Genomic DNA, 136,699 nt, shown 5'->3' with positions numbered 1-136,699 from the left:
AAAGTATATTGCCTGTCATGTACCTATGAATATACATGTATAAAACTTCAGTTTTATCTGTAGTTTTAATTTTTTAAGAAAGGAAACTCCATATATTCATTGTATAATTAAAACCTATAAAGGAATATATTTATCATTTTGGGATATATGGCATTTTTTTTTTTATTCCTGGACTACCACACTCCTTGGGTTGCTTTAGTTTAGTGGTTCTCAACTAGAGAGGATTCCCTCCTCCCCACCCAAGGGGATGATGGGCAGTCTCTAAAAATATTTTTGATTGTCTCAACTGGGAGTTGCTAATGACATCTACTGGGGAGAGGCAGGGTAAACTGCTAAACATCCTACAATCTGTAGGACATCTCCCCACAATTTGAGTGAATTCTTTGACTCAAAATGTCAATAGTGTTGATGTTGAGAACCCCTGATTTTGTTTAACCACATGATTATGTCCTTTGAGCTTTGATTGCTCAACATTTAGCATTTAAAACTGGCTCACATCCCTGCTTCAGTATACTTTTTTAAAAATGAGTCTTATCACAGTTGGTAAAAAAGAGGAGCTCAGGAAAAAGTAAAACCTTCCACTTTCTACTAGTGTTCTCATTCCTGTCAATTAGGGATTTTCCTTGACTGAAAAAGATGCAACAAAGTTATATGATTTCTTCTGATGCAACTATCTGGCAGTGGACACTGTCAGTTTTTACAATGTTATCAGATAAGAGGGCTTCCTCTCTAAGATTTGTTTAGCTGCTTTGAGTAGGGCATTCTGGGCTTTAACTTTATAAATGTCCTAGTGCTATGAATAGCAGTTATCTGACTCTGCTACTGTTTCATTTATTAAGCCTTTAAAATTGTTGCTTTGCAGCAGTTGCCCATAGCCTCATCTTCTTTGGCCACATGGTAGGTATGACTCTCAAGAAAACAAAATTAAAAGCTTAATTTTGGAATAGGTAGAACATTCTCCATGCTTTCCAGCCATGATATTGTAACTAGTTGAAAAATGTCTTGATGATTCTTGGTGATTTCATATTTCATGAATCTCTGTTCCTGGTAGTAATTTCCATGTTCTGTAGGTTTCTCTGTGTGCAAGGAATAGATTCACATGTGGTAACTCAGGCAATGAGGAGCATCCCAGGCATATCCTAGAACAAGGACAGGACTGAAAGAGACAACTTGAAGGTCATTGTGAATCTAAGACAGCCACAGCCACAGTGACCTCCATAGCCTGAGATTGTGAAACTTCACTGGACTACTCTACCAACAACGCAGATTCAGCCTGGCTTATTATTGTGTGTAGTCTCACTTCCCCTGTTAACTGGCTACGTCATCTGCTATGTCATCAATCTACTCTTTTTGCTTTTTGAAAGCTTTTGTTTATTCCTAACTTTAACTTACCTCATGATCTATCATGTCCCTCCTGCCTCATTGCCTCTCTCTATGTATCCTTTTACCTTCCTCTGTATTTCCTAGTTCAGTTTCCAGAGAGCCAAAGGTTATGATTGGCTTTGTCTCTGTTTGAACAGAGCTTTTAATAACCAACAGCACATAAGCTGAATGTGTTGTAGTCTTGTACCTATGTTACAAATTATGGTCAGCCTTATGGTTAAGAAAGGCCTAGGCTCTTATCCCTTAGGAGGGCAGTTTCCATGAAGCAGCTATAAATCTGGTAAGCACCATGTTTGTAATAGTCAATAAGAGTATTTAACTCATATATGTAGTCTGTGTCTTTTAGCTCAGTTCTTAGTTAAACCAGACTTTCCTCCCATTATAAATACATGAAATTCTGGATAAAATATAACAAAAACCACTTTAATATTATCAGAGCAGTAAGCTTCAGCTTATGTTGCAGTGGCCCAGCATTATATTAAACCTGGATATAACCTCTAAGGGTAGGGACTGGAATTTTTATGCCTACATGAGGATTAGAGAAGTGATGTAAAGTTGATGAGAAGTGAAGACTTAGAACCATGACAGCTGCATAAAGCCAGCTTCTAAGAAAGGCTGCTCAGGCTGGAAGAGGGAACCTGATATGCTGTGCCCACAGCCTGGAGAAGCTGTTTGTCCCAGTCTCTGGATGGAAAAAAGAAAAGTCTAAGCTATGCACATGAGTGGGCTGGAATTTATACTAACTATACGGTTTTGGAATCCCAACTGAAAAAGCCAGCCAAAGAATGACCTGTGAAACACCTACGTAAAATTTGGCTTGTTCCAGAAGTGACAGGAAGACCCACTGCCACAGAAGCCACCCTAAAAGCAGAGTCAGAACCAGCAGTGAGATGATAGGTCTGGTGGAAGCAGAGCTTGCGTGTATTTGCTGACTTTCAAACACTTCCAACACGCAGCGTTTGTAGCAGAGCAGTGAAAAATGCTGATTGGATGAATACAGAAGCAAATGCATCAGAAAATATGGCAGGATTGTGCTAGATTGGGTAACAAGTGCCAATTGTTGCAAATAAAATAAATGACTATTTATTGACCCCAAATTCTCAGTGTCTCAATCAATTTGATTTTTGATTGTGGTAAAAGGTATATAATATAAAATTTACTTGAAATAAACCAAACACAAAAAGACAAATATTGTATGATTGCACTCATAAGAAATATCTAGAATAGGGACATTCTGAGATAGAAAGAGATTAAAGATTACTAGGGATTGAGGGGAGGGGAGAATGGGAGTTATTGCTTCCTGGTTACAGAATTCCTGTTTGAGGTGATGAAAAATTTTGGAACTAGATAACAGTAATAGTTGCACAATATTGTAAATATAATTAATGCCACTGAATTGTATGCTTAAAATGGCAAATTCCATCCATTTAATTTTTTAAAATATTTTTAAAAATTCTGACATATGCTTGCTATAAAAATCATACCAATTATACAAGTCTAAAATATGAAAAAAACTCTTGCCTAGCTATTACGTTTTTCTATTATATACACACACTGGATAATATTATATCTACTGTTTTGTAGTTGTCTTATTTAACAACCTACTATGAATATCACACCTTCCCAGTTTATTATATACCTATGTCACTTTTCTTTAATGCATATATAGTATTTCAATGTCTAGATATTTCAAACTTTTTAGTCAAAAAATCATTTGAAAGATATATAGGTTGTTTCTTCATTTCCCTGTTATAAACAGTGCTACAACTGAGAATGCTGCATGTATATGTTTGGCAATTACCTACTTAATCATTTAGAGTGTATTCCTAGAATGCCTGGGTCATCATGTGGAGTTTTACCAGTACACTCCAGCCAGTTCCCCTGGCTTTTCAGAAATTCTCCAAGAAAGGAAGGAATTAGAAATTGCTGGCAGTAATGACAAGTGAAGTGCCTATTTCCATTATGCCCTCACTCTTATCTACTGAAATGGGGAAAACAATTGACAGAAATATATTAATACATCTACCATGCAACTAAGAAAGGCCCGGGCTCTTATTGTAATCCCCAAATTACTTTGTTAGCATCCCAGGTAATTATTCACCAAACTAAAAGAAAGATACCAGGAGCCAGTACACACCTCTCCAATTTGTGAGCAGATTTTGAAAGCCGGAAAGTGAAAAGAATTCTGAAATCCCCTATTATGTTTTTCCGCATTGGTTGCGGGAGTCCTGAAAGCATGATTGAGCTAAGGGAAAGCCTGTTCTATCACTGAACAGAACAGGAGAGGTTATCAGGGGAAGAAAATGCTCAGCCAAATGATCATTTTACCAGGTAGTGTCATTTTGTTGTTGTGTTTCCCCCACTGAGACGCAGGTTGGGGATCACATGGAAAGAGAAAAGTACAACTGGCTCTTCATTCAAAGTGGTCTCCAGGCTGTGGTAGTAAATGAAGTGAAGAAGGTCTTTGTTTCTATGCAATCTTGTATCTACCCAACTTACAGAGAGAAATGGAGGAGAAGGCAAAGAGAGGGGATAACTTGTCAGAAAAGAAAAAAGAAAAAAAGAAAGGAAAGAAAAAGTAGTAACATTGACTGGAAAGGGGACAGAGCAACATGGCCAAATAGAAATGCCCAGTGATCGTCCCTCTGCATGAACACCAAATTCCACAACTATCCATGCAAGTAAGCACCTTCAGAAGAACCAAAAATCAGGTGAGCAATCATACTACTTGGTTTTAACATTGTATCGAGAAAAGAGGCCCTGAAGAGGGCCGAAAAGACCATTTTGCATTGCCTACTTACGACTCCCCCATTCTCCGGCAGTGCCACTCCAGTGCACCCAGTGGAGAGGGAATCCATGTGCCCGGGGGAGGGATACTGAAGTTATTGTGGGATTTTGCATTAAAACTTAGGGCTTCCTGGCACAGGGGAACACAGCACCAGGAAGAATTCTTCCGGTGCCCATGGAGAAAGCATTTAGACCAGCCCAGCCAGAAGGAAATCCTCTGCCTCAAAACTTGAGTTCCAGCTAGTCCCACCACCAGCTGACAAAAAGCAGCCTGGGGCCTGGACTAAATTTGTAAGGAAGTCAGGCCACAAAGGTTGCAGTCCTTGGTCAATTGCTGTGGCTGTGCTGGCTCAGAGCCAGTGGACTTGGGGTACATGTGACCCAGAGATCCACCAGGAGCTGCAGCTAAGTCAGTGCCTGTGTCACCCCTTCTCCAACTGCAGGCAGCACAACTCAGGGAGTGTCTTCATCCATTTGGGGACAGGAAAGGGAAGAGCTCAAAGGACTTTGTTTTGCAACTTGGCTACCATCTTAGCCATAGTAAAATAAAGTACCATGCAGACTCCTGAAGTCCCTGAGTCCAGGCCTTAGTTCCTGGGTGGAATTTCTGGACCCACCCTGGGCCAGAAGAAAAGGAAGAGAAGGACCCAGTCCTGGCAGGATTCACCAACTGCTGACTAAAGAGCCCCTAGGCTTTGGATAAGCACCAGAGGTAGCCAGGCAATAGTCATCACTACCTTTGGGTGAGACTGGACTGGCTTCAAGTATGACCTGGTGCTAGTAGCCACCAGGGAGTGGCCCCTAGGTAGTGCCCACATCACTCCTCCCCCAACTTCAGCAGCCCAGCACAGAGAGTGAGGGAAGTGAGTGAGAGATTTTGTCTGGTGATCCAGGGAACTCTCCCATGTCTTACCCAAGGCCACCAAGGCAGTACCACAGGGGTCTGCAGAAGTCACAGAATTACTGGGCTTGAGGCACCACCAGTACTAATATGGCTGCAGCAATCAAAGACTTAGATCACAACACTCAATTCCCTCTGAATATCTGGAAAGCCTTCTTAAAGAAGGACAGGTTCAAACAAGCCCAGATTTTGAAGATTAAAATAAATACCTAACTGTTCAATTCCCAGTCATCAACAAACATCTACAAGCATCGAGAACATGCAGGAAGACATAATCTAACAAAATAAACTAAATAAGGTATCAGTGTCCAATACTGGAGTGATGGAGATAGGTGTACTTTCAGACAAAGAATTCAAGATAGCTGTCCTGAAGAAGTTCAATGAACTTCAAGACAATACAGAGAAGGAATTCAAAAGCCTTTCAGAGAAATTTAACAAAGAGATTGAAATAATAAAAAAAACAAGCAGATAGTCTAGAGCTGAAGAATTCAGTTGACAAACTGAGAAATGCATCAGAGTCACTCAACAGCAGAATTGACCAAGCAGAAGAAAGAATTAGTGAACTTGAAAACAGGCAATTTGAAAATACATAGTCAGAAGAGAAAAAAGAATAAATAAGAATGAAGCATGCCTACAAGATTTAGAAAATAGCCTCAAAAGGCAAATCTAAGAGTTATTGGCCTTAAAGAAAAGGTGGAGAGAGAAATTGGGGTAGCAAGTTTATGCAAAGAAATAATAACAGAACTTTCCATATCTAGAGAAACATATAAATATTCAGGTACAAGAAGGTCATAGAATACCAACCAGATTTAACTCAAACAAGACTATCTCAAAGCATTTAATAATAAAGTTCCCAAAAGTCACAGATAAAGGAAAGCAATAAAAAAGAAAAAAATAACATATCACATAAAGGAGCTCCAGTACATCTAACAGCAGACTTCTCAGTGGAAATCTTACAGACCAGGAGAGAGTAGCATGACATACTCAAAGTGCCAAATGAAACAAACAAACAAACAAACAAAAAAACCTTACCTGGAATATTATATACTCAAAAAACATCCTTCAAACATGAAGGAGAAATACTTACCCAGATAAAGAAAAGCTGAGGGATTTCATCAACACCAGACCTGTCTGACGAGAAATGCTAACAAGAGTTCTTCAATCTGAAAAGACATTAATGAAAAATAAAAAGTCACTGAAGGTGTACAACTCACTGGTAACAGTAAGGACACAAATACTGAAAACTCTATTGCATGTAATTGCAATGTATAAACCACTTATATTTTGAGTAAGAAGTAAGAAAGAGAAGATCACAAAACAACCAGAAATCAAATAACAGCATGGCAGTAGTAAGTCCTTACCTATTAATAATGATATTGAATGTGAATGGACTAAATTCTCCCAACAAAAGATAGAGAGTGGCTGAATGGATAAAAAACAAAAGCCAACTATATGTTGTCTGCAAGAAACCCACTTCACCTATAAAGACACACATAGACTGAAAATAAAGAGATAGAAAAAGATATCCCATGCAAATAGAAATCAAAAAAGATCAGGAGTAGCTATACTTCAACGAGGAAAATAGATTTCAAGAAAAAACTGTAAAAAGAGAGAAAGGAGTTCATGATATAATGATACAGGTGTCAATTCAGCAAGAGGATATAACAATTCTAAATATATAGGCACCCAGTGTTGGAGCACCCAGATATATAAAACACATATTATCAGAGCTAAAAAGAGAGAGAGACCCCAATACAATAATCACTGGATACCTCAACAGTTCACTTTCAGCATTGGACAGATCATCCAGACAGAAAATCAACAACTTAATATTGGACTTAGTCTACACTATAGACCAAATGGACCTAATAGATATTTATAGAATGTTTCATCCAATGGCTACAGAATACACTTTCATCTCTTCAGCTCATGGATTGTTCCCAAGGATAGACCATATGTTAGGCCATAAAACAAGTTTTAAAACATTCAAAAAAATTAAAATCATACCAAGTATTTTGTCAGACCACAATGGAATAAAGCTAGAAATCGATAACAAGAGGAACGTCAGAAAATATTCAAACACATGAACATTAAACAATATGCTCCTCAATGATCAGTGCGTCAATGAAGAGATTAAGCAGGAAATTAAGAAATTTCTTTTTTTGTTTTCTTTTGAGACAGAGTCTTGCTCTGTTGCCTGGGCTAGGGTGCCGTGGTGTCAGCTGAGCTCATAGCAACCTCAAACTCCTGGGCTCAAGAAATCCTCCTGCCTCAGCCTCTGAGTAGCTGGGTCTATAGGTGAATACCACCATGCCTGGCTAATTTTTTCTATTTTTTTTTTTTTTTTTTTAGTAGAAACAGTGTCTCGCTCTTGCTTAGGCTGGTCTCTAACTCCTGATCTAAAGCAATCTTCCTTCCTCAGCCTCCCAGAATGATAGGATTACAGGCATGAGCCACCACACCCGGCCAAAAAATTTCTTGAAACAAATGAAAATGAGAACACAACATATCAAAACCTATGGGACACACTAAAAGCAGTAATAAGAGGAAAGTTTATAGTAGTAAGTGCCTATATCAAAAAAGTAGAAAAGCTTCAAATAAACAACCCAATTATGCATCTCAAAGAACTAAAAAAACAAGAACAAACCAAATCCAAATTAGTGGAAGAAAAGAAATAATTAAGATCAGAGAAGAAAAAAATAAAATTGAAACTACAAAAATATACAAAAGATCAACAAAACAAAAAGTTGTTTTTTTGAAAAGATAAACAAAATTGGTACACCTTTAGCTAGACTAAGAAAAAAAAGAGAAGACCCAAATAAATAAAATCAGAGATGAAAAAGGAAACATTACAACTCATAATATAGGAATCCAAGTGATCATTAAAATCTACTATGAGCAACTATATGCCAATAAATTGCAAAAGCTGGAAAAATGTATAAATTCCTAGACATACAACTTCCCAAGATTGAACCAGGATGAAATCCAAAACCTGAATAAACCAATAACTAGTAACAAGATAGAAACAGTAATAAAAAGTCTCCCATCAAAGAAAAGCCCAGGACCTGATGACTTCACTGCTGAATTCTACCAAGCATTCAAACAAAAACGAATACCAATCCTCCTTAAACTATTCTAAAAAACTGAGGAGGAGGGGATACTCCCACACTCATTCTTTGAGGCCTATATCACCCTGATACCAAAACCAGACAAAGAATAGCATCTTCAATAAATGGTGCTGGGAAAACTGGATATCCATATGTAGAATATCTCTTGCCATATACAAAAATCAAATCAAAATGTATTAAAGACTTTAAGACCTGAAACCATGAAAGTGCTAAAAGAAAACATTGGGGACATTGGTCGGGACAAGAACTTCTTGATTATACCCCCAAATCACAGGCAGCCAAAGCAAAATTGGACAAGTGGGATCATATCAAGCTAAAAAGCTTCTGCACAGCAAAGGAAACAATAAAATGAAGAGACAACCCACAGAATGGGAGAAAATATTTGCAAACTACCCCTACCCATATAACAAGGTATTAATAACTAGAATATATGAGGAGCTCTAATAACTCAATAGGAAAAAAAATCAAATAATCTGATTAAAACATGGACAAAGGATCTCAATAGACATTTCTCAAAGAAGATATGCAAATAACCCACAGGTATATGAAAAAATGTTCAACACATTAGTCACCAGAGAAATATAAATCAAAACTACAGTGAAATACCATCTCACCTCAGTTAAAATGGCTTTTATCAAGAAGACAGGCCATGATGAATACTGATGAGGATGTGGAGAATGGGGAACCCTCATACGCTGTTGGTGACAACGTAAATTGTGCAACCACTGTGAAGAACAGTATGGAGTCTCCTCAAAAAACTAAAAACAGAACTACGATATGACCCAGCAATCCCACTTCTGGGTCTATATCCAAAGGAGGAGAATTCAGTGTATCGAAAAGATACCTGCACTCCTATGTTTATTGTAGCACTATTCACAAAAACCAAGATATGGAATCAACCTAAGTGTCCATCAGTGGATGACTGGATAAAGAAATTACGGTACATATACACAATGGAAATATTATATAGCCACAAAAAGAATGAAATCCTGCCATTTTCAACAACATGGATGGAACTGGAGAGCATTATGTTAAGTGACATAAGCCAAACACAGAAAGTCAAACATCCCATGTTCTCATTTATATGTGGGAGCAAAATGTTAAAAACAATTGACCTCATGGAGATAGAGAGTAGAATGACAGTTACCAGAGGCTGGGAAGGGTTGCAGTGAGGACAGTTAATGGGTGCAAAAATATAGTCAGAAAAAAAAAGTGACATTGACCTAATAAATTACAAGAGAGTCCACAATAACCAACCACAGTGCTAGTTGATCTAGACCTCTTTAATATGGGCCATTAATGGTAAAAACATTGGCCAGATAAGGAGAATTATACTACAGAAAGGTCAAAACCAAATGGAATAATCAGCAAATTCTCCAAAGAAGCACAATTAGTTCCAGAAACAGAGAAGATCTTATATATAATACTATTTTTAATTTTGTACTAGTCACATTTCAGAGTGCTTGTGGGTTCAGTTTCCCCTTTTCTGAGGACAGCTTTCTTTTCTTTTGGCAGGCTCACAGGGGTGGGCCACCAGTAGCTGTACCTACATCATATGACTCCAAACTAGGAATAACAATGAATAGAGTTGGAGCAGTGCCACATCCAGACTGGGATAATTTAAACTCTCAGTGATCTGAGTAAGTACTGAGATTCTGGCAGTTGGGATAGTTCTATAGAGAGATCTACAAACTCTTGGTGCTAAGATTTTGTTCTAGGGTAATGCTGGTACAATCCTGATGTTTTAGCCTAGTCACTATGGCCACAAATGGATGGCTGTACATGTTCTTCATTAAGCAGATAAGCAAAATAATCTTGTAAGAAGAAAACATGCAAAAGGAGAAGAAATAGATGGCTAAAATTACTGCTGCAGCTAAAATTCCAGAAAACTTGTGGTTAGCTCTAATTTGCTGCCAACCTGCTAAATCCTAGTTTACTTGAAATGTTTCTCTACTTAAGAAATGGATCACAGCCACATATTCTGTCTTACCTCCAAGTTTTGATATAATCCTAGAAAACCAAGTCCCCTCCAAAAGTTCATCATCTTTCTGGACACAGTGAGTCAGTTCCCTGTAATGTACTTGAAAGCATCATGTGGGAACCAGTGGACCAAATCAAGTTGGCAAGAAGGAAGAGATATCTAGCATTTCCACTTAGGAGTCCTCGACTTTCAAGCAAGAGACCTACTTCATCCAGTAGCCACTTCCTTGTATACACCATCAACGCTTGATTCTCTCACTTTCCATCATAATGACCTGGCAAAAGCCCGACCTTGGTTAAACCCAGCTCTCCATCCACTTTGTTCCTGCATTTGTGGGATAAACATTGGTAGAAATTATACCTCAATGTAACAACTAGTCTCACATTAAATAGATGACCTCTGACTTCAAGTGGAGCCTTTAGTTCTGTCTGCCAACTCCACTATATTCCTTTAATATATCCACTCTCCCACTGAATTTGATAACTACATAAATAACCTAGTCACATCTTTTATGTCCTCAGACCTCTAACATCTTTCCCCCTTTCTTTGATTTTCAGAAGACCTTGATTCCCATTTGACTATGAAAATGGAGCAATAGGAAGAGAATGTCTTCATAAGCTTCCATAACCTCAGCAACCAACCAGGTTGTATTGTACTCACGCACTCAGACTTACTTCTCATTAGCTTAAATGATTAAGGTTCTTATATAAGGCCAACCTCCACACCTGTGCATGATGTCATCATCAACCCCGTTCCTCTACTCAAGACTATTACTCTGTCAAATATCCCCTCTCCATCGCTGAATTATCTTTCATATTATAGCTCACAAGGGATGCTTTTTAAGTGATCTGGGGGAGAATTTCTAGTGAAAAGTAGTTAAGCAGAACAGTAATCCCCAATAACTTTGGGCCCCCACAACAAACTGAGGAAAATAATGGAATACTATACATGTGAAAAGCCCTAACATTTTCTACTCCCACACCAGTTCCTTCTCTATTCTTAACAAGCAATGTAAAATCTACGAAAATCATAGAAACATCTAAGATTCCATCATCAGAGAATGAGGAAATGTGTAGGTTGGTGGGAAATTCTGTCTCCTCTCCCACAGAATTATTGTTTACAGTTGATTTGCCAAATCAAATAAATATCTACTACCAAATACTTCTGACTATATATGACTTTGGTAAATATGACTTATTTACTAAGTACTTTTGAGACTCCATTGCTTTGGTTTGAGTTCAATTTCCTTTTTTAAAAATTATTTTATTTTATTATTTCTAACTGAAATATATGAATCCTTTAGTATTCTTTCAACCAGGCTGTGTAAGTGGTAAATTCTATCTGAAGATATCTTTATTCTATGCACATTTAGCTGGGTGTAGAATTTGGGGTTGATGGTTCATTTTCCTTTAACTCTTTCAGGACATTAGTCCATTGCTTTATGACATCTTTGGCTAACTGTTGATCCTTAGTTGGTTATCTGTCTTTTCTATTTTATTGCTTTTTAAATATTTCTCTCTCTCTCTCTTTCCTCTCTTCTCTCACCCAACCCCTCTCAAGCTCACTGCAAAGTAGTTAGTTGTTGGACTTTTGTTTGTTTATAACTTTGCATGGGACACATTGTTTTTCTGATCTTAGGGATAATATCTTTAATTTGGGAAAATTCTCATGCATTTTATCTTTGAATATTCCTCCTATTTATTCTCTTTATTTTTCTTGTTATGGAATGCCTATTAGACATGTGCCGGATGCTCTTATTCTGTCTTTTGTGTCCTATAACCTCTCTTCAATATTTTTTTCATCTTTTTCTGTTTTTACATTGAATTTTATGTGATTTCTTCAGTTACATTTTTTATTTATTAATTTTTTCTTCAGCTATATCTAATCTGCTATAAAACTTATCAAGTTTTTAATCTTAACTCTTATTACTCTCTATAAATCCTTATATGTTCTAATGGGTTATTTTCCTATTAGTTTTCCTTTATTTTGTCTCCTGTTTTAACTGACATATATTTAATACTTTAGATATATACTTTATAGCCTGTTATAGTTTTTGTTACTTTTAGTTATTGAGTTTGCTAATAGTCCCGTGGTTTGGTCTGCAGATTTTTTTTAATTGACTTCTTTCCAAATTCATTTCTTTTCTTTTTCTTTTTTATTTCAGCATATTATGGGGGTACAAATGTTTAGGTTACGTACATTGCCCTTGTCCCACCCAAGTCAGAACTTCAAGCGTGTCCATCCCCCAGACGGTGTGCACTACACCCATTAGGTGTGTACATACCCAACCCCCTCCCATCTCCCATCTGCCCGACACTTGATGAATGTTATTACTATATGTACACTTAAGTGTTGATCAGTTAAAACCCATTTGATGGTGAGTGTATGTGGTGCTTGTTTTTCCATTCTTGGGATAAATCACATAGTAGAATAGGTTCCAGCTTTATCCAGGATAATACAAGAGGCGCTATATCACCTTTGTTTTTTGTGGCTGAATAGAACTCCATGGTATACATATACCACATTTTCTTAATCCGCTCATGTATTGATGGGCACTTGGGTTGTTTCCACATCTTTTGCAATTGTGAATTGTGCTGCTATAAACATTCTAATGGCCTGCAGATTTTTTTTCATGGTGGGATTTTGATTATGAATTTAGCTTCTGGGAGGAATATATATATATTTTAACTCTGTTACTTTGTGTTTTGAGTTTTCGATATATCTTTATAGAATTGTCTGCATCTTCTCTGTGGAGCTCTAGGATAGTAGTAGGAGGAGGAGGCGAAGGAGGAGGAGGAGTGGAAGTATCAGTAGCAAAAAATAACAGTTTTTGAGCTTTTACAATTTTTCAGGCATTGTTCTATATACTTTATTTATATGAATGAAGGTAATCCCTACAATAACCTTATTAACACTGTCATTTCCCCAGTTTTATGAATAAAAAAACTGAGGGAGAAAGGGTTAAATGGATTGTGCAAGGTCACACAGTACACAGCAGAGCCAGAATTTGAAGCCAAGTTTGGTTCTAGAGTGCATACACTAACTGCTAAGATATTTTTCCTGGACATGTTATTAAGCAGAGAGAATAAATTCAGATCTCTCTCCTGTATTTCATGTATGCTATGTATACTTGGGGGTTTAATTTTCTATGGAAAATATAATGTGTTCCAGTGATTGGGAAGAGAATGCATGTCTTTACTCTTCTCTGAGGTATTATGTGAGATTTTTTTTTAGTCTATTTTTAGCATTGGATAGTCCTGTGAAGCTTCTGGATTCATGCAGGGATATGAATTCCAACTTCCCAACCTGTCAAGGGCCACTTCCAGGTCACAGCAGCATTAAAACACCTAAGGTCTTGTTCTCAGTCCAATATATCCTTGGACTGCTGGGGAGTCTGAAACGCCACTCACAGCTTAAAAGAAACCTTAATTTCCCTTTTCATTTTTAACACCTGGGGATATGCCTTCCAGTTTTTCTTTGTTTCCTCCATTGTTTATTACTTTCATCTTTTCCTCTTCCTTTTTTAAGTTTGGTTTTATATAGGAACTTCTATTTTGGAATATATTTTCTCCACATTTCAGTGTCCTTCTAGCTAGAGATTGAACACTTCCTCATCATATTAGGTCACCATTTTGGAGGAAATCTTCACATTTAAATAAGGAAAATGGCCTCGCATAAATGAAAATAAATTCAAATAAAGAAGTAAGAAAAAGGAAGAGAAAACATACATGAGAAGCAATGGTAAGAAATGAAACTAGTAAAATATATTATTTAATCTAAATAATTATTGATATTATAACTGTGAATTTTAATACAATTATAAGAAAGGCTGAGTGAAAAATGATTCCTAAAGTAGAGTATGAAGGGTGTAAAACAGCTATAACAGCAACGAAATTAATAAAAACATTAACTATATTCCAGATAATTTAAAAGAAACTTTGAATTTTTATTGTATTATTGGTACAAAATGTTCAGTGTTTATGACCTTCCCCCCACCTCATGAGCTTTTTAAAAGAACATCTTTATTAACTTTGTTAACGACAATTTTCAACATAAAAAGACATGCAATATTTCACTGTTGACTATTTTTAAAACTAGAACTAATTGCTAAAGAGAGAAATATATGTACCTAATAGAATCATGGCTTTAACTGTTTTTGTTGTTGTTGTTTAAATTATCTCCTTTACTCCAGAACATCTCTCAGCTTTATGATTATTAACATCTGTGGATTGGGAGCCATGTCAAATATTTGAGATTTCCCAATTCATGGACTTTGGTTTCCTGTTTTGCCATTTACTGTGGCAGGTCAAGAAAAGTTTGAAACTTTTTACGGAGAGAGATAGACTATGCAATGAGAACTGAATACATTTCAGTTTTTCCTAGCCTTCGAGCACAAAAATTCACCTGAATCTTTTTATATGTTTTGTAGTCTTTGGCAATCTACTTAATTTTATTTTGTTCGTATGTCTTATGAAATCCAGCATCCACTGTGAACAGAGTGGGACAAAAAATAAAAATGTGTTCATGATTCTTCATTTGTTCATCCTAGGAGTTTCTCTATGGCAAGATAATGGATTGCTTAGCTTTATCAGGAAAAAAAAAGATCAGCTTCATAATATTCTGCCCACACAGTCTGAAGTAGTCAAACATATAATTGGCAGTTGTGTTTAGTCGCTAGTAGTGGGGGTAAAAAAAGATTCACATACAAGTTTAACTGCTTTGCTTGGTTACTTACTGTTTTTGCTCTTTCTTTGTTCCTTCCCCCATCCTGGTCTCATTAATTCTGACAGACTAGTTCCATTTTCCTTGTTTACCATTTTCTCCCTTATCCCTGTAGTTGAAAGGCCAAGTGAACAAACACAGAGTTTGTCTTATTCCCAACCAACCACAGATCAGTCATTTCCCTGAAGAATAATTGGCTTAGGAAAAAAGACACAGAAAACAAAACAAGTTCATCATGTGCAGTTTGGTCTGACTACACCCTTTTCAGAAACCAGCCTGAGTAAGAGCTGCTGGGAGTAGGCACCCATTTAAAGAATAAATGAAGAAGTAGAAATAAAGAAGTTTTAATTGTTGCCTTAGACAGAAAAAGAACTGGGGTTTCACAGTGTTTCTAGCGTACTTTATCTAATTTTTCTGACAGTAAGTAAAGCTCTGTTTTGTTCTGCTGTGCCAAATATGTGTGTGGACACTGCTGAAATCAATCTATTATCAGATATTTCCAAATTCTTGTGTGTTTTATGTTAAAGGCCTAATGACTAAATTTTTCTATTTTTTCCAAACAATTTTTATTGTGTAGATTGTAACAGTAGAATATAGGACAACAGAAAAATATACTTCTGTATTAGATGAGAAATTCTTTCAGATTTGATATGCAAATCTGAAAAAAATTTAATTTTGAGATTACAAAAACAAAAAAAGTTTCTGTCTCTTTGCACACATTTTGGCAAAATTACTTTCCCATGTGATTTCTTTTTTCTTCTTTTAAAACTAGTTTTGTAATTTGTTTCCTGCTATCTAGGGACTTCTGAATTCAGAAAACTGAGAGAAATTGCTTTACTCTTCTCGTGTCTCAGAATCAAGTTTCAAGTAGTTTGAGCCTGGATTATTCTTCCACAGCCTAACTCTTTTGATAAAAGTTGTTCATTTCAATCTGAAGGTAAGAACTATAAGAAAATATTTCATTGAGGCTGTATCTAATGAAAATAATTTATTTTTCAGATGAATCTAAGTTATCAGAATTTTGATGTTAATTTGATTAGCTCTGGAACTTTTATTTAAATGTAAAGAACAGGAAATGACTATTAACAGAATGAAATTAATTAAATTACTGTATTTATATACTTGGAAGTTCTGTTTTAAAAGGCCTAAAAGTTGACATTATCTTGTACATTCTAAACGCTAATTATACCTTGCTCATTGTAGTACTCTGAGTGTAAAATTGAGAAAATAATCACTTTACCTTCCTACCATTACCTACTCCCCCAAATAGCCTAAGGTGAATGTATTTGAGGTGACATTTTATAGTCATGAATTATTGAAATAATATTTTAAGTCCATTTTTTTACATTTCTTAAAGGTGGTAAATATTTTGCTTAAAAATATGATCAAGGTTTTTTTTTTATTACACTTATTTTTTCTACTTTGTGTTCTGCCATATTTACTTTCTCCTTGTTCATTTAATGAACAGGCTAAATGAGTATGAAACAGAAAACTGTGTATCAGCAAACTCAAGCACTTCTGCGCAAGAATTTTCTTAAGAAATGGAGAATGAAAAGAGAAAGCTCATTGGTATGTTCAAAAGTTTGCCTTTTTCCACAGTTAGCGCGCCTATAGAATTTCATTACCTACTGGTTCTCTTAAGTTATATTTTAATAAGCAGACTGGATGTTTTAAGGTTGTTTCTAGTTGTATTTGTTGAATTGAGAGAGTCACAACAGTCCCTGAAGAATAACATAAAATTATAAAGAATAGAAGTATTACTTATATTAAAAAATAGAGATTAAGTGAAAATTTAATTATATGGTAAATTATAGCAACTGTTAAAGCTGCTACCAAATGTTACACATGTAGAGCCAAAAAATAAGAAAAATGTCTCCTAGAAGATAAACTTTGATTTGAGAAATTTTGATATTGTGGATTTATTTTCAAAGCTGTGAATTTTTTACACAAAGATTATTTCCAAGATTATGACGAAGTAAAACCACTGATAGTCAGTTTGGCTTAGGCAGATGGGCTAACTCTAAGTGACGATCCTAAATTTCAGTGGTTTAACATAGCAAACAGTTATTTTTTACTTTTCACAGTCTAAAGGTCAATAGTGGAAGTGAGTTGAGTTGGGTGGGTGAAGGAATCTTCTCCACATAGTCATTCAGGAACCCAGTCGTCCTCATCTAGGGACTTTGCCATTTCCCTAGCTGGAGACCTCTACTGGATCCTCTGCATCCAGTCAGAAGATCAGGAAAGAGAGGGACTGAAACAGAGAATACAGAAGGGCATACAAGAGTCCGTGAGCCAGGCCTGCAAGTGGTACATATTACCCCTGCCCACATCCCACTGGACAGAACTCAACCACTTGGTCCCACTTAATTTCAGGAGGCTGGGAATGTAGTCTAGCATTGTGCCAAAGGGGATGAGATGATTGCTGTTGGTGAATGGTGATAGTAGTAGTCTCTACCATTCAGTTACTTTTCATTTTCTTTAGTTTCTAATGCAAAGATACTGCAGCTGACTGACAAAAATATTGCTATTTGCCACCGCGAGCTCTATCTGGGATTCTCTGTGTCTTAGAAACTCTAGAGTAGGCTGCCAGTGCATATAGAAATTATCATCCTTTATTTTTAGTCATCCTGTTAGTTTCTATGATGGCTTTTGCAGCAGTTCATGATTTAATGCAAAAGTTTTGTTTTAGTATTGAAAAATGATAAATGTGGCTACAGTCTCAGTATTTATCTTTCATTGGGTTCTCCTTGCTCTGAGGAGTAAAGAGCAGAGAGAAGTCAACTTTATGGCAAAATTGGAATTTGGTTTCAACAGTTCTTTTATATTTACTGAGCTCTTTAAGTGAACACAACCTAAATTTTTTTCTTTTTCTTTTTCTTTTTTTTTTTATGTGTTATAGGAATGGGGTCTCTCAATACTTCTAGGACTGTGTCTGGGTCTGTTTTCAAGTTTTTTAAGAAGTGTCCAGTTTCCTGAAACACCTCCTCATGATCTGGGAAGGGTAGATCAATTTAATAGCTCTTTTAGAACGGTTGTGTATACACCAATCTCTAATGTAACCCAGCAGATAATGAATAAAACAGCATTTGCTCTTTTTTTGAAAGGTAGGTGTACTCATGGCAAAAAGAGAATTACTGATGTTGGTTTATATCATGTTGATAACATATGTATATGTTAATTTGAAGTTAAAGTGATACATTATGTTAATAATTTAAGTATCAAGATAGCATACAAATTTGTTTATTTTTTTTCTTTCTCTCACAACAATTAGCTGTGAAATTTTTTCAGCTTGATGGAGGTCCAGTTCAGGGAGGTCCTCATTTCTATTGGAATATAACTAAACAGATTTATAATGTCAGATTTGCAGAATAGTATCTAGGAGGAATATAACCATTGGTGAGTGTATGTGTTTTTAACATGGAAATACCATGATTAAGATATATAGCTCAGGGGCAAATATCTAAATGACAGAAATTAGGTCATGGTTATTGAATAATAATTCACAACTGAAAAATAAGGATGGATAATCTGAAGTTTATTCTGTTGTTCATATTGTATAATTTGTAAATGTCTTTAAAGGTCTTCATTCCAAATGAGGTCATTATGTAACCAAGATAAACAAAATGCATATTTCATTCATGGGCAAATTGGGCACAGTTTGGCTATTTACTCTTTAATTCTCAACTACTAACAAGTGACATTTATGGCTGTTGGAAATAGATTCACTTTGTTTTCCTGTTTCCTGCATAAGGCAAAGATTTGCTTAGTAAATCTGAAATATGGAATCCCTAACTGTATAGTAACCACAACAATTACTTCTTTATTTTTACCCCAGTTCTCTTATGCATACTTATCCTGGCATAATGTGTTTTATGTACCTAAAACTTGCCCTGGTACCTGTCATTATGAAAAGAAAACAGTTAATTCTTATGCATGTCTTCTGATTCTAGAATCTAAAGCATTAAAATAAAATTTCCCTCCTTGCCTTTTAATTCAAGTTTGATTTAAATGGAAAATGATTTTAGTTTAAGTCTAATGAAAAATATATGGTGGTACAGTTATATGTCACGTTTTGTTTTGGTGAAACTCTATAACAGTTTTCTATGTCTATTTTTTACCTTGTAATTCACAGGAGAAAGAATCATTGGGGTACCAAATGTAAAACATATGGATAAAATACTTGCAGAAAATACACCGCATGCTGTGGGAGTCATCTTTAATGATGCTTTCTCATATAAGTTAAAATTTTTTCAGGGATATGACATTCCAGCTTTGTCAGATGAAGATCTCTCAGGTGAGTTTTGATATAAAATATCATTATGGTATTTTTCATGTTTTCAGCATAAAGAACAGGTGGGGATGGGCAACAGAGATGCTTTCAATGACACATGAGAAAATAGAGCAAACACATTTAATAAAGGGATTTGTTCCATGAAGTTTGGATTTGGTCGAGGGGCTGCACTTGGGGATCTGGAGGGCCACATGTGGCCTTGAGGCTGCAGGTTCCCCAGCCCTGGCTGTGGCATCTTGGGAAGCTAGGCAATGAGTAGCCATTGAGGTGCTTTAATCAGGACAAAGATGTGATTAGGTTTCCAAGTTTAAGGGAGCACTCCAGATTCAGCCCAGAAAATGGATTGCAGAGGGGTTATGGAGGATGTAATGAAACCTTAGACCATAGTGGAGGCAGCTGACTGGGAGAGAGGCCAATGGCAATGGATTAGAGGCCACTTTAGGAAGTAGAATTGATGTGACTAATAAAATTAGTTCTTTTGTTTGCTAACTGCCTACTATGTTCTATGCACTGTTCTTGGTCCTGGGGATTGAAGTGAACGAAACACAGAGCTTGCTTGCAGGAATCATTCTGGTAAGGGACAGGGGATGGGGAAAAACAATATACTCGACACAGTCAAATATAGCAGGGTTAGAAGACAGAGACTGAAAGAACTATTTTAGATATTTTATTCATGGTATTCAGGAAAGTCCTTAAGGTGATAAAAATAAAGGGAAAGATTGAGCCATGTATCCATCTAGAGGGAGAGCATTCAAGTTCAAGAAAAGTTCTAGTGCTGAGATGCATTTGGTATTTTGAGGTGTAGCAAGGAGTCCACTATGGCTGGAGCAGAGTGTTTGCTTTCATCTTTTTATTTTCTAAGACTTTCTAAGCATGCTGTGGTCTGCATAAGTAAAATTGCATTAAGAACATTCATGTATTTGCTTTCTTTTTCTATATAGTTAAAAGTTCTGACTGGTGGAGTCTCCTCTAGATTGTTTCCTTCTGGATTCTTGTTTCATATTTTCTAACTGTCCTCATCCCATAATGTTGTTTGTGCTTTTCTTTGTGCTTACAGCTCATTGCTGGGAGGGATATGAAGAGTTTCACTGTTCATTAACCACATACTGGAATAGAGGATTTGTTACTTTACAAACTGCCATTAATGCTGCTATTATAGAAGTAAGTGCTTAATGGAAAAGTTCTAATAATTAATGTAAACTAATTCCAGAGACATCAAGATTTTGATGAAAGGTGATTATCTTAGTCCGTTTGTGTGGCTATAACAAAATATCTGAGACTGGGTAATGTATAAAGAATGGAAATTTTGTTTCTCACAGTTCTGAAGGTTCAGAAGTATAAGATCAAGGTGCTAGCAGGTTCAGAGTCTGGTGAAGGCCCATTCCTCTTAGATGGCACTGTCTAGGTGTCCTCACGTGGTGGACCAGCAGAAGGGCAAAAAGGTCCTCAGCTAGTTCCCTCCAGCCCTGCTATAAGGCACTAATTCATGCATGAGGGCTCCACTGTCATGACTTAACCAATTCCGAGGAGGCCCCACCTCCTAATATCACCACAACGGGGATTAAGTTTCAATATGAAGCTTAGAAGGGACATATTCAAACCATAGAAATGATAGACACTCAGGTTTTCTTATGGTTATATAATGAAGCAGGTATCCAGACAAAGAAATACATTGCTTATTTATTTTTCAATGTTAAAAATAAAGTTTAAAAATTAGTTTAAACTTTAAATCAATTTTGAAGTAGTTGTAGAAGTACAGGAAGCTGTAAAAACAATGTACAGGGAGGTCCATGTATTCTTCACACAGTTTCCCCCAGTGGTAACATCTTCCATAACTGTAGTATAATAACAAAACCAGAAAATTGACATTCATACCATCTACAGAGCTTATTCAAATTTCACCAGTTTCTATCCTTTAAATAATGATGATATTTGTTTAAATTCTTCTTTAGATCACAGCAAATCACTCTGTGATGGAGGACTTGATGTCAGTTACTGCTACAAATATGAAGACATTACCTTTTATTTCTAAAGATGGTCTTCAAAATGAGATATTTATTTTATACTGCTCACTTTATTTCTCCCCTCTTATATATTTTGTATCACTCAATGTTACAAAAGAGAGAAAAAAGTGTAAGGATTTGATGAAAATGATGGGTCTACAAGATTCAGCATTCTGGTGAGTGACTAATTCAAGTAGTGTAAATTAATAAACAGGAAAATTAAGAATCAGTGAAAAACTGTTATTGTTTCAGAACATCATGGTTTCAACTTGATGCATTGGCTAATTTTTCTTTTTTTCTGACTTTTTGATGTAGTTAGTCTTTGTTAAATTTTGCCATGCAAAATAGTGGTTATAATTTGCTGAGCACTTTTTGGCTGCCTCAAGTGTCTTAAGCCAACCCTGTGATATGGAAATTATCACCTAGTTAGTAAAAAAGAAAATGAAAGTGAAAGAGAATAAAAGAGTTGCCCAATGTCAAATGGATAGTAAGTTCTGGAGCTGGGACTCCAACTGAGGAACTCTGATTACAGCTCTTGCTGGGTTGGCCCACAGTTAACAATTGATTTCTCCAGGCTTCCTCATGTTTAAGAAAGTATAATCTTATAAAAGCTAACTTGTGTTCAGGGGCTTGGCTGCCAGGTATATATTTTTTGCAGCAATGAAACACTGTTTGGTGGAGTTAAATGAGATAGCCTACATAATATGTCCAGTACATACAACACATAGGCTGGCATGTAGGAAGGCCTTAATAAGAACATTTGCTTCATGTGTTAATATTTATATGTTACTCCATTCCACAAATAATTTAAAGTGATTTTGAAATATATATGTGTATATATGTACACATACATGTATCTATTAATATAATTTTATATCATAATAAAAAGTAAGGAGTAGAAATGAAGACCAGGCAAAATAACAAATAGGTAGGATTAGCAGATAGAAATGCAAACTATACAAGCTCTAAACTTCCAGGAGGCCAAAGCAGAGAATTTCACAATATTATCATTGACAAAATCCATACTGTCTAGGAAAAGAAAAAATGAAAAGCAATTGTTTATTTTATCGCAAAAGAAACATAACATTTTCTGATATTGAGTCCTGGGATATATTTCTCTGTATACTCCTTATATCAAGGAAATACACTTTATGGATGTGGAACTACCTGGAATGGTTGAGTAATTATTTACTCAACAATTCTTTGTATGTCATGTCTTCCCTGAAATAACATTATGGTCTAGAAAATTCTTACTTTTCTATAAAATATATTTTATTAACAGGGAATTTTAGTTCTAATATGCATAAATTGTAAAATGGAAAAAAAGGAAACTGTGTCTTGAAATGAAAAAAAGAGAGAAGGAGAAGGTTTCTGCAGTGGAACTTAGGGACATACAAAGGAGTGGATTTAGAGCCACCTGCGGAGTCCATTAGGAGGGAACCCCTGTAAAAAGGCCCTCCTTTCTGTTCAGGGCATGTCCTGTGGGACAGTAATCCTGAACTTCACCTGAGACCAGGGAGGCATGAGTCAACCCTACATTAAAGTCAGAAAGGTATTGTACATTTGGTTGTGAATTCGTTTTCAGGATAAGTGAATCTTAGTATGTATGTAACCTAAAACTTAGTAAAATAAATCCATATATGCATACTTAAACCTAAGAAGGAAAAAAAATTCTGAATGTTTCTACTAAGTGCGGAGTATCTAGTGGAAATAAATTTTACAAGGATTTTTTTTTTACTAATGTAGTAAATGCAAAGTGTAATCAGTATTTATTCTTTAAGTGCGATGTCTGAATTGCTTTGTTTTTAGCAAGAGGGTTTTTATATGTTTATTAACACCTCCTTCCCCAGGCGCCTTTTTCTAAGTAATGGTAATTTCTAGGTAATATTTCTATTTGTAATTCTCCTACTCTGTGGTTTTTTAATTCCTACCTAAAGTAGTTCCCTTCTGTATTCAGGAAGTGGGTTCTGCAGAATGTGATATGCTTTTCGAAAATGCTGATGTTTCTAACACAGGCTGAATCATTGTAATGACATGACATTTAAAAGGAAGTCAAATAAGCAGTAAACCCAGCATAAACATGTTCTCCTGGGACATACTGATGCAAGGTCTTAGCTTTAATACTTTTGCTATACTCTTCAGCTGTTGAATTCTTATTTAGCTAGGCAATTTTAAGTAGAGGAAGAGCTCTGTACAAAGAGAAGGCCTGCAGCTTCCTTTGAGCTTTGTTGTTGATTTATTTTGTGACCTTAGATAAACCCATTAACCAATAAGAGATAATGAAACTTTCCTTATTTGTAAAATGACAAGGTTGGGCTAACACACTGTATAGGGTTGCTAGATCTAAGATTGAAATTGAATACTGTTTCTTAAAAACTACTTCATAAAAATGTCAACACTAGCACATCTAGAGCAAAACAGTGTGAATGTTTAAGGGTATATTGTATTTTATATGAGTTGGAGTAAAGAAATCATGAATAGGAACAGGGAGAATGAAATGGGCTTAATGGAGTTACAAAATTGCAGTTTTTTACTGCTAAGGAGAATGCAGGTAATGCCTTCTGAGATCCTCAAGAACGATCAAATTATCATCTGCCCCCGATGCTTGTAGAGTTACTCGGTTGATCATCAGCTGTTAAGTTTCCTTCCAATTCTACATTTAGGACAGTTTGGTAGTATCTAATAAAGCTGCAGATCCAAAATGCTTAGAGACATTCTCATGCATTTTCCGAAAATAGACAAATACAAGAATGTTCTCAGCAACATTGTAATAGAAAAAAAGATTGGGAACAACCTAAATTTCCATGTACAGGAGAGTACTGGATCATATTCACACAATGAAATATTATACAGCAGTGTATAATATTGTTAATGTTGATGGATAAAGGAAAGTTGGAGAAGAATGCATACAGTGTGATACTGTTGATACTGTTTATACAATGTTCATGCTATGTATTCAATACATGCATACAGAGTTGATGCTTAACTTGTAGGCACAGCACAGCCTGCCATTGTTTACAGTCACTTAATTGATACCTTAATGGCATCTTTCCCATTGGTTGGTGCCTGTACCAGTGTTCAATATCTATCATCTCTGTGTGTATATAAGTAAAGGTAATAAAAATGTATTGCAATATAGGGAAGGAGAATTGTGATCAGGAAATTGTGCACAGTGAACTTCTACTCTAGTATTAATATTATTGTTCTTAAACTAGGAGGTACAAGGGTAATCATTTACATTGTTCTTTAGATGCTTTTGTATACTTTAAATATTTCATAATAAAGTTATCATAATTTAAATAATTTTAATTTTGTCTTTATTTAGGCTCTCCTGGGGTTTAATCTATGCTGGCTTCAACTTCATTATTTCCATACTCATTACAATTGTTATAACATCCACCGAAATTATAGTCATGACTGGCTTCATGGTCATATTTACACTCTTTTTCTTATATGGCTTGTCTTTGGTGAGTTCATATGTTTATTACCACTTTCTCTGCTTTATACCTTAGCTATATGTATCAAATATTAATGTCCTAGTAGCTTACTACAATCACTTCTTTCATGTACATTGTGCATGTGTATGTGTGTATGTGTGTGTGTATTTGTGCTTAAAAAAGTCCCAATGGATTGAGAAAATGATGTACCCACATAAAATTGGACCTCTTTTTGCAAAAAGGTCTGAATTAATGAACTAATGCATCAAAAAGAAAAATGATTTTGAGTCTAAAAAATATCAAAGACTTTTCTAGATGATTATTGAGGATGTTCTTGGGGGATGGACCCATCTTTTTTCCCTAAGGGTGGCTATCACGTGGTAGCCAATCACAATACCTCTTCTCCCTCTAATATTCTGTCTCACAGTAACTTCCCACCTCACTCCTCTCTTCCTTCTCTGAACAGGGGCCTCTAATTTCTTCCACCTTCCAGGATGTTTTCTACAGAGGGGATGCAGATGCCTCTTCCTAGTACTTTAATTTAGCTTTGTTAAATTTTTCCAACTCTGCATTTCTACCCTTTCCTCAGATCTTCTTCCAGCTTTTTCCCCACCCTTTCCCCAGCAATAAAAGCCCAGCATTCAAGTAGGACAAATAAGGGTCCTCTTTAAAAAGAGGTTGAGAGGACAGAATTATTATACCTTAATATTTTGTCACTCTCATGGATACATATCTATGTTATGATAAAAACATTCTTATTTTATTGTGCCACCAGTGATTCTCAGTGAACTAAATATACATAACAGGTAAATGTCTTCTCCCTCTTTCAGATAGCTTTAGTGTTCCTGATGAGTGTGCTATTAAAGAAAGCTGTCCTCACCAATTTGTTTGTGTTTCTCTTTACCCTCTTTTGGGGGTGTCTGGGATTCACTGTATTATATAAACAACTTCCTTCATCTCTGGAGTGGATTTTGAGTATTTGTAGTCCCTTTGCTTTTACTGCTGGAATGATTCAGGTAAGGGCATAGTTAATTGGTTTATTATTGAAATTCAAAAGAACTTGATAATCCTGACCCTTCGTGATTAAATTATCTCAAGCTAAGAGCCTTTATTCTAAACCATTTTTCTACTCTAAAGCTACATTTGAAAATGTTATTATTACGTTGTAGAATAATTGTCATTGCACAAGGAAACTTAAGTTAAAAAATCCTTCTCAGAATAAACTCAGTCATGAAATTGTTAACATTTTAACACAGATTGAAAAGTTGTACAGTGTGTAGGATGAGGAAGTGGACTTGGGAGTAGGGCTTTCTGTGTTCTGATTCCAGCTTTTCTACTTCTCTCTATGAGATTTTGACTTTGGCTGGTTAAGCTACACAACTTTGCTATGCCTCAGTTTCATCATAATAAAATGCAGATAATAATAATAAGACTAATCTCATAAGGTTGTAATGAAGATTATATGGGATAATATAGAAAAGCACTTGAATAATTTCTAGAACATAGTAGCTATTATTATATGGAAAAATTATAGATACAAATCTTATTTGCAATAATAACTAGAGGAGATACGTTTTCCTAATTAGATGCTTCAAAGAATTTCTCATTTTCTTTCAAAACTTTGTGTTTCCTTTGTTGCATAGAATGGATGTTTTGCAATATTGCAATGTTTTTATGAAAACAAGCAGATTTGTTACAATTAAATTCCTGTATTAAAATATTGTATTTTAAAATTAATGTTTACTTCTAATATTTCTTTGATCACTGAAAAATGGAAATATTTTGACTAATAACTTATTTATATATTTCGCTGTAACTAATAAGGTCTTCTTGGAAAAGCTAGTTAATAAATTAATAATTCTTGCTGCTATGCCAAATTATTTAGCCATTTAATTGAAGCATTTATTATTATTTTTGTTTGAATCTTAGGTTATTCGAATGGATTATAATTTGAATGGTGTGATTTTTCCTGACCCTTCAGGAGTCTCATATATAATGATAGCAACGTTTTCCATATTGGCTTTGGATGGTCTTATCTACTTGGTATTGGCATTATACTTTGACAAAATTCTACCTTGTAAGTGATAATGGATTTTTCTCTGACCTCTATAGTTATTGATTACATTGACTATGGTTTTAAGGTTATGTGAATATATTTTAAGAAATGAAGAATGTTTTTCATCTCAGACTAAATAAATTCTTTATTTCTACTTCATAGTTTAATGGCCCAGAATAATTTTTATGTGAAAACAATTATTGTTTTGATTTCAATATAATGTTATAATTATACAATAATGATAATTATATAAGATAATTATATAGTAATTAAATAATGTTACATTTCCAAGTATCCCTGAAAGTGTTTTTTGAAAAAGTAATATTTAGGATTTGTATCAGAATAAGATGAAATAAGTTAGTTCTTATGATGGTTTGACTAGTCTAGGGCCATTGTACCATGGAAGTGCTTCCTAATAAGTATTTATTCAAGATTATTATTATTATCAGATTTTTAAATATATTGTTCATATTTACTAAAGTATATTAATTATCCAGTTAGATTATTTTGTAAAGAAGCAAAAATTTCACAGAAGCCCAGAATTTCTTCACACATACTAGAATTAGAATGTTTTATTCCTTGTACAATTTTCTTATTTATCCTTATTTTACATGTTCCTTCCACTCTGACTATATTTTAGGTTGTCATGTTTCTATGTATTTACTTGTACATATTCCTGTCTTTCTCTTATTTCTGGTTTATATCTGAAGGCTCTTACTAAATAAATACTACATCATCTTTTTAAAATCTGGAAAAAATATCTTAAAAATAGACCATAATTTTATCCTGAACAAATATAATTCCTCCATGTATTTTCATTCTCATACCTATACATGATAATATAGATTTCAGTATTATGTTCAATGGTATTTCCATGGTCAAATTATTATATTTAAGTTCACAAACATGTCTACAATTATTTTTATGTTCTATATTAAGGCTTTGTGTTTTCTCAAATATTTGGTTTCATTCATTTTTCTAAAGCCTTTTAGATCACATCTTATTCTAACATTTATTTATACTTTTTTGAAAGTTCCAGTATATTGTTTAACTTTTACAATATGTTATATCCTTTGAATTTTCATTGTTTGCTTCATTACTAAGTTTTCTTCTCGATAATAAATAGGATGTTAGAAGGAAAAGAATTTTTCTAGGATGCTTAAAAGTTCAAGACATTCTGCAGTATTGTGAGCAAGCCTTCTTTTCTCATTGTATTAATATTACTGATCTGGTATTTTGTTGCCTCTTGATTAATTAGATGGAAGTGAGTGTCGTTACTCTCCATTATTTTTCCTGAATTCGTCATCTTGTTTTCAACACCAAAGGACTGATAATAAGGTCATTGAGAAAGAAATAGATCCCGAGCATCAATCTGATGATAATTTTGAACCAGTAGCTCCTGAATTCCAAGGAAAAGAAGCCATCAGGTAAATCACATATATAGTTATACTAATTAATGTAGGAGTGCAAGGCTAAAGAATTATTAACCAACAGCAACAGGAGAAGAAATTCGTTTTTGTCAACATCACTTTAAACTGTTCCATTGCCACCATCAGAAATTTCTCCTGTTACTTGAAAGGAAAATTCTCCTTACCAGCTCTGTATAATGTTACCTTGTCATACTTCATCTTGTCTCCCTTCCTGCTTCTGTCTGTTGTCCCCCACTTCTCTTTACATTTGTTCTTCTCATTCCCTGAACCCCTCCTTCCGTGGTTTCATCTGATTTATATGGTATGGCAGAAGTAAGAAACTGGGAATCAGAAATTCTTAGATTCTAATACCACTCTTGTCTCTCACCTGATGTGTAATCTTGGAAAAACAAGTAAGTTTTCCTGAGTGTCAGTGTCTTCTATGAAACAAGAGTAACATCTTCTATGTAAGGTTGTTACAGGATTTGGTATTTAACAGAATCATATGAGGAACACTTAAAATATCTATGCTCTCAGAACCTGCCTACCTCCAGTGATTCTAACTCAGCAGGTTTGGGATGAAACCTAAGTATCTATGGAGTTTAAAGAGCTCTGTAGATTTTTCTACAAAGTTTGCAACAAAGTTAAAAATAATCAGAGCTTTAAATATTAACCATTTATTTATTTAGCAGATGTTCATGTAGTGCTTACTATGTACCAGACATATACCTCATTTTCACAAAAAGCTAATGAGGCAGGTACTTTTGTTTTCCCCATTTTACAGATGAGAAAAGTGAAATACTGAAAGGTTAAGTCTCTTGCCCAATGTGACATGACTCGTAAGTGGGGAGCTGGGCTTGGAATCCAGACAGTCTAGCTCTAGAGTCCATGCTCTTTAACATCTGGTTAATTTGATAAATATAAAGATAGAGATATTAACTAAATGTTACATGGTCGAAAGGAGTGTCAACTACCCTAGTTTAGGGAAATTGAGCATGGGAATGTATATTTTTCTCTTAAAAATTAAAAATTATGAAGAAATTTAGGCTTTTAAAGTTAACATATTCACCATCCAGGTTGAACCTATAAACATATTGTCATATTTGCTTTATATTTTTAATGAATGTATTATATGCTTATCTAAAGCTCCCTTTGATATCTCTATAATATTTTCTCCCTCCCTCATCAGAATTGACCTTGATGATGGATTTGGGGTTGTCACTTCCCATCTATATTTACATATTGCAGCATGCACTTACGGCCCTAAACAATGCTTGCTATAGCTCTGTGTGTTTTTAAATTAATCTCTAAATGGTATCAAATTGTACTTATGGTTTCTTCATATTGCTTTTACACTCAACATGCTTTTTGAGATCTATTCATAATGGTAACTATGGGCTAAGGCATTGATTTTAACTTTTATATAATATTGTAAGATATGAATCTACCACTTTTATTTATCCTTTCTTACACTGAATAATATTCTGGTTGTTTTTAATTTTTTTGCTCTTACAAACAATGCTACAATGTACTTCCTTTAAGAACAAGGCAGATAAAAAGGTGAATTTGTGCATATATACGTGTGTGTGAATGTATGAGTGTATGCGTGCACCTGCATATGTGTATGGCACACCCAGCAGAAAAGACAAAGACCTCTAAGCTTTGTGCAGAATGTAAGAGGTGGCTTGGTGGTCCTGACACATAAAACATAAGGCAGAGGATGCTGAAAGATGTCACCGGATGGACCATGAGAAGTTGCTTCATGTACAAAGTACCCTTGATTTTCTCTTTGAGGCTGATGAGGAAATCCTGAGGAATGTTGAAGAGTGAATAAAATGGTTTTTAAAATAAATTAACCTGTTTGCTGTATGGAGCATGGATTGTAGGGGAATAAATCAGAAGTAGGGAAAAGAATTAGAGGCAGTGGACAAAAGGAGAATTGGTGAAGAACTTGAGAGTTCTGAGACCAGAACTATTTTGGAGTTAAATTTTACAGGAAATGATAACTGGTTGGATGGGTGATGAGTCTGAGTAAGAATCAAGAAGAGAATAGTTGAATGTCTATGCTGCCAAGTAAGATCCAGAATGGTGGAGAGATGGGTTAAGCTGACAGTGCAATGAGGTCTGTTCTGGGTATGCAATTTTAGAGCAGTTAATTCTCAAACTTGGCTTTGCAGTACAATCATTTGGAGAACTTTAAAAATATCCTAATCCTCAGTCTTCACCCTAGATCAATTAATATGAATATAATGTGAATCTCTGAGGGTCATCTCCAAGCATCTGTTCCCTTTGGGATTCTAATATGTATTCAGTTTGCTAATCACTGATTTAGAGGGTGTGTGTGTGTGTGTGTATGTGTGTTTGAGAGAGAGAGATAGAGAGAGTGAGAGAAAGAGAGAGAGAGGGAGGAAAGACTTGAATGAGGCAATCCAGCAACCCATTAGATGTGTGAGTCAATGAAAAGGATAGAGAAAAGATTAAGTTAGTGGTGAAACCCTGAAACCCAATGAGATAACACTGAGAGAGTCTAGAATGGGAAGATCCATAATTTACATGGAGAACACTTAGAACACCAAGATCATGTGTCTAATGAAAGACGAGGACCTTATTAGGAAACAGAGAAGGAGTATTTAGAATCACAGAAAGAAAACCAGTTAAGTGGAATGTAGACACCTTCAACAAAGAGGGAGTCACTGATAGTCACTCATAATCCAATAAGTAAGGATGGAAAAGTATTTGCTGCATTTGGTAATTAGGAGGCCACTGATGATTTCAGGGTGACGAGGTCCACTATGGTGAGTTCACAAATCAGAGTGTGATTGAAGTGGAATGAAAAGGAAGGGAGGAAAATGCCAAGTTTACACTTTTATTTTGAGAATTTTATAATAATAAGGGGACGAGAGAAATTCGATTGTATTTAAAGCAAAGTTAGAGTTCAGAGAGGACATGATAGAAGATGCAGGGCACAGAAGGTCTTACTAACGAACAAGACTTGGAGGGACAGGAGATGATGGATGAAGACCGCAGATGAATGAGCTGATCTGGATTGAATAGGGGAAAAGAACTAAACCCCATAAGGCTAAAAGAAGAAAATGAGGATAATTACAGAGCATTCTACTTCTAGGCAAAATACTAAATAGTTTAATTGTAACTTTCTAGAGAGACTCTTTTATTTTCTATCTCAGGGGAAATGATTAATTGAAAATAAGTCTTTGTCTTTCTGAATAAACTGGTTCTGCCATCTCATTTCACATAAAATGGTTGGCTGCATCTATCACTGTGACTAGGATTGTTCACAAACTGTGCTATTTTTACTTTAGTATTGGGTAAGTAAACATCCCTTTTGTTATTTCAGAATCAGAAATGTTAAAAAAGAATATAAAGGAAAGCCTGGAAAAGTGGAAGCATTGAAAGGTAAAGAAAAACATTTCACTTTTTAATTGACTTATTTACTACAGAAAATGAAAATAATTCAATATGGAAAATTTAAAAATATAGATAAGCAAAACAAAAAAAAAGAAAAAAGAATACAAACAATCTCTATCACCTGGGCATTAACCATGATTAAGAATTTGTTGTGGCTGGGCGCGGTGGCTCACGCCTGTAATCCCAGCACTCTGGGAGGCCGAGGCGGGTGGATTGCTCGAGGTCAGGAGTTCGAGACCAGCCTGAGCAAGAGCGAGACCCTGTCTCTACTAAAAATAGAAAGAAATTATCTGGCCAACTAAAATATATATATAGAAAAAAATTAGCCGGGCATGGTGGCGCATGCCTGTAGTCCCAGCTACTCAGGAGGCTGAGGCAGTAGGATCGCTTGAGCCCAGGAGTTTGAGGTTGCTGTGAGATAGGCTGACGCCACAGCACTCACTCTAGCCCGGGCAACAGAGCGAGACTCTGTCTCAAAAAAAAAAAGAAAAAAAGAATTTGTTGTAAAATTCTTCCAGATATTTCATGAATCTATAAATTTATAATTTTTCAGTGGCTAAATAACATTCCATTGTATGGATACCATGACTAACTTAAGTAAACACACCAGTGTGTGAAATTCAGTTTGTTTCCAATTATTCACTATCATAAAAAACACCAGAATGTACATTCTTGTTCAATCTTTGTAAATGTCATTAATTATAATATTTCCTGAATATATATAAAATATATAGAAGCAGAATTATTCAAAGAAACCATATTTTCAAGATTCTTGATTCATATTTCAAATCATTTCCCTCTAATGTTATAAAAATTCATACTCCCCAGGTAATATATAATTAATATAAATAACAAAAATAGCAATAAACACGTAAAGTTCATTGAGGACTTGGTGTGTGCTGTCTGAGAACTATGGGAAGTGATCTATATGCACTTGTTTCATTTAATCCTATGAAAAATATTTTAATATCTCCCTCACTTTGTGGACGAGGAAAACTGAGGCTTATGTTTCATTTTTCCAGTTAATATGGGTCAATTCTGTGATAGCCAATACCATGTCCCTTTTACCCTTGAAAACACTGTGTACTTTCCATTTAAAAACAATAAACATAAAATTTGTTAATGTACTTGTTAAATTCTCCCAATATTATTTACTAAAAATTCATCTTTTTGATGAATTTGAAAGATCATTCTATTAATCTTTATTTTTATGTTTACTTTGGTCCATATTAGACTTCTGTTCTATTCCATTGGTCACTGCATCCTGCACCAGTAATGTATTATTTTAATTATTATAGTTCTGCAATGTATTATGTTGGCAATTAGGAAAATATTGAATATTGTGCATTTTAAGGTATTTATGAAGAGAAACATGCCACTAAATAGTCTTGTTCTATGTTTTGGAAAAACCCTATCTAATCCCCTCCCATTTATAATTTTAATATTTTATTCTGAAAACAGGTTTGCTCTTTGACATATATGAAGGTCAAATCACAGCAATTCTGGGCCACAGTGGAGCTGGCAAATCTTCACTGCTAAATATCCTTAATGGATTAACTGTTCCAACAGAAGGTGAGCAAAAAGAAATTTCTCCAAGGCAAAATGTCTGATAATAGAATGAGGTCATATGTATGCTTCTTGCATTTTAAATTTGATGGTTTAAGAGAAATAATGTTTATTGAAAGTTGTTTCCTGGAACTCTATGATTTTGAATATATTTTATATTTTTTCCAATTTTTATAAAAATAATTATCTTTATCCCATTTTGTAATATTTATGGGGAAATGTACACTAAGTATACATTTATGTCAAGAATAACTAGTAGTCGTTAATTAATTATGAAGTTATCATGTCAGATATTTGTGAATATATGCCAATATTTTCTTAAATAAGATCCCTGAATGTTAATAAAATGTATTATCTTGCCAACAGTAAGTTATTTTTAACTTCTTTTCTTAGGATCAGTTACTATCTATAATAAAAATCCCTCTGAAATGCAAGACTTGGAGGAAATCAGAAACATCACTGGTATTTGTCCTCAACTCAATGTTCAATTTGACACATTGACTGTGAAGGAAAACCTCAACCTATTTGCTAAAATAAAAGGGATTCATCCGCAGGAAGTGGAACAAGAGGTAATGGGCATGCTTGGGTTAACTGAACTGCTGCCATTTACCAGTTCCCTTAAGTGGTTTATCTGCCCTGTTATGAATAACATTTAGGCAAGGAGGTCCCATAAACAATGTCTGCTGCATTAATGGGCAGTTAAAATTGCATAATATGAATCGCTTTGGATTTTAAGCTTTGTATATTTTCTCATATAGGTACAACGAATTTTGTTGGAATTGGACATGCAAAACATTCAAGATAACCTTGCTGAACATTTAAGTGAAGGACAGAAAAGAAAGCTGACCTTTGGGATTGCCATTTTAGGAGATCCTCAAGTAAGTGAGATTATGCATGGGGAGGAAAGCAGATTGAATATCCCCAAAACATCAAGTTCTTTTTCTGCTAAAAGTGGTAGAGCTTTCATTGCAATGTATCAAGAGAGAGCCTGCTATGTTCAACTATAAATATAAGCAAATTGAAGACAAATGGTTGGATAGTTACTATTTTTTTATTGTTTTTCATGCTATCATGTGGAAACAGTTGACATGGAAGACAGATGTATTTTATGTATGTTTATTCTCTGTAGGTTTTGCTCTTAGATGAACCAACTACTGGACTGGATCCCTTTTCAAGGCATCAAGTGTGGAGCCTCCTGAAGGAACGTAAAGCAGATCGTGTCATCCTCTTCAGCACCCAGTTCATGGACGAGGCTGACATCCTGGCTGGTAATTGTTGGTTTTACCTCAGTATTACCATTAAGAACTTGGGAAATTTAGAAGCAATGTTTATTCCAGGGTAAGATCCCTGCTCTCATTACCTTGGTGCACCAACGTTCCATAGCAGTCTGGGGGGTGGATGACAGGAGTTGACTTCTACAGTGCAATTCCTCCCAGGTGGTGCATTCGTTAGGTTGTGACCACTAATGAAAAATTGTGATTACTTTTTCAGGTCAGCTATCAATTAGTTTAAACATTCAAATCTTTAACATATATTTGGTTCAAAAATAGCTACTCATTCTTTAGCATCTGAGTAGAACCACATAATTTGTGTGTGTGTGTTTTTTTTTCCAGGAAATATTGGAGCGTGCTGACATAGACTGATGTTCATGGGCTTATATTAAATGCATCCTTTCTAATTAATGTGTGTTTCAAATTTTAAAATGCACAGTGGATATAGTTTATGCCTCATAGGGCACTTCTCTTTTGGAATTCTGAGCTTTGGCTCCTCACGTTTATTTTCTAGAGTGGGAAGAAATGACTCCTAATATCTTTTCTCCCTTGCTTCTTTTTAATCAGATAGGAAAGTCATCATGTCCAATGGGAGATTGAAGTGTGCAGGCTCTTCTATCTTTTTGAAGAGAAAATGGGGTCTTGGATATCACTTAAGGTAAAGACTTTGGGAATAGACTGGATATGTGCGTTTTCAATACTGGAATATCAAAAAGGTGGGCAATCATGAAAGAAAACTGGCTCTCTGCTTCATCTCTGCCATCTGGATTGATTAATACTTTTCTGATGTTTCTGCCTCCTCATATTTTTCTTAATGTTAATAGTGGGCAACATTTCAACATTATAAACCAAGACTGATTGTTCACAGAAGGACTACTTCATGCTCTGTGCAGCCTAAACCTCTAATTTCTTCCCACCCTCCACTTTCCTCAGCCTGTCCATATAATACTGTAATTAGTTTTTGTTGTTTCATAGGGAACAAAGGCAAATAATTTCAGAAGCCGGTATCAACAGGCAATAACTTTGGGGGTGAAGAGTAGTGATAACTGTGCCTAACAAGAAAGTGTATATCCAGGCTAAAAGAATTTTAAAAAATAAACTCTATGGCTAAAGAAAACATGGATATGGGCCAAATTTCCCTATTAGCCACTAATTTCTGATAGCTACGTGATCTGATAGAATCACTTTCCCTAAGAAGCCTCTTCTGCCTAATGTTCTCATCTCCCTTTGTTTATCTTCATACTTGGTATATAGCTTTAAGTACATTACATATTTGTTATTATGTTTGTAGTTCTGAGTTTATACATCTCCTATGTATAAACCATAAGATTTTTAAATTGATGGATTATTATTGTTATTATTTACTAATTTTGTTTGTTCTACAAAGCCCAGTAAAGTAAAAGCTCTTTTTGTGTGTGTGTGTGGTAGCAGTTGAGAAAATGCAAAATGACCTGTCTTCTCTTTTAAATGTTAGTTTGTATAGGAATGAAACATGTGATCCAGAACAAATAACCTCCTTCATTAATCATCACATCCCTGGTGCTAAATTAAAAACAGAAAATGAAGAAAACCTTGTGTATACTTTGCCTTTGGAAAGGACAAATAAATTTCCAGGTAATTTAAATATGATTACAATGGAATGAAATTTGGGAACAAATGTTCACATTATTATTATAATTTCCATTGTCTAATGAATTTGGATTTTGTCTTAGGTCTGGTCACCTGAGAAGTAGAGCTTGAGATGAGGGTTTGAGTGCAATTAATCTATTTGGTAGTTGATCCCTGCAAGCACCAGCAGATAATGGGGACATGAGAGAGGAAAGGGAGGAAGCCAGGGAAGTTTGCGTTATGGAGCAGGTTACTGTGGTAGGCAATTGAGGTGTAAAGGCCACGGCGCTGGGGGGGGGGGAATAAATGAATAGGTAAGTAAGTGGGCTCAGGATTATGTCACTGAAGGGGTGAGGAAGCTGGAGTACTTGTTGCTCCCTATCCACCATCCTTGGGTAAGGGATTCTTCAAGGAGCATTAACTTTCTGACCCTTCAGAATCACTCTGAACATGAGCTTAGCATACTTCTGAGGCCAGAAAAAGGATCTCAAGCAGGTGTTTTTAATAAACAGATTTATTGTACATAGGTGAGTGCAGAAAAAATGTTGGTGGGGCAGCAAAGTTTCTGCTACAGATTTGTTTCTGTACAATAGTCCCCCCTTATCCATGGGGGATACATGGTTCCAAAACCCTCATCTTACAGCTGAAACTGTGGATACTACTGAATCCAACTGCCGTCAATCAGAACATGTTTCTGTTCACATCTTCTACCCCCAAATTTAATGCCTTTTCCATATTAACTAAGCACTTACCATGCACTGTGGCTGTAACTTTTGCAGTTTGAAGTGCAACAGAAAACGAGCACAACTTCCTTTTGCCTTCTTCACAATTTCACAGTTAGAGGATTGATTCTCACCAGAGATCTTAGAAATCGCAGCATACAGTTTTTTTCTGTCCTTATTAAGTCAAGATCTTTCACTGTTTCACTTAAAGGAAACCCTTTACAGGTTTTCTTTGGCATATCCAAATTGCCAGTATTACTATTCTTGCCCTTTGGGGCCATTACTAAGTAAAATAAGAGTTATTTGAACATAGCACTGCAATATCTTGACAGTTGATCTGAAAACCATCACCACGGTGGCTACTAGGTGACTACAGGTGGGTAGTGTGTATAGAAAGCATGGATCTGCTGGACAAGGAGTTGATTCACATCTCGGTCAGGAATCAGTGAGACAATGCAAGATTTCACTATTCAGAAGGGCATGCAATTGAAAACTTCTAAATTGTTTATTTCTGTAATTTTCCATTTAATATTTTTGGGCTGCAGTTAACTGGGGCTAACTGAAACTGTGGAAAGCAAAACCATTGATAAGGAGGAGGGATTACTCTATTTTAATTCAATTGTGCACGTATTATTTTGCAGAGAAAAACATAGCTTACTTATTCTACAAAACTGTTCAACATAGTTTCTCAGCCAGAAGGGTAGCAGTACCAACCTAGGTTTCATTTTATAAGTAATCCTAAGTATCACTAACTTGTACAGTGCTTACTATATGTTAGGCACTGTTCTAGTGGTTTCATATATACCAACTCATTTAGTCCTCACAACTGTTCTGTGAGATGGGTGGTATAATTTTCCCTGTTTTACAAATAAGGAAATGTATTTCAGTCTCTTCTGATTTAAATAGCATCCTTTTTGTTTAAACATTTAACTTATTAAAGGTTTAATTCCTTATAAGCCTAATTTAAATAAGCTCTTTTGGATGATTTAGTCTCATTAGGCAAATAGGAATTCTGATTTTGGTCCCACCCCCAAATATGGCAGCTCTATATGTCTTTGTAGTAGCATGGAAGACGGTGTTCTCAGATTGGTGGCGTATATTATATTATTCTGTTCTTACACTAAGACCCCATGAGGTACAGCTGGCCCACTTTCTTTTTTGGTCAGAGGACAATAAGGAGTTATATGTTGGTACCACCACTGTAATATGTCACTCAGCCAGAGTCTCTAGTGTTGACATCCTGGCCAAAGGCAGACTCTTTACACAGACCCAAGGCCTCTGTTAGTCTAATGGCATACTTGTGTCCATTCCAGGACATGGGACCCCAGGTGCCCTGCCTGACACATGCAGGCCATGGGGAAACACAGTGCTTTCTACAGTCTCATCCATCTAGTTCCTCTCAGTAATGTTGTTGGCTTATTGCCCCACCCAGTGTAGAAAGCAGCATGATGAGAGAGTCTTCTCCTACGAACTTGGGTCCTTATCCAAGTTGCCCCCTGTAATAGTTACTCAATAAATGTGTATTCGGAACCTATTATGCAAAAGGCACTGCTCCAAGTGCTAGAAATACAGCATTAAATAAAACATGAGTTCCCACAGCCTACCTACATTTAACAGCATGGAGAAAAGTGGATACGCAAAATAAAATTATTCTACAATTGTACAATAAAATAATAAACAATGTCACGTGAGTTAGAGTGATGGCAGGTGTCAGAATGAGGTTTATATAAAGTGGTCACTGAAGGCCATGAGAAGAAAATGGTCAAAAACATTCTGAGTAGAGGGGAAAAGGGGATATCTGCAGGGCAGTGAGTGAGGGGGCAGAGTGGCAAGTCGGGATGGGTAGGGTTGTATGAATAGATGGAGAGTGGCTCTTATGGAGCCTCAGAGGTTGTGTTATTGACTTTGATTGTTATATTAAATGCACTGAGAAACCACTGAAAGATAGAAGGAAAACCCAGAATATAGGTAGAGATATGTGTGGGTTTGTAGTGTGGAGGTGAGGAGATGATAGTCCTGATTGCTCATATGTCCTCAGAGAAGCCTGGTAGGAAGTTTGTAAGCTGAGAATAGAAGATGGAGAACAGACAGTTTGAGGACAGAGGGAGAGAGCTGACATTAAAGAGTCATTAAAGAAAGTGAAAGCGTTCTAATGAAATTTTGTGTTTGACTACTGTGATATTCCAAAGACATGATTTTCCAAAAAATGTTCTGCATCATCTTTTAAATAAGTATTAATTTAGTTGGCTTGGTTATTGATGTAGTTTTTCAAAGTATCTATTCCTCTCTTTTGTCTTAGATCTTTTCAGTGCTCTTGATAAGTATTCTGCTCAGGGAGTGATGGGTTATGATGTTTCCATGTCAACTCTGAACGAAGTCTTCATGAAACTGGAAGGAAAGTCAACTATCGAACAGGGTAAAGCCATTTGTACAATTCACAGAAAATCAATTTCTAAATGATCATGTGAAAACTTAGTATTTATAATTTCTTATTTTATTTATTTATTTATTTTTTATTTATTTTTTTGAGACGGGGTCTGGCTCTGTTGCCTGGGCTAGAGTGCTGTGGCGTCAGCCTAGCTCACAGCAACCTCAAACTCCTGGGCTCAAGCAATCCTCCTGCCTCAGCCTCCCAAGTAGCTGGGACTACAGGCATGTGCCACCATGTCTGGCTAATTTTTTCTACATATTATTAGTTGTCCAGCTAATTTTTTTTTATTTTTAGTAGTAGAGACAGGGTCTGGCTCTTGTTCAGGCTGGTCTCGAACTCCTGAGGCTCAAACAATCCGCCCACCTCGGCCTCCCAAGTGCTAGGATTACAGGCATGAACCACCACACTATAATTTCTTATGCATGAATCACACTAAGAAATGTGATTCATTCCAAATTTGGCTATGCTCTTTGAGATGGGCTGTCACTGTTTCTTAACATCATTACTAGGACTGAACATAGAGCCCTTCATGGAGTCTGCCAAATTTCTCTTTGGAAACTATCTCCTATTTCAGCAGTTTTCTCCTTTCCCCAAATACTCATCACTGCTTCTTGGATAGTATGAATCTGTGATAGGTTCTTAATCTGGGGCATGAGATCTGAGTAGAATTTTTTTATAAGAAAATTGCTTGTAGCTTGGAAATACGACAAGTATACAAAATTCCACTAAGTTCCTGATGGGGAGAATTCTTAGTATCAGCTCTTGTGTATTTAATGGTTATTTATAGAGCTCCTCCTATGCCAGACACTTTGATAAATGTGTGGATATACATTGATATATGCCTTCAATATTATCTTCCTACAATAACTTTTTCAACAAGTGTCATTGGCACCGTTTTACAGATATGAAAATCAGGCCTAAGAGCAGTTAAATGATGGTCCCCAGTCATACCACTTGTAAGTCATATGTGTAGGATTCACATACAGGTCTGGTGGTTTCAGAGCTGGTGATCTTTCCCCTACACTGCTAAATTATGGATACTTTAGTAGTAGCAGTAGTCGTAGTAGACATTTAGGCAGTAATGATGCCTATGGAGAAGATTTCTTGAAATCCCACAGAATTTTATTACATGTGGGACTTTCTTTGCCTTTTTAAAGACTAGGCATAATGAGATCACCCTTTTTGTGAATTCTTCTTTTGGTATGAATTCAGTATGTTTTCTCAATGGGTTTATAGAATATGAACATCATTATATTTTTCTTATATTACCTGCATTGTAACCACAAACATTCTAAAACATTTTTTCTTATTTAAAGAGTTTTATTTTAATATGCATCACCACTGGCAATTGTAAAACTTAACTATAGAAGGAAAATATAGAAAGTAGTGGTGAAGCATAAACTTAATAAATATTGAAAAATGTTGTCTAAACAATCCCTTTGAATTGGTTATAAAAATAAAACCAAATGTAAAATAGTTTTTAATATTACTAAAAAGAAAAAATTGTGCTACCCCCAGGATGGCATTAATAATGTGTGTGTGTGTGTGTGTGTGTGTGTGTGTGTAGATTTTGAACAAGTGGAGATGACAAGAGACTCAGAAAGCCTAAATGAAATGGAGCCAGCTCACTTTTCCCTCCCTGAAATGCTGAAGACTGAGAGTGGCATGGGCCTCTGGAGAATGCAAGTCTGTGCAATAGCACGGCTCCGTTTCTTAAAGTTAAAACGTGGAAGGAAAGTGCTTTTGACCCTGTAAGTATCAGAGTACTATGGTTTTGTTAGATAATGAGTTTCAGAAGAGATGCAAACCAGAAGAGAATTTAAAACTAGAACACAATATCCAACATTTCTGCCAGGGGATGGATAAATGCTGCATTTGATTTTACTGAAAGTGGGGATACCTGTATGTTAGCATTTAATTATGCTTATACATACAGGTGTGTTTAGTTTTCATAGTTTGATAACCTGATGTTTATATAGCAGTGCCTTTTGATACTGTGTACCATGCTAAAGTATGACTTTCAGAATGTTGGCACTTAGAATCATGGTTGGCATGTAAATTTGGCACTTTAAATATTTGTGGAATGTCTGACTAAATAAACAAAATTGCTATAGATTCATATGGTAATTTTTCTTTGTTTAGATTATTGGTATTTGGAATTGCAGTGTTCCCTTTGATTATGGAAAATGTACTTCATGCTATGTTTAATCAAAAAATTGATTTGGAGTTTAAAACCGGATTATATTTTCTCTCTCCTGGACAACTTCCCCAGGACCCCCGTACCAGCCTGTTGATCATCAATAACACAGGTGAAAAGAAAAACAAAATTTAAATCCAAAAATAAGTTATTTTTACTGTTTATTAGCACATGTAGGGGGAAAAAGCAAATTATAAGAGAAGAAAATGTAATTTAAATTTCATTCATAGAAAACAACATATGAGCAACTATGCATATTTCCTCTGATTTTGGACATAATAAGGATGATAAGGACAAGAGAGAAGGAACCTGGGTCACTATACAACCTGGGAGAGTAGAGCTGCCCATCTACCTTACTAACCTAAGCTATTACATGAGACAGAAATAAAGTATATTGGCTGAACCACTCAATTTTGAGATCTCTTTGTGACAGCAGCCTAACCTGTACCATAAATATGAGACACACTGATTGCCATGTAAAGGTGGCATATCTGCACCCTATGTCCCTCCATGAAATACGGTAAGATACAAAAAGACCCCTTGTTATGTTATCCCAAGTGATGGGTAATTGGTTTTTTCCTAACTGCTTAATAATTTTAAAGAAGAAGCTTTTATGTTGCTACCTTAGATGTTAAAAAAAAATTCAGAGTAAGAATCCTTTCTTGAGGAGTTCCTTACTTATTCTGATTTTCACATGTATTTGTGATTCGGGGTCGTAATGTATTCTCTTTCAACAAAAATGGTCTTTTCATTTCTGTTTATCATTCTTCTTGTTTTCCATTTGGGCTTTGGAAAGTAAATTTTATTCACTCCACTACCGTAAAACTGAGTCTTGCTAATTGTACATTTAAGATCTAGAATTGTTTACCTACCAGCTTGTATGAAAGGTAAATCATGTGTCTTCTCCTCTTCAGTCACTCTGAAGGCAGCATAATTGTGTTAGTGTGTTTATTTTTTCTTTTTTGTGCTCAGTTGTTAGATATTTTGTGATTTTAGTTTGGGGCTTCTGTGACATCTTGTTCCTCTTTTGTCAAAATCCAATGATCATTGGTAACATGTTTACCTTTTAATGTGAGAATCCCTGTTTGCCCAGGTGACCATATGGTATGGTCAAGGAACTGTGAGATGGAGTGTTTGGCTGCCGCAGGGTACATGGAAAGCTTATTATCTATGTGTATGTTTCACTTGGGGTCAGGGGAAGCCAACTTTATCTCAGGTTTGGCCCTATTTTCCAATCCCAGAGCCCATTCTGCGGGTCCCCAGTATGAAGTCCCATTTCAGAGGCTAAATAAGAAGAAAAAAAGAGTCTTGTCTTTTCTTTTTATTCATTCCAGCCTGCCCTAATTGTTATCTGTAGTTACTTCAGGTCCTGTCCTGCTGTTCTCAGGTAATGTCTCTTAGGAAGTAAACACAGGACTCTCACACTGGTAGCACCTGCTGCTGCTGTCTGCCCTGTGTGGACCGTGGGGAGGGGCCTGACTGCTCATCTTGTTCCAGGTGTAGTTACCCAGTTCATAACCATCTTACATTCATTCACTCTGAGTTTAGATGTCCTAGAAACTAGTTTTACCTTCAGTTGTTTGCTCCCATGTGCTCCAGGCTGTGGATTTTTCTCAGCTCTTATTTGTCTGTCAAATAATCTCATCTGCTTTCTTCTTTAGGGACATATCAAACACTCTAATCAGATGATAGCACCGTTTCCATTTTGCATTTCCTAAGAAAAAATATATTTATGCAATATATATGTATGCTATATATGTAAATAGTAAAATAAAGTAAAATACATTTATTGTTATACAGTTACATATATTTACTTTTCCATTATTTGGAGGAATAGGGAGAGAGGCGTGTTATCATTGGCCATTTTAGGCTGGACAATCTGAGGTACTCCTTATAAAATTATTGTATCTCCACAGATTACTCAGTTCAAATATATTTGTTTACCAAAAGTCATGAATAGAATTATCTTGTTTTTATGATCATACCGTAAATTGCATTAAACAGATTTATCAAGCTAATTGACTATAGCAAAAGATTTGCTAAATAGAAGATGGTAGAATGATTTCTCTTGCATGGGCCAATATTACTGTGATGCCCAAAGAAATATGCCTTCACACAGTATGCTACAAATATTAACTTTATGTATGAGGTTTATTTAAAAAGTTTGACATGCATTTTATTTTGTATGGTCTTTTCTTATTGATTTTATGCTAGAATCAAATATTGAAGATTTTATACAGTCACTGAAGCATCAAAGTATACTTTTGGAAGTAGATGACTTTAAAAACAGAAATGGTACTGATGGCATTTCATACAATGGAGCTATCATAGTTTCTGGGAAACAAAAGGTATGTTTGCCTCTTATTTTTGCTTTTATGACCCAAAATCAATAAGAAAATCCTACCTTTTTAACTGTTTTAAAAACTGCAGAAAGTCAAAACTAGCATATAGCAATTTGACTCAGAAAACCGTTGTGGGTTATTACTTAATAAGCTGTGACGTTTTCATAAGTTTTTGTAAAACATGTTCTATCTTAACTTTGAATCATTTAATAGACAATTTTTACATTCAAAAGAAGCCAAATTTAATTGTATTGTTCAAACTTAACAAAAATATTATAGCTTATAATCATCAGCCAATATAATTATGGATTCAAGGAATCCTATTCAATAGGTAACTATTTATATATATTAAGAGCATACATTAAATGCTGTAATAACTACATGAAATCTCTGAGAGAAAAGTATTCTCAGTCTGCTACCTTAGCAAATTTCAGATTGGGTAAAAGAGTGCGAGCCATAGAGATTCACCAAGGAACAAAACTATTGAAAATGCATCTTAGTCCTAAAAACTCTTGAGTTGTATTTGCATTCCAATAAAAACAAGGGGCCAAATTAAATGACGCTAACTCTTCATTTCTTGCCACAAAGGAAATGAAAACAAACATCTTTGAAGATGTTTCATTGAATCAAATTCTACCTAAATTAACTAAATATACTATAAAGGATGTATTCCCTCTGTGTCAGCTTTGAAAAACTACTTTGGTAGCTGCTTTTTTTGTTACTTATCTAACATATTTACTAAATGGATGATTGGTAATAAACATTGTTGAACCTCTTGATGAATTCATGAACATTTTCGTAAACATAAAGTACATAAACATTGCCTCAGAAAGTATGAAAATGCTTCCTGGGCAGTGTAACGATGAACATTTTATGAACTCCACCCATACCTCCTATCCAGAAGATCAGGGTTCCTCTGCTTGCCCACTGTAAACGGACAGTGCCTCCTTGTCAGGGAGACTTTTTTAAAACTCCAGTAACCAAAATTTCCTCGTCGAAAAATGGGGACAAAATTATCTAAAAATTAGTAACACTAATAAAAATTCATATCGAGTGAATACTGTCTTTGTGCTAGGGCCTAATCTACATGTATATAACCTCATTTAAACCATATAACAACCCATTTAGTATCCCTTTTTACAGATGAGGAAGCTAGAGCTCAGAAAGTCAGTTAACTTAAAGATGGACACAGCTAGAATGTGGCACTGTTAGGATCTCATATAGAAAACTTGCCTTTGTTCTTTAAAGATTTAGAATTGACATTATTTATTTTGTTTTTGTTTGTTTTAAGGATTATAGATTTTCCATTGTGTGCAACACCAAGAGATTGCACTGTTTTCCTATTCTTATGAATATTATCAGCAATGGGCTACTTCGAATGTTTAATTATACACAATATATTCGAATTGAGAGAAGCCCATATCCTCTTGTAAGTATTGAATTTACTGACTCTGAACAATTAAGAATTTGACAAGTACCCTATGTTTTCTCTCTTTAGCCTTTACATATTCATAATTGATTGCTAGTCCTGAAAATTATTATTTTGTCCTAACATTTTAAGTGGGTTATATCAAACAAAATAGGATTTTTTCTTGCTAAGTTATTATAAGGTATTATCAGAGAATTATCATGGGGGAATACTTCTCAATATTTGGTCATAGTCTCCTAGGGAGTGTTTTGAAAGTTGTACATACTTGATTGCAGAGGTGTATGTGAGAAAGAGAGAGGGGGAGAGAGAGGGAAAGAAGAGAGAAAACACTGAATTGGAAATCAGGAGCATGTGTAACCCCATCTTAGAATCTTATAAATCTATTATGTATAATTTGTCAGTGGACCCTCCTTTGACTAAAGGGGTAGTAGACTGACTAATAGAAAGGAGAATCTTCCAGTTCTGGGGCTATATGCTACCTAATTCATTCCTTCACCTACCCACAGTTGCTCTACATTGCAGGGGTGTCTGATACACACAGACTGCATTTGCAGGATTCTGTGTCAGCTGTTTACAATCTGGCTTTGGACAGTTTAGACACCAGAAAGCAGTGGTGGGAGACAGGAGAGCAGGCAAATGCTGCTCCTTGGGCTTCAATCATATCATTTCCTTCCTTTGTCCCTCCAGCCCAGAAGTAACAATGGCTTCCCACTCCATCATCCTTGTTGGATGATCACCACGCACTAATGATTTCATAATGAGTTCTTCTCTATTTTAAGTACTTATGGTAGTTACAGTTCTCTGGTTAGACCCTGGATTATACCAAGAGGGATCTCTCAAAGCTGACTCCAGCAGTTTCACACCAGAAATTTGGGAGAGCAAGAAGCAGGATTAGACATGGATCCATCAAAAGGGAAGCTCATTTTATGACAAAGGTGTGGAATTCAGCTTTGGCTCCACTGCACCAGAGGTGCTGGAAATACATGCAAGTGCAAATTTTCTGCAGGCAATAGGGAAAATGTGGATGAAATGGATAGTACTTGAGGGTCAATGGTGAACATATACATCTGTGAGTTGAAGTGTGACTGACCAACCACATGAGCAGGGCAAGAACAGGATGGTTCAATGTAGCTGTGTCTGAAGAGAACCCCCAGAAAGTAGAACCAGCGAGGTAGCAGAAAGGGACAGCTGTTATTCCCTCTTGGTTCTTTAGTTCCCTATGCCATTGTCTGTTTTCTCAGGATCAAAATGGACTGAGGCCCCTGGCTACTCTTTTAGGCACACCCCACTCTCCACCCTCCATGGCACACACCTTTCCTCTTTTATTCCTATGGTGACAGTAATGCATTTTCCTACCTGGTGAAAAATTAGAATCTATAGATGTAGCCTTTAAAGCCTTAAATAAGCTTTAAGAATTGCAGAATTATTTTGAGACAGGCTTATGATGCTGTCCTGTAATTATATGCAGGAGACTATCCTATATGCCACTTGGGCGTAGGCCCAGCCTCTGGCAGATACTGATTGAGGGGTAGTGATTTAAAGTTCTTCTCCGTGAAGATGAGTTCAGCAGCATCAAGTTTTCTTTTTAGCTCTGCACTTCAGAACACATCCACCCAACTCTTCACATATCCATCTCTAGTTTTGCTGAGGAAGGCATGCTGCTCAGGTCTGAATTATCTGTGCATTGAGAGTCATAATTCCTGAATTATTTTTTTTTTACTGTGGTGAAAATACATAATATAAAATTGACCAAGTTCAGTAGTATGAAGTGTATTCATATTGTTGTGAAATGGATCTTTAAGACTTCATCTTGCAGAACTGAAATTCTATACCCATTAAACAACTCCCCATTTCCTCCTCCCCACGCCCTCTGGAAACCACCAGCATACTTTCTGTTTCTATTAATGTGACTACTGTAGATACCTCATATAAATGGAATCATAATATTTGCCTTCGCTGGTTTATTTCATTTAGCATGTTTTCCACTTTGTAGCCTATGACAGGATTTCCTTCATTTTTAAGACTAAATAATATTCTATTGTATGTATATGTATGTGAATGTTTATACACACACACACACACACACACATATACACACACCATATTTTGTTTATCCATTCATTTGGACATTTGTGTTGCTTCCACCTCTTGGCTATTGTGAGTAATGTTGCTATGAACATGAATGTGCAGGTATCTCTTCTAGACCCCTACTTTCAGTTCTTTTGGATATACGCCTGGAAGTAGACCCTAAATTATTTTTGACTTCTCTGTGTTCTTTGAGTTGAAGCCTGATGTTAAATGATCAGAAATATTCTCCCTCCTACCTCTGTGCATAGATGTTGATGAACTACGCCTATACTTTGATTTTTCCATATTTCAAAAAGCATATTCTTTGTGGTTATTAGTATTTGTTTCATTTAAAAAACATTCACTAAAGTACCTTCAATATTTGCAGAGCTCTGTATCAACAGTCTGGACGGGGCTGCCAGAAGGTTCCATTTTCTTATTTTTGGTTTTATGCAGCACGTCTCCTTACATCGCCATGAGCAGCATCAGTGATTACAAAGTAAGGAAAAGGGGAGAAAATTAAAAAAGAAAAAAAACTTCAGAAATTTCAATAATTGTATTTTGAATGCTATGTGTTCAAAATGTTTTCCTCTGAGAAAAATACTTAAATATATGTTTAATATAGATAATGTGGTTAAGCATCATTTCTAGCAAGTCAGAAAATTTACTTCTAAAAATGCAAAATTCTTTTTACTTCAAAGTTACCGGAAAAACTACAGTGATTTTTCAGAGACTCAAATTAGTCTAAACCTTCAAAGGAAAGGCATTATAAATCTTTTAACTACATTATTTCCTAACTACAAGGAAGAAATAATTGATGTTGAAACTGAGGACCAGATTTATGACTTGAATTCCTTTTCCACTGTGGAAACTAAAATTCTGTGTAATATTTTTATTTGATTATGCCCATTATCCAGATAAAACAGTTAACTTTGGATGCAACTTTCACAAGTCTGAGCCAGTAACCTTCCAAGAAGATGTTTAAACAAAGGAAAATTTACTATGTCCTTCAGATCATAAAATAACATTTCTTTTGAAGGAGCTTAATGCCTTGATCATTATGAGATCTACTTTTCTATTTATTATTCATGAGGTAAAATGATTTAGCAAACAAATCTATCAAACAAAATAATATACTTTTTTTTAAGTGGCCACCTTTAAAACAATACAACTGGCTCTATAGATCTCAGCTTCCTAAACAGTATATGCATAATTATTTTTAAGAATATTAAAATATTAGATTATAGTTACCTTAAAAAATTCTTCCAATGTGTTTTTTTAGATTTGAGTTTTAATTGAATCTATGTTTATCCTGTGTTTTCTCATCAGAAGAAAGCTAAGTCCCAGCTATGGATTTCTGGCCTCTATACTTCTGCTTACTGGTGTGGGCAGGCACTGGTGGATATTAACTTCTTCACTTTAATTCTCCTTTTAATGTATTTTATTTTCTACATAGAAGACGTGGTGAATATTTATTCTACAAGTCGAATTGTGTTGGCTATGGTGAGTAACACAGTACATATATCAAATTTTATAAAGTAATTAATAATAAACTTTAATACTGTTATTTTATATAGTCAAGATGTTTTAATTTTTTATTTTGTCATGAACCAAAACAAAAAGCCTTCAAACTGCAAGTGTAATAAGATATTTACCATTTAATTTTTCCCTCGGATAATTCATTTTTTGACTATGATATTATTTGTATTATCTTCAGGTTATAATTACGCCTGGTTATGCAGCTTCTCTTGTCTTCTTGACATATATGATATCATTTATTTTTCGCAAAAGGAGGAAAAACAGTGGCCTTTGGTCATTTTGCTTCTATTTTGTAAGTACACATACCTACATACAAATAGAGAAATAGAGTTATTTTTTAAACTTTCAGGGTAATGTTAAATATAATCATTTTGCCTTGAGCAGTGGGGAAAATTAATAATATTTTGAAATTACACCAAACAAAGTAGAAGGAAGTATAACTCTGTTACCAAATCAATAATCTTCCTGAAGAACCCAGATACAGTCCTTTGAACAGAATTTATAGAGAACATCCCAGAAAACCTGAAGTTCAAAATATACTCTTGATTTTATATATCCTTCAGAATACAGGGCTCCCTGGAAACACTAGAACAAAAATTGGCTTCTTAACAGTTGACAGTACAATCCATTTCTACAATCTTCAAGAAGGGCTCTCTTAACCTTAGCTGCTAATAGTTTTGGATAGTGACGATGTTTTATACTTATGCCAGATTACTTATTAGTAAATATATATGAAAGTAAAGAGCTTGTCCAAGATTATAGAAAACTTTGCTGGAAATGTTTACAAAAACTCTTAGAGACCCAGAGTGCCTTGCGTCCTGCACTTCAGGCATCCTTTAACTGAGATCCTCAACTGGTGGTTGGATGTCTGTCTTGAAACCAGCTCCCAACTCTTGGAATGGAAGTCCTGAAACCATGAGAGAAACCCAACCAAAGATCATCTGTAAGAAAACACATTTGATATCACCCACTGACTCATGTAAGAAACTAATCTTGGACTCTTTTGGTCAACAGGGAACTGTTGTTCCTTCTCAGTAGACAGTACTCTGACTTGACTTCTCTGGTTACACTTCTTTGTATTCGGCAAATAGTGTCTATTACTATCTCACTATCATCAGCACAATCCAATCCAAGGACAGAAGGTACAGAAAGAACTACAGAATTACCTGACTTGGAAAAAGTAGCTCTGAAGCCATCATGAGGATTAGGTGCACCAAAGGTCTTTCCATTCATACTTTCCATGGAAGCTTTTGTGTTTGGTCAACAGACTTACTGCCATTGTCCAGTGTAATCCCAGAAGCTGGATATGCAGATCAGATGGCAGTAGAAGAGAGTCTTACTGACACTCATTTTTTTTTCCAGCTAGAATTCTTATATATGTCTAGCAAAGATGGACAAAGAATTCACTTCCATTCTTTGTGTTTGCCCATAGTTTCAACTCTGAATGAAGTCAAGCAATGTCAGGGTTAATGGCTGTGGACAGGTCTGTGACTTCCAGCCTGAGTGGCCCTGGGGATGCCCCAGTGAGTGCTCTCAGAGATGCCCTTTCAGCTAATTGTTCTTTAGTCCTAAGTAACTCACAGCCTGGAACATGGTTCCTTTTTATTTGTGGTTTCTCCCTCTCTTTGTGTTTATTCTCCTTACAAAGAAAGCATTCCAGACTGGGACAAATGTACATCTAGATGGACACAGTTTTGCTATGTGTCAAGCGAAAAATCAGCTTCGGGTTTACCTTATACTCACAATTTATCTAGTTTTGTATACAGTTGGCGATCTCTCAGATGAGGGAGCTTTCAACGTCAGTGGTGGAACCGTACCTCAGGCCCTCGTCTTTCAGCTCTCAGTGGAGAAGCTGAGCAGGGATGATTTCCTCATGGATGCAGGCTCTGTAGTCATGCTGTTGGCTGGAAAACATTGTAGGCAGAATTTTCTCAGCCAGGTTCTAGGAGTTCAAATCTATGTATCAGTTCCACAAAATATGACAAACCTTCCAGATCTTGATACACCAGAATCTTCCAGAATAATAGGTTTCATCTCTTGGATTAGAGACCATTCTCCCTTTGTGGGATAAGGTGTGAGAGACCAATGAGAGCAAACTTCCTTTAAACACAGCAGAAGACAGATCAGAATCTGCATTATCATATTATGAATTCCTCTTACATATACAGCAAATGAATAAAGAAAGAAATTTGACTTTTTTATTTCTAAAGAAATTAATAACAATGCAGAACACCTTCTACATTAGTCCATCACATTGGACTAATGCGATGATTAAGATGTTCTTACTGTGATTTGAATAAACTCTCCCAAATAAGGATCACAGCAGAAAATCAAACATGACATTCTGAAACACTGTACTTTTAAAATCAAAACATATCTACATATGACTGGATACCTTTTTTCTTTTGTTGCCAATTCCACCTGAGTTGTCATGGATTGAAATAAAGTAAGACAATATTCCATAGGCAAAGTACATTTTGTAAAATAAAGACTCTGTTCAAAATGTGAAAACAAAATTACAGCACAGTGTTATAGTATAATATGTATTTATAATTTCTGATTATTTTCCCTTTGCTTTTCTTATGTTTATATATTTCATATCTGAACCCTAGATTTCTCATATGTAAAGGAAAAGATAATAACAGCAGCTACATTATAGAGTTGTGAGGGTTAAAGTAAATAATTCATGCTAAGTTCTTAATACCTGGCATTTAATGAATTTAGCAATTATGATCCTATTTTTATTATAATTAATACATTAATAAGATCCAGCAAAGATTTAATATAGTGTTTAATACATACTTGACTGATAAATTGATCCTTTTTGTAATTTCAAAATATTAAGGGGGTACAAATGTTTTTGGTTACATAGATCAATTTTTTAATGCTTGAGTCATGGCTATAAGTGTGCCCATCACGCAAATAGTGTTCATTGTACCCATTAGGTAGGTTTTCACGCATCCCCTCCTCTCCCTACTGCTTGATTTCCACAGAGTTCTACTTTCCTCTGTGCACATGTGTGCTCATTGGTTAGTTCCAATTTAATAGAGAGTGCACGTGGTGTTCTATTCTTTAGATATTTCACATAGGATAATGGTCTCCAGTTTCATCCAAATTGTTGCAAAGGGAATTAATTTATCCTTTTTGTGGCTGAATAGTACTCCATGGTATACATGTATCACATTTGGTTATTTTCCTTATGAATTGATGGGCACTTGGGTTGATTCCTCATCTTTGCAATTGTGAATTGTATTGCAGTAAACATTCGAGCGCAGGTGTCTTTTCAATAAAATGACTTCTTTTCCTAGGTAGATGCCCAGTAGTGGGATTGCTAGATCAAATGGTAGGTCTACTTTTAGTTCTTTGAGAAATTTCCATACTCTTTTCCATAGCGGTTGTGCTAATTTGCAGTCCCACCAACAGTGTATAAGCATTTCTTTCTCTCTGCATCCATGCTAGCATCTATTGTTTTTGAACTTTTTAATAAAAGCCATTCTAACAGGAGTAAGGTGGTATCTCATTTTGGTTTTCATTTGCATTTCCCTGATGATTATATTGAGTTTTGTTAAAAGATAAACAAAATTGATAAGACCTCTTGCTAGATTAACCAGGAATAGAAGAGAAAAGACCTAAATGGAAATGGAAATATTGCAACTGATACCACAGAAATACAAAATATCATCTGTAAATACTATGAAAATCTCTATGCACATAAACTAGAAAACATATAGGAAATGGACAAATTCCTGGAAACACACAACCTCCCAAGACTCAATCAGGAGGAAATGAAACTCTTGAATAGATCAATAACAAGCAGTGAGATCAAAGCAGTAATAAAAATATCTTCCAACAACAATAACAAAAGTCTCAGATCAGATGGATTCACAGCCAAATTTTACCAGACCTACAAAGAAGAGCTGGTACCAATACTGCAGAAATTATTCCATAACATCAAAAAGGAGGGAATCCTCCCCACTCATTCTGGGAAGCCAGTATCACCTTGACACCAAAGCAAGGAAAGGAAACAACAAAAAAAGAAAACTACAGACCAATATCCATTATCAATATAGATGCAAAAATACTCAATAAAATACTAGCAAACCAAATTCAGCAGCACGTCAAATTGATCCTTAAAAACAGAAAAATAGTTTACAGTCCCACCAGCAGTGTTTGAGTGTTCCTGTCTCTCCACATCCATGCCAACCTTTGTTGTTTTGGACCTAAACATTTGTACCCCCATAAATTCTGAAATTAAAGAAAGAAATACATAAATTAAAAAAACCAGAAAAACAAAAAATTTCTTTATTCCTTCCCCTCCTTTGCCAGTAAAATAAAATGAGTCCATTACAATGAAAATACAGAATCTCAGAAAAATAAATTCTTTGGAATGGGGAAAAAATGGAGCCGAGAGAACAATGAGAAAACTTTACAGTAGTCTAAGTGAGAGTCTATATGGCAATATGGATTATTTGTTTTTGTATAACTGCTGTGTAACTTTCAATATATATAGGGTTTTATACATTAGCAATATTGTTACCTTAGCTATAGAAAGGCAACTTCTCTTTTTATCCTTTTGTCTTAGATTGAACTTAATAATGCACTGTCAGGAAGTCTGATCATTTTTAACTTTCACCTTAATCTTCAGTCATTATCTATTAAGAATTTTATGTTGGGAACTAAAGATTGTATATGTTCTTATTAACAAAAACTCCTCACTTCTCTCTCTGAAAGGAGAAACTGTGATGGCCATAGACTGTATCTGCACCTGGGAAAATTATGATATTAATATATGAGATGAGAATATCTACATCTTAAATGTTTTCCCAAATATCATTGGGCTGAGTATGTCTGATGCAATATATTTGACTTGTCTTATAGGTCTCTGCCATCATGCTTATCATCATTGTAATCAATCATTTTGCCCTAATTATCATAATTACCAGCATGATATTAGTTCCTTCATTTACCTTGTTTGGATTTATAACTTTTATGGAAGAGGTAAGAAATGTTACAATTGTGTCATTAATGTTACATGTGTAGCCTAGTAAAGGGCTTTGCCGAGAGGTGTAGACATAGAAAGTAGCTTAGTGGGAATGGGCAGTGACAGCAAAAATGGGCCTGAGGGATTTTTTTGAGATGATGAAAATATTCTAATGTTGAATTGTGGTGGTGCTTGTAAAGCTCTGTAAACTTACTAAACATCTTTGAATTGTACTTTTAAAATGGGTGAATTTTATGGCATGAAAAATAAACCTCAATAAAGCTGTTAAAAGTTATATCCTATGTGCTTTGCAAAATACAGGCATCTTCAAATGCTGTTCCAATCTTCTTCCAGATTGAAAGAAACAAAGTTATCTATTTCGATGGGTATTCATTATCCACTGAGGATAAGCTCACATACGATACCATTCAGTCATTCAAAAAATATATTAAACACTATTCTGTGTTAGTCACTGTGCTAGTAATTAGAGACATCTGATGAATAAGATAGCACAGTCCTACCTTTCACAGAGCTTAGTGGAGACAAAAACACACCAACATCAATCACATCAGTGCAAAAATCTTAAAGCTTACAAAGAAGAAGGGCAAAGTGCCAAGGAAAATATATACAGAGCATAGCCCATTTGCTCCAGAAAGTCAGAGAATTCTTCTGGGGAAGTGATGTTTAAATAATTACTAAAGGATGAACAAGAATTAATTAGTGGGAGAGTGAGGCAGGAGATGAGCATGTTCTGCAGAGGGAAACAAAGGCATTAAAGCAGAAAAGACCAGGAGGCATTAAAAGAAACCAAATGTGATTCAAGTGGAGAAAACTATATAATGAGGCCAGGACAAGATAATTCAGTGGAGAACACACTTTCTGGGGCCCTGTACCATCCTGGATGAAATGGCTTTAAAGAAAGTAGGGAGGGCTTCCCTAATCTCCTGTGTTTTGGGGGAACTAGGAAAGCCTTCCATATGTAAAAATACTTTTTCATTGGCTGAACAATGCCTGGAATTCTTAGTTGGAAACTCATTTCTTTGCTTAAAGCATTTTCCTCCTAAAATATAAGTAGACTTGCCAGGTGAAATATATGCATCTAGATCTGTCATGTATTATTTAGTAGGCATGAATTACTTTCTAAATAAATTGAATGATGAAGAAAGAATAACATGATAGGACTAATTATCATGATGGGAAAATAGTCACCAGTAGGGTAAGAAGGGACCCTGAAAAGGCTTGTGTGGTGCACTAAGAACAAATATTGTCAACCACTAGAAATTCTACCAGTGCCAACAGCTCTGTCTGCTATGCTTTCAGTAGACTTTCAGCAAATGTTAAAACTAAAAGACTAAAAAAATTTAAAAAGTGTTGGAAGAGAGGAATAGACATAGTTTGCCTGCTCCTTGAGAGACAGTAAGGAGGCTCCCCTCCTTCTCTGTAGGGAATTACTTGGTCAGCAGAACACACAGAAGAATTGAGCTTAAAGAGGGAAGAGTCAATCTGTGAAAAATTATATTATTTAAGTGCAAGTCATAAAGCTGATTAACTTTCATTTTGCCATTCTTTTTTTTTTTTTTTTTTGTCTTTTCAGAGAGCCCTGGAGCATTACAGAAAATTTCAAGAAGTAAACTTTGACCTGAGTGAAGTTGATCTTCTAGTCTGTCTGATAGTAAGAAGGCCTTTCTACCTCACCACATATTCTTTTGGATGGCTATCATTTACTAGAACTATTTGATCTTATCTGAAGTATGCCAACTTTGAAAGTGTTTTTAATGCAGTTTTAGGTAAAGCAGTTACATTTGGACATGATTTTAAACCCTAGAGTTAACTTTTTGCATGTATGAATGGACTATGTAAGTCCACAATTTAATATGAAATTAATTTTTTGTTTGTTTATCCTGTTTGCTGCTCCTCTACATTTGAGAGAGCTTATAAAAATACTGATGCAATATAACTTAAATCTTTTGAATCATAGATAAAAAGGCAAGAGCCAAACAATAAAAGGGAAAGGGAAAAATGATTACATTGGCATATAGAAAGCTACTGTCTTTGAATTCCATGTGTCAGTATTTTTATAGGCATAGAAGCGTATAGACAGAAGTCCCTTTCCTAATGGACCTTGTATTCTGCTGGAAGGAGATGGATAACAAACTAACCAAATAATATATACTGTGTCAGATGGGTGGTCAAGAAAAGCTTGGAGAAGAGTATTCCAGTAGAAGGTGGCAAGAGTGACCCACCCAGGAGAGCAGTGTGGTTGTGGCAGAGTGACCAAGAGGGAGAGTGGCAGGAGAGATGATCATAGGAGTAATGGGATAAAGTGAGAGTTCAGGAGAAGGAGTTACACAGGGTGTTCTGGGTCACTCTAAGGACTTTGTCTCTACTTTGAATGAGGGAGGAGGAGTCCTTGGAGGATTTTAAGCAATGTGATGTGATCAAACTTATGTATTAAAAGAGTAGCTCTGTTGAGAATAGATGATTAGAGCAAGAGGAGCAGAGGGAGCCCAGCTAGGAAGGGGTTGCTATAATCCAGGTGAGAAATTATAACAACCTAGACCTTGGTGGGTAGCACAGTGGGGGTGAGAAGTAATTGGGTTATATTAATAGATAATTTTGAAGATAGGGCAGATAGAGTTTACTGACAAACTGTATATGGGTGGTAAGAGAAAGAGAAGAGACAAGCTGGGTTGTGAATGCATAGCTACATTTCTCCCCCAATGTATAAGAATGTTTCACAACTATTTTACCTGAAGACAAAACACTACCAATTTAATTAAACTGTCTAAATAGTATATGTGAATTTATGCCTGAATATAACTGGCTTTCTCTGCTCCTAGCCTTACTTTCAGGCTTTGCTGTTCATTTTTGTTCTAAGATGCATGGAACTAAAATATGGAAAGAAGAGAATGCAAAAGGATCCTGTTTTCAGGTTGGGATAAAATTTAACTTCATACTTAATAACATATTCCTAGATAGTAACTGTACTATCAATTTCTTAATATGGACTTATATTTACAAGGGAGGCGGCATGATGATTGTCATTACAATCAGAGGATTGCTGGTTTTGCTGCCACAAAATAGGCCTCCCAGGCAGAGTTCTGCCACTAAGCAACTGAGGGAGACTTTCATGGGTACCCAAATATGCCTTTCTTTCACCCAAGATTGTTGAACATCCTTGGACAGAAGAGATGGGATGGAACTGATTTGGGAATGTAGTTCAGAATGTTTCAAAAGTGGAGGGACCCTGGAAAGGATGAGCAGTAAAAACTATCTGGTGCGATTAAGATGGGCTCAGAATGAGCAGAGAAAATGAGTGACCTGAATTTTAAAGAGCAAAGAGCAGTACTTACCAACAGATTTGAAAGGGCCGTAGATGCTTACTGGAAGCATGGCAACAGCACCAAGAAAGGGATTCCGGCTAGTGGGAAGGGAATCCTTGGCCAAAGCGAAAGCAGCAGTGACAGAGTCATCATCATCATCATCACCCTCACCTGTCCATTGAAAGAAGCGACAGTGGTATTAATAAAATCCCGGGAACACTGATTTTTGATACAACTTTGACAGTTAGAAAACCACATGTAACATATTTTATTTTCTGTACAGAATCTCCCCCCAAAGTAGAGAGGCTCGACCAAATCCAGAAGAACCTACAGATGAAGATGAAGATGTTCAAGCAGAAAGAATAAGAGCAGCAACTGCCCTGACCACTTCAAACTTAGATGAGGTAGAAAAGCAAGTGACCAAATGGATGTTAATGGAAACATCCAAGAACCATCAAGAATAGAATTTGATATACTGGTTTTTGTTTTGAGAGTTTGGAGTTGGGTACATTTCTGTAATCCTTAAATATGCAGGCACTTCTTGAAGTGGCCTGGAAGTTAAAAGAACATAGTGGTGGTTTTATTCTTCTTTTGAGAAAAATGGGTTTGATAATTAGAATATAATTTTAAAACCGAACAAGACCTCATCAGTTAAAGAATTTAAGTTATATTTGTTATAAAATGCTAAGCAGAGATTAAGATTTTAAGGGCTAGTCTTTTATTTGACTTAGATGTGGCGATGTTTCCATGACCGTAGCCACTTCTGTTCTAGCAAGGCAATGAGCGGGCTTTCGTGAAACTATGCTGTTTTCTCAGTCTATTTAGAAGCAAGAAGTACCGTCTACATTAGTGAATGTGTATTACAATTGTAACAATCAACATGAATTACTCTCAACTTGAGATAAGGTTTGGTTTATAGCATAGAGGATGAGAGGTTCCAGCAGAGACATAAAGTCTGTGAAATTTAAGAGGAAAATCATGCTGTCATCTCTTCTAGAAACCAGTCATAATTGCCAGCTGTCTACACAAAGAATATGTGGGCCCGAAGAAAAATTGCTTTTCAAAAAGGAAGAAGAAAATAGCAGCAAGAAATATCTCTTTCTGTATTAAAAAAGGTTTGGAATAATCACTTTTTAAATTCACCATTATTTTTAGAAATATCCATTGCACATCTATGTTGTAGGCACAGTTTTACTTGTTGAAGCATTGATTCATTCATTCAACATGTATTTTTTTTAGTGTGCCAGGGACTGTTTTAGGCTCTGGAAATATAATTATGAAAAAATAGATGAAGTTCCTGTTCTCATGGAGTTTACATTTGAGGAGGGGGTTCATAAATAAAGGTAACTTATCAAGAAAAGTATCAGGTATCAGGTACGTTCTTTGTGGAACATTGAAATATGTGAAATGACATGAGTGACTTGGGGCTTCATTTGATGAGGGTCAGGGAAGGCCTCACTTGAGCAGTGACACTTAAGCCAAGATCTGGGTGACAAGAAGATGCCATCTATGTGAGAATTAAGTAATGATAAGAGCATGCAGGTGGAAGAAACAGCCAGGGCAAGAACTCAGACACATTTGGAGTGAGTGAGTCTCAAACAGAGGCCAGTGAACATATCTGCAAATGGAAAAAATGAAGTTAAAGAGGTGAGCAGGGCCAGATTTGTATAGCTTGTTAGAACAGCAAGGAGTGTCCACTTTATGCCATGTTAGGGGAGTGCCACGGGCGGATATTTAGCACGCTTGCATCGTGATATTAATTTACATTTTGAGAAGAGTGCATACTGGCTACTGTTTGTTCATGAATTTGGGTTGTGGGGGCGGTAAGAGGCTTTTCTATCAGTTCAGACGAAAGATGATGGTATCTTGAACAAAGGTGATTGTATTTGGGATGAAGAAAATGTCACTGACTTCCCAGGTTTTGGAATCATTTATACAGGTATTCAATGCACCAGCCAACTGCTACCAATAACAGCTGAGTATGTTGTTAACTGAAAGAAGTAACTGTGGGGAAAAAAAGACAGATACATTGACATCAAATTCACAAGCTTTGCACTAATATTTTATATAATTACCAGAATTAAAGAACATTGGTTTAGTCACATGAATACACGTATGTTATAAATTTAAAAATGGTACTGAGGGGTTACACAGATTCAGAAGATTTCACTGTGAAAAAAGGTTTATGTTAATTAGTACTTCACTTACAATATTGATAGTCTGATTCTTTCTTTCAGGTGAAATTTTGGGATTGCTAGGACCCAATGGTGCTGGTAAAAGTTCATCTATTAGAATGATATCTGGGATCACAAAGCCAACGGCTGGAGAGGTAGTAAAAAATGAGGAAATAATTTCTGTTCCCAAAACAGAAATTTCATTAAAGATAGATTATATCTTTGTAAGAGTATACTGGTGGGTTTTTGTTTGTTTGCTTGTTTGTTTTGCCTTTTAGGTAAATTTATTTTTCTTCTTTTATCATTTTTGTTGGGTACCAAGGGTTTATAACAGGAATTGGGATGTCACCAGGAGCCAAAGACCTTTTCTTCATCACAGTTTCTCAGGAACCACCCAAGCTTGTTAGGTCTTCCCCCCACCCCCCTCACATAACCATTCTTTTATGTTAGTCGTTTAAATTGTTTTCTATAATAAACATATGAAGTCATTTCCATAATATTTCTTTGATGCTCCAGCAATTTAGGCTTTTATTAACTGTATCAGTTTCTTGAGTAATTATGTGATTGGGAAAAAAGCTACATGTGTTTCTAAAGCTGTTTTACTTTTTTAGGTGGAACTGAAAGCATGCAGTTCCGATTTGAGTCACCAGGGAGAAGGCACAGTCAAATTCCTGGGGTACTGTCCTCAGGAGAACGTGCTGTGGCCCGTGCTGACCGTGAGGGAGCACCTGGAGGTGTACGCCGCTGTGAAGGGGCTGAGGAAAGAGGACGCAAAGGTCGCCATTACACGGTACAGAGAGGTTCTGTGATTCCTTTATGTCAAGAAGCAGGAGACTGAACCACTTATCATGAATTCACAAATAAAGAATGGAGAGCAGAAATGATGTCTCCACTTTTTCAGAATGTCAGTGGCAGAGCAGTGATGGGGGAAAAGACCTGGGTTCCTGCATCCCTGAATGAGGGACCTTTAAAAAAAATGATTGTGTAAAAGTAATTGACAAGGAATAAGTGAAGGCATCATCCACTTCCGTTTTCTAATTTAAGAAACCTGAAAATGAAGTAATCATCCATTTTCAATTTCTCATTCAGAATTCTAGCTTTTCTTAAAAACTTTTTATAAGGTGAAAAGTCTTTCATGTTACAAATTGAGTGGATTTTTTCCCCTTTTATCATGAGTTAGAGTTCTGGCAATAATATTGTCAAGCTTCCCTCTAATGTTGTTATTGTTCTGTGTGCTTGAATTTTCCAAAAATCCTCTCTTGACCTCATATTCTCATCCTATTTTCCATCAGATTAGTGGATGCTTTCAAATTACACGAGCATCTGAATGTGCCAGTGCAGAAATTAACAGCAGGAGCTACTAGAAAGGTAGGTGTGGTGTTTGATGCTTTCCTGAGGGCTGGCGTGGTGTGACAGCAAACAGGAGTGTGTCTCTGCATTGCAGCTGAGCTTTGTGCTAAGCATCCTGGGAAATTCACCTGTCCTGCTTCTGGATGAACCGTCTACAGGCATGGATCCAACAGGGCAGCACCAAATGTGGTAAGCATTATCATAACCCTTAAAGCTCCGAGTATAAACGTTAGATAAAGTTGCATTTTTAAACTGATCTTGGAAAATCAGCTCTCGAATAAACTGGTTCCTGGTTCAGTGGACATAATTTATATTATTAGGGAAAAATATTTAATAAATAGCTTATCTAATCTGCATCTTATTCATGTGGTATTCAGGTTAAAAAAAGAACCCTAAATATTTTGTTGGAGTTTTAGGTTTTTAATCTGGTCTGTTAAAATACAAAAATATTTTCCCTTTAATTATTGATATGTATTAATACATAACTGTTTCCTTTTTTCTTCTTCTACTTTGTTTCCTTGGAGACTATTAACTTCCTGACACAATCTCCCCATTTCCTTTTTATTCCTCTTTGACCTAACCTGTCAAATTTGTTTATCCATCTTTTCTCACTTTTTTTCTTCTTCTTACTTTCCTATCTAGGGCTTACCTTTTGGACTAATAAAATATTCAATCCAGTCCAGTATTTGTGACTGTCTGATATTTTTCCAACTTTAAAAAAAACTTTATCATAGCAATTTTATACAAATGTTGAGACAATCATTTATGAATCCATTATTCCCATCACCCAGTTTCAACAGTTATCAATAAATGGAAGGCCAACCTTCTTTCATGTATACCTCCACCCACTTACTTTCCCCACTTTCCAATTATTTTAAAGGAAATACTAGGCAGCATTTTCTTTCTTTTTTTTTTTTTGGAGACAGAGTCTCACTCTGTTCCCTGGGCTAGAGTGCCGTGGCGTCAGCCTAGCTCACAGCAACCTCAAACTCCTGGGCTCTTCTGCCTCAGCCTCCTGAGTAGCTGGGACTACAGGCATGTACCACCATGCCCGGCTAATTTTTTTGTATACATTTTAGTTGTTTGGCTAATTTCTTCCTATTTTTAGTAGAGACGGGGCCTCGCTCTTGCTCAGGCTGGTCTCGAACTCCTGAGCTCAAACGATCCGCCCGCCTCGGCCTCCCAGAGTGCTAGGATTACAGGCGTGAGCCACCGCGCCTGGCCCATATTCTTTTATTTATAAAAATTTCAGTTAGTATCTCTAAAAGATGTATTTTTTTAACTGCAGTACAATTAGCACATCTAAAATATTTAAAAATTTTCTTTATGTTATCAAAAACCTAGTCAGTATTTACATTTTACTGTTTTTTTGAATTAGGATTTGAATATGATTCATATGCAAACATTTTTTGTTTGTTTTGTACTTTTTTTAAAAATGTGGATAATTTCTTGACTCATTTCAGGCAGGCAATCCAGGCAGCCATTAAAAACACAGAGAGAGGTGTCCTTTTGACCACCCATTACCTGGCTGAGGCTGAGGCCCTCTGTGACCGTGTGGCTATCATGGTGTCTGGAAGGCTGCGGTGAGTGTCTCTCCAGAGCCTATATGTGATGCCCCAGATGAGATTCTCCATGGAAAGCACAAAATCACTGGGAACAGCTGCAGAGCCCTTCCTTTTGTCTTCCTCAGTGACACCCTTTCCCCTACATTTGAAATTTGAGAATAACATAAAAAATTAAGAGCAGTATTTTTTCCCAACATCTTCTTCTTCTTGCCCATAGATGCATTGGCTCCGTTCAACACCTGAAAAACAAACTTGGCAAGGATTACACTCTGGAACTAAAAGTGAAGGAAGCTTCTCAAGTGACTTTGGTTCACACCGAGATTCTGAAGCTTTTCCCACAGGCTGCTCAGCAGGAAAGGTGAAAATAGCTTTTGATTATGGAGAAATATGTAGGCTTTATCCACTCAGTGGTTCCTTTTTTGTTGTGTGAGAACTTCATGATTTGAATTCATAATAAAAGGGACCTCAAACACTGATTTGTTGAGTCATCCAGATTGTAAGAGATTTGGGACCTACCCAGGAAATTGTCCCCTGGAGCAGCCTGAGTATACTCTTCTCAGCCATCCTGGGCTGGTCCCCAGCTCCAGAGAGGGACTTGGAAAGATTGGGGAGCAGGGACTTCTAGATGACCTAAATAGGACCATCATGGGCCTCATGGCATCTTCCCTGGGCCTCCTCATAAATATTTAAAAGATATAAATATTTAAAATTGAAAAGATGTAAATATTTAGGTTGAATTCTCCCCCATAGGAAATAAACAGCAATTGAGATAATCAAAGAATCTCCCTTTAATGGAATTTTCATGTCCTGGAATGGAAAATGGAAAGGAGTGTGTCTATGTGTGTCTGCACACATGTATATGTATGTATGTGTGCGTTTGTGTATGTCAGTGTTATTTGGCAAGGAGGTGGACCAGAAACTGAATTTGAAATTCCTTGGATGGATAAGCACATCAGAAAAACAGGAAATAAAACCTTCTATTTTTATCTTAGCACAGTGTAAATGTAATAGAATTGTCTAAGGTATATACCAGGACACATAACTTAGTCCTATTCCCAGATTTTGGTATCACAAATCAGAGAAGCAGTTTTGATATAGGTGGGATGATCATAAATGGTAAGACAGAAAGAGCAGGGGCTGGTCTGAAAAGGGTCAGTCTTGGAGGTCTGGTCAACTTCAGGGACACCTGAGAGCACCAAACTCCTATTTGGCAATAAGCTGAGACGAGGGCATGAGGTCGTACAGCCAGAAACAGTACATGGAAACAAGATACCCCAAATCAATTCCAGCTCTTCTTTAAAGGTCTGGGAAGTTTTTAATTAAAGTCTTTTAAGTCCTTCCCCTACTGTTATGTGCAACTCTCCCAGCCTCATAACTCTCTTTACAAGTTAGCTTTCTGGTGACAAGAATGAACTTTTATTTTGGGATTAATTCTTAACCTAATTTAAACCAATCAAAGGGAATAGTTCAGAGTATGTTTTCAACAATCAAAAGGTCTGCATAAACTGAGCATATAAGCAATTATGCCAAATTATCACTAGGAGAGCTGTTTACAACAGCCAGTTATCACAAATTACTTCAAAAAATTTTCCATTGGCAAATGATTTGATTTTGTATATAAGCCATACACTAATTTGCATTGCTTTTATTTTAAGAAAGGAAATTGTTGCTAATATCAAGATTTATTTTGGTGCTCATTTTCTCCCCTTGAAGCTCAGAGTGAAATATGTCATTTTCCTGTTTTCAGGTATCCCTCCTTGTTGACCTATAAGCTACCCCTGGTGAACGTTTACCCCCTGTCTCAGGCCTTTCATAAATTAGAGACAGGTAAGAGTGAACATATTCAAATAAAGCTTTCTAAATAATGGTGGGATTTAACCCAAACTTTAGTTAATCCGACTCTCTGGAAAGAGATTAATCTCCAGTGCAGGAACTGAAGCTGCAGAAAACACACAACCATGCTTGACTATTCTTACTGTGAATCCATGACATTAACCTCAAAAAGCCCCTTGGGTGGCCTGCTTTGCCTGCATATCCACAAACCATTCACAGCAAGTGTCCTAAATTATTACTTCTCTCCTCCTCTTTCCTTATATACCCACCTCCTTCTCATTTTTCTCCCTCAATTGATGCCCTTGCTTTATATTTCACTGATAAAAAAAAAAAAGGCAAGAGAAAAACCTTCCATTCATCCATCAACCTACTTGTGTCTGTGCTGGTTTATTTTGCCTTTCTGTAACCAGGAATGATAGCTATGACTGTTTTTTGCAATGTGCGTAACTCCTCTTGCTACTTGAAATTGTCCATTCTCTGTCTTCCATCATCATTTTTCTGCTTTTAACTGTGTCATTCCCAACAGCAGACCATCATGGTGTAATTTCTCAGCACAACATAGTGTAAAGAGCTCAAACTCTAGAGCCAGTCTTTCTGGGCTCTCATTCCAGTACTCCTGTTTATGAGCTGGGAAACATTGGGTAAAGTTACTCAATCCCTTCATGTATAGATGGTTCATCTCTAGAATGAGGGATGATATCAGTGCCTACTTGACCACGTTGTTGAGAGGATTAAATGAGTTAATTTGTTAAGTGCCTAGAACAATGCCTGGCTCATTGTTTTTGTCATAATATTAATATAAATCACTGCTTTGCTTCTTCTACTCTAGACAGCTGACTTTCTAACTCTTCCTACATGCTGCCACACGTGTGCTCCTGCCCCAGGACTTTGCACTTGCTAATCCTTCTTCCTAGAATTCTCCTTCCTAAATATCCAGGCTTCTTCCTCACTTTTATAGGTTTCTGTTCAGTTATCACCTTATTACTCTGACCTTTCCTGACCGTTCTGTAAAAAACAGTGCCCAGTGCCCTGGACTCTCTATTTTCTTTATCTTCTTTATTTTAACTTAGAGATGCTGCCACCGTTTACTTTATTATATGTTTAAGTGCTTGTGTATTAATGCCAATATTCCTCCCACTAAAATGCAAACTACATGAAGGCAATGGATTTTTGCCTATTTTCTTTTCTGTTCTATTTCTGGCATTTAAGAGTACCTCACACATAGGGGATTCTTAATTGTATAAATGGTGAACTGTGAACACATGAGTCTGGTGACAACTGTCATGTAGATTTCCTGGTGGGAAAGCCCAGAAGAGAGATGGTATGACAGATGAAGTAGCTGAGGGGATTATTGGTCTTTTTAAAGGGAGTGGAATGGGATTGAAATCTTCCTCATGTGTAAGAATATGTCAACCAAGGATGTAGTTCCTCCAGGAAGATATGAATCTTCCAAAGATACATACATGAAATAACAAAACAAATGTTATTGAAACATAATATGAGAAAATTCTATCATGATTAATTTAATGTGTATATTAACTCTTTATGCCTTTTATTATTTCATCATTCCATCAAGTATTTGTTTATTCAGCTTTATCTTCTTTTTATATTAATGATTTGCATTTTTTATTTTATATGAATTTGAAAAATTCCTGGTAATAAATTTTAAGCGTGTACTACTAGTCTTGATTTTTCCTCTTCAGTAAAACATAACTTTAACCTGGAAGAATATAGCCTCTCTCAGTGCACATTGGAAAAGGTGAGTCAATTTGTTTGACTTTATATCATCCCTGTAAATTTCACGTGAAAACAACATGCATTTTTCCTGTTCACTTGGAAGACAATCAAAAACTTGGTATTTTTTTTCCTTTCTTCTTTGTCTCCTACTTAGGTATTCTTAGAACTTTCTAAGGAGCAGGAGGAGGGAAATTTTAATGAAGAAATTGATACCACAATGAGATGGAAACTGCTCTCTCATTCAGATGAACCTTAAAACCTTAAACCTAACAGTTTTTTATTATCCTATAAACTTATGTTTTATGTAATAATTAGCAGTATGTCTAATTTTAAAGAATATTTAATATCAATATCAGGCATATTTTGTATATGTAGTTAATAAATGAATAAATTTTAAAGTTATTCTGTCACTCAGGGGCAATAGAACATCTGCGATAAAGACAGTACAAAATATTGGTAAAGTCAACTGAAGGGCCAAGAACTGGTTATTGTGGAAATAAAACTACAAACTTGGGATTTTTAAAAATATGACTTTTTTTTTTACCATTTACTGAAAAAAGATCTACTGAAATATGTGAGAGGTGTATTCAATAGCCAAGAGCTGCATGACTACTTCACACTGCTTCATGGTATATCAGGTTTGCAAGTTTTCTTTTATTTACAAATACAATACAAGAGTCATCTGAAAACTTTCCAGAAATTATTTCAAAAAACCACAGGTATTAGGAGGTCCTTGGACTCATAAATGGATAAGTGTACACATTGAAAAAGTGGTTCAAATATATCTTTTGAAAACAAGGGGAGTCACAGTAGTATTTGTTGAGATTTTTTAAATTTTGAATACTAATATCAATATCTTATGATTTTAAGGACTGCTGATTTCCCTTATCACCTCATTGATAGTTTTCTGTGATTTGTTATTATTTTAAGGTCATTTCCCTCTTATACATGTGTATTGCTCAATTTTAAAAAGTCTGTGTCAGCTTCACATATTATTTTATTTTATTTTTCCTTAAAAATAGCTATTTTATTCTAAGTATCATGAGAAATTTTTCAAAGACCAAGCAGTATTCCTGCTGATTTTTATTGTTGTTTTTGCTGATATGTTATATAACTTCAGAATATTTTTATGGTCATTGAAGAAAATTGGTATAATAGAGAAAAATATAGGAATTTTAAAAAACTGAATAAAACAGTCACCATGAAATCCAGGAAAATGTAGAGCAAGGTGGCAGAACAGATCTCACCAATGATCATCCCTCACAAAAACATCAATTGTAATAACTATCCACGCACAAAAATATCTTCACAAGAGCTAAGGAAACCAAGTGATAGATTACAGTAGCTGGTTATAACATAACAATAAGAAAAGATACACTGAAGAGATTAGAAAGGAAAATATCACATTACCATCTCCCCTCTTCTCTAGCCCGAGGCAGCATAGTGCAGTGAGAAATATTAATACTGTTTGCTTGTGGAAAAGAGAGGGAAGTAAGCTTAGGACTTTGTCTTGGACCCCAAAACTGGGCCCATCACAGTAAAACCCAGGTCTGGGTAGACCCTTATGACCCTTGACCCCAGACCATTATACATGGATTGAGCCTCTAGACCTGTCCTAATGCCAGATGGATGGCAGTCTGTACCCCTGCAAGCTGAAACTGCATCGTGACCAGCTTACTACAGCAGTTTTGGCCTCCCAGTAACCCACAGCAACAGGCAGGCCTCAGTAACTGGGGGCTTGGATTATAGACCAGCACTGCACCCCCTAGCACTGCAACAGCTACAGCAGTCACAGGCATTAGGGAGCACAATAGATAATCTGCTGAGAATTTCTGGATAGGCTTACTGTTGAATGATGTTCCCAGATGGAACCAGACTGAGAGGAGTGGAATAAGTATTTACTTCTTCGATGCACAGACATTGACACATGATCACAAGGATTAAGAACAATCAGGGAAAGAACAATCAAGACATCACTAAATGGAAAAAATAAGATGCTAGTGACTGACCCCCCAAAGAGATTTACATATATGAGCTGCCTGACAAAGAATTCAAAATAGCCATTTTAAATAAACTCAACAAACCTCAAAAAATACAAAAAACATTTCAAATGAAATGAGGAAGACAATAAGTGACCAGAATACGAAATTTAACAAAGATATTGAAATAATAATAATAATAAAAAAATTCTGAACCTGAAGAATACAATGATGAGATGAAAAATACAGTAGAGAGCATCAACAGCAGACTTGATTGGGCAGAAGAAAAGAATCTGTGAACTTGAAGACAGATTATTTGAAATTATTCAGAAAACAAGGAGGAAAAAGAATAAAAAGGAATATAGAAAGTTTATAGAATTTGTAGGAAAGCATCAAAAGAGCAAATGTATGAGTTATGGATATTCAAGAGGGAGTGGAGAAAGATAAAGGGGTAGCAAGCTTATTTTAAAAGATAATAGCAGAAAAACGCTCAAACCCAGAGAAAGGTATAAATACCCAGGTACAGAAACATCAAAGATCTTCAATAAGATTCAACATGAGTAAAACTCCCTGAATACATATTATAATCAAACTGTCAAAGAGATGATTCTGAAAACAGCAAGAGAAAATAAGCAAATAAAGTGTAAAGGAGTTTTAATACACCTACCAATGGACTTCTCAGCAGAAAACTGATAGTCCAGGAGAGAGCAGGATAATATATTCAAAGTGCTAAAGTAAAAAAAACAAGCAAACAAAAAAACTGCCAACCAAGAATACTATACCCAGCAAATCTATCCTTCAGAAATGAAGGAGAGATAAAGACTTTTTCAGACAAACAAAAGCTAAGGGATCTCATCACTGCCAGACCTGCGTTACAAGAAATGCTAAAGGCAGTTATTCAAGATGAAAGAAAAATTAGTAACACAAAAACATATGAAAGTATAAAACTGATAAAAATAAGTATGTAGTGAAATTCAGAACATTCTAATACTGTAATGGTGGTATGTAAATCAGTTAAATCTTTAGTATGAAGATTAAAAGTCAAAACCATTAAATAATAACAATTATAATAATTTCATAAGGGATATTCAATATAAAAGATGTAAATTGTGACAGTAGAAATTCAAACTTTGGAGTTAAAGTGTAGTTTTTTTTTTTGGTTTGATCAAAGTTAAGTTGTTATCAGATTAAAACAAACTGTTATAACTATATGATGTTTTTTGTAAGCTTTATGGTAACCACAAAGAAAAAATCTATAATCAATACATTAAAAATAAAAAGTGAGGAATCAAACAATACTACTAGAGAAAATCAGTTAAGCACAAATGAAGACAGTAAGAGAGGAAGAAAAGAAGACTGTATCTACAAAACAACTTGAAAACAATAAAATGGCAATAGTAATTTCGTGCCTATCAATAATTATCTTGAATATAAATAGATTAAATTCTTTAATCAAAAGACACAAAGTGACTAAATAGATATTAGAAACAAGACTCATCTATATACTGCCTGTAAGACTCTCACTTCACCTCTAAGGACAGACATAGACTGAAAGCGAAGGTATGAAGAAAAGATACCCCATGTCAATGAAAGCCAAAAGAGAGCGGAAGTAGCTATACTTACATCAGATAAAATAGGATTTAAGTAAAAAACTGTAAAAAGAAACAAAAAAGACCATTATAAAATGAGGACTCAATTCAGCAACAGGACATAGCAATTGTAAATACAGTTATATGCCACATGTAATGACAGACATTTCAGTCAATGATTGGTCACCTATATGATGGTGTTCCTATGAGATATGAATGAAGCTGAAAAATTCCTATCACCTAATGATGTCTTGATGATCCTGACCTTGCAGGCCTAGGCTATGTGTGTGTTTGTATTCATTTTTAACAAAAAAGTATCAAAAATAAAAATAAATAAAACCTTTAATAGAAAAAAGCTTATAGAACAAGGATATAAAGCAACAAAAATTTTTGTACAAGCAATCTAGAAATTCAATGCAATTCCTATCAAAATATCAACATAATTTTTCACAGAACTAGAAAAAATAATCCTAATATTCATATGGAACCAAAAAAAGAACAAATAGACAATGCAGTCTTAAGAAAAAAGAACAAATCTGCAGGCACCATATTACCCAACTTCAAATTATACTGCAAGGCTATAGTAACCAAAACAGCATGGTACTGGTATAAAAGTAGATACATAGATCAGGAGGTATTAATATTACAACTGATCCCACAGAAAGACAAAGGATCACGTGATACTATTATGAATAACCATGTCAACAAATTTAATAACATAGAATAAATTCCTGGACACATACAATCTACCAAGATTGAATTATGAAGAAATAGAAAATCTGAATAGACCAATAACAAATAATGAGGTTGAACAGTAATAAAAAGTCTTTCATCAAAGAAAAGCCCAGGACCTGATGGCTTCATTGCTGAGATTTCCCAATATTTCTGCTTAGACATTCTACACAGGGATTGGCATCTACTGTATCAACTAAATTCAATTTTTACATAATGCCCCCAACAAAAGCTGAGAAGAAATTTAATGGCAGCAATGTTTAGTTTTTTCAAACCCAATGAGGGCTGCGTGGCTTCTGTAACTCTAACTATTGTAATGAGTTTATGTCTGAGGCTTATATAATATAAGAATAAAGGAGATACCTTTATAGACCCAATGACTTTCTTTTATAAATTTCTCCTCAACACGTATTTCAAGACTCCTAACACTATCCTTAATTGCCTAGCACCTATGTTGTTTTATTCTTAGAATTTGCCTCCTACTTCATAGAAAAATATCTTAACTCTCAGGGGTGAAATCTTTACTTCATGCTGTCATATTTAAAAATTCTCTCAACTTTCACTGGCACTTCCTTTTTGTCTTTTGACAGAGAGAAAAAAATGACCCCTTCTCCTTTTCAAGGCTATATTGTCATCTTGCTTTTGACCCACTCCCTTGTTATTCTCTCCTCCAAAAGAGTAGCACCCTACCTGTTACTTGATTTCTCCGGTGTTTTCAGCATCTTCCTCTTCACTACCGCTTCTAAACGGTATCTCAAAAATAAAAACAACATTCCCCAAACACCTCCTTTTGACTATCACCCAACTGATGGCCTTTCTTTCATAACTAAGCTTCTCAAATAAATAAATAAGTGACCTTTTTTTTTTTTTTGCTTCCCCATCTTACATTCAACCTTATACATTTAAAAGTCAAAACCTGTGTATTGAGCAACTTTCATGTTCCAGGTGATGTGAGGTTTACAGCAGTAAAGATTTTGTGTGCTTCAGACGTTTACCACCCATGGTGGGAGAAAAATGAGCATAATTAGCTTAAAATATAGTGAGGTGCATACTATGATAGCAATAACCCTGGTGTGCTAACTATGGGAGCCCCTGGGAGGAGAGTGCAACTCACATGGGATGAGGGAAAGGAAGGCTCCTTGGGGGAAGAGAGATCAGAGCTGAAACCTGAAGGACAAGTAGGAGCGAGGCAAATAGATGTAGTCATTGGGGGAAGGCCAGTTGAGAGCAGGGGCTAGTTCCAGGAGAGAATAGAGAGGTAAATGAGAACATGATGCATTCACTTAAAAAATAATCATGTCTAAGTGTGGCTGGAGTTGGAGGATGGGGACAAGGCAAGGGAACGGTGGAGAGAGAAGCAGGGACCAGATAACAAAAATCCTTGCAAAGAAACCAGAACACAGTCAAGGCAGCAATGGGAATGATACAAGAAAATTGTAGGTCAGAAAGACTGTTTACAGGTAGGGTGGAAATGGATTACTTTCCCATTTCAAGATGGCAGCCAAAAGGCGGAGACAAGAACAACAGAGCTCAATATCTTATAAACTTCCAGGAGGAAAGAATAGAGAGGCTAGGAGGGAAGCAATATTTGATAAAAGTATTAGCCAAAAATTTCCCAGAACTTAAAAAAAGACACCAGTTCTTTGATTGCAAGTGACCACAAAGTGCCATACAGGACAAAGAACAAAAGCAAAACCTACATCTAAGCACATTGTTGTGAAATTTCATACACCTGTGGTTAAGAGAAAGTCATAAAATATCATAGTGAGAAAAACAAAATAACTCAAATTTATGAGTACCAAAGTTACGTAAGCATTCTCATTAGCAAAATTAGATATGAGGAAGCAGTAACATACTGTTTTTAAAGTGAATAAGACATTTCAGTCAGAGCCAAAAAAAAAAAAACCCAAAACAAAAATCTAGTCATGGAATGACAGAGCAGCAAAAATATAGGTAGAGAAACTGGACAGATTTATTACAGTCAAAAAACTTACAAATGGCCAAAAATTATATTAAAATATGCTTGACATCACAAGTAGTCTGAGAAATGCATGTTATCACATTGGTACTATATTTTATCAGTCAGATTGGTAAAATTTAAAAATACCTATAATGTCCAGTTTTGGCGAGGTGGTGGAGACTATAATCACTAGTATTTACTGAGTAATTCCTTGTTACTATTACTACGTACTATGCTAAATACTTTACATGTGTTGTCTCCTTTAATCCTCCCTCCCGACAAATCTTAAATTTTTAAATTCTAAAGTGACATTTGATATTATATCCTCTGGATCTCACAGATAAGAAAATAGAAGCTTCCAGGCTAAATCACTTGCCCAGTATGGCACAGTTAGTCAGGAGGAGAGCTAAGGATTTAAGTTCAAATATGCTAAAGGATTTATTTTATAAGGAGCAGGAATGTGGGGAGAAAGATGGATAGAAATATAAGCTGATGTTTTTACATTGCCCAAGTAATGTAGATTCAAACATGTTTGTTAACATTTCAGGTTAGTAATCACTAGTAGATCAAAATACCAATCCAGAACTTTCTGGATGAGAGGTGGGGAAAAGGGGAACCTACAAAAAAGGAACAGAGAGTACATGATCGGTGTGGAAATGGAGACATGGAAAACAACAGGAAAGCTTAATTTAAAGAGACAGTAAAATAAGACAGCTGAAGGAAATAGATTGGTCATCCTAGGGACCTACATCCCACACCTTGCTCATGGAAAGTAAAAGATCTGCAGACGAGGTAAAAAGAAAAATACAATTTTACTCTTTCCAGAGACACCCTGCAGGTAGATAATACCTGAGGTTGGTCAAAATATACCTGAGAAAGGCAAATGCAAATAAAAATGGAGGGCAGGAATGTATCGCAAAAAGGATATTTCAAGGCAAAAAAGCATAAAACAGGACCAAGTAGAATTTGTTTATTATATTTTTAAGAAACAAAGAGAAATTTTTGGAGAGTATTTGACACAACCCACATGCAGGCAGTGCAGCTAGCTCTAAGGAAGGACAAAAAGCAAGAACAGAAAAGCCCTTGGGGAAAAAAAAGACTTTCTCAGTCTCTCTTTATGAGACAGCTGGACCGCTTCATTCTCTCTTTGCAGATCAAGTTTTTCTGCTTTTGCACACAGTGTTGAGAAGAGCAGCACACAGGTCCCAGGGTGACTAGTACTCTACAAATAGCCAGCAACGATTCCAAGAGGAATATTTTAGCCTGATGCAAAACACATCACATGAAATTTCTAAGGCTACTGGTACTGAAGAATATTGCTCCAAAATAAATGAAACAAAAGATGAGGAAAATTGTAAAATATGTATAGCTAAAGTAAGAATGATTGACCGAAAACATACAAAAGTGAAACACCATAGGATTTGTAATTTAAGCACATAGACACTGGAGATGGTCTGGGGTTTAACCCAGGTTCAGCTACTCACAAACTGTGTGAATTTGGACAAGTTATTTTAATTCTCTGGGCCTCCCTTCTCTCATCTGTAAAATGGGGGTGATTATGTGAATTAAATGTGTTAATATTTAAGTATGCCTTGCACATGGTAAATGCTATATGTAGTTGCTAAATAAGTACGTTATGCTATAAAATCTGTGCCATTTCATTTTTGAAATCCCATAGGGATTATTTTTTAATTGGTAAACTGATTCTAAAACTTATTTAGAAGAGTAAATGCATGTGACGTAAGAAAATGTTGAAAAGAAGATTAATGAGAGTGAGTTTGCTCTATTATAATGCCACAGAGATTACAGTGTGGCACATGTGACAGAAGAGGCCAATATATTGAAAGAAAAGAACAGAATTCACAACCAAAAGTGGACTAGGCTAGAACTCAAGCTCTAACCTAGATACAAAGTTTTTCTAGGAAACAAATTACTGGAAAAAAAATTCCTAAATTACATTCTCTGGGCACAAAATGTTGGCCATGTTATTAAATGTGACCATTTTCTATCTTCTACAGAAGACAGTAGACATACAGAAACAATCAGAAGTCCTTTTTTAAAAGGTTGACAGTCTCATGGATTAATGAGTTCAGTCTGAGTTTATAGACTTTGCTTGCTGAACCATTTCTGGATCCCATATGATTAGTAAAAGGGTAAATATTATTGAATAAATATTGAGGACATGGGAAATAGATAAGGAAGATTTCATGTGATTATAATGGTCAATGGGACACAGATTGAGAGTCTGAGTTAGGAATTGCATGCATTTATTGTTTCCCTTTCAGTTGTGCATCCAGGAAGTAATCATAGCGCAAAAAAATTTAATAGGCTTACTAGCTGTAGGTAGAAAGATAGTGGTCCTTTTTCACCTTTCTTCTTCAGCCAAAGACAAACTCCCTGAATTACAATAATTTTGGAACAACTTTGCCTTCTACTTACATGAGATGCTCAAAAAAAGATAGAATGGCAGCTATTACCTGTCAAAAGTGTTTCTCTGTAATACTGGAAAGCAGGACATACTAAAAACCAATGGTTACTTACATAGAAAGTAGTTTGTTTTCTAGAACCTGTTGCAGAAATGACAAGCCTGTAGGAATGCAGGTGTTTTTATGTGACATTGCTCTAAAGAGTCTCCTGTTTTTGATTTCAAGAAAGATGCTGTCATCAGCATGCATGCAATGCAATTGAGATGCAGATGAAATTGCAGTTTACTTTGTTACCCTGAAAAAACTGCATTGCTTCAATGCCGTATTTCTAGATTCAATTTTTAAGAACCTATGGAAGGGTTTGAGGTACTTTCTGACCCAATTTGTATGTTTATATATGTCATTTAAAAAATATATTTTCTTTTCCACTTTGCTCTGCTCTTCTCTGAACTGGCTTTCTACGTATCTTTGTTTAAAAGACTGTGTTGGGGTCAACTCTCCCATTAGGGCCTCATATGAAAAAGCCAGCCGAGAAAGACTAGATTCTCCTTGGTTTGGTGGTTCCTAGTGTTTTGATTTGTCCAGCCAACCATCTGCAACTACAAACTCCCTGCTGAGGAACTGGCAGGACACAAAGAAATGGAAAACAACAAAGGAGTCACTATGTAAGCATAAGAGTTTTTGGCAGCCTAGCTGAATTGAGAGCATAATCCTCTTCAGAAATCAGTTTAAAACAGGACTATTCACAATGAACATGAAATTAAAAGCATGATGTAGTAGTGACTCAAAAGGAATGTGAATTCTTCTCCAGGACATGCAGAGACCTGTGGATGAACTGTGCTTCTAGAGTTTTCCTCCAGCTTTTCTAAGAGTAAGTTAACCTTTAAAATTGTGGTTATTTTGCATATGGAAATATAAGCCTAGAAATGCCAAACATTTGGGTGGAAACCGCTAAGTGCAATAAGTTATTTAAGAGTTGTTTTGATTTTTCAAATAATATGAGTATTTTATTTTGCGTAACTAAATAACCAGTTGGAGAATTAAGAATTTTCATTTTTACATCATGACAAAAGCATCTTTGGACAAATAGTATGTATTATCTAATAGTCTGTTGGGTAAATTGAAAGGAATGTAATTTTATGTTGCTCTTTGCAACTATGAACTATTTTCAGAGTTACTTGACTTATTCTTTTGTGTTCATTTTCAATTTTACTGCCAAAGGAATTATAAACATTGGAGGACGCACAATTTTCTGAGTTTTGAATTGTTTCTAACTGGCTTAAGAATATTCTCATCAAGAAAACTTTGGGAAATATGTTTATTGACCTTGTTTATTATACTAATTATCTAATGATTTGATCTAATTTGTTGTGCAATGCATTTATTCTCTGAATAACAGGAATTCTATCTAACAGGGACATAACTGGCTTTTTAGAATCAATTTATTATTTCTAAATGACACAATTTCCTATTCAGAACAATTTAAGATAACTAGATGTTTTGTGCTATTATGGTGAGCAATATTTTTTCCCCTGATATTTACACCAAGATGTTCAGTGGAAAACAAAATGAGTCTTAATAGAAGCAAATAAGCACATTCGTGACAATTAGATTATGTAATTTTTTATTCATAAATATTTTCCAGCATATACATTAATCCACAGAAAGAAGGAAGAATATTCACTTGGGTACTATATTTAACCTTTCAGATACTGAAGTTTACCAAAGCACTGATTTCTTAGTTGAAAATTGTTGCAGTTTAGTTTGAATCAGGGTTTCCAGGCTGTTACAGCCTGCTCTGATGTCGTTATTACCAGGAGCTTGTCTACATTGCTGCCGAATCCCTTTGTTCATTTATGGACAATTTTTAAACATAAGTTCATGCCTTAATTTGTTCCATGAATGAGGCGCATCATAAAAGGAACCTCCAGCAACTATTTCTGTCCTAAAGCCTCTGTCCTAGACCTGCTTTAGATTTTCTTCCTGTCATGTTCTCAGTCCTCAGAGTCTCAGACTCGGTTCTTTTCCTCCTCGTATTAACTTTCCATTGCTGCTGTAACAAATGGCCACAGACTTAATGGCTTGAAACAAAACAGATTTATCATCTTACAATTATGGAAGCTGGGGTGTGATGTGGGTCTCACTATGCTAACATCCAGGTGTTGGCAGGGCTGTGTTCCTTCCTGGAGGCCGTAGGGAGAATCTGTTTTCTTGACTTTCACAGTTTCTAGAGGCTGCCTGCATTCGTTGGTTCATGGCTTTCTTCTCCATCTCCAAAGCCAGCAACAGCACATTGAGTCCTTCTTATACCACCTCACTGTGATCTCCTCACCTGCTCCCTGTTTCACTTTTTAGGACCCTTGTGGTTACCTTTGGTCTGCCCAGATAATCAAGGGTAATCTTGCTACTTTAAAGTTACTTGTTTAACAACCTTAATTTCATCTGCTACCTTAATTTCTTTTTTTCATGAATGTGACATATTCACAAGCCCCAGAATTAGAATGGGACCATTATTCTGCCCATCACCTTTCTCTTCAACTATTCCTTGCCTTTCAGGAAATAAATAGCAACACAGTATTCCTTGTGATAAACTATGGTTAGGCTCCATCTCTGGCAGCGCCCCCCTGAGGCTGCCTTGAGTAAGTTGTCTTCCCGTTTGAGCTGCCTCTCAAATACCAGAAGGGGTCAGCATATTCATGGCTTATTTCCGCCCCGTGGTTGAACCATGAACCTCATCAGGAGGGACCTCATCAGTAAAACCATTGAAGAGAAAATAGCAACCCTATAGTCTCCATCCCTGTTCAATATGGTACTAGAGGAGGACACCACCGCCATGAAAACCCAGGCCTTATTAGTCAGCTGGCCTTGTGCTCCAAGCACTGCAGCAAAGCTTGAACTACTACCCTTGAATCATCTCCTGGACCAGTTTCCTCTCTTAGAATAGTGGGTTCTGATAACTGAGAGTAGGTTTTATGTTTTCTTTGTCAATTGAAATGTTCTTGGACATTCAACTCTACAGTTCTCAGAGCATTTTTATTATTCTTCCTGATGTGAAGATAATGAGACAGACCTTCTTGCAAGGCAGTTATACAGCTCTGTCTGGGAGATACACTAATATAATACATTTGTCCCTTGCTCCCTGGGAGGGGGGGGGCTGGTTCCAGGACCCCCATAGATACCAAACCCATGTATGCTCAAACTCCTTATATATTATAAAATGGTGTAGTATTTGAATTTAACCTACACATACCCTCCTGTATACTTTAAATCATCACTGGATTACTTATAATACAAATATAATGTAAATGCTATGTAAAGAGTTGTTATATTGCTTAGGGAATAATGTTTTTTATATATGTTTTAGATTAGAATATGAGTATTCTCTGTAAACAATTCTATGAAGATTTGCTAAAGACTTGACCCACATACTGGAAAGTGACAGTCTGGCTGACTGGTGGATCTGTGTGTAAGCCTGAAGCCTAGCACACTCTCTCTCTCCCTGTAACCCTGGGCTCTTATGTCGGTTGCCCCCAAGGCCAAGGCTAAGCCCATAAGAAGACAGGCATTGGTGATTATCTTCCATAGACAACAGCAGAGCAACACTGGTGCTTGCAAATAATTATCCCTACATTGACTTCAATAGTATACTATTAGAATGAAGTGCCTGTTCAAGGACCTCCAAGCACTATTTTATATGACTCATTTACCTGTTGTCAGCTCATCCCTTCTCCACCTTCTACCTATCCACATATGCATGGGCGTTTTACAGCAATCATGGACTGGAAAATTAGTTTAGGTGCTCTTTTCTACCAGCAGTAGAAGTGGAACATCTATTTTACAAGAATCAGGTTTGCCGTAATAACACTATACGTATCTTTTTACCCAACAGACCTTTCCACAATAACTCTATTTTTATGCCCATACTTTCCCAATAAAAATCACTTTCACATCACTGGAGACTGGTTAAAAACTATGAGAGTTCCAAATCTTTCTACCTCTTGGCATGTTCATAGGAAATCTCCAAATTGACCAAATGTCACAGGTCTGGCCTTTATTTCTGTACATCTCCACTACAGATCCAACTATTCCAAAATAATCAATGCCATTATCCTTCTACTCTAGTTCTTTCTGCTCACTATATCATGCACAGCATAGCGTATCTCATTAGGGTTCACCTTATAAAGTAGGCTTTTGTAATTCTCCGAGGGGATGAAGGATGAAGCATTGAAATATACAGGAATAAAAAATTCAGGATTTTATTTCCTTGTTTCTTGTGCTTCTATTATCTGAAAGAGATTGTAGAGCATTGGTATAATTTCTTCCTTAACTGTTTAATAGAATTTCCCAGTGAACCCATTCACTGGTGAACTACCAGTTCATTAAAGCAAAGAAAGTCAGGGATAAGGAGAGGCATCACCTAAGGATAAAGGGATAAATTCTCCAAGAAGACATAACATTCTTTAACAACAGCATGTGAAAATACATGGGATAGAAATTGATACAACTGCAAAGAAAAAAAAACTGCAAGGAATCCACTATTACAGTTTTCCTTAATTTGAGGCAAATTTTAATAATTTGGCTGACATTTTTGTGTGTGGTGGGGAGGTGAGTCTGTGGTTCAGGGTTAAAACATTTTCTAATTTTATTACAAATGGATATTTCTTATTTTTTTGGTCCATTTTGATAGATTTATACAGAGGAAATTGAGCAAATCACACTTTTTTCACTTCCACCCTGAAGCTATCAGCTGATTTTTGTTCCTTTGTAAACAAGTTTCCTTCCTCCTGAATGCTACCCCTCCCAACATGATTCATAGAGACTTTTTCTTTTATCTTCAAATTTCAAAATATCCTTTTTTGGTCATTGTATTTGATACTTGGATAGCCTTTTTGGGAAACAAATATAACTTCCTGCCAGTCTGAAAGATTAATTTCCGTTGTACTTTTTACAATGTATTTTCTTCAATGCATTTTCTACAATGTATTTTTCTTGCAATTGTGTTTTCTTCTTTATAGATATCTCTTTACTAAATACTTTGGATCATTTTTTGTCCATTTCATATATTTTTATTTCTCATTATTTTCAAAAGTGTTTTAATTTTCTTTGAAAATTTGAGAGGACTACAAAATTTTTCTCTATATTATTGGAAGATTTTATGTTATTTACTGACTTCAATGAGAATTTTAAGTCATTATTTGCTTTTCATTTTACCTATTTTCTTTCTTGAATGTTTTATAGTCATTAAATACAAGATTTAAAATCTTTTCTCCTGATTATCATGTTTTCTTTCTAAAAATTCTGTATTTTCTCTTTGTCTTCAGTGTAATCTATCTTTTCTTACATTCCAGCATGTTGGGCTTGCTGATAATGACTGCAGAAACTGAAGCCTGAGAATAAATAGCCTGAGTGGATTCTTCCTAGAGCTCCTCATTGCCTGCCCAGATGCTGGTAGGATCTCTGATCTTGCACTGAATGGAGAATTGTCCTACACATTCCCTGGCTAATTTTCTACAACAGCGTGGCACACTGGTTAAGAGTGAGGTCTCCAGAGTTAAAGCCCTGCTTCTGCCACCATTAGCTGTGTTTGGCGAGTCATTTTGCCTCCCTGTGCCTCATTTTCCTCATCTGTAAAGTGGGGAGAATAATAGGATCTATGCCAAAGGTTTATTGTGAGGGTTTAATTAATTCTTCTAAAACATTTAGAATTGCCTGGACCATAGGAAATCATCATTAAATGTTAGGTAATATTGCTTTTTCTTCATTATCCTATATTCAAACTACCCCCAATCTCTTTGTTCCAGTTATACTGAACAATATGAAATTCTCTAAAATTCCCATGATGTTTTCTATCTACTTGGCTTTGGGTTTTGCTGCTTTTGGACTTATTGTTTGTTTTTTTCTTTTCTTTCTTTCTTTCTTTTTTTTTTTTTTTTTTGATGATTATCTTTGGACTTTTGGGAGATTCAATTATAAAAGGTCAATAAAAGTTTGAGTTAATTATACTTGAGTTCATGGCACACAAAATGTTTGGTTCAAAGAAAGCTCCTATCTTATTTTGGTTATTTATTTTATTTCAAATTCCCGCTTTACTCCCAACCTCCATTCCTATTTCCTACTGCCAAACGTAAAAATTTTATCATATTTGATGGTGATTCTTTACTTCCTTGATATTTTTGAAAAATGTGTATTGCATGTAGTGTGAATTAATATTGTGATATAACTCTGAACTTTTCCTTTTTCCTTCTTTCTTTCTTTTTTCTTTTTTTTGAATTAACACTATGTTTTTAAGATCTCTTCATGTGGATGGGTGGGTATCAATCCATTGCTGCTGAATCCTACATAATAATCTTTGGAGTGTATCCATCAAAATTTATTTTATAACACCATACCATAATAATCTACATTATAAAGAACATCCTTGCACAGGTACCCTCGTGAAGCCAGGTGAAAATTTCCTTGGGATAAATACCCAGGAGCAGAAGTGATTGATGATAGGATATTGCTAGGTAGTAATGAATTAGTACTAAAATTAATACTAATTAGTACTAAAATCAGTACCAAAATCACGGGGTAAGTTTATACCTCCACCATCAGTACGTAAAGCTCCTTTCTCCCCATTAGACAGTTTAACAGTGCCAAGTGTTGGGGAGACAACATTTGACACTATCAACTCCTCTGATTTTTGCAAGTCTAGTGAGAGGAAAATGACATCTCTTAATTGTTTTGATTTTTATTTCTTTCAAGACTGAACATCTCTTCATATGGTTTGTTTTAGCCTTTTGGCTTCCTCCTTCTCTAGACAGTCAACTGGAAACAGCTGTTATAATGTTTCTTTTTGGTTTGGTTGCACAATATTTTCTACTTCAGACCTTCACATTTACTTCCTTTCTGTCCTCTTTTTAAAAGAAACAGGTCAAAATGAACAAGAGACACATGAGTGTGGTTCGGCAGACGTGGGCTCTTCTTTGCAAGAATTGTCTTAAAAAATGGAGGATGAAAAGAGAGACCTTGTTGGTATGGTTTGGGATCTATGTGTTCTCATATTTAGAAGGTGAAAAAGTATTTTCGCAGGGAACGCTAATTCTTCATCTTCACTATTTTATGTTTCAAATATGTATAGTCTAATTAGCAGGCTAGAATTTTTTCAAATTCTGGGCTTTGCTATCTTTTCAGATAAAATTTATTTTTTCAAGTAAAATTAAATATATATCATTATTATATGTCCTGCTGAAGGCATTTTTTAAAGAATTCATATTAAGAAACTTCCTGAAAAACAAAGCCACATCTGTATACTCCAGAGATAAAAATTCTTAACATCTGAGCTCATTTGAATTTCATATGTGCAGAAGTTCAGGGCCAAAGCCAAAGAGGCAGAGTTTAATTTTCAGAGTTAAGTCAGAAAGTAATCCAAAATTTAGAAAACAATCAAAAGACAAATTGTAGCACTTCTACACAGTTGCACTATGGATACAGACAATGTCCATTTGTAAGAAATAATGGGCATATAAACAAACAGGAAAATAAAATGGCATTTGGAACTTTTACTTCTATTAAAATATTACATTTCTTCTGATCATTAGAATGATTCAATGTGCTTTGTGTAGGAAATTCAGTAAATTCAGAAAAATATAAGTAAGTTAAAATCTTTCATAAAATACTCATAGTTCAAAAGTTGGTATATTATCCTCAGATCTTATGAATAGTGTTGTGTGTGTGTGTGTGTTTATTCAACAAATACGTATTGAATGCTCGGATTGGAAGTGAATAAAGTGTACAAAAATTCCTACATGGAACAAGGATTATATAAATATAAATATAAAAGTTGAAATCTCATTCTATATAGATGTTTTACTTCCAAACTTTTGATTCTTTTTTATATAAATAATATATCTGTCTAGTTTTCTATGTAGATAGACAGATATAGGCATAGACCAACACATATAGCTGAAAGAGGATCACATGATTAATATAACATATAACTCCTTTAAAAGGATTTGTGTTTAGAATTATAGCTAAATAATAAAGTGGGGGGCTTCCCACTGGGCTTCAAATGCATTGTGTTGCATTTCCAGTTCCAGATTGTGGTTATAGTGACAAAGACTTTTAAAATTCTTTTTATAAGCAACATATTGGGACTATCCTCTTCCACGTGCAGAAAGCAGAAGATAAAAGTATGACTTTGATCTTGTTGATGGAAGCTAGTTACCTATTCCATGCCACCTACCATTTAATTATCGTTGTCATTGAAGTTTTAACATGACTGTAAACTGTTGGGCCATTCATGAAGCAATCACTGGCATAAAAGTATAGTAAACTTAGATTCCTGATTACAGTTGGAATTGATGTGCATAGTTCTGTCTGGGTAGACAATGTGAATATTTCAAAAGGTGAAGATTAAAATACAAAAGAAAATCAAGACATTTAAAAACTGGGAGAGGGCTGGGCATGTTGGCTCACGCCTGTAAACCTAGCACTCTGGGAGGCTGAGGCGGGTGGATCATTTGAGCTTAGGAGTTCGAGACCAGCCTGAGCAAGAGTGGACCCCGTCTCTACTAAAAATAGAAAGAAATTATATGGACAACTAAAAATATATATAGAAAAAATTAGCCGGGCATGGTGGCACATGCCTGTAGTCCCAGCTAGTTGAGAGGCTGAGGCAGGAGGATTGCTTGAACCCAGGAGTCTGAGAGTGCTGTGAGCTAGGCTGACGCCACAGCACTCACTCTAGCCTGGGCAACAGAGTGAGACTCTGTCTCAAAAAAAAAAAAAACAAAACAAAAAACTGGGAGAGAGAATAAATGAAATGCAAGCTGCATAATTGTTTTAAGTTGTTTGTATATGATTAATCTGTGGTAGAACACCTATCGATTTGCTTCATTTTTGTCTCATTGCTGTGCAGGAATGGCTTTTCTCACTTCTTCTAGTACTATTTGCATACTTAATGTCCTTCAATTTACATCAAGTTAATGACTCTTCTCAAATGCCTGCAATGTATTTGGGACGTGTAGATCATTTTAATGATTCTAATTATATTATTGCATTTGCACCTGTATCCAACACTACCCAAGAGATAATGGACATAGTAGCTTCAGCCCCATTCATGAAAGGTATGTTCTCTGGCTGTTCACAGTAATTTCTTATTTGCAAAAGACACAAATTCATTTTGAGATTTCCTTGATAAATTGTGTTAGATGTTCAAGTTTCTGGAGTTTGTTAACAACATTAATGTATACTCCTTTGCAGTCTCAAGGAGGTTTTCTTACTCTGTTCCCTAGTGTCCTATTTAGGAAATTCTGTTAAAAGGGTTATCTTCATTTTAGTACATAGCAAAATGAGATAGTTCAGAGTTATTTAAATGTACGGTTGTGAAAAGATTCTGGAAATTTTGGACAGTGTGTTTTTTAAATCTCTTCAAATACATAAAAATTGAGAGAGAAACTAGACAACAATATCAAAAACCCATGAGGCCGGGCACCATGGGTCCCACCTATAATCCTAGCACTTTAAGAGGCCGAGGCGGGTGAATCATTTGAGCTCAGGAGAGACCAGCTTGAGCAAGAGCGAGACCCCGTCTCTACTAAAAATAGAAAGAAATTAGCTGAACAACTAAAAATATATATAGAAAAAATTAGCCAGGCATGGTGGCACATGCCTGTAGTCCCAGCTACTCAGGAGGCTGAGGCAGAAGGATTGTTTGAGTCCAGGAGTTTGAGGTTGCTGTGAGCTAGGCTGATGCCACGGCACTCTAGCCCGGGCAACAGAGTGAGACTCTGTCTCAAAAAAAAACCAAAAAAAAAAAACCATGAGCAATATTTACAACCAAACCAGGTGACAAAGTGTTTCCTTGTACTCCAAAATATAAGTGGGTGGGCAAGAAGCACCAAAAGCCACAAGATCAGTGTGGTACCTCTCTCTGGGGATGGGAAGAGTAGTACAAAGGGAAGCAATGGGGTATCTGGTGGTCCTGAGGGCAGCACCTTAGCAGTTAATAAGTAACCACTGGAAAGCAGAGACAGCTGATTTGAGAACAGCAAAATAAACCATTTTCAGTAGTTATATTGTTGTTCCAGACAGCTAGGGAGCCACCAAGAACTGGTAAGTTATATCCAAAGCCCTCAACAGCCAACTTGGCACAAATTGGGCTTCAACGGGGGCAATGATTTGAAACTCATCAAATAGATATTGATGTCCATGCTTTTATAATGTTATGAAAAGGAAAATGTAACTAACTGTTTACTTTTAGAGGATGATACAGATTGAGCATCCCTAATCCAAAAATCTGAAATCCAAAGTGCTCCAAAATCTGAAACTTTTTGAGTGTCAACATGATGCACAAGTGAAATATTCCACACCTGACCTCATATGATGGGTCACAGTGAAAACACGGTCAAAATTTTGTTTCATGCACAAAATTATTTAAAGTATTGTATAAAATTACCTTCAGCCTATGTGTATAAAGCATATGTGAAACATAACTGAATTTTGTGTTTAGACTTGGGTCCTGCCCCCAGGATATTTCATTATGTATATGCAAATATTTTGAAATGCAAAACAATCCAAAATCTGAAACACTTCTGATCTCAAACATTTTGGATAATAGATACTCAACCTGTAGTAATGCGTTCTTATGAAAATTTGTAAATAAAGGGGAAACACCAGCATGTATCCTATGTGAACCGTAATATTGCATGACCAAATAGATAATGGAAAAGTACTATTTATAAATGCTTTCTACTAATAATTTTTTTTAAATGATAGAACATCACCATTTTAAAACTCTCATTGAATTAATGGACCTAGGCACCGTGTATCAACAGCTGCTAATATCTCAAAAAAAGAAGCAATTAGAAATTATAAGGCTCTAATTAAGCAACACAGCACCACCACCTATAGTCTGGTGAAAACAGTTTCCAGCTGTTGAATTGCAGGAAATACAGAGGACAAAGGAACACACTGAATTGCACCAGTAGTATGCACTCAATAAAATCCAGACTGTGAGAAATTATATGGGTTAAATGGCCTGGGTTTGATCAATAACATTCAGCCATTTACATTACATATTTTAGACTAAACAAAGCCTCCGAAGAAAACACTATCCAAAAGTAACAATTTTATGCTGTTTTTGGAAATTTGGCCACATTGACACTACTGTCAAATGGAAATATATACTAGTATTATAGTATATATTTCAACATTAAATGGGTCTCTCTATACATGAATTTAAATGGATGCAATGGTATTGGTATTATTAAAAATTCATTGTGCTTTAAATTATTAATCAAAAAGTTCATTTGGGAGAGCAGAATATATTTGCAATAAAAGTGTTTGCCATATAACACCTGTAATTTTATCTAGAATGTTAGAAATTTGTGCTTCCCCCAGCTCATCCCAACCCGCAAGCCCAGAACTGCCTATAGGGAAGACATAGATGTAGTATAAAATACCTTCAACATAATTGACTATGGCATGCTGTCTTTGAGCCACACTGAAATCTTTTTAATTAACTACTCTCTTTTTTTCATGTGGCAGGAAGAACAATCACAGGATGGCCTGATGAAAAAGGCATGGATGAATTGGATTTAAACTCTTCTGTAGATGTAGTGAAAGTCATCTTTACTGATACCTTCTCATATCATTTGAAGTTTTATTGGGGATATAGAATCCCTAGGATGAAAGAACACAGAGACCATTCAGGTAACTTTCCTAGTAGAAAACACACACACACACACACACACACACACACACGCACGCACGCACACACACACACACACATATATTTTGCTATTATTAATATATCAGTAGCCACAAGGGGTCATATGTGAGAGCAGAAGTAAATTAACTGCATAAATGTACAAAACATATACTTTTAATTTCTGAACATAAAAGAGATTCATACTTATTAAATACAACTTACATTCTTAACTACATCATTTTATTAAGAAATTATATTTACTATTATTTCTATGTTTCTCCAAAATAAAACCTCAACAAAATGCTCTTGCTCGATGATTTCCAAACATTTTTAAAAAGTTTAGTGCTTTCTTGGCACAAACAACAGGAAGAGCAAAGCTCAAAAAAAAATTTTTTTTTGATAATGAGAAGAATCATAATATTGAATGAAAAATCACTGACAGCTGGTCCTAAAAACACTAATAAAGCAATTCTGTTGGATTCTCCTGGGGTGTGCTCTACTAACTTCAAATGAGAAGACTTACCATCCACTATATTATCATGGACTTTGAGTGCATTTTGAAACATTTGAAATTTTGATTTTTCCTATAACCAAGATTGTCCTATCCCATAATAATGGTTGTGTTCTTTTTCTAAAGCTCATTGTCAAGTAATGGATGAAAAAATCACATGTGAAGCTTCGATGTTCTGGGAGAAAGGCTTTGTAGCTTTTCAAGCTGCCATTAATGCTGCTATCATAGAAGTGAGTATTAAAGGAACCTAACTGCATTACAAATTAAATTTTGGTGAATGGTGATTGTGTTAGTCTGTTGCATTGCTATAAAGGAATACCTGAGGCTGGATGATTTATAAACAAAAGAGATTTATTTGGCTCATGGTTCTGCAGGCTGTCAAGAAGCATGGCACTGGTATCTGCACCAGGTGAGGGCCTCACGAAGCCTCCACTCAAGGTGCAAAGGGAAGGGAAATAGCATCACATGGCCAGAGGAAGGAGGCAAGAGAGGGAGAAGGGAGGGGTACCATGCTTTTTTAAACAGCTAGCTCTTGCATGAACTAATAGAATGAGAACTCATTCATTATCAAGAGGATGGCACCAACCCCTTCATGTTATCAGGGATATAATGGATTGCCCTGTTCTATCATTTATTCACTTCATTAATAGGACACAATATTTTGAACAACTTCTATATTCAAACCATCATCCTAAGTAGTGGGGCTCAAAAAATAAGTAAAACACAGTCACTTTTCTACAGGGATACTGGTAATGGGGGAGATAGAAATATGGATATATAGTCATAATAGGATTTTAGGTTGTATCACAGAATTTTTATTTTTAATTTTTTTTAGAATCAGGCACTCACTATATCACCCATCTGGATTGCAGTGGCATGATCATAGCTCACTGCAGCCTCAAACTCCTGGGCTAAAACAATCCTCCTGGCTCAGCTTCCAGAGTAGCTGGGGGGCACATGCCACTATGGTTGGCTCTATCATGGAATTTTAAATGGTGTATTAGGCAAACAATGAAGTAGGAGGATACTCTGATGTGTGATATCAGGGAAGATTTACTATTAATAATTGAAGTGGCATTCCATCTAGTCTTAAAACATAAGTAGCATTTTGTCCAGTAAAGATGGTAAAGTAGTCAAGACAAAATCTGGAGCATTTCAGGAATTACAAGGTGCCAGAATATATATAATGCACATGAAATGATTAAATGTACACTATTCCTTATTATTTAGCAAAAAAGCCTGAGATAATTAGATTGATGACAACAATTTGTTCATTGATATCTTTCTTTAGATCACAACAAATCATTCAGTGATGGAAGAGCTGATGTCAGTTACTGGTATAAATATGAAGATATTACCTTTTATTGCCCAAGGAGGAGTTGCAACTGATTTTTTCATTTTCTTTTGCATTATTTCTTTTTCTGCATTTATATACTATGCATCAGTTAATGTTACACAAGAAAGACAATACATGAAGTCATTGATGACAATGATGGGACTTCGAGAGTCAGCATTCTGGTAAATCTCATGACTACAGTCCAGCATTTAAATGAAAATTAAAGAGAAGTTTATAGAGTGCATATAGAAGAACAATTTCAGATGAACAAAAGTGTATTATGAAAAGTAAATCATCACAACTAATGACGTTAAAAAGAAGACATCCCAAAATATGATAGCATATTCTACTTTAAGTAAAAAAGAAAGCAGCTGTTTACTATGGACACATTATAAACCAGTTGCCATATTTAACCCATAAAATATATAATTTAATTTAATTCCCTTATTTTCCAGTAGAGAAAACTAAAGTTTAAAAAGATTAAGTAGCTACCTCCCGGGATTACATAGTTACAATGGGGCAGAGAAAACGTGAATATGTGAATCCAGGTCTATGTGACTGGAAAGCTTATTCTCTTTCCCCTTTACTTATTCTCTTTCCCCTATACAGAACTTTCTTCCAGGCTGGGTGCGGTGGCTCACGCCTGTAATCCTAGCACTCTGGGAGGCCGAGGCGGGTGAACCGTTTGAGCTCAGGAGTTCGAGACCAGCTTGAGCAAGAGCAAGACCCCATCTCTACTAAAAATAGAAAGAAATTAGCTAGACAACTAAAAATACATACAGAAAAAATTAGCTGAGCATGGTGGCGCATGCCTGTAGTCCCAGCTACTCAGGAGGCTGAAGCAGTAGGATTGCTTGAGCCCAGGAGTTTGAGGTTGCTATGAGCTAGGCTGATGCCACGGCACTCTAGCCTGGACAACAGAGTGAGACTCTGTCTCAAAAAAAAAAAAAAATTAAAAAAACAAACAAACTCACAAAAAAGAACTTTCTTCTGGTTTCTTTGGCACTGATAATAAGAAAGAACATATCTTCATATCTGTCTATCCATCTATATATATCTGTATTCTATGTCCTATATCTATGTGTTAATATAAATCTGTATCTATATCTAATCATCTGTATCAGCATTTGGTAAACTATGGACTATTTTTATGCAATCTACAAATTAGGAATGCTTTTTACATTTTTAAATGTTTGGGGAAAAAAATCAAAAGAACGATGATATTTTGTGGCACATGAAAATTTATATAAAATTGAAATTTCATTGTCTAAAAACACATTTTTGTTGGAACATAGCCACACGTCATTTACATGTTACTTCTGACTGCTTTTGTGCTACAAAGGCAACATCGAGTGGTTCCAACAGAAACCATATGGCCTGTAAAGCCTAAAATATTTACAATCGGGCTACTTAGAAAAAAGGTTTGCTCACCCTGGCTTCATAATCAATTTTTTTGTCCATGTTGTTCGTACAATTACTTTACTGAAAGAAAATATCTAGAACTGACAAATCATCATAGATGTTTTCCCAGAAAAGTTCTCCCTGGAAACCTCTCCCAATTACACCCATTGTACTACCTAGCTTTTTTAAATTTGCAATTAGCTATCCATTTTACCTGTTTACTTGTTTACTACCTACCCTCCCCTGTGAAATATGAGCTTCAGGGCATGGAGGTTTTCAGATTTGTTAGCTGTTGTATCTTCTTTACCCTGATCAATGGTGAGCATCACACACATAATAAATGTTTGTTCAGTAAGGATTTATTCAGTAAGAATAAATGAATGAAGTGATGAAGTAACAGCACTCTGAAGTGATGCTTTGTTTCTCTGCTAGGCTTTCCTGGGGTTTGATGTATGCTGGCTTCATCCTTATTATGACCACTTTAATGGCTCTTATTGTAAAATCTGCACAAGTTGTCGTCCTAACTGGTTTTGTGGTGGTCTTTACCCTCATTCTCCTCTATGGCCTATCTTTGGTGAGTTGATCAATTTAATCTCTCTCTCTCTCTCTTTCTCATTCTCATTGCCCCCCTCTCTCTCCTGCCAATCATTTGTTATCTGTTCTGTTTGCAGTATTTGTATGAGACAGTATGTGGGGGGGAGGAGTTGATGAAATATACTATTATAACATAAAATTCCTTTTTTATGTGCTACTGATGGTTCTCAGTGAATTATATACCAGCTGAAGTTTTGCTCTTCTCTCAGATAACTTTATCTTTCCTGATGAGCGTGTTGATAAAGAAACCTTTCCTTACCGGCTTGGTTGTCTTTCTCCTTACTGTCTTTTGGGGGATCCTGGGATTCACAGTGTTGTACGGACATCTTCCTGCATTTTTGGAATGGACCTTGTGTCTTCTTAGCCCCTTTGCCTTCACTGTTGGAATGGCCCAGGTAAGGGTTAAGGTAACTATGTCACATATTACAAAACATCCTAAACATGCAACATGTTCTAAGCATTAAAATTATATCCTACTTTTGCAAAAATGAACACTTAGGTGATAAGAGAAATTTTTATTTTTCTCTCTCAGCGTAGTTTTTTCTTAAGCTCCTAAATATAGGATGATTCTTCATTATTTATGCGTTTCAGCTTCTACTTCTAACTGGTGGTCTCAGTAAACATTTGCCAGATTTAATGCTCAGGAAACATGACCCTTAATATTATCACAAACATTTGAAAACCAGAAATTTGGAATAAATAAATTTTTACTTTTTAATTGTCCATTTCTAAATGAAACTGAACTTCTTCTCATAAAAATTAATTTTGATATCATAACTATAAAGTGCTAAATGAAAGGTTATGCTACCTATAAATTCATTGTATTCTCCTATAGATCAGTGAGAAATTATTCTGTCTTCTGCCCAAATACTGAAGTATTTTTATCCCTCCAAGTTTTTATTCTGAAATGGAGTCCCCTGTTCAGAATGCCCTCCTTTTCCCCATCCTAAACCTGACAAAGTCCTACATTAGGTCCAGCTCAAACCTTCATTGAGTTTGTACTTCCTCTTAGAAGACTTACCTGGCGCTGCCTGTGGGTTTCTTAGTTCTCAGTACCAACTTCTGTTAACTTCCCAAGATGCTTTGTAGTTAGATAATTCCATTGCTACTGAAATTATCTTCCAGTAGATCTGAGCTCTGCAAAGATGGGAATTTTGTCTTATTTATCTTTGCAAAGCCAGTGTAGATATAAGACAATAATAATTCTTAATGCCATATTAATCCTTTTTAATTAAACTTATTTTTTTTCAGCTTATACATTTGGACTATGATGTGAATTCCAATGCCCATATGAATTCTTTGAACAACCCGTACCTAATAATAGCTACTCTTTTCATGCTGATTTTTGATGCTCTTCTCTATTTGGTATTGACATTGTATTTTGACAAAATTTTGCCCAGTAAGTATTAATATGTTTATAATTCAACACAATTATTAATTACATTTCTTTAAAATAACTCTATGATGTATTTAATATAAATTAGCAAGTATTTTTTTTCAAAATTTCTAATAGAAGCCTAATGATATTCTACACTTTGTTTATAGAATCACTTTCTACAACTGTGCTCTACTATAACACGTTAGTGTGTTTCTTTTTAAAAAGAAACACTTGCAAGAGATTATGGATAATTATACTGTTAGTGTTTTTATCAGAACTAGATAAAGAATGCTAGTGCTTGATATTTGATCTTAGAAATCTTTAAGTGCTTCCCCATTTAACTCACTTGTTAGACAATAGCACAATATTTATTCATTGTATACTGAATGCATAGCCTCTTTTATGGAGAAACAAGGTCTTTATTTGTGCATCTCTGGAGTTTGCCTGTCATTTCCTAGTATATACTAGATAAATGTTAGGGAAGAGGCAGAAAGAGAAATGGGGAGATGAAAGGAAGGAAAGGACCATTTGAATAACTTTGTCTATCATGTTTCTGAGAGGACTGATACAGAGTAATAGCTCTCTGATTTTTTAGAAACCTCCAAAGTAAGAAATTTCAAGGTTTCTCATTATTGTTATGATATTTACTATCATACTTGGAGTATGGACTTTATCTAATGTAAATGAAGGAAACCACAAAACTGCCAGCACAATGACACAACGACTATTTTTGAGCATAGCCAGAAACTCTGGGAAACACAACCAAGTAACTGGCTAAATTGAAGTAAAAGTTGTTTTTAATAGTAGATTTAAATTCCTCCTGAAACATCTCACTCCACTTTGAGGAGCTTTTAATTTAGTTAACAATGCTACCTTCTTCTCATATTAGAAACAACATACTACATGGTAACATCTCAGTTATTTTTTCCTGACTGTTCTATATATGTCAAAAGCACATTAAAAGATTAATACCTTAATATGATAATGTGAGTTCAGTTTTAGTATCAAAGGAGTTGCATTGACATGCTGACCTAGGGTGACTGGAATCACTGAAGTAACTGACACATTATTTAATTTCCTCCTGCTCATGTAGCTGAATATGGACATCAACGTTCTCCCTTTTTTTTCCTGAAGTCTTCTTTTTGGTTTCAACACCAAAGAGTTAATCATGTGGTCCTTGAGAATGAAATAGATTCTGATCCTTCATCTAATGACTGTTTCGAACCAGTGTCTCCAGAATTCCATGGGAAAGAAGGCATCAGGTAACAAATAAATTGCATAGAGGTGCAAATGGAGAACAGGTCAGAGACCAGCGATCTATCAGGCACAACACTATGTGCGAAGATAGCCTTTTGTGTCCCTTTGAACCCACCTATGCCCAGCCTGCTGCACTCGTGAAAGGATACACTCATTTTTCATAGTATTTTGTTGTCTCACATTTTCAGCATTTACATATATATTTTCATGTTATAGCAACAACCATCAACAAAAAATAATCTTCAAATTTCCATTTTCCTCATTGTCTCTCTTGTTTCTCCTCTTCATGCTTTTCTCTCTCTGCTGCTCTCTTTGTGACAAACACAGCCATCAACTCTTTTGTCATTCCCTGCACCCTTTTTTTGGTCATTCACTTTGTCCCTTTCGTCTGCCTTTCCTGGCTTATCATAAGATGAGGAGAAAAGGCAAGTAATGCATAAAAGGAAGAGAGACATTCCAGAGAGAAGGGAAGGAAACATGAGAAGTTAAGAGTACTAGTGCCGTGCGTATGTGCATATCTTCCCTCTGAGATGATGTAAGTGTTCTGTCCAATGCTGGTTGCTTTGATTTTCAAACAGCTAGAAATCTCTAATGCCCTAGATCTTTGCTGAAATTTTGCTAATTATTCAATGTTTTGTTCACCTCACTCCTCAATAAAACCTTTCGGATCCACCCCGTCCACTAATGTATTTTAACTCTGAACATTTATGATATTTATAGTTTCTAAACATTTAGTTTCTTAAAACATAGGTCCAATATGACCAGACAACAAAGAGTATTATTCTCCCATTCCTCGTGAATCAATGCTATGTTCTCAGAAATTGTGATTCCCTTTAAGCTGGAACCCTAAGTTTTATATTGTTTGTAGTGCTTACGTCAGAATTCGGTCCCATCAGAAGAGTCATAGAAAGCCTTGAATGATGAAAGAAGGCATTTTTGTTTATTCAGTGGGCAAGGAGGAGGGTATTGAAGGTTTTTGAAGTGTGGGTAACAAGATTAGTCTTATGCTCTAGAAAAATTATCCCCATTCAATGGGCAGAGGCATTGGGAGCAGAGTCTCACATAGCTGACTGTCAGGATAGTCTAGAAGGTTTTGCCTGTGGCATGGCTACTCAAGACTGCCTGTCCTGTTTTGTTGCTGTGGCCTGTACTACATCCAACAGACCAGTGGAGAGAGCTCGGGAGCTCTGGGTTATTCTGTTCTAGAGGTCAAGCCAGTTGGGCTCATAATCACCTCTCAGTATAGAAGGCAAAAGAATGAAATGCCAATTAAAATTTATTACTGTACCAATTACAGAGCAGATTCAACCTAATCCAGAATCTACTGCCTAAACACTAAAGCTAAATTCCATCCAAATATATGGAAAAAGCTCATTATTCATATTGCTTAGATGAAATGAAGGAATAAGGCAAGCTGATACCTATTATTGCCTGCAAAAGAAAAGATGGGTCAAGAGAGGATAGGAAAAGCCAAGCAACTTGCCCAAGGCCACACAGTTTAGGAAGTGAGACAGTATTTGAACTCATATATGCTCAACTCCAAAGCTGTTGTACCTGAATGCCCATCTTCTTCATAGTTACTTCCATATTTAACTGCATTGTACCTATTCTATGGATTGAATTGTGTTCCCTCAAAATTTATATGTTGAAACACAAACTCTTAAAGTGGTGGTACTTAAAATGGGGCCTTTGGAAGGTAATTAGGGTTAGATGAGATCATGAAGGTGAGACCTTCATGATGGGATTACTGTATTTATAAGAAGAGATGCAAGAGAGCTTGCATTCTCTCTCTGCTATGTGATGACATAGCAAGAAGGCGGCTGCATGCGAGTCAGAAGGGGAGCCCTCACTAGAAGACAAATCTGTCGATACCTCCATCTGGGATTTCCCAGCCTCTAGAACTGTGAGAAATAAATGTCTATTCTTCAAGCCACCCAATATTTTGGTATTCTGTTATAGGAACATGAGCAGGCTAATACAACCTAACTGCTGGTGTGTTGTGATAATGTAAGAAAATAATGCAGGTAAAATGCACAGGGTCTGGTTTATAGTAAACATTCAATTCATTTTAAATCTTTTTCTATGCACTATTTTTTTTTAAAATCTCTCTTGGCTTTGAGTCCTTGTCCTCATCTTCTTCCTCCTCTCTCATCTTCTTTGGAGGTTTACTTTGCTCCAAGCAGTTTGTGTTCTACATATATTATCTTATTTACTCTATAATTCAATCCTATATGATAGTTAATGTCATCATCCCCATTTTACTGTTGAAGAACTGGACTCAATGAGTTTTGAATACATAGCATTTGTAACAGAGCTAGTGGGTGGCACAACTGGGACTTTACCCAGAATAACTGGACCCCAAAGCCCTGACCTTTCTGTTACAGTGTGCTGTTTCTTTTCTTTCCTCCACCTTAGTATTACCCCATCATTGATTTAATCTCGAGCTTTCCTCATATTCAGTCACTTGTCACAAGCCTTGTGGCAACATACGTATTTCCACGCATTAGCTCTGCCCTCTGTGTTCTAGCCAGTTCAATTTCAAACGATAAGAAATGCTGCTTGTAATGAGATGCCCTGGGTGCTTCTGCCGGTGCCTGTGTGAAAGCCAAGAATTTCCAGATTTTCTTTGAGGCTTTGCTCAAGCCTCAGAGACTCGATTTATTAATCCTCTACCCATCTCCATAATTTCCTGAAAACATTTCCCTCTGTTTTTCAGAATCAAAAATCTTAAAAAAGAATATACAGGAAAGCGTGAAAAAATAGAAGCTTTGAAAGGTAATAAAATAACATGTTTAGCATGGTTGCTTGATTTAGTGACTGCCTCACTGTTGTAGCATCTCGGTAGGGATTAAGAACAGATATTCCAGATATTATGACTCTTCTTTATCTGAACACATTATATTTCCTTCCGAGGAAATAAAAAACCATATGACAATCTTAAAAAGTATTTAACATTAAGAATCTTACAGGGTTTGAAATATTTATGATAGTATTGAGAAATTCTTTATTTCCAACTCATCAAACGTTCTAGTCCTAAATCCTAAAGCTGTCTTTATTATAGGCAGGCTTTCTTTATTATAGGCAGGCTTTCTTTAATGATAAAACTGCTTTTATTCAACTAAATATGACAAAATAAAACAATTTTTTAGAAAAATGTTGACAATAAAAAACAAGTGTATGGTTAACCCTTAAACAGCATGGGTTTGAACTGTACAGGTCCACTTATATGTGAATTTTTAAAAATAAAAGTTATACCAAGTGTGGGAAAAACTGCTTTTATTCAAAAATTGTTAATCACATAATGACATATCATTGACAATGCTATAGCCATCGAATGTGTATCAAATGAGATATAATTTTAAAAGAAAATATTTTAAGGTAAATTTTATTTTAGTATATTATACTAATTAAAATAGTATATATTATTTTATATATAAATTATATTTTAGCATATTTAGTATGTTTTGTTAGTATCACCATATTTGGTTAGTGATACTATTCAAGCTGTGAGAAATTATAAAAATTTCAGGGAAGTAAAGTTACTATGTAGAATCTGAGTGAAATTTTTTTAACATCATGCCAGGTCTGGTGTTTGACATATATGAAGGCCAGATCACTGCTCTCCTTGGTCACAGTGGAGCTGGAAAAACCACCTTGTTAAACATACTTAGTGGGCTGTCGGTTCCAACATCAGGTGAGAGCACAATTATCCGGGGACAAGTACATAGTTAAATGAATTAACTGTGCATTTTACTGGTTAGTTTCATTAGTTAACTTCACTAGTTTCATTAACTACTTGTTACACCCAGGTATTTAAAAGAAAAATTTTAGAAGTTTGTTTGCTATTCTTTTATTGAATTGTATTATATTTATTTAGGAAGATGTTATTTGTGTTTTAAATATTTCACAAGTAGCTTTATGATTATTCAGATACTAATTAGCATTCTAGCTAGATCAAATGTTATTGTGAACATTACATTTTTAATCAGTCAATTGTGTATTCCTTACAGGTAAAATATGTTGAAATGAATCTAATAATTGACATACATTGTTTCCACTTAAAAATATCTTCAGTGAAGCTTGACACATTGTCCTGATGGTAACCTTCTGCTTACAGGTTCGGTCACTATCTATAATCACGCACTTTCAGAAATCACTGACTTGGAAACTGTCAGAAAGCTTACCGGAGTTTGTCCACAGTCCAATGTGCAATTTGGCTTTCTCACTGTGAGAGAAAATCTCAGGCTGTTTGCTAAAATAAAAGGGATTCTGCCACATGAAGTGGGGCAACAGGTATATGAACAAGTAGGGTGTCACGCAACCCTGAAAATGAAATTGTTTAACCAGAAAATTCTAAATGTATTTGTGTTATTTCTACACAATTCATCATTTAAATGTTAGACAAAAAGTCCGTTTGTAAAGAACAGAAAAATGATAGTATTTTTAAATAAACATTCTGGGTTTTAGAGTAAACATTCTTTATTTCGTTAGGTACAACAAGTTTTACGGAACTTAGAGATGGAAAATATTCAAGACATTCTTGCTCAAAATTTAAGCGGTGGACAAAATAGGAAACTCACTTTTGGGATTGCCATTTTAGGAGATCCTCAGGTAAGTCCAACTAAAATTACTGGTGAAATCAGATTGAAGACTATAAAACTATTTTATTAGATCCAGCTTAATTTGCAAATGATAAATTTAAGAGAATTTTTACAATGAATTATTCAGTACTGAGGTATTATATTCTCTCTAATATTTTTATAAGTATAGTGCTTTTAAAAAGAAACTTGCCTGAAAGAGAATTTTTATTTCATGTGCTTTCCTACTATCCAGGTTTTGCTATTGGATGAACCAACTGCTGGATTGGATCCTCTTTCAAGACACCGAGTGTGGAATCTCCTGAAAGAGGGGAAATCAGACAGAGTAATTCTCTTCAGTACCCAGTTTATGGATGAGGCTGACATCCTGGCTGGTAATTTTTGGTCTTATTCGTGCATCTTAGTGAGAAATTAGGGACATGTGTGGCATAGGAGTAGATATGTTCCACAGCTGTGTTTCAATGGGGGCTGCTATGGGTCAAGACAGGAGAATTTTGCTCTCATTCCTTTGAGCGTCTGCATCGCAGAGTACGTTGTCCCAGGGAAGTATTCTGATCCCATTGCAGAGCCAACTGGTTGTGAAATATGTAGCATATTCTCAAACATGTCATTTGTTTTATTCAGTATTAATGTCAGTTGACTGGAAACAGATCCTTTAAATGCATGATGATTTTTCTAAATATGCTAGAGAATAAACTATTAATAACAATTTTTCAGTGTAGTTGTTGGATAACAAAGAAAGTGGTTTACATGTGGCCAGGATGATATGTATCTATGTTACTGTGTCATGCTCCTAAAATACATTACTTATTAATGGATTTATTCTTTTATAAATTGTAAAGGAATAACTCCTTAATACAATGTATCTTTTGGTTCTCTCTGTATAGATAGGAAGGTGTTCATATCCAATGGGAGGCTGAAGTGTGCAGGCTCTTCTCTGTTCCTAAAGAAGAAATGGGGCATTGGGTACCATTTAAGGTATAACCCTGAATGTGGGAGATGTGTTGGAACACGCTGAAAATGCTGGGGGCAGGTGCTATCAGTATCAATATGTCAAAGTAGACTGCATAATTACTAAGTTCAATTTAAAAGAGCTGTGTAAGAACTAAGTCACAATTGCCCTCTTTTTTTTTTTAGCTAGAAGGTAGGGTATGTGAGATTATAGACATTGAGAATATAATGATGATTAGTCTAGGCTTAAATAAAGTTTTTGGAAAATATTTTCATAACGTGTTGCTAAGAGAAATTTATTGATATTATAACCCTTTCTCTTATTGTATTTTTGATGTTTATTTTTGTTCATCTTGGCAATTTCAATACCCTCCTCTCTATTCTCCCTGGCTTCATTTTTCTCCACCATTTCTCCCTCATTCTTTTGTTTCTCCTCCTCTTCCTTAATTATTACCATTATTAAGTAATGGCCTATCATTTATTAAGAGTTGGCCATGCTTTAGGTACTTACTAAGATATTTGCATATAGAAAACTCGTATTATCATATTTAATACTCCAAATAACTCTGAGAAGATATTATGATTATATTTTTTGACAAGTGATGATAGCACGTCAGACAGTTTTAATAATCTGTCAATTTTACCTGGTTTATAAGTGGTAGAGTCTTTGGATCAAGATTATAGGTGTAATGTGAACCGCTTTCTATACCTTGCACTAAAATATTAATATTTCTTAAAAAATAATTCAAATCACTTCATACCCACTGGTTGAATGGATTCCTCCATTATTTACTGTGAGCACTTAATCTGATCAAATTTACCATTCCATCATTATTGCTTGCTACCATCTAATTGAATCAATATTCTCTAACTAAAATGAACCACGCATGGGTTTTTGAATAAATCTCGTCAAAATTAAACATTCCACTATACCTTACCCTAAGCCAATATCTGGCTTAATACCTCTTTTCTCCAAATAAGAGTCCTTGAGTTATCTGATTCTAGTCATCCTGTACACTAGTTCCTCTGCCATGCTGTATAAACAGTTTGGACTACAACTGTAATTTTATATCTTGCTTTGTCCAGTAAATTATACAATTTTTGGCTCATAAATATTAGTGAAGTGACAAATACATACTACATAGTTAGTTAGGAAATTGTTTTTAAAGTAGTGTTGGATAAAAGTAATGTTAACTTACTCTTTTTAAATGTTAGTTTACATCTGAATGAAATGTGTAACCCAGAGAATATAACATCACTGGTTAAACAGCACATCCCTGATGCCAAATTAACAGCACAAAGTGAAGAAAAACTTGTATATATTTTGCCTTTGGAAAGGACAAACAAATTTCCAGGTAACAAAATGTAGAGACCACAGAATGATTTGGGAATGGCATTTCTAACAATAATGATAGTGATAAGAATGATGGCTAGTTTTAATGCTTGCTAAGTATGTGGTACCATGCATTAACTCATTTAATATTCCCAACCCCAAGGCCATTTCTACTATTAGTCCTTATATTATCTCCATGTCACTTATGGGTAAACCACGACACGTAGTTGTTAAGCGTACTTCAAGTCACAACATGTGCAATTAAGTGGTGCAGGCTAGCGGTAAGCTAAAATTAGGATTATTGGGGAAATTTGTTTCAACAATGAGTGAGAGAGTGTGGTCAGGCTAGGAGGAGTCTGCAAAAACAGTGCCAGACTATTGAAGGAGACTAAGGAAATTGTACACAATATGTAGATTGTTTTATGAACACCATAACCTAATGGTATAATCTAAGTTACTGAAAATAGTTAAGATCAACCTGCATGCTGCCGAACATTCTAAGATTCACAACTTTGCTGCAAATATGAAAGCCTGGAGGGCCACTGCTGTTACCATTTTTCTGTTGCGTCTCCCAATGCACTGTTTTATTTCCCGAAAGTTTAGGGGTAGATTGCTTTTTTTTTTTTTTAAGTGTAGCCTATAAAATGTGTTTACATTAATAGTGGTGCCATTGCTGCACACTTTAATCAATAAGCCTGCCATAATCATAGTCAGTAAAGAAACACAGCATCACACAATATATTGTGGTGATTGGACACCCAAATGATAGAGCTGGACAGTTTAGATTCAAATCCCATCTATGCCGTTATTAGCTCTATAATCCCAAACAAGTTATACTACTTTTCTTTATCTCAATTTCTTCATTTGTAAAAAGGAAATTGCAACAGTACTCTGGAGTTATGATGAGGATTAAATGATTAATATATTTAAATTCATTATCAAACTATTAAGTATACATAAAGTACTTGGAATAATACCTGATGTGTAGTACCTATGGTACTTCATCAGGTGTAAAAACCTTCAACTACAGCATGTACCACTAATGAAGAAACAGAAAGAACTAATGCTGCCATTTAAAATATGATTTACCATCATTTATTATTCATCCTCATGTTAAAAGGTGATAAAATGTATTTATCTTAGAATCAGTGAAGTAATGGTACAAAATGCATACACAATATCTTTGAAATATGTGTCATTTATGAAAACAGAAATCTTTGTGATGACCACTCAACAAAGTTTTGCCTGATTACTTATTAAATGCATTCCAAAGAGGATGACCAGTTTAGAGAAAGTGAAAAGAACCAAAAGTTAGGTAGATTTAGGAACTCATAAATTATCAATATATCTCTATTTTTCTTCATTTGTAATTAAGATAAAAGCCTTTAATTCTCCCAATATTTGAATTAGTTTATCTTTTTTCCAACTCTCAGTTTTCCTGAACAGCTCAAGGATCATTCCCAACATCTTTTTAAAAAATTATCTCTCAAAAGAACCTGCTAATCCCTCAAAAGCACCCAACCTCTTTCAAGGCTCCCGTGTAATTTTCACACCATGGTCAGAAGCTAAAACAAAGAGGGACACAGAGAAAGAGGAGGGGAAAGAGAGAAGGGAGGAGGAAGAGAGAGAGTGTGCAAAGTTACATTCACACCTTGTCTTTTCCTTTAATTTATACATATTTGATCTAGGGAAGATTCTGTGGCACTTAATTATTTCCATTAACATCAGTTATTTTGCATTTGTTATCACAGTTGCCTAACAATCCTAACATAAAAGTATGAATTTTTAGTCTGCAGAAAATATTTTTTAAATGATTGGGGTTCAGAATTAAACACTCCCTATAATATTAATATAACAAAAATAAATTTTTTAAAATATACTAAATAAGTTTTTTTTTAAGAAAGTATGTAATTTTCTAAGAATAAAAAGGTAAATGTTTAAATTAAACTTTTATAATCGAAGCAATGTGAAAACTAAAAAATACACTGCATTATTTTTTTAATTTTAGAAGGGAACATCTATAACAGTTTTGTTTATGATGAGCACATTTGGCCTATTAATATTTTCATTTTAAAAAAATATGGTTATTATCAGTCTCAATATATATTATATTCTTTTGGTCTATTTTTGTGCCTTCCTTAAGACCTATACAGGGATCTTGATAAGTATTCTAACCAAGGCATTGAGAACTATGGTGTTTCCATAACAACTTTGAATGAAGTGTTCCTGAAATTAGAAGGAAAATCAACTCTTGATGAATCAGGTAAAAAAAAAAAAAAAAATATATATATATATATATATATATATACACATATATATGTAAAAAAATAATAATAAAGGAAGAAAAAAAAGAAATCTGAATCATATCTTTCTGTGCAATATTTTATCTTGAACATATGCTTTGAATGACAAGATTATATGCTTTTGTTAGTGCTACAATTCAGGATGCTCTTGGGAAAACTTAAAGCACAGAAAAAATGTATCTCAGTGGAATACAGCAATGTACAAACACTAGTTGCTCATGGAGCAGATGATAAGTATATGCTGTAATACTAATATTACCTGAATATGTGTTATAGAGAAAAGAACATTTGAGTTTACATTGACAATTACTTTTCTTTTTTAAAAAAAATTGTTTCAATAGATTTAGTTAGTACAAGTGGTTTTTTTGTTACATGGGTGAATTGTATAGTATGAATCAGGGCTTTTAGTGTACCTGTCACCCAAATAAGTGTACGTTATACCCAATAGTTAATTTTTCATCTCTCACCGGCCTCCCACCCTCCACCTTCTGAGTCTCAAATGTCCATTATACCATTCTGTATGGCCATGCATACCTATAACTTAGCTCCCATTTATAAGTGAGAACATATGGTATCTCTTATAGCATTTTGAAGATATTATTCCACTGTCTTCAAGATTCAGTTCTTGCTGTTGAAATATCTACACTCAAGCCTAATTGTTATTCCTTGGAAAGTATTCTGTCTTTACTCTCTTGTTGCTTCTAAGATATTTGTTTCTTCTTTACTCTCATTGTACTGTGTTTACTCTTTACTGTGCTCTTTATTTTTGTAATTTTGGGATATTTTTATTGATCAAGTATTGTTCTCACATCATTCTTTCCTTATTTTATTCATATTTGAAGTTATATACTTGACACATTTTTAAGTGATTATATTTAACCGTTAGCATTCATATATTACAGCTTTCTAGAAGTCTAAAGATAGGCATTTTCTCTAGACTTCTCTTCAAAAGAGGTAACTTTTATCTTGTTGTTAACCATGGCTATATTAAAAATATCATCTCTATCATTTTTATGTTCTTGGAGAGAGGAGGAGGGGCTTCTACATAGGCTAATTCTACCATCTTGGTCAGACATATTAAGATAGTTTATCTCTTATAAGAAATAGGTTTATGAGTTTCTTTTCATTTGTTTCCCTAAAATGAATTAAGTCCTGTAAAGCTGCAGACAGAGGGATTTTAAAATCAGAAAACACAAGATTTTCTTTCATTATATCAATACTCTTTGCTTCTTTTCCATTTCTTCAATAGTTGCTCTAATTATGCCATGAGTTAGATTACTTGCATCTTGTCCCAAAATGGTGACTTTGACGCTTTTGGTTGAAAAGATGATCATAGGAAAAGCTAAATAATGCACAACTGAAACAGCACTTTATAAAATACTGATCTTATGTTTTAGATATAGAAATCGGGGGACAATTACAAAGCGATGGAGCAAAAGACATGGGAAGCCCTGTTGGGCTGGAACAAGTTTTGTCTTCCCTCAGTGAAACCGGGAAAACAATCAGTGGCATGGCGCTCTGGAGGCAGCAGGTCTGTGCAATAGCAAAAGTTCGCTTCCTAAAGTTAAAGAATGAAAGAAAGAGCCTGTTGACTATGTGAGTATCTGAATGTTTCAGATTTGTTTAGTCTGTGAACTCAAAATAATTTAACTTATTTAACATAAATAAGTTTAAGAGCACATAGCATAAAAAAAAAACACCTCAGACAAAATAAATCCCAGCAAATGCATATATATGGTCTTTTAGACAAATAAATCATCTTTTAATTGAAGAAATCATTTTTAATCATGTGGACAAATAATTAAAACAGATAAAGACTGGGATTTTTCTTTTAATTTCACACAGATTTTGTTCTTACCAATGGGTTGAAGTAGTTCTTTACAGCATATGAGTGTTAGCACTTTGGTCCCATCCCAAGACCTCCATTTCTTCTTTCCCCAAGATACCAAAATCTTTATGTCAGGATTCCCCAGGAGAATGGAACTAACAGGACATACATATATATAAAGATATTTATGTTAAGGAATCATGGGGACTGCAAATCTGAAATCTGTAGGGCAGAGCAGCAGGCGGGAAGCTCAGGTTAGAGTCAACATTGCAGTTGACAGTCCGGAAACTTAGGCAGAATTTCTATTGCGTCTTGAGACTGTGTGCTAGTAGTCTCTGCTTTGGCTTCACAACCATGCCTGGAGTCCACTGTAAGATTAACACCCCTCTAGCTTATCCTCGTCATCGAGTACTATCTCCTTGCATAAGCTCAGCTCTCCACTGAGAACACTCATTCACCCAAAAATATCTGTGAACACCTCTATGCAACACTCTATTATTAAATGATTGTACAAGACCAAGCGCAGTGGCTCACATCTGTGATCCTAGCACTCTGGGAGGCCAAGCCAGGAGGATCACGTGAGATCAGGAGTTTGAGATCAGCCTGAGCAAGAACAAGATCCCATCTCTACCGAAAATAGAAAAAAATTAGCTGGGCATCGTGGTGCATGCCTGTAGTCCCAGCTACTAGGGAAGCTGAGGCAGGAGGATCACTTGAGCCCAGGAGTTGGAAGTTGCAGTGAGCTATGATGATGCTCATATTGTAACATTGTAACATATATCAAAATAAATCAGACATGCCATCTGCCCTTGAGGGTGATTAGATGTGCTCTAGATAATAGATAATCTTGTAAACTAGGACATTTATTAGGAGAAAGATTATGTCCAAATAGTGACATCAGAGAAGAAGCTCAGGAAGAATTTGAATTTGGTGTAAGAGAATGGAACTTATTTAGCTAAGAAGAAACAGGAAGATGGAAATTCAGGCAAAGGAAGTACTGAGTATGGTGATACATGAGAAATCTAAAAAAACTGTTATTAATTTCAGTTAACTGCAGTGTAGAGTGTATTAAAAAGTAAAAATAACTTTAAAAATATGTATTACATAGAGCTAGCGAGTTTGTACTTTATGAATAATAAGAAACTATTAAGGTTTCATTTTTTATTTTGAATAGGGGATTGACAATTAGAACAGAATGCCAAGAAGTTTAATTGGGCAATAGTACAAAATTGTTTGGTAATCATAGACAATGGAGACTGTGAAAACAATCATTTAGGACAATATTGAAAGAGGTCAGGAAAGAGATCATGAAGGGCCAACTTGAAAGTGAAAGAGAGAGGGAAGTTTGGAGGCAAGCAATGATGATGATATGATAGATAGAAATTTTCAACCATCGGAAAAGAGACTTAAGGGAGAAAAATGAGTGGGAAATGGTTGGGCTTTGTTGCCCAAGTGAATGAGAAAATGTTGTAATTTACAGAAATTGGAAACAGGATGGGAAAAAGGTTCAGAGTATAGTAAGTCTGGGTGTTAATGATATAGCAGGAATCATAATCTGCAGATTTCATAAGCATGAATGAAATGTCCAGGGATCCTACTTGGGGGAGAGAGAGAGAGAGAGAAGACAGATACATAGGAACCATTTCATTTTAGAAAGAAGAGAATGAAGGAAAAGCATGATTTAAATGTTTGATTAGTGCTTATTATTTATTTCTATTATATCCATTATCTGTTCAAACTTAAAAACCTACAAAGCTTATTATAAATTATTTTTTTCTTTTATATTTTTCTACACATAGGTTATTGCTTTTGGGGATTAGTTTAATCCCTCATCTTTTGGAATATCTATTCTATGAATTATATGTAAAAAGTTACTCTTGGGAATTGTCTCCAAATATGTACTTCCTCTCACCAGGACAACAGCCACAAGCTCCTCTGACCCATTTACTGGTCATCAATAAAACAGGTGAACACGGGGCCGAAACGCAACTTCTAAGTGTTGTTCTTGTTAACAGATTCCCCAAAAAACACGAAGAAAAAATAAATTCTGTATGTTTTAGAAACCACATGTGAAGCCAAACAGAAAGTTAATTGAAAAATTAAAAATACAAGATTGGAGAGTTTGTTTCAGAAACATCCTGCAAGTTAACTTAAACCCTAATGGTCATTACAAAGAGGATTTAGGAAGATAAATCATTGACTGACTTTTGAGGTCTTTTGTCTTTATGAGTCTATGCATTGCTGAGCCCTGGAAAAAAAAAATCTGTTCCAAATTTATAAGAAGATAGAAGATTAATAGCATCAAGGATTATAATGTTGACATTAATTATTAATAGTATTTTTTATACCAGTAGAAATTAAAACTAAATGCCTAGTCTCAAGGTAAAGTAACCTTGTCATATTTATAATGTCAGAACGAATTTTATAATAGTACCATAGCATCAATTCTGCCTTTTTAAGGAAATGCTTAGACAGTCCTTTTTATGGTATGTTTTGAGGGATGTGATGCAGTTTAGTTCTGTGTTTATTACTTGACCAATGTTTTATTTCATTTTTGTTTCCTTTGATCTTTATCTTCATGGTAGGGTCAAGCATTGGTAACTTTGTACATTCACTGAGGCGACAGAACATAGTTTTAGAAGTGGATGCTCTTGGAACTAGAAATGGCACAGATGAGCCCTCATACAATGGTGCTATCATTGTGTCAGGTGATGAAAAGGTATGTTGGACTCTAGTTGCTGCATTTCACCAAAGATGGACTATGGATGTACACCTCAAACAATTCATGTCAACTGCCATGAAAGGCTAATTGGACAAACAAATGGGATAGTCCTCATTTATATAGGAGAGGCTGGACTACAACTATTTGCCCACAGCCTCCAGTATAACAATGCATAATGAAATAGTGTTTGACTCTATTCCTTATTAAGTTGTATGCACTGCTATCATGAATAATTTATTTTAATCTTATTATCAGTGGGATTCCATTCCAATAATTAATTTAAATTGTATTCTCAGTTAGAACTGAGAACAACTGCCCAGTTTAGACTTGGCCTTTGCTTTTCTGTTTGCCGTTTCTCCATACTTCTTCATTCATTTATATCACCTCCCTAGACCCTGTAGGAGTTTGAATCAGAGAGCACTATAGTAGTCAGATGGAAAAACATGAAACCATGTTAAATATACAAATCATAGCTGTTAGGTATCATAAAGTGTGACATTTATAGCTCATCACAGTTAATTTTCAGGAAGAATTTCCATGCCTATAATAAAGAAAAAATTACCTTCAATCCAACTAGCCCTCAATATATCTTAATCAAATTATTTTCCAGTATTCTTAGAAAAATGGTTTTAAAATATGGCAGCCTTAACATCAATAAATATTCCTTTAGATAATTAGGCTAGATATAATATACTTGATTTATTTATGATCACACCAATACTTCCTCAAATCTTGCCTACATTGGGGCAATATAGATAATTATTAATACTTCACTTATATCCTTTTTCTCTGAGGGAAAAATAATCACATTATATATATGTATATATAAAATATGTTCTTTTAAAAGAGATTTTACATGTAAGCTCAGTATTTGTGAAAACCTATGGTTTCATCACAACTGCCTGCCTGCCTCCTGCTTGCCAGGTATCCGTACATTCTTCACTTAGAAAATGAATGTATCACATTTTGAAACAAAGTCTGTGGCCATGTTAAAGTGAGGTTGCATTTTGGAGTTTTATAGTTTTGCTACTAAAAATCATTTGAGGTATTTTGTTTTGTTAAGTTTAGGCATACATAGCCACATGGCTGATATTATGGTATGTAGAAACCAAAATACTGGATTCCTTTAAGTATACTGGGAATTTAATCAAATAATACAAGTGATGATGATATTAATCTCCTTTAGTGCTTTGGCCTTCCTATATTATCAAAAATTTGAATGATTTTCTACCATATTCATTCGTTAAATTTTATATTTGCTTTATAAGAAGTTAGAATTGATATTCATTATATTCCAGGATCACAGATTTTCAATAGCATGTAATACGAAAAGGCTAAATTGCTTTCCTGTCCTCATGGATGTCATTAGCAATGGACTACTTGGAATTTTTAACTCTTCTGAACACATTCAGACTGACAGAAGCACATCTACTGTAGTAAGTATAGTTATATCTCACTTATACTGAGCCACCAGAAGTTTTCAAGAAAATTCTTGAAATGTTGAAATAACATATTAATTTTTATGAACCTATTCTTAAATAAGGTTATATTTTATATAAAAGTCATTCTTTGTATAATATATATTTATATACATACTATTCAGCAATGATTAAATAACATTATAACCTTATTCAGATGAGGGGGATCATTGGAACAACAGAAAATACAGTTAATTGGGAAAAAAAATGATGACTTTTGATCTTAGATCTGTCATCATCTACAGTGCTAGGTAGTGGGACATAGTTAAATAGTCACAGTCTTAAAGGCTAGACTATGTGGCCTTCTTAAACAATTTGACTTATGTAGGACTTAGTTCACCAATCCACAAACAATACAGATAAAAACTTTATCATGCAAGTTTCTTAAGAAGTAAATGAGGCAATGTGAGCACCAGGCTAATTTGACCAAGTTAGTTTAAGTATATAAACATAGAAAAACCATAGGCACTCAATAAATTGTACTTCTTACCATTATTGCTGCTAACATTATTTTTCTTGGTAATGCATCAAAAGAAGCTTCCATTAAAAAACATTCAATTTTGACTAGATGATGGGACCAGCTGAATTAGAACTAGGAGCAGTTCTTGTCACCAGTACAACTTTTAATATCCAGGGTGGTCACATTTTGCTATTAGGAATTATTCCAGTGTAGTCCAAAATTTCAATTTCCTATGAAATTCAAGCACTACAGGGTCAACTTGTGGTGTAAGAGACATGGATGGGGTGGGTGGAAGTGGGGTGGTTTGCCTTTTCATTCCCTTTTATGGTCTAACAACTTGGAATAGAAAAGGGGGGATGTTCTAGCTCTGAAGCACTCCCCTTTCTTTCCCTTCTGAGTAAAGTGCTGCTGGTGCTGGAGGCAGAACAGAAGGATGAAGAGATGGAGATTATCCTATAGAAATAGTGCTGGGGAGACATCCATGCTTTCTCTAGTCATATCCGCTGCTGGTAGCGTGTACTTATGTGGTCACCACCGCTCAGGTGACACATGTGATTGTCTTGACCCAGTCCCTTCTGTAGATGAGGGTGCATTCAAGGTTGTAGAGCAGAGTTTCCTTAGGCTACTGCAGAGGAGTCTGCAGTATCAAGCTTTCTCCAGTCTGTGTTGCTCATTGTTTGATGTGGTTGCCATCCAGGTAGTTCACCAGCTTCTACGCTTGGTTTAACCTCTGTGCTTCTTCAGAAAGAGTTAGGAGAACTGTCGAGTGTTTCTTGTGTGCTGTCTGAAAGCTACAGAGATTTAGGATATGAAAGGGGTTGCCTCATCTTTTCCAAAGTACATCATACCATTGTCCTTTCAAACCATATTTCAGCAGTCCTCCTTCCTTCAAAAATCTCTAGGGCAAAACCAGATATTTACCATGGGATTTATATGTATTAGCATATTTAAATGTCCTAACAAGATGTTGAGATAGTTGTTGTTATTATTTTTATTATTATAGGTATATATCCTTTATCTAAAATGCTTGGCACCAGAAGTGCTTTGAATTTTGGATATTTTTGGATTTTGGAATATTTACATATACCTCATGCGATACCTTGGGGATAGGAACCAAGTTCAAACACAAAATTCATTTAATAAACTGTGTGTTGTGCACTTGCATTTTGACTGCAACCCACTATAGGAAGTCAAGTGTAAAATTTTCCACTGTGGCGTCATGTTGGCGCTCAAAAAGTTTTGGATTTTGGAGGGTTTCAGATTTTGGATTTTCAGATTAGGGATGCTCAATCTCCATTGTTATTATCAGACAGCTGAGGAAACTGTAGCACACAGAGGTGCCAAATGGGTTTTATTATCTATTATACTCTATTGATATACTTGAGTATATCAATTCATATACTTGAGTATATCAATTATCTGGATAACCAAGAAATAGGATGTTCCCAAGGAGTAGCAAGCAACTTGAGTTCCACCTTTAAAGATGTCTTAACTATAAAGTATCTGCTGCCCTCCAGCCCAGCTGACCTTGAGCTCAGATGTAGATAAATTCTGTCTTTGAATTGCCACACCACTGGTTTCTCCACTCGGGTCCTGGCATTCTCTTGCAACTCTGCAAGCCTATCCTATTTGAATCTACAGCACAGAGCTCGCTGTAGCTCAGACCTCACTTTTGACATCACTCAGCAATTTTCACCATCTATCAGAGTGTCCTAAAATGTTCCCAACTCCTGCAAGTTATACCCACTCTTCTCATCTATTTGCCTGTGGACACCTGCCCAAACTACCCAGGTGGTATCAACTGTCTTTCTGTTGGTTTCCTTCAGGCTGAGCCACACTAGACTCTGACTGTGGGGGGATATAATTCAATATGGACACAATATGTTGTTTATGAACTAAGTCATGAGTAAGGGGGCTGGCTGTTGAGATAGATTATGAATTTTCCATCCCCAGAGATCTTCCAAATCAGGAAAATCAACAATGGTGTCCACAGGCAAGGATATGAGATGGGTGATGCAGTCTTTGGTGCCCTTTTTTCCTCTTTTAGGGCCTCATCTCCACATATACATCTTTATTAAAACAATTTCATGTGCTGCAAAATCTTCGAGGGGCACCAAGTTTTAGGAGAGGGTAAGAGTGTGGAGAAGTAAGGAGACTGCAAGACTCATGATAGAGATGACTTGCAGTGCAGTGGGACAACTGATCATAGATCAAATCAAGGCTTGTTGCAAAACTCAGGATCCTCTTTAACATGTACAAGGGTTTGATTTTTTTAATTCAATGCCTTCATGTGGATCACATGTTGACCATTTTTCTCCAAGGCCCATTACTCATATCTTCTAACATCTACCTACTCATTAATTTATGTCTGCCAGATCCCTGAAAGCATTTGAATTCTGAACCAGGGAAGTGACTCTTCATGAATGTTGAACTGGACTGATTTGGCACCAGTTTCTGAAAGCAAAACAGCCTTCCATTGACAGTTCACAATCACTACTGTCTATGAAAACGTCAGCCTTGATGTACATAAGCAATTGTAATATTGTAACCATAAAGTCAGAGAGTAGAAGTTGCATGCCTACCTCACACATTATCAACTGTGGGACCTTTGTCAATTCATATCACTTTGTTGAGTTTGTGTCTTCATAAGTAAATCAGGATACAGGTTGAAAATGTCCAAGTTGGTGCAACACAGGATTGAAAATGAATATGGATGAGAAGTTGCACATAGGACCTTGAGAAGTACTTTGAGTGGTTAGCCCAATTCATGTATTTGAGTAATTTAGTTAAGAAAGTACAAATGAAGCAGATGCCCAGTGGCCATCAGCTCACCATGTTCTGCATGATTTCAGGAGCACATGGATTATGACGAGTCTGGGTACCTGAGTAACGCCTTCTTCTGGATACCTGTGGCAGCCTCCTTCACTCCTTACATTGCGATGAGCAGCATCAGTGACTATAAAGTAAGAAGAGTTAACAAAGTCCTCCCATGTTTTTAATGTCCAAGGAACGCTCCCCCACCCATATGACCATAAATGGACATGCAGGTGGTAGATCTAATTTTTGTGCTTGATGCAATAAATAATCAAGTGTTTTAATGTAATAATGAGTTGCCAAATATGAGGAAAATGCTATTTTTCTTAAACAAATGTGAGACCTCAGGAAGGACAGCTCAGTAGATCACATCAGCTAACAGAGAGCAATAACTTTTAACTGTTTATCACTTAGAATTTTATTTACAGACACTTACCCACTGACATAATCCTATTCCATTCCTCAGCGATGGTTTCTGCATTCCAGATGGTGGTAAAGCTACGCAGTTTAACAGCCCTGACCAACTCTCCACGGTGCTTTGTCTTATTGTTGGAAAAAAAAATTTGTCAGTTTAAAGCTTCATTTTTGTGATGCTTTTGTATAAAATTCAAGAAGTCTGTAACCGAGTCTTTCTGCCTCTCTCTGGTACTTCTGGTGCCATTTTCCCATGTCCTCATGTCCTAGACATCATCCGCTGATGCTCAGGAGATGTTTTTGAAAGGCTTGGATTAATTTTTATTTATTTTGCTCTTAAACTTCCCCCACCTTCAGCAAATTCTTTCATGAGAAACACAAAATACTATTTTTTCATTACTTTTATGACACCACACATTCACCATTTTCTTCCTACTTCTCTTGTCACTTTTTCTCCCACATCTTTTTTAAGTTAAACCTCCCTGAGTCAAAATCCTGACTCTTCCATTATCCAGATGTGTGAACATTGAAAGTTGCTTAATCACTCTGTGCCTCACTTTTTATCACCTGTAAAGTGGGCATAATACTTTTATCTATTTGAAATAGGTTTCTGTGAAGATGGGGTGGAATAATACCTATGAATCACTTAGAACCATACGTGGCATATAGTAACTTTCCCACAGATGTCAGTGCTTGATGTCCAAATATCTTAGGGGCCTAGGACCAAAGCCTGGGTATTTGGACATCAAGCACTAACATCTGTGGGGAAGTTACTATATTTTCCACACAGTGTAACAGAGTAATATTTTAGGAACAGAAAGCTGATCCTGTCAACTCCCTTCCTAAATCCCTTTAGTAGTTTCCCATCATATGAAAGAGCAGGAGTGAAATCCCAGCTGTAGCCTGAAAATCCATAGGTGACCCACCCAGGTGTGTCTTTCTACCTTGATCTGATAACACTATCACCTTGATAACCATGCTGCAGCCACACTGGCTTCTTCCCAGTTTCTCCAAAACATCAACCTCTACCCACTGAAGAGCCTTCTCTCCTGCTGTTCTCTCTTCCTGAGGTGCTTCCTACCTATCACCTGGATGATTCTTATTCACTGCCCAGACCCTACCCCATACATCTCTTCACAAGGGAACCCTCTCTGACCTGACCCCCTAATTATGATCCATTTCCCTTTAAAGGTTCTCATGTGACTCTGCACCCTTCTTAACACATACTCAATTTTAATTATGGAGCTATCAGTATATTTATTTGTTTATTGCCTTTATTCCATTCCATAAGTGCCCCATGATCAACACAAAGCCAGCCACATGGCATATACTGTGTAAATATATATTAAGTCAATTATTGAGTAGGAAACGTCACTCTCTCTAACATGTCCTCACTATCATTCTCTTTCCTGCCTCCTTTCAGATGCACTCTCCTTTCTAGAATATTTATGTGCATTCCAACTTTTTTTTCTTAATATATCTTTTTATATAAACTCAATTTTAGATTTAAAATTTTAATTGCTTTTATACTTTACTGTTAAAATAGTCCAAGTTATATTTTAAGGCAATCACTATAACAACATGGCTTATAGTGGTCACAATATCAAAATCTACACACTAGTTTTCATAACATCATAGTAAAGAATATGATTTCCTTCAAGACGATGAGAGTAGTGCAACAATTTAGAGGACGTCTTGCTTATGCCAACCTGAAGAGTTTTTTTTCTTTTAAATAAAATTTTCTAGTTAGATGACCATTTCTTAGACCCAAAATAAAATGCCAGTTATAAATGTTTATAATCAGCATAAATTTTAAAAATCTAACAGGAAATGGTAAGCTCACTTCTGTTGAACCTGTGTGCAATTTGTAAGTCTTTATGTTAAAGGTAAATGTAGCCTTGGAAAAAAAAGAAAGGATGTCTTTTTATTGAGACAATACCCAGTCATTCTATGATGAAACATTAGCTAGTTATGTTGGTGCATTTTCCCTGTGGACAATGAAGTCACATCATAGTTTCTAGTATCATTAATGCCTCTGAACAGGGGTGTGGCAAGTGGCAGTGTCATTCACTAAATCAGAATAATATTTGTAAAAGGTACATAACAAAAATGAATGCTTTTATGACTATATATTTACAATTTCCCAAACTTCAACTTTTTAGAACCTTTTGGTGACTCTTCTATTTCTTTACCAGAAAAAAGCTCATTCCCAGCTACGGATTTCAGGCCTCTACCCTTCTGCTTACTGGTTTGGACAGGCGCTGGTAGATGTTCTCCTGTACTTCTTGATCCTCCTTCTAATGCAAACAATGGATTATATTTTTAATCCAGAAGAGATTATATTTATAATTCAAAACCTTTTGATTCAAGTAAGTGGCAAAAATTACAAGATGGTTTTATTAGATTTTTTTTCATGAACGCAGTAACATTATTAAACTGAAACCAAAGAACTTCAAATTATCTGAGCTATAGCATAGTTTTGGAAAGTTAAAGGGTAAGTATGAATACTTTTCTAAATAGTATTAACCTTATCCAACCTGGATATTTCTATTTTCAGACCCTGTGTAGCATTGGATATGTCTCATCTCTTGTTTTCTTGATGTATGTGATTTCATTCATTTTTCGCAATGGGAGAAAAAATAGTGGCATTTGGTCATTTTTCTTCTTAATTGTAAGTATGCACATAGCGCATATTATTTTATTTTTAAATCATTTTTGAGTAAATCTAAGAATATATTTTAATATTTGTATTAAGCAAAATGGCAAACTAATATTGCTCTCCAGAAAATTCTAATTAATCCAAGATAATCATAGATATATCTAAAATCTACTCTATGTGTGGGTATATGCCATCTATAAACCATGACCCCCTCAAACATGTCTCCAGGTCTAACCTCTCCCCTGTGCCAGAGATTGATACCTCTAACAATTCACTTACAATTTCACTTGAATATTTAAAAATGACCTCAATAATCACATATCTGAAATATAATCATCTCCTTAATCCAATTGTTGCTTGTCTCTTAATAGAGTAGATTATTGCAGCAAAATCCACCTAGCTAGTTGCTCATACAAAAAATTCTAAATCATCTTTGATTCCTCTTCATTTGTCTCTTCCCGCATTCAACCCCTGTGCATGTCAAACATTTCCCAGTCTGTTTGGTGTGTCCCAACTTCACAGCTACATCCCTGTCTAAGCGTTCGTTCATCATCTCTCACCTGGAGTATTGCAATAGAGCTGTAAATGGTCTCTCTGTTTTTACTCTTGCCTCCTGTAAACTATTCTCTATATAATTACCAAAGGTATCTTTTAAAAATAAATTTTAGTTAAAAAATATAGCCTACATATGGAAAAGTACACATCATTATAAGGACACTAAATTTTTAAAAATGAGCATTTCCAAAAAACTACCAGACACATCAAGAAATAGAACATTACTAGGACTCTACAAGCCCTCTTGCCTTTACCTCCTCCTTATAAGAAATCATTATCCTTAACTGTAATACCACAGATTAGTTTAGCCAGTTTCTGAACTTCATAAAAATGGAATCATGTAGAATGCATAATTCTGTACCTGTTCGTAATCAACAATACATTTTTTAGAATGATCGGTGCTATTGTATCTGATAACTGCTACAATAGTTCATTCTTTTTAAATTGCCATAATATTCTATTGATGAAAATGCTATGATTTATTTGTCTATTGTTGATAGACATTCAAATGATGTCCTGTTTTAGAGTGTTAAATAATGCTGCCATGAACTTTTCTATATGTCTTTTGGTGCACATATATAAGTATTTTGAGGTACAAACCTTGCAGTGGAATGTTTAGTTCATAAAGTATTCAATTTTATGTTACCTTTAGTAGATATTAACAGTTTTTCAAAGTGGTTGTACCACCAGCAGGGTAGGAGAATTCCAGTGGATGATCTGAAAGATGCTTTACATCTTTGCCAAAATTTGGAAGAAACTAAAATAAAATACAATGAGTAAAAACAAAGTATAAAATAAGAAAAGACAATTAAGTTAAAAATAAAATTCACCTACATATTGTTTACAATAAACACATATAAACACATCAAAGTCATGGGCAATGACTTAATAGGCATTTTTTTAAAATAAGGAAATTATAAATGGCTACACAAATCACAGATAAAGTCCAATTCAAGACCTAAAGTCTCAAATAAGGAAAAGTAATATATTGACAAAATGTAAAATCCACGAAGAGGATGGGAGGCTCACAATTGTTTTAATTTCAGAATATTACCGGGAACATACATTTTGGTTACATGAATTACTTTTGTACAGCTTGAGTCAAAGTACTCATATTTTGTTTAGTAAATAATGCACAACAGCAAAATACATAACACAAATTATCTCTAAAAATACAAGTGGAACTTAAATCACCTGTTTCAGAACCGAAAGATCAGGTGGAAAAAAATGAATCAGCATATAGAGATTTAAATTAAACATTATACAAGTTTGATTTGGTTAGATATGTAGACAGAGAACATCTGTGTTAGTAGAGCAGGGCAGAACAAAATAGGGAAAACTGAAGTAGAAATGTGGTGGCCAAGGAAAGAAGTCACTGACATAGAGTGACACCTTACTCCACTTCCATTCTCAACAAGCAATTTTGATGAGGGAAAAGTTAGTTGATAAAATACTGACAATTAGCTCTAAAAAGAAGTATCTGAGTGACTGAGTTGACATTCTAGGCAAAGGTAAATAAAAACCCTTAGGAGAAAAATGCCTTACACCTGGAGAGGAAGGATGCTAAAGCTTGCTATTTTACAGGGCTCTGAACTGAATTGGGGTGTGGTCCAAGGTATAAGAGTGTGCCCACCCCTTGGCAGTGAGATGTACTGCCTACCAGACAAAATGAAAACTGATACTAAACACTGGACATGACTCACAGAATAAAGCAACAAGGCTTCACATGGCCCAAGCTAAGCACACTGCATGCATCGTCCCTCCAGGTTTCAAAGATGTGATAGAAAGCAACACCCTACATCAAAATATCACTCAAAGGAAAAGATAAGTAGATGTCAGCTAAGAAAGATAAGGTGTTCAAAAGAAATCATAAATACTTTATCAGAGCAAATAGATCTCAGCAGAGCTGCATATATTAGACATGGTCAAGATTAAAGATAAAAAGTTAGTCCATGACAACTCTTCAAACACACAAGGCAATGTAAAATATCCAAAAGTAAGAGAAGCAGCAATAACAAAGAAGTTAATACAGTATTCAAAAAAAGTTGCAGAACAAATAAAACTTCCATTAGAGCTTTTTCTACAGTTTTGAAAGAGCATGAATTTAATATGACAAAAGCTCAGTATCACAATGATAAAACATCTTGAATGAGAAAAAAGATTTCAGAGCTGCGTAAACACACTAATCACCAGTTTAATTTCAGAACTAATAGTAAATACTGAAAAAGGCTAAAAATCTAATTACAGATAAAAAATAATTAAGATAATCCCCATTAATCAGCAAGACAGTGATAAAAATACAAAAAATAGATGCAAAAACAAAGCCGTTCCAATAAAATAATTTTTTACATAGTAAATCATTAGGTATATGCATATATTTTATATATTATAATTATTTTAATATAATATAATTGTTATAATTCTATGTATGAAATTATAATAGAAGAAAATATCCTCTAAATTAAGAAAGAACTGCTATGGAATGATCAATACTCATTAAGACATGAAACTTCAAAATAAAGGCACCCAAAGAATAAATGGAAATCAACCATAAAAGAGAAAATTTCAAGCTTCCAAGATTTATTTTCTATAATTTTGCATGTCAGTTATCATAAATCTGAGGGAAAACAAATGAAATCCTTCTCCTAAATTATATGTACCCAAGTGGTAGTTCTAGGAAAGATTAGACATACTCAAATATGAATTCAGAAAATGAAGCCTTTCAAAGCCCCCTTTTTTTAAAAAAAAAATCACTTAATCCACACAAAAACCTACACATGTATGTTTATAGCAGCTTTATTCATAATTGCCAAAACTTGGAAGCAACCAAGATGTCCAAGATAATGAATGAATGTAGTACATCCAGACAATGGAATATTATTTGGTGCTAAAAAGAAATGTGCTGTTAAGCCATGAAAGGACATGGGAAAACTTAAATGCATGCTACTAAGTGAAAGAAGCCAATCTGAAAAGTCTGCTACACACTGCATTATTCCAACTACATGACATTCTGGAAAAGGCAAAACTATGAAGACAGTAAAAATATCAGTGGTTTCCAGAGGTTGGGGGAAGGGAGGGATGAAAAGGTGGAGCACAGAGGATTTTTAGGGTAGTGAAACTACTCTGTATAACACTATCATGGTGGACACATGTCATTATACATTTGTCCAAACCCATAGAATGCACAACAAGAGTAAGCTCTAATGTAAACTATGGACACTGGGTGATACAGATATGTCAATAAGGTTCATTAATGGTAACAAATGCACCACTCTGGTGTAGGATGTTGATAATCAGGAGCCTGTGCATGTTTGGGGGTAGGGAGCACATGGGAAAGTTCTGTACTTTCCACTCAATTTTGCTATGAAGATGAAAAGGCCCCCAAAATAAATCTATTTAACAAAAAAGGAAAAAAAAATCACTCAGAAACAAATTACAGCTATACAAAAGATGAACCACTTAAGGTTAAAATATAATCCATCTAAGAAATAAATTAAAATAAAGAATTCAAGAAAAGTAAAATTGTTATAAAAGCATTCAGTTAAATGCTTATGAAGATTAAATAACTTTGGGAATCATGGTTATAGCATACATAAATATTTAAATAGAAAAAAAATCCATAAAATTGAATAGTTCTTTTTATAAAGCATGCATAAATTTAGTAATAAAACCTAAGATACCTTTAAAAAAGAAAACCATTGATACATTCATTTGGAAAAATTAAAGACAACTCTCTAAATAAGACAATAGCTGAGGAAACACAGAAGTTAATTAAAAGAACAATAAAAAGTAGTCAGATATGATTTATTTCAGAATGCAATGATGGGTCGCTATTAGCAACTATCTAACTCAAAGAGGAAACCTGAATGAGTCAAGAAAACACCACATAGTTCCTTAAAAATGCCTAGTAAAAGAAAATATAAACATAGAAAGGACAGATGACCAAAAACCAATGGTAAACACCATATTACACAGTAAAATTGTAAATTTATTTACCTACTATCAGAAATAAAACAAGAATATCTACAATAATTAATTATGACATCCTGTGTCAGTGAGGTCTGACATAAAGTGCACTCTAATTCACAGTTTGAAGGAGAATAGATGTCACAATCTTTCAACAAAATAATCTGTTAGTAACTTAAAATTTTAAATGCACATAAATTTTAACCTACAATTACACTTTTCAGACTGTCTCTTTGAAGAATAAAAGTGCTAGTATAAAAAGATTTATGTAGACTATAGTTTATAGGAGTAGAAAAATTGAAAAAACATCTTCTGAAGGCAAAATTCTTGAATTTCTACACATCCACTCAAATGAATAGCTGCTATGAAAACAAATAGCTGGTGTGCCTAAACCTAAAAGAATGTCTATGATCTACTGTGAAATGAAAAAAAGAAAAATGCAGAATAATGTATAATAAATAATCTCTTTATTTGACTCTGAATTTTAGCAAGAACCCCACCTGATTTGTAAGCTCATTGAGTTTGAGAAGCACTGTTGTGTCTTTTAAAGAATTCATTTTCAGTACAATACAAAATGTTGACACAATCCCATGTTGCAAAGAAAAAGAAATGATGGCAATACTAGCTTGGGGAGTGAAATTGAAGATAAGAAAATTTTCAAGATGAATTGCTACCCTCTTGAAAAACATCCTAAAATTCAGATAGTTACACTTTAGTGACACTATGTTGTGCTTTTATCTTAGGTCACCATCTTCACAATAGTTGCTGTTGATATAAATGAATATGGATTTCTAGGGCTATTATTCAGTGCCATATTAATACCACCCTACACATTGATTGGCTCTCTATTCATTTTTTCTCAGGTAAGTGGTTCTACTCCTGTCCTACGGTCATGAAATGTGTGGCCATTTGAGAAACCCTTGAATATTTCAAAAATGTTGGTAGATTCCTCAGCTGTAAGAAGTTTAAAAGTTTCTGGTGTTGGAAAGCCAATTCTCTTGCCACAAGTAAGGGGTATGTTCTCATTCAGTAAGAAGCCCTGCCTTGGTTTATGAAGGTCAAAGGCAACTCCAAGGTAGTAGAATTTTATAGTTCTCATGGCAACCCTCACTCCTGGGAACTCTAACAGAGAGGCTGAAGAGATGCCCCTTTTTTGTAAAGTTTTGGACATGCTAGATTTAAGACTCCTAATAGACATGCATAGAGAAATGTCAAGTAGTCAGTTAGATGTATAACACAATATGGCTGGGGGGGTGGAGATTGGGATGAAAGCTAAATACTTGAGATTCATCATTTTATTGATGGTATTAAAGACCATGGGACTAGATGATATGACCTACATGGAGAATATAGATAGAAATGAAAAGAGGGCCAAGGACTTGACCTGGAACTCCAAAATTTAGAGGTTAGAAAGACGAAGAGCCAATAAATAAGTCTGAGATGGAACCAGGGAGACTGGCGAGCAACAGTGGCAGACTTCTATGTGCCCAAATTTCTGCTCAGAAACTCTCCTTCAACACTTAAGTATCAGTGTATAAGGGTGTGTGCCAGATGGCAGTAAAAAATGTTTCGGGAAGGAGAGTGTGATAAAACCATCAAATGCTACTGAGAGTTCTAGAAACATGAAGGTCATTGGTGATCTTAACAAGGTTTATTTTAATGAAAGTGTCAATACAAAAGCCTAGTAAGAGTCAGTTTAGTAGAGAATTTGAGGTGAGGAAGAGGTGACAGTGGGTATAAGCAAGTATTTCTAGGAGTTTTGCCAAAAAGGGTAGTAGAAAAATGTAAGATCAGGCCGGGCGTGTTGGCTCACGCCTGTAATCCTAGCACTCTGGGAGGCTGAGGCGGGCAGATTGTTTGCATTCAGGAGTTGAAGACCAGCCTGAGCAAGAGCAAGACCCCATCTCTACTAAAAATAGAAGGAAATTATATGGACAGCTAAAAATATATATAGAAAAATTAGTCAGGCACAATGGCTCATGCCTGTAGTCCCAGCAGGTCGGGAGACTGAGGTAGGAGGATCGCTTGAACCCAGGAGTTTGAGGTTGCTGTGAGCTAGGCTGACACCACGGCACGCTAGGCTGATGCCACGCCACTCTAGCCTGGGAAACAGAGTGAGACTCTGTCTCAAAAAAAAAAAAAAAAAAAAAAAATGTAAGATCAGATGAATGGGGAGGGTTGATTTTCGTTTGTTTGTTTGTGCTAAGAAAGGAGATACTATGCTGATGTGAGAAAAATTTAGGATGCAAAGGAGGGATCAGGGCTACCTAAGGAGTCAAGTCTTTGAATAGCTGGGAAAATATTGTGCATGCATGTGGTGCACAAATAGAGGGGTTTCTGTCCACAAAAACAGGAACATTCCATGTACTTAACAAGAAATCATAATCAGGGTAAATGAATACAGAGGCAGGTAGTTTAGTGGCTTCGCTAGCAGAAAGATGAGATGGTTCTCCTCTAACTGATTCTACCTTCTTAGGGAAATAAGAGGTGAAGTCATCAACTGATCCTGGTCAAGGAGTCTTGGGGTTTTGAGAATAACAGATGTGAAAACTATTTCAGAGAGTGCCAGTAGGATCAAGAGGCAGTGCTAAAGCTCCTCTGCCCTACTTTTCAAGTGAAGTCAGCAAAGTTGAGAAGTTTTCTTCTTGTAGTCTGCTTCTCAGATGCAGTTTAGGAAAGGCAGAGAGTTGAATTCAATCAGGCTTAGAAATTTGGCAGCTGAATCTGACAAAGAAAAGGGTAAGGGAACAGTAGCCTATGTAAGGAAGGTTTGTAGTCTGCTTCTCAGATGCAGTTTAGGAAAGGCAGAGAGTTGAATTCAATCAGGCTTAGAAATTTGGCAGCTGAATCTGACAAAAGGGTAAGGGAACAGTAGCCTATGTAAGGAAGGATGTACCGTGCATTCTAAGCTAGAGAATGAAGACGTTAAGGACATGAGGGGGATTGTGAACAGTGGGAAAAAAGGTTGGTGTGTTGGAGGTTCAACAACTCCAAATTATGTAGGAAGACACTGGCATAAGGAAGCTGGAAAATAAAATGTGGGGGCAGAGAGGGCAGAGATCAGGGAGCCCAGAGTTCATTTCGGAAAAGGCACAATTACTGAAAGTGGGCAACTGAGGCACTTAGGAGAACAAAATCATTTGAAATGATGTTAAGGTTGTGCAAATTATTTAAAAAATCATCTGGTGGATAGCTGTGATGGTTAAAAATTTACCGCAAAAGACTTAAAATTGCTCAGGAAAATGTCTTGGTAAATGTAGCTCTAGGAACAAAATTAGCCCTTCAGCCTTTATTCACTAAAGATGGAGGGATGCTGGAAAAATGCACTTATATGTATACGTGTGAAACTCTAGGGGAAGAACTTTGCCTTCAGTTTGAAAGGACATTATTATACTCAAAAGTGAATGTTGGAGGGTAAGAGCAATATAACAATTCCACAGCTCTTAGGGGAAAAATAGAGGGAAGGAGCACAGGTGAGGAGAGAAAGACAGGTAAAGTTAGGGGAGAGGGTTTGTCTTAAGACAAACTCACTGATTGCTTCAATGAGTCTTGCCAACAGCAGCCCAGGATTCTCCTAATGGGACAAATCCTGCTAACTCGCGGTGTTACATACAAACCTATCTCAGCCTAGAGACAAGCACAGGTTGACAGTTCACTGAGATACATTGGAAGCAAAGAAGACATACTACACAGTCAGAAATTAGCATTAACCTGGTACCTGAGGGAGAATCAGGGAGAATGGCGGTAAGTCCATTTAATGGACATTAATTTGTCTTACACCGGATAAATTTCATGAGCAGATGAAGGTCCATCTGAACACAATTTCTCCTCATTTTACAGATTTCTCCTAACTCCATGGATTACTTAGGAGAGTCAGAATCTGAAATTGTATATCTGGCACTGCTACTGGTAAGAAGACACTTCCTTTTCAGTGTTCTTGCATGAGGGAACACAGCCTTATATGGTTTGAGGTTCTTTGAATTGCATCAAGTTAAAAAGGTTTGGGCATTTTGGGCATCTAAAGCAACACACACAATGGCTTTTAAATCTGGGCCACTATCTTTACAATCACCATCTGTTGCCAGGTGTGAAACCTAAACTCTAAATGGCTTGTGTCCTACTGGTTTAAGCCTGCTGCTACTGTAATTCTCTCATGCTGTCTCTGAAACAGTGAAGCTAACTTTGAGAGTTTGATAAAATATAAGTAGATTGTCTTTCAATCTTGTGAAAATGTTCTCAAATCTAGTTTCATGTGTAATTAATCTCCATAAATCAGTTCCAATATTGAAATCATTGCTTGTATGATGATGTTAATTTTAATTGTGTTTCTTTTTCCCTAGCCTTATCTTCATTTTTTCATTTTTCTCTTCATTCTGCGATGTCTAGAAATGAACTTCAGAAAGCAATCAATGAGAAAGGATCCCGTGTTCAGGTTGAGAAAATGCAGTTAGAATTTCTTGTTTTATTTTAAAATTCATTGTTTAAAGACATTTTAACATACCTAAATTAACTAAGTAAAAAGTACTGCACAGGATTGGTTTTAAAGGTATTTTTTGGTATGTAAAATTACCATAATTCATAGTACTCTACTGAGATTACAATCCAGTGAGAGAATCCACATTAGCACACATGAAACACTGAGAAATTAAGGCAGATCATAATTTCACTATTGAGGGAAGTTATATGTAAGAAGTAGAATCTTTAAAATAATAAGTCTAGATAGCAATTAGGTAAGTGTGGCCAAGCCACAAAGGGGGAGATTTCTGAGCAATAGGACAAAGACTGAGATGAACACTCTTTTCTTGAAGATTTGAGAAGGCAGCTGGAACACACTTGAAGTCTCGTGTTGGGGGATGATGGAAAATGAAATTGAAGCTAAATATTAGAGGGTCTTGAAATAGGGAAGCATTGGGAAGTCTTTGCAAATTACCTAATGAGAAATCAAGACACAGGTGTGTCTTGAACTCCTGGCCTACCATACAATATAGAAATCAAACTCAAGTCTAATGTTAGTGGTAACATAGGATAGTGACAAGATGACAACTATGCTTTAGGAAACCAACTGATAGCAGTGATTTGGGGTGGCACGAGGGAGAGATGCAGGAATCAGCCAGAATCAGTGGCGAGGTGATGAAGGAAAGAACTAGATCTGTAGCACTGAGGAAAGAGTGATTCTGACACATAGTCCCAAGAAGTGACTGTGCTCAGTAACTGATTAGATGTTGGTATGGTGATTAGATGTCCTGGATTTTCTGGGACACATCCCTGATTCCTAATCAGGGTACATTGTTCTTACAAAGCCTTCAAAATTCCAAACTATTTGTGTCAAAATTACAATTCCTGGAACTTCTCTCATGCAACCCTCCTTCAAAATCCTTTGCCAGAGGGTATGCACCACTGTATTCTTTGGGGAAAAAATCACCACTCACAAGGAGAATTAAACTTAGGTAAGAAAGCAAAGGTAATATAAGAGTAGCATCATTTGACTCATTGATGGAAACTAAGCTGTTTGAAAGGCAGATGTTATAGAATACAAGGATAGAGATTATGTTCTGCCCATAGTGAATCTATTCAAATCATTGATAACAGTATATAGAAAATTCATTATTTTTGCCACAAGTTTTTCAGCTTGAAACTTGTCATTGTCACACTGTTTTGATTTCAGAATTTCTCCAAGAAGCAATGATGTTTTTCCAAACCCAGAAGAGCCTGAAGGGGAGGATGAAGATGTTCAGATGGAAAGGACGAGAACAGCGAATGCTGTGACTGTTACCAACACAGATGAGGTAGAAGTTACAAAAATGTTCATTAAATATTTTTTTCTGTCAGATACAGTGAGAAACTTTCTAATCTTAGTTGTTGAAAAACACTTGAAGTTCTTTCATTCTTACACATATAGCTCATTACTTGACTTCAGTGGGTATACACTGCCCACAAAGCTAAGAGGGCAAAGAAAATACACAGAGAGAGAGAGAGAGAGAGAGAGAGAGAGACAGAGACATTAACTTGTTAATTTATTGTGCAGGATCGGTTTTGATAAGTACAGCTAAACATTACAACACCTAAGTAAGATTTTGTGAGTTTTATAACCCAAGTAAAGCTTACTACAGGCAATTCAGAGAGAGCTCATTTGAGGTGTATGTGTGTTCGTGAGCATGTGTCTTAACAAATCTCTTGTTTCAGTGAATGTTTCTGTTCCTACTCGCTTAATAAGAGCAAGCACAAATCCCACGATGGGGTGAAAATGCCATTTCGCTGAAGGAATATAGACTATTGGAGAGTTTTCTTGAAAAATTGCAGTTTCTGGGGAAAGAACTAGTTTGGTTTTTGACTTTGTATAAGGGAGAGGTCTGATCAGGAGAGTATGGAGTACTCTCTCAACTCAAGGAGAGAATGAAGTCCCATTATTATTTACTTGTCTTTACAGAAACCAGTCATCATTGCCAGCTGTCTACGGAAGGAATATGCAGGCAAAAAGAAAAAATGCTTTTCCAAAAGAAAGAAAAAAATCGCCACAAGAAATGTCTCTTTCTCTGTTAAAAAAGGTTGGAAACAGTAGGTCTGTTAGCAGAGCAATCTTACCTCTGAAGATTAGGTCTTTCCAAGGGAAAAAGAGTCTGAATCTGGGGCCGTCTATTGACAAAGTCATCAGGAGGCTAAGTCTGCTCCTTCCTACTTGAAAGCCTCAATTATAATTATTACAGAGTTTTTCTTTGCATAGGAAGACAGCTATGTCTGTTCTGTTAAAACAAACAGAACAAAAAAAGACGCAGTTTTTCTGTTAAGAAAGACAGTATAAATTTTTAAATAACAATTAATTTCATGACAGAGAATACTACAAAGAGGGAACAACTGAAACACAGCACATACTGTGGAAGTGTTGGTTACGTGCACCAGGCTTTGAAAAAAAATTTGTTTCAAATCCCACCTCAGCCTCTTACTGGCTGCATGCCTTTGGGCAAGTTATTTATCCTCTTTAAGTCTTAGCTTCCTCACCTGTGAAATGAAGCTAGTAATGACACTCAGGAGTGTGTGTGTGCACGCGTGTGTGTGAAGAATAAGTGAACTAATGTACATAGCACATTTCACATAGTGCTTGATGCATAGTGAGTCCTCAAATGGTATTGGCTTTTATTTTTATTGTAATTATTTGTATATTTCTGAGCATACCTCTTTCTTTCAGGTGAAGTTATAGGGTTGTTAGGACACAATGGAGCTGGCAAAAGTACAATGATTAAGATGATATGTGGAGACACAAAACCAACTGCAGGGCAGGTCAGTAAAACACACAAATATGGTCACTGATGCTGCCTAGAACAAACATTATACCATGAATATGGATGGGAATCTTAAAACTATGTAGATAATCTTTAATCAATTAGTAGGATTTATGTATTGAGTAAAGAGGATTAAAAATTTCTCTCCTTAATTCCAAAAGAAGTTAAGTGCTGAGAAGGGCTGCATATAATCTATATTATGCTCCTTATTGAGTGAAAATAGATTCATTAAAAGGAAATATGTATTCCTTGAGGTCATAGATCTTTGCTTTGTTGACTTATGTATCCTAAGAAATTGCTGAATTGAGTAGCCTCAGCTAGCAACACACCAGAAACCACTGTCAGAATAATGACAAATACTGCTTATGTGGTTGCAGAGTCATGAATCTTCATATTTAATAACTGCTCTCTACCTATATGCTGTAATTAAGAGTATGTGTCACTTGTATAATGATAAGAGTCCATTAGCAGGTAAAACATCATAGTTCTTTACATGGAGCATATACAACAGAAACTTTCTTACAATTATTGAGATATATCCTGGCCCAACTGATGCTATGGAATGACAGAGCAGCAGAAAGTATTATTGCAGATACACTGAAGTTCTCGAAGCACAACAGTAATGCTGGCTTAGTGATAAAAGATCCAGGATTTTTTAAGACAATAGTGATCAGAGATAAGAAAAAAAATAATTGCCCAAATTCCAAAGCAGAAGGTAGAATAATATATGAATACCATTTGGTGGTATGTCTGGGGCTAGGCCAAGCTGGGTAAAATGATGGACAGAGGTCAAAGGACGGGACCCCCTTTGAAGGGAAAATGCTACTCACCTTTGACATGACGTCAGTGTCAGGGCAGTGTCCGTGAAGGAAGGTGGCACAGTGGTGTTGACGGCTGCAGAGGTCTCCTGAAACTTCTCTCCATTTCCACTCTTGCCTCGCACAGCAGCCGCCAGAGCAGTCCCTAAAAGATGCAGATGAGGTCCTGTCACCCTCCCACTTACAACTGCTCTCTAACAATTGATCCAAAATCTTCACCATGGCTGCAACAGACCCTGCCTGATGTGGGCTCTGTCCGCCACCTTCCACACCCCTCCTCCCCTGCTCTGTTGGCCTCAGGTCACCTTCTTGCTGTAGGACCTCTGGGTTTGCTCTTCCTGTATCTGAAGTGCCCTTCCCTCACCTCTTCATATGCTCTGTCATCTCCTCATCACTCTAGCATTTACCTCCCCCAAAAAACTTTTCCTGATATACTCTTAGCTAAATTAAATCCTCTCTATTATTGTTTAGCACATCTATTTCCTTGAATGCGTGAGGCAGAGACTATAATTAGTTTTCTTACATGTTTACTTGTTTATTTTCTGTTTCTCTCTCCAGAGTCAAAGCTCTATGAGGCAAGGGCAACTAGGTCTCTCCTCCTTTGTATTGGGGGAAACCATACAGCATCCAGGTCAAGGGCTTGGATTCTGAAGGTTGATCCCAGTTTCAAGTCCCAGGTTTACCATCTGTGACCTTGTGCAAGTTTCCTAATCCATGCATGCATTAGTTTTCTCACGTGTAAAACACTGGTGACAAAACAAACATCTAATACACATAGAGCTTTTGTAAAGATCGGATAATGTAACCAAAATCCATAAAATGCTTATATTCTGGCACACAGCAAGCACTGAATATACATTAGCTATTGTTATTATTATTGTATAGCCCAGTGCCTGGCTCATAAAAATAATAAGTGCTTTCATGTATTTATTGGTTCCTATGGGCCAGACATAGTGCTAAAGGATTTTTATTATTAATACTTAGTTGAGGATTTATCAACCTGGGCACTAATGACATTTTGGGCTGGATAATTTTTGTAGTGGGGCACTGTGCTGTGTATTGTAGGATGTCTGGCACTACCCCTGGCCTCTACTCACTAGATTGCAGTAGTACTCTCCCCACCAATGCATACACACACAAATCGTGACAACCAAGGATATCTCCAGACATTGTTAAATATCCCCCGGGAGGAGGATTGTCCCTGACTGAGAACTGCTGCTTTACTGTGAAATAGAGCCTATAATTATAACTATTTATCATTGGGGAAACAGAATCCTCAACAAGTATCTCTTCCCTTGGATGTTTGGATCAATGAATGAAGTAAAAAAACAGACAATCAAACAAGCAACCTGGAATTCAACCATGGTGATGGAATTGGTAATAAAATTTAAACTGTAATGGAATATCTGCCTTTTAAATTATTGAGTTTTTACCATCTTTTCCCCCGAGCTAAGTGATTGGTTATTTGCTTTTGTACACTTAGTACCTGTGTGTGTGAAGAAGACATCGCTGAAATATACACTTACACTCACGAGCATACACACAAGACTTTGGACAGAATCTGAGAATGAACTTACTTTGTGTAGGTGATTTTGAAAGGGAGCGGCGGAGGGGACACCCTGGAGTTCCTGGGGTACTGTCCTCAGGAGAACGCGCTGTGGCCCAGCCTGACTGCGAGGGAGCACCTGGAGGCCTATGCCGCTGTGAAAGGGCTGAGGAAAGGGGACGCTACGGTCGCCATCTCACGGTACATGGTGGTGGGGCCAGAGGACACACCATTCTCTGCTGGGGGGATGTCATGGTAATGATGTTCACATGAAATTAAGCAAGGGAGGTTTTAACCAGTGACCCCAATCTTGTGGGAAAAGACTTGATCATCTAGAACTTTGTTCAGTACTTTTTCTCTTGCTTTAAGCCTGCAGAGAAAAAGTTTATTCTTAATATAGAAAGAAGTCATTAAAAAGATGAACAGGAAAGGTTCATAAAGGAATCTAGGTGGTTTGAATGGTATGACCACTCTGACTATTCTGAAAAACATCCCCACTGTAGTGTTTATTCTGATTTTCTCCTTCTCCTACACACAGCCCCCAGTGCTCAGGGGTCGTGTGGACTGACTCACTCTGTTTCCTTCAGGTTGGTGGATGTGCTCAAGCTGCAGGAACAGCTGAAGGCTCCCGTGGAGACCTTATCGGAGGGAATAAAGAGAAAGGTATGGGCAGCACTCAGGGTTACTCTGTGCACCCCACAGATGGGTACCAGAAAGTCTCTTCCTGCTGTTCCAGCTGTGCTTCGCACTGAGCATCCTGGGGAACCCATCGGTGGTGCTTCTGGATGAGCCGTCAACCGGGATGGACCCCGAGGGGCAGCAGCAGATGTGGTGAGGAGTGTTCCCACGGTCAGGGTCCACGCGGGAGCCTTGCAGGGAGTTGGTGAACCATTGTAGTCCCGCAAAAATTGCCCCTTAAACGGTTTCTCAAGGTGGGAATAAAAAAAACATTAATATCATTAGTAAAACTGATATGGTGCAAAAAAAAAATATTTCCCTGCTAATATTTTATAACCATTTCTTAGTGAAGGAAAAATAACCATTGTCCGGGTCTGCAGGTACTGAGTATTGTAATTGCCCAGTTGATCTTTGAGGTGAGTGTGGTGCATTTCCGTACCACAATCACAGTGTCCAGTACTTGGCATGAGAACAGGAGTTCTCGTGAACTTGTAAAAGTGGTCATTGTACATGTTCACCGTGCACTTATTTTCTTCCCACGAACTTATGACAGTGTTGTTGCTGAATTCTGTGTCTTCCTTTCCTTTCCCACAGCCTATTCATAAACAAGTCTCTCTTTCTCAGCATTTTTCTCTTTCCATGCAACCTTGTAATAAATGTATTCTGCAAACTTCCCTTTTCCAACATATGCTCCCAGTTTAACAGCTCTCACCAGCTTGACCTTCCTCATCTTACCTGCCCTCTTAAGAATGTTCCCTTAACTTAACCTCTTTTTGCTAATTTTTTACGTTCATGCCAGTTACAAATTCTTATGTCTATCCCTCTCTGGTTAATTAGAGATTTTCCTAAATTGTCAATCATTTCCTGACAATACAGGCAGGCAATCCGGGCCACGTTTAGAAACACAGAGAGGGGTGCCCTCCTGACCACCCACTACATGGCAGAGGCCGAGGCTGTGTGTGACCGAGTGGCCATCATGGTGTCTGGAAGGCTGAGGTGAGCGCCCGTCCTGAGCCCAAAGTGCGTGGCTGGAAGATTTTGTCTGCAAACATCACTGAGAACAGCTGGAACTGCTGAGCCCAGGTCTAACAGTAAGGACCTTGGGACAACGCCAGCAGCACATGGAGGGCCTCAGACGCTGGATTGTATGTCTTTTCCTCCTTTCTCTTCTGAACTCATCCTCCTCCTCCCTCCAGATGCATTGGTTCCATCCAACAGCTGAAAAGCAAATTCGGCAAAGATTATCTACTGGAGATGAAGGTGAAGACCCCTGCACAAGTGGAGCCCCTCCACACAGAGGTTCTGAGGCTTTTCCCACAGGCTGCTCGGCAGGAAAGGTAAAGACAGCGGCTGTTTTTGATATGGCACCAAATGTTCACTTTTCCTTGTTGGTTACATTGACTTGTAGTCATTTGAAAAGGAAACCTAAAAGATAGAGATTATTTGTTGGACAGTGCAGGAAGTAAACTAGAGAAGAGAGAGCCAATGTAAAAGCTGATAAAGTGAGTGTTGTGGGCCCACTGTGTGCCAGGTACTGTCCTGGTATTGTGTTATTTTATCCAATCCTCATAGAGACTTTTCAAAGTAGACACTGTTACTCCAATAAAAAATGAGCAGACTTCAAAAAAAATATTGTGAAGGTCTGGCCTTTACAAAGACCTTCATAAATGGAATCGATTATTATCTTTATGAAACGGAAATTGACAGAGAGATAGATTAGGTCACATGACTGAACTAACTAGCTGCAGAACCAGGAGGTAAACCTAATTATTTTATTTCAAATCTATTAATATTTACAAGGTCATATAAATTCTAGTAACAGTACCATCCACATACAGCAAAAATCCAGATCAACTTTATGATCATTTTTAATGTCTCGAATTAACTGCAAAGGGGATGATTTAAGAGTTAGAAGAGAAAAAGGATAATAAGGAGAAATAGGCCATAATGATAATGTGGGAAAATATATTTCTACAGTGCAATGTAAATTTCAGAGCAATGCTATAACTCAATGAGCAGCTCATGATGGAATACAAATATATCATGAAGTGAATAAGCAAAATGGATAAGAATGGTTGCCCCATAAATATACAAAGTGATATGAAATGAAATGTAAATCTTCCTGATTTTAAAATGATGAAAAGACAAACATTTATCTGAGAAACAAATTATTGAAATATTATTGTTGCTGACATTATTTGGTGCTGAATTCCTGGTCTTCTAATAAGAGGCTCAATTACATTGTCCTATGTTAGGAAGGTGGTTTGAGTAGGATGGAGGAGAAGCAGAGGTACGAGTCTTACAGGGAATACACCTAAATTTCTACCCAAGTTGGGGAATTTTAAGAAACTCAGTCAGTTCCTGGTTGAAGGATGAAGTTGAAGATCAAGTGTTCAGCTTAGAAAATAAAGTGGAAGATGACTTTGGGAAATCTTGAAATATCAGCTGGACATCACCTACCCACTTCCATCCAAGAAGCCAAGGACACTAAACTGAGTCTTGACACTCACTTTGCCCAGTTGTCCTTGTGAACTGCCTCCTTTTGATTATTATAGATTCACCCTACACTCTTTACCTACACCAAACTGACTCTCATTTACAGAAATAAAGACCCAGATACAAAGCTACACTGATTAAAGCAATATGGTACTGGCTTAACAACAGACATGTAGACCAATGGAACAGAATAGACAGCCCAGAAATAAATCCATTCATATATGGTCAACTGATCTTCGACCAGGGTGCCAAGAAAACAAGATGGGGAAAGGATAGTCTCTTCAACCAATGGTGTTGGGAAAACCAGATATCCACATGCCAAAGGATGAAATTGGACCCTATCTTACACCATACACAAACGTCAACTCAAAATTTATTAAAAACGTAAACATAAGACCTGAAACTATAGAACTTCCTAGAAGAAAACATAGGGAAAAATCTTCATGACATTATTCTTGGCAATGATTTCATGGTTATGATACCTAAAGCATAGGCAACAAAAATAAAATTAAACAAGTAGGATGATATCAGAGTAAAAGCCTTCTACACAGCAAAGAAAACAATCCACTCTCTTCTTTTCTCTCCCTTCAGGTACTCTTCTCTGATGGTTTATAAGTTGCCAGTGGAAGATGTGCGACCATTAGCCCAAGCTTTCTTCAAATTAGAGAAGGGTAAGAACTATAACTTTGAAATAAGACCCTAGAAAGAAGATAATTCCAAATCATAAAATAATCCATCTACATGACAAAAATGAAATGTGACATAATGCATTAAGTTTCAAAGTTAAAATCTCAAACTGAATTTTAAGAACACCAAAAACCAAGGAGGAGGAGGAAGAGGGATTCTGTGGGTGTATGTGGCAAATGGGAGTGATTTTTACTTCTGCTTTGCGGGGTTTTTTCCATGTATTTTTGCATATATATTGGTGCAACCTAAGTCAAACTCAGCTTTATATGCATTTCCAAAGAATAATTTTTTTAGAACATTGATGCTTGCATATTTAAAATTAATTTTTCTGTGGACTGGCATATTATTGTATTGCCTTAGGTCATATGTAAAGAAACTAACTTCTGCCTGGTCATTGAAACAATCTTCTTGGGTCTGTTGTACTCTAAAACTGACCACACTAAATCCAGCATAACAGATCCGTGTTTTCCTTGCACTTCTAGGCCATTAACTCTGCTACTCTGTACTGTGCTAGGAGGAACTCCCTCTCTATACTGTTGTCACTGTCACCACTCAGTGACATGTCTTTGCTTGCTCGTCACCTGCCCTGGGGAAGAGATTTAAATCTCCTGGTTCCAGAAGACTCTCCTGACTCTTGTTGATAGCATCTGTGGTTACAGTGTTGCATCATCTTTTCATTCTCTGAGCTGATCATCCCAACTTTCCAGGCCAGCACTCCCCAGGTTGGCACTGATGCCCAATACTGGCCTGGAACTTTTGGTGGCATGCTTCCAGTCTGCTAGCTCCTATCAGAGCTCTAATTGTCCCTCCCGGTCTATTTTGGTCAATAAGAAGAATTTTCAACCCGATTAGGGGAAGCTGCAGTGGCTTTTGTAAAGAGACCTGTGAAGATATCTGCTTACAAGGAAACCTCAGATACCCCTCTCTGTAATCTTCTGATGCAACTCTTTTCAAAATGTGTCCTCCTGCTATATCTCCCTGTGCTGAATGTGCAAAAAGCACTGGTTCATGCACAGGAAAACGAGGATTTCCCAGTATCATTTGCTCCCTTAAATACAGATCTCAAAAACTGTGCAATATACAAACATAACACAAGCACATTTTTCCCCCAAACCTAAGTAAATGCGTTGGTGTATTTTTACCTGAATGATATACTTAAAGACAGGGACGAATATTACCTTAACCTATTTACTTAAGATTTTGTAAAAAATAGTATATTATTTGTATTGCATGCTGCTTATCAGACCATATAGATATAAAAAATATATAAACCTCTAATATGTGTTCATCCTTATTCAGTTAAACAGAGCTTCGATCTGGAAGAGTACAGCCTCTCACAGTCTACCCTGGAGCAGGTGGGTCATTTTTAGTGATTCTGTATCATCCCTGGAATCTAAGTGTATTACAGGTGTATACTCTTTGCACTTGTGTGGAAAGAGTGCACACAGGAGGCAGGATGACATCTTTCTCCTCTCTTAATTTCTTTCCTACCTTTCAGGTTTTCCTGGAACTCTCCAAAGAGCAGGAACTGGATGATTTTGGTGAGGAAATTGATCACTCAGTGAAGTGGAAGCTCCTCCCACAGGAAGAGCCTTAAAGCCCCAAATTCTGTGTTCCTGGTTAGCCCTGTGATTTTTTTTTAAGACATTTATTTTTATAGCATCAATGTTACATTTTTAGAAACTATATTATAAGCACTGAAATGGTTCTTCCTGTGGGAGGAGCGGGTGGGAAGGAGGAGCGAGTGACATGTGACTAAGCCGACCTCCCAGCACAGCCTTGGTGTCTCTGCAGCCCCCTGGTTCCAGTCTCCTGTGCAACACCCAATCAATAAATTTACTTTGATAAGATTGTTTAACTTTCTGAGTATGATAAACCAATTTTGTTTCATTTTTTTTTATCAAAACCTTAAAACAATTTTTTCTAACCTAGACTGAGAAATCCATATATTTACTTTTCTGGGAGTTTGATACTTTGAAAAGTTGACATTTTAGTAAGAATTTTAAAGTATCAAACTTTTTGAAATAGATTTCGGTGCGTTTGTCATGGCTAAAAATACTAAATATCATTGGTCATAATATCTGATACCAATACATTTGATAACCTATCCACTGGTAACACAATGATATAGACATAATATGGAAAATCAAAACCTTACTATTAGAAATTGATTGCACTTTTTTAAAATTCTGTAAACCAACTGTGTACCATTTTGATTGTATTTTTAAATCTAGGCTCTGGAGATGCCTGTATTTTAACTGATCTTTCATGGATATTTGTCACTTGGTTTCAGAAGGTTGATAAATGTAGTAACAGGTCAAATGACTGAATAGGTGAAAAATGTAAAATAAATCTCATATATGTAATTCTGAAATATGTTTTCTATTTCATGTATTTCATGTGGTTTTTTCTTAACACAGTGGCCTCATATTTATAAATTTCACTGAAACTTCACTAAAAAATTTCTAATATAAGCATTAATTACTGGACTTTAAGACCATCACAATAGGATTTTCTGCTATACTAGCATTAGGCTAATGTTTTGGATACTGGCCCAATTATCACCCTTGCCTGCTAAATAATAAATTAAATCCCAGATATCCTGGTGGCAAGCAGAAACATTTCCTAGAACGATCCTCTAAAAATATGGCACACATGATTATCTACATGTATAAAATGTAATTATATAAGATTTTCTTAGTCGTGGAGATGATTTTCTGAACCCTGCCAGTTCTTTTCACATCCTTTCTTCCCTTTTGAGATCCCTGACCTCCCCAACCTCAGAAAATTATTAGCAGCCCAGAAAATTCTGCTCAGGAGAACACTTCTGCCCTGAGTCCCTTCCCAATCCCAGGATCTAGCTGAGGTCTGTTCATTCGTCCTCACTTTCTCCAGTAAATGCTGCTGTATGGCAGGAAGGAAGATACACAATGTCTTTAAGATGATGGGAGCCAAGTCCCTCAAGTGACACCCTTTGTCTACTTCACACCAGGAGAATATCCACAGCTGTGAAAGGATTGAGGGAGGAGACTAAACTGTCACCACAACTTAATACAGGGCAAACAGTAAGATTTTGAAGGGGGAGTGGCTCAATGCTCGTTTTATAAGTTCCAGAACCTTCTTATTTTATTTCTGATAATTTAAAATTTGTGTCCTTGACCTTCTCTTCATGTCCAAGAAAAAAATACATGAGACCCACAGGCATGCCTTGGAGACAGTGCAGGTTCAGTTTCAGACTACTGCAGTAAAGTGAATATCGCAATAAAGCAAGTCATAAATTTTTTGGTTTCCCAGTGCACGTAAAAGTTATGTTTATACTATACTGTAGTCTACTCAGTATACAATAGGATTTTATGTAAAAAAAAATGTTCATGCCTTAATGAAAAATCACTTTATTGCTAAAAAAATGCTAATAATTATCTGAGCCTTTAGGAGTCATAATATTTTTTCTGGTGGAGGGTCTTGCCTTATTGTTGGTGGTTGCTGACTGATCAGAATAGTGGTTGCTGAGGTTCAGGGTGGCAATATCTTAAAATAAGACAATAATGAAGATTGCCACACTGATTGACTCTTCCTTTCATGAAAGATTTATCTGCAGCATGTGAGGCTGTTTATAGCATTTTACCCACAGCAGAACTTGTTCAAAATTGGAGTCAATCCTCTCAAACCCTACTGCTACTTCATCAACTAAGTTTATGTAATATTCTAAATCCATTATGGTCATTTCAACAATGTTGACAGCATCCTCACCAGGAGTAAATTCCATCTTAAGAAACCACTCTCCTTGCTCATCCATAAAAAGCAACTCTTCATCCACTCAAGTTTCATCACGAGAGTGTAGCAATTCAGTCATGTCTTCAGGCTCCACTTCTAATTCTAGTTCTCTTGATATTTCCACCACATCCACAGTGACTTCCTCCACTGAAGTCTTGAACCCGTCAAAGTCATTTATAAGGCTTGGAATCAACTTATTCCAAGCTCCTGTTAATGTTGATATTTTGAACTCCCATTAATCATGTATGTTCTTAATGGCATCTAGAATGGTTTTCAGAGGGTTTTCGATTGACTTGCCCAGATCCATCAGAGGAATCACCACCTATGGCAGCTGTATCTTTACAAGATGTATTGCTTAAATAATTAAACTTGAAAGTTAAAATTGCTCCTTGATTCGTGGGCTGCAGGGTGGATGTTATGTTAGCAGGCATGAAAACAACGTTCATCTCCTTGTACCTCTTCATCAGAGCTCTTGGGTGGCCAGGTGCATTGTCAATGAGTAGTAATATTTTGAAAGGAATCTCTTTTATTGAAAATTAGATCTCAACAGTGGGCTTAAAATACTTGGTAAATTGTGCTGTAAGCAGATGTGCTGTCATCCAGGCTTTGTTGTTCCATTTACAGAGCACAGGCAAAGTAGAGCTAGTATCATTTTTAAAGGTCCTAGGAATTTTGGAATCTTAAATAAGCATTAGCTTCAACTTAAAGTTTCCAGCTGCATTAGCAAAGAAAGTCAGCTTGTTCTTTGAAGCTTTGAAGCCAGGCAGTGACTTCTCCTCTCGAGCTGCGAAAGTCCTAGATGGCATCTTCTTGCAATAGAACACTGTT

General features: G+C 35.9%; 2 protein-coding genes and 1 long non-coding RNA gene across 4 annotated transcripts; 2 read left to right on the top strand and 1 right to left on the bottom strand.

The window, feature by feature from the left end:
* Positions 1 to 15,744: 15,744 nt before the first annotated feature.
* On the top strand, positions 15,745 to 66,057 carry ABCA6 (ATP binding cassette subfamily A member 6). 2 transcript variants are annotated; one of them, XM_045569520.1, is made up of 39 exons: positions 15,745 to 15,839; positions 16,371 to 16,471; positions 17,802 to 18,006; positions 19,035 to 19,196; positions 20,251 to 20,354; positions 21,146 to 21,372; positions 24,522 to 24,663; positions 25,464 to 25,649; positions 26,563 to 26,710; positions 27,948 to 28,116; positions 31,454 to 31,512; positions 32,986 to 33,096; positions 33,484 to 33,659; positions 33,849 to 33,968; positions 34,220 to 34,358; positions 34,929 to 35,019; positions 35,836 to 35,975; positions 38,991 to 39,107; positions 40,690 to 40,873; positions 41,265 to 41,431; positions 43,534 to 43,667; positions 44,953 to 45,090; positions 47,546 to 47,656; positions 48,487 to 48,660; positions 48,875 to 48,988; positions 53,575 to 53,694; positions 55,272 to 55,349; positions 56,518 to 56,609; positions 57,284 to 57,404; positions 57,998 to 58,115; positions 59,238 to 59,329; positions 59,786 to 59,964; positions 60,467 to 60,542; positions 60,619 to 60,713; positions 61,988 to 62,107; positions 62,307 to 62,447; positions 63,837 to 63,916; positions 65,626 to 65,681; positions 65,814 to 66,057. In XM_045569520.1, the coding sequence occupies exons 2-39, from the start codon at positions 16,376 to 16,378 to the stop codon at positions 65,913 to 65,915; spliced, it is 4,884 nt and encodes a 1,627-aa protein (XP_045425476.1). In that variant the 5' UTR covers positions 15,745 to 15,839; positions 16,371 to 16,375; the 3' UTR covers positions 65,916 to 66,057. The 2 variants fall into 2 exon arrangements, with proteins under 2 accessions (XP_045425476.1, XP_045425477.1); XM_045569521.1 differs by lacking the exons at positions 15,745 to 15,839; positions 16,371 to 16,471; positions 17,802 to 18,006; ... (2 more) ...; positions 21,146 to 21,372; positions 24,522 to 24,663 and having other exon boundaries at positions 25,570 to 25,649; positions 26,615 to 26,710.
* Positions 66,058 to 75,105: 9,048 nt separating this feature from the next.
* Positions 75,106 to 134,526, top strand: ABCA9 (ATP binding cassette subfamily A member 9). The gene is made up of 40 exons (XM_045569519.1): positions 75,106 to 75,216; positions 79,694 to 79,793; positions 81,252 to 81,359; positions 83,245 to 83,452; positions 85,875 to 86,039; positions 86,675 to 86,778; positions 87,840 to 88,066; positions 89,718 to 89,859; positions 90,089 to 90,274; positions 91,131 to 91,278; positions 92,351 to 92,519; positions 95,231 to 95,289; positions 96,098 to 96,208; positions 96,632 to 96,807; positions 97,006 to 97,125; positions 97,348 to 97,486; positions 98,000 to 98,090; positions 99,279 to 99,418; positions 101,540 to 101,659; positions 103,097 to 103,295; positions 105,327 to 105,493; positions 106,113 to 106,246; positions 107,548 to 107,685; positions 111,040 to 111,150; positions 113,611 to 113,784; positions 113,973 to 114,086; positions 119,339 to 119,458; positions 122,436 to 122,504; positions 122,936 to 123,027; positions 124,261 to 124,381; positions 125,023 to 125,140; positions 125,779 to 125,870; positions 128,277 to 128,437; positions 128,824 to 128,899; positions 128,973 to 129,067; positions 129,791 to 129,910; positions 130,111 to 130,251; positions 132,002 to 132,081; positions 133,397 to 133,452; positions 133,596 to 134,526. The coding sequence occupies exons 2-40, from the start codon at positions 79,788 to 79,790 to the stop codon at positions 133,692 to 133,694; spliced, it is 4,896 nt and encodes a 1,631-aa protein (XP_045425475.1). The 5' UTR covers positions 75,106 to 75,216; positions 79,694 to 79,787; the 3' UTR covers positions 133,695 to 134,526.
* LOC123650618 lies at positions 111,064 to 113,711 on the bottom strand. The gene is made up of 3 exons (XR_006739439.1): positions 113,662 to 113,711; positions 111,438 to 111,543; positions 111,064 to 111,143 (listed from the first exon to the last, which is right to left on the bottom strand). It is a non-coding gene; the product is annotated as an uncharacterized LOC123650618 (long non-coding RNA).
* Positions 134,527 to 136,699: the final 2,173 nt, after the last annotated feature.

This window comes from Lemur catta, chromosome 15 (genome assembly GCF_020740605.2).
Source record: "Lemur catta isolate mLemCat1 chromosome 15, mLemCat1.pri, whole genome shotgun sequence".
In the NCBI taxonomy this organism is placed as follows: domain Eukaryota; kingdom Metazoa; phylum Chordata; class Mammalia; order Primates; family Lemuridae; genus Lemur; species Lemur catta.
This window is presented reverse-complemented; position numbering and strand designations above follow the sequence as displayed.

Coding starts and splice junctions, on each gene's coding strand:
- ABCA6 (XM_045569520.1), top strand. CDS start 16,376: ATGAGTATGAAACAGAAAACTGTGTATCAGCAAACTCAAGCACTTCTG. Junction 19,197..20,250: donor GTCAGATGAAGATCTCTCAG/GTGAGTTTTGAT, acceptor TTGTGCTTACAG/CTCATTGCTGGGAGGGATAT. Junction 41,432..43,533: donor GTTGATCATCAATAACACAG/GTGAAAAGAAAA, acceptor ATTTTATGCTAG/AATCAAATATTGAAGATTTT.
- ABCA9 (XM_045569519.1), top strand. Junction 88,067..89,717: donor CTTCGAGAGTCAGCATTCTG/GTAAATCTCATG, acceptor TTTCTCTGCTAG/GCTTTCCTGGGGTTTGATGT. Junction 128,900..128,972: donor CGGAGGGAATAAAGAGAAAG/GTATGGGCAGCA, acceptor CTGCTGTTCCAG/CTGTGCTTCGCACTGAGCAT.